This window comes from Magnolia sinica, chromosome 10, assembly GCF_029962835.1.
Source record: "Magnolia sinica isolate HGM2019 chromosome 10, MsV1, whole genome shotgun sequence".
Taxonomy (NCBI): Eukaryota; Viridiplantae; Streptophyta; class Magnoliopsida; order Magnoliales; family Magnoliaceae; genus Magnolia; species Magnolia sinica.
In genome coordinates this window covers 72977671-73121849 of record NC_080582.1, presented here as the reverse complement: position 1 = coordinate 73121849, position 144179 = coordinate 72977671, and the positions used below count along the sequence as shown (strand labels likewise).

The 144179-nt window shown below is 40.8% G+C and overlaps 1 protein-coding gene across 2 annotated transcripts; it reads left to right on the top strand.

Annotated features, from left to right (window-relative positions):
- Positions 1-37294: 37294 nt before the first annotated feature.
- Positions 37295-113933, top strand: LOC131216981 (transcription initiation factor TFIID subunit 5). 2 transcript variants are annotated; one of them, XM_058211636.1, is made up of 19 exons: positions 37299-37592; positions 41104-41185; positions 47012-47090; positions 47221-47318; positions 47417-47473; positions 55077-55164; positions 55303-55412; positions 57533-57640; positions 61216-61367; positions 88901-89011; positions 89188-89257; positions 89374-89413; positions 89746-89910; positions 89984-90060; positions 92576-92692; positions 100768-101033; positions 112705-112800; positions 112898-112973; positions 113823-113933. In XM_058211636.1, exons 1-19 carry the CDS (start codon positions 37435-37437, stop codon positions 113874-113876), a joined length of 2004 nt encoding a protein of 667 aa, XP_058067619.1. In that variant the 5' UTR covers positions 37299-37434; the 3' UTR covers positions 113877-113933. The 2 variants fall into 2 exon arrangements, with proteins under 2 accessions (XP_058067620.1, XP_058067619.1); XM_058211637.1 differs by lacking the exons at positions 112705-112800; positions 112898-112973; positions 113823-113933 and adding an exon at positions 112126-112400 and having other exon boundaries at positions 37295-37592.
- The last annotated feature ends 30246 nt before the right edge of the window (positions 113934-144179 follow it).

The window sequence follows — 144179 nt, the reverse complement described above, 5'->3', positions numbered from 1 at the left end:
GCGCAATGCCACATGACACTCTCTTATTGGTCTTTTGATTTTAGTAGGATGGTAAATAGGGTGAATTCCGGGGGTAATTCCATGGGAGAGTTGACTTTTGAAGGGGGAACAGCTTTGTGCTCAGAAGACACATTTGTCGAGGTAGGGCGGTAATCGGATTACCACCCAACCGTCGTTGACTCCGAACTCCAGCTGGTGGGCTCTATTTTGGGCTCAGGGTATAGTTTTTTGGGCTTTTTAGGTCTTTTGGGCTTTTGGGTCTTTTGGGCTTTTTAGGCTTTTTGGGTGACCTAAGTTAAGGTTTGGGGTAGGGTATGGGTTCTGGTTTTATTCCTAAGGATCATTTGTGCCAAGGGCTATTCACGAGTCAAGCTAGCTCGAAAAGCTCGCTCGACTCGGCTCGAGTTAGCTCAGATTGACTCGGCTTGAATGGTCAATTCGAGCCAAGCCAAGCTAATTATTTGAAGCTCGAGTTGAGTTCAAACCAAGCTGACCAGGGGGCATTTCAACTTGACTCGACTCGGCTCGATTAATAAATATATTAAATATTATATTATATTATATTATATTATATTATATTATATTATATTTTATATATATAAGTTTTAAGTTTAAACTTAAAAATAAAAAAATAAAAAACAAACCCTAAAGTCTCTATCCGACCACACACACCCCCTTCCCTTTCCCTTTCTTCTCTTTCTCTGCCCACTGCCAGCCGCACGCCCGCCCCAACCACCACCACCAGTTTTCATTTCAGCTCCACAATAGTATGATTTCAATCTCTTGAGATCTACCTCTTAGGTAAGAAACCCAAGAAATTCGAGATAGGTTCTTCTCATATTTGAAAGGAAATCCAATGATCTGATTGACTAGAGCTCTTTAATTGGATTTCTGATCTGTGTTCTGCTTTGTTTCTTTTCTAGTACTTGGATTTTTGCTGGTGGAAGAAGATCAAGAACAGATCGGTTCTTACAGGTTTCCTCATCCGATTTGAAGCTTTGTTTGGTTTTTTTCATTGGATTTTGCTTTGATTCTCTTAAGATTTTTGAATTTTTCATCAATGGAGGAGGATCAAGAACAAAATCCATTACTCTCTCACCCAACAAGCTTGAGCTCAATTCGAGGTAAACTCGACTCGACTCGAACCACTAGCTCGACTCCACCTCGACTCAACAGCTTTGGCAAACAAGCCAAGCTTCAATGTTGAGCTCGAGGCCAAGCTCGAGCTCAAGCTCGAACTCGAGTACATCATGGACAAGCCAAGCCAAGCTTAGCCCACCTCGACTCGACTCTGCTCGATGCCCACCTCTATTTGTGCCTTGTCAAGCTGCTAGCCTTTGGCAAAGGTTGGGTGCAAACAAATGCCAAAGCGAATGGACACCCCACCCTTCTAGTCAGAAGAGATTATGGTTTAGATCTTATTGCCTCCCATAATATCATAGTCAGCCTACTGTTTGGAAAAGAGATAACTCGCACATATCATGGGGTTTGAGGAAAACGTTGTAATTGTCCCTGTGCTTTCTGCGGTATTACAGGCCACAAGTCACAACCTTTTCATGTCGGATTGACAATAGCATTAGAGGATAAGTTTGAAAAGTAGGGCCCCAGCGCGTTTTACAACTTTATAGAGATTCTCGTACTGTTTTAGATCTTGTTGTTCTTTTGCTACGTAATCACCTTTTGAGTTCTTGTTCTATTTGATTGCCAAAGTGGTTAGTTGCCCTACGCGTTTTGCGGCCTTACGGGGAACTCGCTACGCCGACTTGGACCCAATCAGACTTTCCAAATATTCCGAACTAGGTATGTGCGGGTGACCTTTTTCCATCCAGTCTTCTAATTCTGACATTTTGGTTATAACGGATTTTCTCCACTTTGAATTGCTTACTTCTGACCAGAGATGGATCAAATCATCATTCGTATTCTATTCCTTATACGACTGTCCTGATTTGAGAATTGGGCTAATCATCCTTGTATCGCATACGGATTCGATTATCTCCTGGGAAAGCCAGAAGAGGTCAAATCTTATTTGCACCGGTCACTACTACGAAATATAGGACATTTCTCAGTATTTTGCGTGTCAAATGTTATGTTTTTGAAAATTTTGTTGTTTTTGAAAACTATCCTCTGAGAAGTTGTACTCCTTAGGGATTTTATTGCAAATGTTTTTTGGAAATTTTGAAAAGATCCGTCCGATCTCGTGGATGGGCGTCATCGTCTGGTTTTATTGTATTTTTTGGAATAAGTCCAAATAGTTGTATTGTCTCCACCAGTAGATTTTATGGGGCCGATCAACAGATCTGGCTTTTATTTTGGTTTTGTATTTTTCGGTATTTTTCATGAAATTTTCTCCATTTTCTCTTCTCAAGATTCCCAATTCTTCATGAGATATTCATTTTCTCTTTATCTCATGAAAATCTTTCTTTTCTCCTTTATTCCTTCTCTTTGTCTGTCGGACTAAGGCATTTTCGAGGTTCTCACATCCCATCAAAAGGAGACAACGCGCAGGGTCGTGCGTTGGGCAGTCGGACTACCGCCGACGGTAATCGGATTATCGCCTGGCACCCGTTTGTCCATTAGTTTGAAGTGGGGCGTTGGTTAGGGACTGGCTCTCGCATCCCCCTTTTTTCTTCTTCCCAATTTTGCTTCCAGAGGCACCATTACTGCCTCTTCTTCCTTGGTTTCTCCTTTGTGTTAATCTTTGTCTCTTTATTTTGCTTCCTTTCTTCTCTTGAATTTTCTTTCCTCAAGTAATCTTTTTTCTCTTTATGCAGCTTGTTTGGACTATGTGATGGATCTTGTTATCCATGTCCATGGGTTTTAGGGGCTTAGTTCTTCTCATAACCATGGTGCTCTTAATTTTTATCAAGGGAAATGAAGGAAATGTGGGTTTTTTGGATGAATTCTAGCATCTTGACCTTACTGGAAAATTTTCTTTTTACCAAGAAATGATGTATTTTTGTTTTTTAAATAAAGCGGGGTGTGATAAGAAAAGTGCCCCACTCCTGTTTGTACGTGGATTTTTTTGTGTTTTTCTCCCTTTTTTTAAAATTTTTGGAAGAAGACCTAAGCCTCACACATCATGAAATGGTGGGCCATTAGAATGTAATCCTTTGATTTAATGGGCTGGATTGATGATCCGTGGCCCACTTGGATCTTCATATTTTGTAGATTTTGATGGGGAACCATTATTTTGGAGTGGGCCCCACTTTCTTCCTTGACATGATTTTGGTCCTGGGTGTGGATTTGGATTTTCTAAATGAGTTTGGGTCATGGGCCTTGAAGAGGGTTTGGACAATAGGCCTAAGACAATGGACCTTGGAATGAGTTGGGTAATGGGCCTTGGATTGGGCTTGGAAAATGGGCTTTGGACAATGAGCCTTAACTAATCGGCCTTGGCCAATGGGCTCTAGAATGTGGGTTTTGGACAATGGGCCTTGAGATAATGGGCCTTAGAATGGGTCTTGGATAATGGGCCTTGAGTAATGAGCCTTGGAATGTGGGCTTTGGAATGGGCCTTGAGCTATAGGCCTAGGAATGTGGGCCTGGACCATAGATCTTGGAATGTGGACTTGAACCATGGGTTTCGTAATGAGCCTTGGATCATGAGCTTTGTAGGTGGGCCTTAGGCAATGAGCCTTGGAATAATGGGCCTTTAAACAATGAGCATTCAGGAGCCCATTCATGATGTGTCTTCCTCTTTTGAAATGTTTGAGTCATTTGTGAGGGTAAGGGCGGATACTTACCTATAAATGTTGGCCTTACAGCATGCCTCGTCGTAGTCGAAGGGAGGCTGGCCTTCCAGCCAGTCTGTCGACCCTTGTTACATACCTCGGGAAGGTCGACACTTTTCTGATGTGACTCGAGAAGGAGGGGCTCCTACTGTCTTGAGGGGTCATGGGGTCTACAACCATTGGTCGGATTGGTTCATGGATCATCAGTCATTGTTCTTTCAGGTGTTAAAGCGTACTCCACTCTACAGCTTGTTCAGAGTTCACCTGAGCAAGACGAATATGATGCTTTTATCAATGTTAACCGAGCAGTGGCACGCTGAGACCCACACATTTCATCTCCCCTTTGGAGAATGGGGGATCACCCCCTATGATATTTTCATTCAGCTTGGCCTTTGATACAAGGGGGGCTCTATTCCCTACGAGGAGGACCTCCCCGTTCCCACTAAGGATGACTGGATGAGTCTTCTAGGTATGGTTCCCCATTCTTCAGACTTCTCAAGTCCTGGGTTCAAGTTGGTCTGGCTATTGGAGAATTTCTCCCGGCGGATTTCGTAGACTAAGGCCGAAGCCATTGTGAAAGCTCGTACCTTAATTTTATACACTTTGGGAGCCATGATCTTCTGTCATGGAAATGAGTTGGTGGGCTCCCATCTGCTGACGCTCGTGGGAAATATCACTTTTCCTACATCGTATAACTAGAATATTGCGCTCCTAGACCATTTGCACGAAGGGCTAGCCAAGGTCAGTCGTTGCAACAGCAGGCCGATGACTGGCTTTTATCCAGTTAACCCTTTTACCTCACCTTTTTTTCTCATGAACATGCGTTTTGATGATCGATCCTTGTGCAAGTTTGTTTTTTTACTACTTCCCACATTTGGGGCCCACCTTGATAAATTGCACCCCTCCTTTCCCTCGTATGATGCTGTGGTATAAGGATAACTGCAGCTGTACTAGCCAGTTTTCAGATCTCGCCTGGAGCTCTAATGTGGATGCCTTGGTTCCTGATGATGTGAGCAAATGCTTTTTCATACCTTGTTCTTTTTATCTGTACTATTAACCTAACCTTGGATTGTTTTTTTCAGTTCCATACCAGGCCTTACTTTCAATCGGCTGCCACTCTTACTCCTGAGGCCCAAGAAGCTTTCCAGGCCTCGCATCGACGTCGCATCTTGAAGGACCCTCGGGTGACAAAGTGGTACTTGGGGGAAAGACTCTTTTAGCAGTTGACTGGTAGTCCCCTTGTACCATTCATCCCACCTTCCGAATTGGCAAACTGGAGGGCAATCCCCCAGCATGAGTTGGCAGCCGCTCTTGAGGGTTATGATGCCAGTGCTTTCGTTGATCCGGCGAGAGAGTATATCTCCTGGTACGAGAAGTATGGCATTGGTCCCATTCTGAGGAATGCTTATGCTCCTAGAGGTAGCGCGCGCTTTGCTGGAGGGGGCTTTTTGGGACCTGAAGTTCCTTCGAAGGATATGTGTGATTATGTACCTGATGAATAGTGTCTTTTTATCTTTCCTGCTCATGTATGTTCTATGTACATTCTTTCGTATATATCAAAATTTGATTATCCAGTGTCGCCTTTCGCATTGCTTTTCAAGCCCTTCTGTTGATCTGATTGCATAGCATGTTGAGTTTTTGACTTCCTCTGGAATCCATGGTGGACCCTATGCATGATCAATGTGAAATCCACGTCCAAGCGGTAGTCAGACTACCGCAGGTGGTAATCTAATTACCGCCCTTGACTTCTGCCTGTTTTCTGAAAATGGCAGGTGGTCGCATCAAAGGGCACAGTAGTCGAGAGCGAGCGATAATCCGATTACCGCCCGTCCGGCTTTTCTTCTAACAATAGCAGCTCCCTCTTTGTTCATCCGAGGTTGCTATCTTGACATTCCTCTCTGCATTTTGCAGCTTGAATCTTCCCTTTTGTCTTCTTTTCCTTCCTTTTGTCTCCCCTTTTGTCCTCTTCTCTATCCTGTCTACTTCCCTCTATCTTTTTCAATGGCTAGATATGGAGGGAGCCTTAGTGGGTCCAACAATGATGGGAGCATGGGTCCACTCATTGAGGTAAATGATCCTTCTCTTGGCCACTTTTATGTGGAGGTGATGATTGGAGAGAATCTTGTTATTGATGGGGCTCTTAATAGTGGTTTGGTGCGGTCTCTTGAAGAAGTGAATGCCATTTATGCCGTGGCTCCAACCACCATTACTGGTGAGATGGGCTTTGGGGGAGAAATGGGAGGAGATTTGGGAAGTGGATGGACATTTAATAGCTTGGATGAATCTAGATTTGGTGAGCCATTGGATAGTGAGGATGAGGATTTTAGTAGGTTGATTTTTGGGAGTTTAGGTGTGAACATGCCATTGGATGGTGTAGATGGAACCATGATGGTGGTGTATAGCCCAGATTTGGCCATGATTGATGACATGGGTTTTGATGGTACGGATGATGGTTTGATTATGATGGGTGGGATGGATCATGAAGGTGGTTTGTTGGGTGATGTGTCCCACATTGATGGTTTGGGTGTGATGGATATTTGGATGGTTTGGATGGAATGGATTATGGAGATCTGATGGATGGGTTGGAAGGGATGGATCATGGGACTTTGACAAGTGGTGCCCCCCTTGTTAATGGTTTGGGCATGATTTTTTACCCAGGTTACGAGGTTGTGATGGGTGGTGATGGTGTAGCTATTGATCTAGGTGATGGTGGAGATCTGGGTGGTCGTCCTGATAGTTCTTTGTACTGGAGTGGCCCTGGTATTGCGACGCCTGAGGCAGGTACTTTTCTTATAGCTCCTGATGTGACGATTGTGGGTGACTCTGGTCATCCTATTGCTGCTTTTCATGACATGGTTCTCGAGGCTATGGGAGCGTCGGGCTTCTTTTGTCACCATGAAATTGACTTTTTGGATAAGGGGATGCCTATTTTTTATGACTCACGAGCTGATCCAGGCATCCATATTGTTGAGGGTGTGCCAGTTTGTACCTGTCACCTGCAGTCATGAGGTACCTGTTCAGAAAGACTGCACATCTGAATAGGGAGTTTGACCGCCTCTAAGAGTTGCATCTTCTAAGGTTTAGAGAGGTCTTGCACCTTTATCGAGTTCGCCTGAATTGGCGATTGTTGAATGTTGCGTCCTATGACTGGGGTCCGATGCTGAACTTGTTTTCCTTTAATGATTTGGAGTTAGGACCTTCTTTGGAGGAGTTGTCCCGTTTGACTGGCCTCCCTTTCTCCCAAGAGCCGTATCTTCCTCCGTCCCATCAGGTGCGGTCTTCAGACTTCGAGCCCTTGTTTGGATTTTCAGCAACTCTCTCCATAATCGATGGTGGCACTGGCGAGTTCTCCCTTGAGCTCTTGTATGATCGATGTTCGTCTACTCGAGAAGGCGATGAATCTACTCGTTAGCTTCGATGCTTGAATGTACTGATATTTTGTGTTCTAGCAGAGCTGCTTTTCTCAGGATGGCGGCGATCATCTTTGACAGTTCTTTTTTACGCCTTTCACCTCGTCCTCTCTCACCAGAGTATCATTCCAATGGTGTTGGCAAAGCTCTTCTTAAGCTTGTCCGAGTGTTCGCTTAAGCAGACTCGCATCCTCAAAGGGTGTTGCTCTTTCCTCCAGGTACTTCATGTTCCACCTCATTTTCTTTTTTCTTTTTTTATTGCTTTCATTTTTTATGTATGATTTTTTTTTCTTTTTAGGTGTGGTTATGGGAGCACTTATTCATGACATCTCGCCTCTCTTAGCCTGATTCTCATCGTACCGATGTCATGGCTTTGCTTCTAAACGGGCTCCCTCTTAGTGCTGAGGCTACCGAGTCCCTTTATCGCCACATGTTCTCTAAGCTCCAAGGATGGGAGATTAGTTGGGAGGCTTCGTGGCTATGTCGGGTGCTTTTGATTTGCAGTACCGCTTGTACTCTTTTGCTCATGCTGGGCTTCCGAGGCTATTGCTCTTATCACCCGATTCGCTTCCTTCGACAGTTCGACTTCTGACATGACATCCATGCTTTTTCTTTCTCGGGTTTTGGGCATGCTCCTCTTCCTCTACGCATGTCGGCTCTTTGCCAGCAGATTCAGACTTCGTGGCAGGATTGTCTGGATGCGACTGTATTAGAGTTCGAGTCCTGGGCTCCTCCTTTGGCATGCAACATTATCATATCAGCGGTGGGTGGTGGAGCAGTCACTTTACCGTCAAGTTTCCGGTTGGCATTTGGTAGATGATGAGGATGATAAGGACATCGTCGAGGATTCTGCTTCGTCCTCTTCAGGGGTTGACGACTCCTTTAAAGGGTTCAAAGAGAGGCTGTAACGCCCCGACTTTTCAGGACCCGAGTCACGACCCGTTTCCCAAAAAACCCGAGTGTTAACCTTAAAGGATGGTCAAATTCAAGTTTATTTTTTTTCAACTATCAGAGTAAGCAGGTGAGTGTAGAATGGACAAATCATACATAATGAAAATTTTCATTTACGTTTAGGATGTATAAGAAGTTGCCCATAATGACTTATACAAACCAATATCTCAAGCTTACAATTACAAAGTGAAATGATATTACATGTAAACAAAGCAAATTATGACAAATCTGGAACTGTAAAACCATGTAGCAACTCTTGATAATACAATCATGCATCTTCACAGTGGTACTTTGCTCCTCATCAGTCTGAACTTGAAAATCAATTAAGCCACCTGTGCGACCTGTACGGTTGTACATTTGATGGATGAGTGGCCAACTCAGTGTGAATTTCCTTCAAGATTATACACCATCGCATTAGGTAAGAAATAGCATAAAACATCCAGCAGCCAAAACAGAGTAAATGCACTCTTATTATATGCATGGATGCATGAATGCAATCATTGTCCCAGGTAAAATATCCAGACGGACATTGAGCTCGCCACCCATGCAATCATCGACCCGTGCAAAACATCCAGACGGTCTATGCCCTGGATAAAATATTTAGACAAGCAAATACGTACGATAACAATAAATGGTGGTATGTACCCCGGGCAAAACATCCAGTTAGGCGAATCCGTATGTCACGTACGACAGTAATAGATGTTGGTCTGTGCTATGCATGCATGATTAGCCAACCGGTTATTAGTCCAATTGCAACTAGCCAATTTAAATAAGCTCATGGTCACTACGAGGAGCACATGGCCTAGTGTAGGCCGACAGCTCGGGCATAGTGTCCCATGACCACCATCCCCAACCCATGAGATTACCATCTTAGGATGTTTAATGGAAACCCATCGACTAGTGGCCAATCATATTAAAGTATATGGGGTTTACCATCGCATGGTTGGACAGTATAAAACATCGAACCCATATAGGAAAAATATCAAAACAAAACCATGTATGGCAAGTATCAAAATATGTCATATATGGCCAATATTAAAATCATACGATAAAGACCATCCTTAAAAATCATTGGACACAACAACCCTGGATTGTAGGCCCACATCAATGGTCAGTTTAAACCACCATTCAATAACCACTAACCCGAAGGTCCATTACAATCACAACCAGTCGGGTTACATCCTAAGTATGGGTGTACATTTATAGGTGGGGGTTTCCCACTGATGTACCAATTTAAGTTCCATAAGCAATACACAAATAATTCATGAACAAATATACAGGATGAACATTAAGCAAGCAATATAGCAATTCAATTTCTACCAGCTAACACATGTGATTATAAGAGAGAGATATCATAAGATGGAAAGCTCCATGGGAAGAATCATCACCTTATGGTCAGGGATTCGGGTCAGCCCCCGACCCAGTGAGTTGACTCGGTCAGGACTGAGTTGTCTCCATCTCCTCCCTCTCTCTCCTCTGTCTCTTCTTCTTCTCCCTATTTTTTTTCTTTTCTCTCTCTTTCTCTCAGTTTCCCCACTGGGTCAAATAATTGGACCCGGTCTGGCGACTCGGTCGAACCGAAACTCCATTGTTGGGTTAGTCCAACACGGTGCGGCAGCATCAATGCACTTGTGGGAGTGCAGCACCGCACCCCACCTGTTCCCTCTTGCTTTTCTTTCTCTATTCTCTTTCCTCCTTCCTTCTTCTCAGGCTAGACGCAAATCCAACCCGACCAGGACCCATCATGGTTGGAGCGACTCGGTGTGGTGCGGCTCATCTTCAAACGAGGAAGAAGACCCGACTTTCATGACAGACCGCAAACGGAGGGGCATTCTCAAGATTTGATTCTTGTGGATGCTCTGGTTTGGTCGTGGGGAGCTCCTGGAATGGAGGGATTGAAGATCGGAGGGTTTTTGGTTGGTGGTTTCAAGCTTGGAAGCTTTGGCCGAGACTCCACAAGCAGCCGTAAGGAACGGGATAGAATCCCACTATTGCTTGCTCATCTCACTTTTATGGTTTTCTTTAGCTCCTTCAGACCATTGGATGAGGACGAACGGTTTGGATTTCAACAGCTGTCCCATTTCTAGAACCAGGCGGCCTAAGGTATTTTCTTTGGTGTTAGCTTGCTATGGGAGCCCTAATCCGCGTGAAAGTTGTTGGATGGCTGAGATAACACGCATAGATGGCTGGGATTTGAGGAGAAATCCTCACATGGATCGTGACAGCTGGCCTGCGAGAGCAGTTCCCATTTTTTGGAAGGTTCGGTTGCACACAGCTCCTCTTTGCCAATGTTTGTGTCACGCCCCGAACTCGGAAACCGGGCTCACAAAATTCCCGATCACCGAATCCGGTGCCGACAGCCTCCGTAGAACCCCATTCTCGGATCCCGACACCCATTTACCAGGTTCCGATCCTGGGATACTACAAGGAGGGTTTCAAATCATTAGTCTGATTCATAATGAGCATAACAAAAGCATAACCCACAATCAATAAGCACAAGAACACCACTACAAAATCCACTATGATCAAAAACTTTTTAAGTACAATACGACTAAAAGAAAATAAAATACAATGTATCAAAAGAAACAGAACTCCAGAAGCTCGGCTGCACGCTCCAACTACAACGAGACTATGGCTGCGACTGCGTCCTGACGTCACCTGCACGCATCAATCGTGCATAAGCTTATGGAAAGCTTAGAGGGTGGTGTAAGTGTGTGCGCAATATAAACGTGCTCAAAATGCAAGGTCAGAGTGATGCGGAATCATGGTGATGAGCACATGAATGCAATCAGCCGTACAAGGCTATGCGGTGCAAGATATGAATGCTATCGGCCATAACACGGCCATGCGATGCAAGATGCAACTCAAGCATGCCAATCCTCAACATGTATCAGTACAGTTCTCATTCTGGATAATCACCGGGGTCCAATACACTCCAAATGGCACTGTCGCTCTCCTAGCCGCCCAAGTAAGCGTAAGAAACCTCACTATCCGCCCGATCAATAGTCCGCTAATACCTATCCGCCGACGCGTCGATAGCGGACCCATTCACGAGCCGGTCAAACTCGCCTAGTATTGCCCCTACCCTCGGGCGAGTAAGGCCACACTCCTTTCCAACCGACCACGACACGGTGGGAGACGCGGCCTCCCTGGTATTCGGCCCTCATGCGTTCGTATATCCACTCGGTCTCGACGTTGGAGTCATCCTCTGGTACCATCGGGTTTAGGGATTTTCACCCAGGGACATCTATGGTGCCCGTATGCTAGAATCGAATATTTCCGGTCTCCAATCCTGCCATCCACGATGTATCTGTGGAGGCTATGGCCCTGATGTCGCTAGGGCACATAGTAACTATAATCACACAAATGCAAGTGCATGAGTCACATTATCGTCATGCAACAGTCTGTATGTACCATGCACTTATATGGGGCAACTCCGCCTATCAGGGAGCCCATAAACAGTCTGCCCAAAGGCATATGCTATGATCGGTCACTCCTCACGTCAGGCATACATATGATGCGAATGATCATGAACCATGGATCTATACTAACCATGCATATAGGGATGGGCTCTGCGTATCACGGAAATGGGCATAGACGGCCTGCAGAGTATAAATATGAACCTATCAGTGGCCTTAAGGAGTATGACAATGCGGACATTTAACCAACATTGTCCTTACAATGTGGACGTCAAACCAACATTGTTCCCAAGGCTTAGCCCGCCATAAAGCACCATTACACAAACCATAGGAAATCACACATTGCAATGGACTAATATACATCTCATTGGGCCTCGACCCATAGTTCTCCAGATACATTAAATGGGCCATCTCCTATGGGCCTTATATAAATCAAGTGGGCCGCATTAGTGGGCCTTATGTACATTGCAATGGGTCATACTCCATGAGCCTTTGAAAACATCACAATGGGTCTCGTAACATGGCCCTTATATATATCAGAGTGGGCCTCGACATCGGGCCACCAATACGTCGAATGGGCCTAACCTCATGGGCCTTATATATATATCAAGGTGGGCCTCCCCAATGGCCAGAAATACATCAATATGGCTCCACCACATGGGCCTAGGGCCCACCATAATATGTATTTGAAATCCAACCTATTCATAAGGTCACTTGGACCTTGGGTAAGGCCCACTGAAATGTTCATTTGAAATCCAACTTATTCATAAGGTCACACGGGCCAGGGAGGAGGGGAACAACAATTTTCAGCTTGATCTGAAAATTCTGTGGACCCAGAAAGGGTTTCAATGGTAGAGTTCAATTCGCACTTTTTCTTGTGATGTGGGCCGCCCGAGCGCTGGATTGACCTGATTTTTGAGGGGGGTCCATGTCAAATGGTGGCCCACCAAATGGACGGTGTGGATACAAAATATACATCATGGTGGGGCCCACGGATGGAGCCGTGGGTCCCTGCCTCGTGGCCGCCCGTCAATGCAGCAGCAGCAGCGCTGCTGCTGCTGTTTAAAATTTGTTTTTTTTTTTTTTTTGTTTTGTTTTGGGGCCCACCGAGATGTGATTCACAATCCAGCCCATCCATTATGTGGGTCCCATCTTAATGACCGTACAGACCAAGTTTAAGCAACATCCAAAACTCAGGTGGGCCCTGCCAAATGATTTTATATGTTTTAGTATGTCTTCACATGATTTTCAATGATGTGGCCCACCGGAGTTCCATATACAGTTGAATTTTGGGGTGAACGGCTGAAATATGGGGACCCATCAAATGCACGGTGTTGATGACCGAGATGCACCAAGGTGGGACCACAGGCTGGGGCGTGAGCCCCGGCTCGTCCGTCCGTCGGCGGCCAGTGCAGGCGCTGCAATGTGATTGATTCCTTCTATTCTTTTTTTTTTTTTTTGAAAATCCGGCTAATCAAAGTCCTAGGTGGGGCCCGCTTCAGTACAATCCACTCCCTCCATTGGTTTCTGTGGCTTGATACCAACCCATAGAGTCTAATATTGAGCTTTTTCAGATGTACAGGAGCATCAGGGAGCAAATCAAAGGTAGGGACACTGTTTCCTATGGTACGGCCTGCCAAAAAAAATGGGATCCACTTCATTTTTCGGCTCAACGCCTAAAATGAGTTGAGGATCAACATGGACGGCTCGGATCTTACATATACATCAAGGTGGGGCCTGCATGAGTGGCCCACCACTCCTTTCTTCTCCCTTTTTTTTTTTATTTTTTATTTAAACAGTCCATTGTTGCAACGTCCAGCGTCCAGGGACGCTGGACGGTTGTATATATTCACAAAAAAAATGTGGTGGGTCCCACGTGAATGTGGCCCACCAATATATATATATATACATATACATTTAATGTTTACCTTATATTGTATATATATATATAAGTACTTATTATATTATATATTATATACATAAGTATATAAAATATAACATACATATATATATATATATATATATATATATATATAAAAGATGCATTGGACCCATCCCAACAGTAGAGGGTGCGGATCATCACCTATAATAGAGTGGGCCACACCGTCTGATGTAGATGGACGGGGGAGATGTAACACCTATCGGTGGGATCCACACCATTACAAAGAAAGAATGAGAGAGAAATCAAGAGAGAGATACACGGTGAGATAGAGGAACCCCGCCACTATGGGCCCTCTTGATTAAATCACATACATCCAAATGGGTCCCACCAACAAGTGGGCCCTAAAATTTAAATTAATGGAAAAACACCCACCTTATCTTCCTTCTCCTAGCTCCCTTGGACACCTTAGCTCCTTACCTTCACTTTTAATGGAGATTGATGAAGGATGAATGGTTGAGATTGGAGATGAGAGGGTGGGCCACACTTGAAGTTGAGAGAGGAGTGTTGGATGAGTGAAATTTCTCATGGGATTTGGAAAATTTGCTAGAGAATGAGAGGGAGAGATAGAAATAATGGGTGGAGGGATGGGTGGAGTGATGGTTGTAAGAAAGAAGTGATGAGGGGTATGGTTTAGTTTGAAATTGGTGGAGAAGAGGGATGGTTGAGGTTGAAAATGAGAAAAGAGGAATGGTGAGGTGAAAAGATGGTGGACTTTTGGAAAAAGAGGGAATGGGTGAGGTACTTTGAGGTATGGTTGCATTTATGTTTAATTAGTGGGACTAATTGTGTAGAGATTCCCTCGAAATCCGCAACGCGCGGTGTTTCTTCGGAATAAACGCTGATCGGCATCTTCTTACCTGGGTATCGGTTCGGTGCGCAAGTCACGGCGTTGGAACCGCGGCGACGACGCGATCACCAAGACATAAGTTTCGGATCGAGCCGACGTCGGTGTGCGGGACCTGGCTTAAGATCGTGCGTAAATACCGAATACGGTGCGAAGGTTGCCGGAATTTGACCGGAAGGACCGCGGAAGCTAATGAAATGGTACGGATTAGGACACGGGTCTTACATTTGTGTGCACGAGCGATCACATATTCACGAGGGAACCCTTATTTTTTTGTCAGGGAAGGCGTCCGCATCTGATGGACGGATCGGATCACGAATGTGGACCCACGTGATGGGCCACCGATCAACGTTTCTGATGGTGTTTTTCAAAGGCGTCACAGGCGGGAAGAGAGAGAAAAACTCTCTTTATATGGAAAGATCGGGTCAGCCCCGGTTTGACCGGGCTGCCCAAGCCAGTGCATGACGGGTTCACATCCTCTCTGTGCACTCGCACTGCGAGTTGGGGCCCATCCTGTTTCTATGATGAAATCCACTCCGTCCATACCACTTGGTGGGCCCTATCTAGCCTTTGACCAAATATGGGGCAGATCCAAGGTCTAGGTGGGCCATACTCTTAAATTTCATGCCCTAATGATGGATTCTCAATGATCTAGTGGTCGGATCATCCCAGGATTGAACTTCAACGGTTAAAAGGGTCCAATGGACCATTTAAGCTAGAAATCAATGGCTAGACTATAGATTGTGCGACCTATTATGATATATATATATATATATATATATATATATATATATATAACATTACATATCATGTTATAATACTTCTAATAATATTATTATTATCATTATTATTACTATTATTATTATTATTATTATTATTATTCTTGTAGATTTTATTCTATTTTTCCCCTAAGTTGTTTATATGAATTTTAATACATAGGTTTCGATGTACGTTCAAGACCTTCATAGTATATCACTAGTCTGAATACTAATATTATATAAATTTTATTTCTATTAGTATTTATTATTTTATTATTGTTATTATTATCCTCTGCATTTATTTTTGATTGTGGGTCCCGCTCTATAGGTTATTAGGACTATCCATCCCATGATTTTATATTATTAATTATTTAATTGTTACTATTATTATTATTATTATCCTTATCATCATTATTTGCTTACCTATATGTAAGATGCGGAACTACCCTCCATGTGCCATTTAGCTTCATACTAATGTTAGGGTTTCTCTACATTAAAGTGGGTCATACCACGTGGATCTCTAATTTCCAAATCATGATTTACTGAGCATTTAAACGGTCCAACGATTAGATTATCCAGTATTTAATTATCGATAACTCTAGGGGTCCTAACGAATGTTTAGGTGTGATTTGGGAGTTGGAAATGAAATCAGATAGTCCGATCTGTGCTTTCAAATGATGGATCTTCTTGCGAGACGTTGTAGACTGATGAACGGTGGATCTTGTGATTTTGATCCCTAAATTCATTTTTATATGATTCAATTGTACTAAATAGGCGTATAGTGAAATGTCATCACGATCAAGATTCTAAAGATAGAATTTCCATTTATTTAAGTACGAGGTTAACTTGTGATAGTCAAATGAACAGGTTGATCTCAAATCTTATGATGGTGTTGTGAGTTGTCATAGTCCAAAATCTAGGGGTTAAGATGGATAAGTTGAGAGTCGTTGGATGGTGACGTGTAAGGTAAATTACGTGGGTTACTACATACATGTAGGTTAATTTAAATCTACGTGGTGACACCCGAGTACTGGAGGTACGGGGTGTTACAGAGGCCCTTCATTGACCCTTCCTTTTTTTCAGCTACACATGGTCACATTTTGTTTGAGCTTTCTGTGCTTCGGCACGCCTGCGAGGATATGGCCCATCGTCTGGCTATAGGGCAGCGATATGATGAGAGCATGATAGTGTCCCTAATTGGAGAAAGATGAGGTCTTCTACCTGCGTATGGACGTTGATAAACTCAGGCAACGGCTGTCGATGTATGAGAGAGGGGAGGGAGACTTACCGGGCGGTCTTTGACTCTGATCTTTAATTTATCTTTTATTCAAAAAGGGTTTTATATTTTTGTTTTAAGTAGCTTTGTAGAAAAATAGTAAATTTTATAGATGTGTACCAAAGCTTTGAAAGGAAAGAAATATTTTTGTTTGTGCCATTTTTTGTCAGTGTGTGCTTGTGTTTGAATTTGTGCTTTAGATGATGGGATCAAAACATTGGACTCAGCCCACATCGAACCGGCTTTTTGAGTTTTTACTTGAGATCCTGGGTCTGCGCGTACGAGGATCATGCCCCTTGGATCTGGGTAGAGTTTGATAGAATTTCAATCCATGATCTATCTTTTCCTTGTATTTCTTCACTTCGACCATTGCCTTGACCTCTTTTATACTCGCAATTTTGTTTTTCTTTTTTTAAATTTCTTGCCATTTTTGCTCATAGCGCCCTTTCGGGTTTTCGCTATGACTGGCTTTCCGTCATTTTTGCCTGTAGCGTCCTTTTAGATTTTCACCACGTCCTGAATTTTTGCTCTTGCCTGCCCCTTAGTAACTGTGTTCTTTTTACCCTTGGCACCCTTTCAGGTTTTCACCAAGTCCGCTACATACCCACTGTTTTTACTCGAGCCGCCCTTTCAGGTTTTCAACTCGCCCTTCTTGCTTAGGCACGTTATTATTTTTTTTAGTAACGAGAGAGATGGGGAGATTTCCTTCATTGCCGACCGATTGGCTGCCTTTCTTACTTTGCCTCTAATTACAATCATAAGCTACTTATGTGGGTCGGACTATCCTATTTTAGCGGGATGGCTCTGTAGGATTTTTATTTTTTTCCTCTTTCTTCTTTTTTTTTTCTATTTTTGAACTATTTCCTTTTTTTGTCTCTCTCTTTTTTTTAATTGTATACTTTTTCATTTTTTTTTGTCTTTTTTTTGGGACTTATATGGGGAATAAATAGCGGGCTTATTTCAGGATGGTTTTTTTTAACCTCAGCTTTATGATTGTAATTATTGATGAAATTAGGCATAGTTACCCGTGATAGATTTTCACGTTGTCAGCATTGATGGGCTCTTAAAGATCTTCTCCCCTTTGGTTGGTGAGTCGAAAGGCGTTGCCTTGAAGTACCTCACGGATGATCAGCGGTCCATCCCACGAAGGTTTAAACTTACCTTTGGGGTCTAGTAAATGCGACGATAAAATGCACTTCATAACCATGTCGCCGACCTTGAAGCTCCTCTTTCGAACCCTCTTGTTATAGGCCCGCGCGATCCTCCTTTAGTAGCATTGTAAGTGGCTTAGTGTGTGCATGCATTTTTCATCTGCTAGGTGTAGTTGATCGTATCTTGCTTGTTGCCACTTGCCTTCCTCGATCTAGCTTTCCAGTAATACTCAGAGATGGAATTTCAACTTCGACTAGTAGCATTGCCTTCATTCCATATATGAGTTCGAAAGGAGTTACGCCTGTAGTAGACCGTACAGACGTTCGATAAGCCCAAAGTGCATATGAGAGCATTTCCGACCAGTACGATATATTTTGACCATTTTCTCCAGTATTCGAATGATAGTTTTGTTTGCGGCTTCGACCCCACCATTCATCTAAGGGCGGTACGGACTTGATCGATGGCGCTGGATTTTGAATTTTTTGAGAAACTCGCTCATCATTTTATTAACGAAAGGCAACCCGTTGTCTGTAATGATGACATGAGGGATTCCATACTGGCTAATGATGTTGTTCTTAATGAATTTTATTACATGAGACGCTGCGATGGTGTTGTAGGATGCTGCCTCTATCCACTTCGTGAAATAGTCTACCGCCACCATGATGTATTCATGCCCGTTTGAAGCTTTTGGGTTGACCTTCTCGATGATGTCAATGCCCCATATAGAGAAAGGCCATCGTGTTATCAGATTGTACAGATCGGAAGCAGGCGCATGGATTTGATTTACGTGTTCCTGACATTTGAAGCATTTCTTTACATGTTTGCAGCAGTCTGTCTCTATCGTTATCCAGTAGTAATCGAGCCGTAGAATCTTTTTTGCCATTATATGACCATTCATGTGTGGCTGCATACCCCTTCGTGGATTTCTGACATGATTTCGGCTACTTCTGTTTCATCTGCAGCGAAGGAGGACTTGATTGAAGGATTGCTTGTAGAAGATACCTACACTGATTGTAAATTGGGCTACCAATCATTAGATAGTGTATCAATCTATTGATGTAGCTCCTTCAGGGTATTTTTGGTGCTCGAGATACTCTCTGATGTCTACGTACCATGGATGGCTGCTAGGGAATGCTTCTGCTTCATCGATCTGCAAATAGAAAGCGGGCTCTTCTTGAAGCTCTACATTAAGTTCCCACTCAGAAATTCCCTTAGGAATCTCCAACATTTATGCGAGGGTGGCAAGGGCATCCGTGAACTGATTTTTGGCCTGGGGCATGCATGAGAATGTGACTTCATCGAATTCCTCACTTTGATTCTCCAGATAGATGTGATAGGGGATAAGCTTTTCATCTTTGCTCCTCCATTCACTGTTTGTCTGGTTGATGATGAGTTGTGAGTCTCTCAAGACTCACAATCTTCTCACATTGAGGATGATGGCTTCTCTCAAACCGGTGATACATGCTTCATATTCAGTCATATTGTTGGTGCAATTAAATGCCAACTGCCTAGAGATAGGGATCGGGACGTTGTTGGGAGAATAGAGTATTACTCCTACTCCACTTCCTTTTGAACTAGCGGCTCCGTCGAATAAGAGTGTCCACTCCACACTCCTACCCTCATTTCTTCTTTTTCCTCGATAAAGAGGATGTCATCGTCAGGAAGAAGGTCTTCAATGGTTGATAATCAGGCAAGGAGTGTGCTGTTAGGTGGTCGGCCAGTACTTGCCCCTTGATTTCTTTCTGAGTGACATAGGTGATGTCGAACTCAGAGAGTAGCAATTGCCATTTTGTGATTCTGCATGTTAGTGCTGACTTTTCAAATATGTATTTTAATGGATCCATGCAAGCGAGCAAAAGGATTGGGTAGGCGATCATGTATTGACGAAGTCGTTGTATTGCCCAGACTAGAGCGAGACACGTTTTCTCCAAGCTGGAATACTTGGACTTTTAAGCAGTGAATCTCTGGCTTAAATAGTAGATCGCTTGTCCATTCCTTCCTAAAACACTGTGTTGGCCAAGGACGCATTCGATCGCTTCTGTTGTGACAGAGATATAAAGCAATAATGGTCTAACTGGTGTAGGTGGCATCAGCACTGGAGGTTTTAGCAGATATCTCTTGATCTTGTCGAAGGCCGCTTGACAACCGTCGTTCCATTCTTTTGGTGAGTTCTTCCTTAGGAGTTTGAATATGGGCTCACAAATGGGTGTAAGCCAAGTAATGAATTGGCTGATGTATTGTATTCTTCCGAGGAAGCCCGAATTTCTTTCTCAGTTCTTGGAGACGGCATTTTGATGATTGTTTTTGTCTTGGTTTCATCAACCCTGATGCTGTCTTTGCTGATGATGAAGCCTAACAGCTTAACCCCGGTTGCACCAAAGACGCATTTTTATGGATTGAGGCGAAGCTTGAACTTTTCTACCCTATCGAAGAGCTTCTTGAGGTCTTCAAAGTGTCCTTCGATTGTATGAGATTTAACAATCATGTTGTCCACATAGACTTCCATCTCCTTGTTTATCATGTCGTGGAATAGAGCAGTCATGGCTTGCTGGTATGGAGTGCCTACATTATTTAACCCAAATGGCATAACTGGATAGCAGAAAGTTTCCCATGGTGTGATAAAGGATGTCTTCTCACGGTCTCTAATGGCTATCTTGATTTAATTGTAGCTAGAGAAGTCATCCATGAATGAGAAAATTTTATGTCATGTTGTATTATCTACCAGTGTGTCGATGTGAGGTAGTGGGAAATCGTCTTTGGGATTAGCTTTTTTCAAATCCCAGAAGTCGATGCACATCCTGACTTTGCCGTCTTTCTTGGGAACTGGTACGATATTTGTGAGCCATTCCGGGTAATTGGAGACTACTAGGAATCCCGCATTGTATTACTTAATGACTTCATCACGGACTTTCAAGGCCCATTCTGGCTTCATCCTTCAGAGCTTTTGTTTGACCGGCTTCATTTTAGGCTTTGTTAGTAGGTGATGTATTACCAGCTTTTCATCAAGTCTAAGCACGTCTTTATAGGAGAAAGCAAAGTTGGATAATCTTGGCTTCAAGAATTCCATCATCCTCTGCTTATATTCATGAGGTAAGGATCTACCGATACGCACTTCTCTAAGGAGCTCCGATGATCCCAAGATTACAATTTCGAAATCGTTCGCAACGACATTGGCTTTTATTTCAAACTTTTTGAGGGAGTCTTCTAGTTCGAGAGTCGAGTCATCATTTTCCTCATCTTGGGCTTCATCCAAACCCATGAATTCAAAGTCTAACTCTAGATCGAAATCATATGAATCAACCTTGAACTCTGGTGCTGTGAGTGGTGTGTTTGGCACATTGTTGTTTGTGAAATTTTTTGTTGCTTTTAGTTTTTGAAGAGTTTTTGGTTTTTTTTTTTGGATTTTGACAAATATCTTATTGTTTTGGTTTTTCTAAAATATCTATTGTTTTTTAATTTTGGAGATTTTTTGCTCCAAGGGATCCCAAACAGGGCAGTTTTGCAAACCATGCCTAATCCTGACCTAGTTCGGGATGCCAATTGCTATTTACATTGGCCTTTTTTTTAGACTAGTACCCTTGGATGGCTTGCCGGCCGATTTAGCTGTCAGGGGAATGGCTGACCAATTTTGTTCCTTCTCCCTCTTGATCTTACTGGTTGATCCAGCTGTACTGACTAGTCATCTGATCCAATGACCATGACATCTGCTAGACTGGGTTCAGAATCCGTGTTTGACCCAATTTCTTCGCTCAGAAGTTGGAGCTCTTCCGGCTCCTTCGATCCACATTCCTGTGGGATCTTGATGTCTATCCAATTAAGGGAACGCCACTTCCCTTTTTCGGTCTAATGGATGGGTTGCTTTTGCCCCTTGCTACTCTGAGTGGTTAATGGGAGGTTCTCTCCCTGGCTGATGATGGGGATAAGTGACTCCCCGTCCTTGTTTGTTGGTCTTGCAGAGGGCACCTTTGGCTCTTGGTTGTAGTATTTTGTGAGTGATCCCGCACTCATGCCTCTAGTTTTATCTGATGGGTCGGGTGGTTTTGCCCCTTGCATTGGATGTTGTTTTGGGTCCCTAACAATCTTATCCCATCGTATTGGTGGCCGGATGGATTCCTGGCTTCGGATAGGTTAAGACTTTGGAATTGTTCTTCAAGGGTAGATACCTTGTCCCCTCAAACCATTCTAGATTGGACAAACCATATGGGCATGCACTTGAATAGTTGTCTCTTCTTGGGCCTTGCGGCTTGTTCCTCCGGCGAGGGTCAATACCCCAGTCCCTGTCTTCGTTCGTTTGTCATAGCTTGTCTTGTTATCGTATCTTTTATATGAAATTCGGTACGATAGTTAAGGATTTGACGCTCAGCGGGAGGGATGACATATTCTGGGGCGAGTGGATAGGGGTTGGTGATGGAATTCACAATTTCAAGCTCGAAACTATGATATGGTATGTCACCCTCCGCGTGCTGAATATCGATTACTAGGATATCAGGTTCTGGGGCCACAATTGTTGCCGATGGGATGATCTCAGGTTCGGTTAGTACAGAGATGATTCTATTCCCGGAAGGAAATTTAACCCTTTGATGGAGAGTTGATGGGATGGCCTCAACAGCGTGGAGCCAGTAAGAGGTTAAATGAGGCAGGGATATCAATAATGTGGAAAGTGACAATGGATATATCTGGTCCGATTTGTATCTCTATTTCTATTTATGCCGCTACTTGCCTTCGGGAATTGTCAAAGGCTTTGACGCTCATGTTACTGGGCCTGAAGGAGGACGATTCAATCCCAAGACGGCCAGCAGTCCTCATGAGGCAGACATTCAAGCTTGATCCGTTATCAATAAGGACCAGGGGGACCTTGAGATCCCTGTAATGGACAACTATGTTGAGTGAGCGCCCATATTTGCGGCCTTCTAATGGTAGCTCGTCGTTAGTAAATGTGATCGCTTGTGGTACAAGGAGCTGCCCTATCATGTGCGCAATCATTTCGGGTGGTATGTCTGGAGAGATGTGTGTATCATTTAAGGTCTTTGCAAATATTTCTCGGTGTGACCTTCTTGTACACAATAGTTCCCAAATGGAGATTTGTGTAGGAATGATTTTAAGTTGAGCCACTACATCGTAGGTGGCTTCAGTCTTATTGGCCGCTCCTGACAAAGTTCCTCAGGCTTCATTCCAATTCGTAATGTCTTTCCAAAAGCACCTCCCGTTGGGATTCATGTTGCTGACCTCGGCGTACTCAGGGTAATGCCATGATACTGCTTTCATGTCATAAGGAGGAATTGATCTTCCTTCTAGGAAGACCTGATCTTGAGACAGAGGTGGAGTTGCTGATTTTGGTATGTTTTGTGGTGAACGAGGTGTCTTTCCTTGGAACACAACCAAATTTTCTTCGGATTTTGGTTGTTCCATGATAGGACCCTCCTCCTCTCTTTGGGGTGTGTTTTGTGGGGGATGGGTCCTTGCTTTCCTTGCTTTCTTTCCAAAACATCAATGTCCCTTGAGAGGATTTTGGCTGGCCTACACGATGGACGGTCTGTATTGCCGAATCGATCAGAGACGGTGGGGCCCACAATCCCAGATTTTTCACTTTTCACGGACTCAAGCTCTATTCACAGGCGCTACACTGAGTTCTTGGTGGAGCCATCTTAGGCTGTCGTTTTAAAAATCCACACCGTCCATTAGATTCATCTCGAAAAACCAATTGGAATTGACTGGTTTTGGGTTGGATTCGGTGTGGCCCACGTGGTTTTCTACTCTGTCGTCTGTCTTGTATTTGGACGATTAAAATCTGATCTCTGCTTTCATTTGAAATATCGCCACTTAGGCTTGAGTGAGAGGGGATGTGTGAGTCTAATGGACGGTCCGAATCGAACCATTGATGCACAATGGTGGCCCACAAGACCCAACCGATGGCTCTATTCACAGCAACAGAGAACAGCTATTGCCGTTTTTGAATTTTTTTGGTCAAGAGACGGTTTGACCGTCTCTGTGTAGCCGTGCGCGACTAGTGCACTCGTGCATTATGCACACCTAACTCAGGTGGGGACCTCTGTGATGTTTACGAGCAATCCAATCCATCCATTCATTTTGTCTCCCCATTTAAGGCGTTGAGTCCAAAACTGAGGCATATCAAGAGACCAGGTGGGCCCCAAATCGATAATTAATGGGCTAATCTGATCGTTGGACCACTTCCACACAGACCAATGGCTGAAATTCGACGTGTACAGTTAATTTAGGGTCCTCAGGTCATATATAAAGTTTTGAGCCGAATTGATAGTTGGAACCTTGTGATCTTGCATTCTGAACTAATTTCGGGCCACTTGAGCTTCAGTTTCTCGATTTTCGCGGATCTCTGGCATGTAAATTCGTCGATCTTGGTCCCCTGGGGTCCATCCCATGCTTTGGTGAATTTTGAACATTAAATATCGGCTTTTAACACCCTGTTTCAATCCAAGCTCGTAAATACACCTTGCATCAAAAACACGATTAAAGCAGGGCGTTAAACAGTATCATGTTCGTAAAAGCAGGTAATAACTGGGGTCTAATATGCAATATTCGACCCTCAATAGGGTCCTTCTGGCATGTGTCAGTTGATGGGGTAAGAGGAAAAAATCTGGAGATTATTCCTGGGCAGGAGGTGCCCCTTACAAGATCAGCGGAGCAAGGTTTGGGGATTCTCCTTGTAAGATCAGTGGAGCAAGGTTTGGGGGTTCTCCTTACAAGATGAGAGAGGTTTAGAGTTTGACCCGTTTGAGCTTTGAGATGTGAAATTTGATGTTGAGGGTGCCCATTGGAGGATGAGAGGCTCTACTGCTAGTGCTACTTCTAAAAATATCTTTGGTTCAGGTGGGGGTGTCTGTCGATATCCCCATAACCAATTTGCTGGGTCAGGCATGATTGCATGTATGGATTAATGAGGAAAGGAGTACGAAGGACGTCCTTCCTTGATGTTGTTGATGGTAGAAGTGCCCGATGAGCTGAGCCCTGCTTGATGTGATGACAAGGGATTTTGGAGAATGTTGGTCTGAGCCGTGGCATTAGCTTGAGGGGTGATCCTAATCTTCTGGCTCTCGATCAAGTCTTGGACCGCGTGTTTCAAAGTGAAACAGCGGTCTATAGGATGACCTCGAGATTGGTGGTATGCATAGTACTCATTTTCATTGTAGCTGGGTGGTAAGGGGTTTGGTGGAGGCCGAGGTTGGAGTGGTGTGAGAAGTTTTTGCACTAACATTGTCATGATCTAGCTATATGTTTGTATTAATGGAGTGAACTTCCTAGCCAACATTACTTACTTGTTCTGGTATGAGTATTGTGCATTCCCCTTGGGCTATTGCTACTGCTGTTGGGGTGGCTGTGATTGATCTCCCTGTTGGGTTTGCTGTGGATGGTGTTGTTGGTTTCGATGTTGCTCTTGTTGAGGAGCATATTGATTGCCTTAAGTGGTTGTCACGATGTTGTTCACTTCTGCGGTACGTTGTATAGGAGCATTGCCATTTCCACTTCCATACCCAATTGGTTTCCCCTCAATTTTGTTTCTCTTAATTGAAGAGGCCTGATGGGGCCATGGGGAGATGGTTTCGGCTCTTATCCCGGCCTCTACTTGTTCTCCAACTTGGATGAGCTGGGTGAAGTTTATGTAGGGGTACGTGAGCAGGTATCGGGAGACATTAGGATTCACCGAATGGACGATCATGAAAATTTATTCCTCATGTTTCTCATCCTGGCGGCCATGGCCCGCCAACGTCCCACATATGCGGACAATGATTCGTCGATTTTTTGCCTCAAGGCAGCCAAGTCTACTCTTCTTGGAGCCATGATCAGATTGTAAGAAAATCGGTCAATGAAGGCCTGGGAAAGTCATTCCCTAGTTTGAATCTGATGGCTATTAAGTGACGTATACTAATCCAAAGCATCACCATTGAGGAATTTCTGAAAGATCCATATTAGCGCTCCATCATTCCCTGTAATCGCATTGAGTTCCCTACAAAAAACTTTTAAATGTGTTGTGGGGCACCCACTACCATCATATCTTTTGAACTTCGGTACCTCAAAGTTTTGAGGTACACTAGAATCTGGAAAGGGACATAAATCCCTAATTTTAGTGGATGGATGATCCACTCCCCACTGCCTTTGCAGCTGATTTTGCATCAATTGGAGCTATTCACATAGCTCCTCGATTTCTAATTAGTTTGCTTGAGGGTACCTTGCCCCTTACTGCATAGCTTGGACTATTTCTTCATTATAAGGGTCCATTTCATCGATCCTATGATTTCCATGGATGGGGAGTTGTTAAAAAGAGGATGAGCCCGGTTGCGGGAGGTAATTGGAATTGAACTCCGCTCCCTTTTGGGGGAGGGTGTGATGTTTGGAAGTGGCTCCCACCTGGAGCATCTGCCAAATCCTGATTGTGACTCCCGTTAGGGGGAGTATGTTAGACTCAAAATTAGCCCCCTTCATAGGCATCCTCCAATTCTTGTCTGTGATTCCCGTTAGGGGGAGCTTCTATTGTGATCTGATTGGGATTCCCATTTTCGGAGAGATGTGTTGAAAAATATGCTGGAAGATGTGCTGGAATATGTACGGAAAGGTTGTTCCTGTTTGTGGGAGGATGCTGATGATCTTGTGCTGATTCAGTAGGGAAAGATAAAATTGGATTTGCTGCTAGAGGAAGAGAGAAAGCAAGAGGAAGTTATGGGATTGAACTGTTCTGAGCACTAGGTTGTGGTGCCTGCATGCTTGGTATGATTCCTGGTACCAGGCGAAGTAGTAGTTCCTACATTACCTTAAGATTTTAAGCCATCTCGTTTATGGTTGTAGTAGCTGGTGAGTCTGTGGGATTTGCTGGAGGTGTTGGTGCTAGTATCGGTGTCAGTACTTCGGGAGTTGGCAAGGCTGCTTATTCTTCTTCTTGGCTAGCCATTGCTGCGCGAGATCGGGTAGTCATAGCAAGAGTTGATGTTCAAGCAAATGCAAGCCAAAGATAGATTTTTTTATTTTATGGATGCAAATGTTTGAAGAGTATCCCTTAAGATTGGATTACCACACATTTTCGAGTTGGGTCTCAACTAGTGCGATTTAGCAAATCCCCAGTGAAGTCGTCATTCTGTGAACGCTGAAAAATCGGCGCCCACACAGATTTCACTTTTTGGCTTTTTTCCCCTGATGGTGATGGGGGTTATTGAATTGATTTGATTGTTGATGTAAAGTAAACTTGAAGTCCCACTAGCCACTTATCTCGAAATCACGCAGTCGGCTAGAACCTACAGAACACGTATAGCTGGAGAATCCGAAGACTCTCTTGCTTTAAATTAACTTCTGATCTACTGTTTAGAGATTTCGAGTAAGAGACCTCGGTTATAAAGATGGAAGGTGTTAGGTACCCTCTCTGCCCGTACGGATGTACGGTCTCTACTTCGTGTAGTAACGTGTAGTAAGGTATTCTTAAGGGATGGAATGATAAATCAGATACGATTAAGCAGACTCAGATTTCTGATGTGGCAAGGTCCGAAAATTTGGCAAGTCACAAAGCATGCATCCAGAAAGAGTTTATAAGGGTTTTTAAATAGATGATGATGATGATGGAATATGGACTAGGCCACCATGAATTTCTGATGCGACAGGATCTAGGGTTTTGGCAAGTCACAAAAGCATACGTTCAGTGGTAGTCTAGAGGAGAAAGAGGATTGAGAAGGGAAATAATGATGTGATAAGAAGTATGATGATTTGTGCGACTTTTGATTTACACATGTTTGGACTTTTTGGTATGCTACAACTAAGAGGTTTAACTCAAATGAGTAAGTAAAGAGATGGCTGAGGAGGCTTAAAAGAAAAGAGAATTGAAAAATCGAATCCACCTCACTCTTACTAACTCTCCCTCTCTCTTGGTAGCTTTGAGTATTGATTGATTTCCTCATAAATGAGGAGAGGTGAAGGCTATTTATAGCTTTTTGGGATGACATTTTGGTAATTCTAAGGACTTTGAAAGGTAAATGATGATGTGGCGGCTTGTAATAGGTTAAGGGGAGGGCAATGATACATAACACTCTCTTATTGGTCTTTTGGTTTTGGTAGGATGGTAAATGGGGTGAATTTTGAGGGTAATTCCATGGGAGATTTGACTTTTGGAGGGGGAACAGCTGTGTGCTCAGAGGACACATTTGTCCGGGTAAGGCGGTAGTCCGATTACCGTCAGCGGTAGTTCGATTACCACCCAGCCGTCGTTGACTCTGAACTCCAACTGATGGGCTCTATTTTGGGCTCAAGGTATGGTTTTTTTGGCTTTTTGGGTCTTTTGAGCTTTTTGGACTTTTTGGGCTTTTTAGGTCTTTTGGGCTTTTTGGGTGACCTAAGTTAAGGTTTGGGGTAGGGTGTGGGGTTCTGGTTTTATTCCTAAGGATCATCCGTGCATTGTCAAACTACTAGCCTGTGTAGGGTGTCTACAATACCTCAGTGTATGAACATCACCCTAAATGTACCTCTCTTGTACATTTAAGGTTGGTCAACCTGTCCGAGTGGGTGACCGGTCTGCCAACAAAAAATAAAAATCCTACATGTCTAATGGTAAATGCCGATGATCTACATATCTAATCTATATAAGTACTAAATACTAAATAAATGGAATGTATTATTCATTGATGAAAGATAGTAGATACAAGCATATCACTCAAGCTCTCCTCAATCCCATATGCCTGATGTGAACCTAAAATAGATCTCTAGCTATAGGTTTCGTCATGTGATCAGTCATCATCTCCTTATTAAAAATGTAGCTGAGGGTGACCTTCTTATCTTTCACTTGATCATGGACGTAACAATACTTGATTCAATGTGCTTGGACTTTTGGTGGTGTTTCGGGTCATTTGCCAAGTCAATGGCATAAGTATTGTCCATCTTCAACGATATAAGCTGATGAACGCTCAGTACAATACCCAGACCTAGTAAAAATTTATGAACCCATACACACTCATGAACTGTAGCACAACATACAATGTACTCGGCCTCTATAGATGAAAGAGTTGTGGATGTCTATTTCTTACTCAACCATGAGATAACTCTCCCTCCGAACAAGAAGACATATCTTGAAGTAAACTTTTCCTCGCCGACATCATTACCCTAAAAAGAATAAGAATATCCTTTGAGCTCGAGACTCATGTCTTCATAACACAACATTACGTCTTTCGTTCCTTTAAGATAATGGGATATACGTTTGACGGCTTACCAATGGGACTATTCCAAGTTACTCTGATAACGGCTGACTATGCCAACTACATAACTAATATTCAGTCTAGTGCAAAGCATAACATACATTAAGCTCCCTATTATGCTTGCATTAGGTACTGAGGACATAGCTAATTTCTCAGCTTCAGTCTGGGGACACGATTTTATATATAACTTGGTAACTTTGCCCATAGGGATTTCAATAGCTTTTAATTTTTCCATCCTGAATCGCTGTAAGATCTTTTTATATAGTTGGCTTGAGACAAGTCTAAGAATTTCCTATGGCGATCCCTGATAATTTTTACCCTGAGAATAAAGTTGGCTTTATCAAGATCTTTTATCTCAAAGTTCGAAAATAGCCAATCTTTAGTCAACATCAACAATTGCATGTCATTACCAGCTAGCAGGATATCATATACATATAGAGATAGTATCAATAAAGATCTTCCGGACCATTTCATGTATACACAATGATCTTTTTTACCCATTGTGATTCGAAAATAGTGATGGCCAAGTAGAACCTCATATACCACTTTCTTGAAGATTGCTTAAAATATAGATAGATTTCAACAACTTGAAGACTTTCTTTAGATGTTTTCTGTCTACATAACCCATGGATTGTTACATGTATATCTTTTCATCCAAGTCACCATTTAAGAATGCGGTCTTTTATATTCATCGGATATAACTCTAAGTTTGAACTTGTGACAATGGACAAGATCATACGGATCGAGGAGAACTTTACAATAGGTGAAAAAGTTTCCTCGCAATCAATGCATTATTTCTTTGTGAAACCTTTAGAAACTAATCATGTTTTACACTTGTCCATTGTACCATATGTTTTTTTTAATCTTGAGTACCTACTTATTACCTATCGCTTTGCGACTAGATGACATCTTTACAAGTTCCCAGACTTTATTCTTCTCCATGGATGCGATCTCTTTGTCCATACCAGTCACCCAATCGGTCGAATTAGAAGATAATAATGCATCCTGATGAGAATAAGATTCATTATCATCAACCGCAACGCAAGAGAATAGTTGCCCCTCAATATCGAAGTATCTTCAGGGAAGCAATCCACTTTCGCTTCGACATAACTCAGGAGCCTACTGAGATGTTCTCCCACTATCTCGACGAACTATGAAAGCATCTTCATTTTGAGAATCAGAAGCATCTTCATTTTTAAGAAGTAGAACTCCCACTTTCCTAAGATTGAGAATTTCAAAATGTTCTATTATAACCTTTTGCTTCATTCGGCTATGGGATCCATCTTCGACAAAAGTCTCGTCCCGAGATTCTATCTCAATCCATCGTCCATGGTCCTCATAAACTAGAACGTATCCTTTTAAATGCATGGGGTACCTTATAAACACACATTCAGTGGTTTTACATCAAGTTTACTTATATGCGAGGTAGCAAAATATATCCCAAAGATCCCCAAGGGCGTAGGTTGACTAGAGAAGGAATCTTCACAGACCACATCTCATATGGGGTATTAAGAATAGTTTTGATAAGACTCTTTTAAGGATATAAACGGCTGTTAGCAATGCGTCTCCCCAAAATGTGATAGAGAGATTATCTCGTGCCATCATTGATCCGATCATATCTAATAGTGCTCCATTCATTCTCTCTGCAACGCCATTTTATTGTGGAGTGTAAGCCATTGTGTACTATCGGACAATGCCGATGTTTTCACAATACAATTTGAACATTTCGGATGTATACTCGCCACCTCTATCGGATCAAAGGATTTTAATCATTTTCTCAAGCTGATTTTCTACCTAAGCTTTATATATAAGTGTAACATGCCAAAATTTATACGGCTCAAGTACATACTCGTGTCCAAGAATTTAGGGTGTTAATAATGTATAAATTAGATGCTTTAAAATTTGCACCATTTTTTTCATTTAGAACACATCCAGTTACATTCATAAAGGTAACCATTCACGAGAATAAAATCGACTGTATTTATTATTTCATTAGAATAAAAGAATTCAACAAATTATTAAATGTTATTTCAAAGAGAGCTTATTACATTATCGAGTTTACAACGGAAATATAAAACTAAATTATAAAACTATCTTCTTATTTATTAAATATAATCTACCATAGGGGGATGGTCCTCTAGGTCTTCAATTTATACATCACCTGCATCATTTGTATGGTTGGAGAAGGTCAACGCCCTATTCATAGTGATAACTATCCTTTAAGATTAGCAATAATTTAAGAGATTCATAAAAGTAATGTAAGGGTTCTGATACACCTTGTACTCCACTACTATGAGGGGTATCAGTATATGCGACCAGTATATGTATGAATGCATGCCTAGCAAAGTGTGTGCGGTTCATCATTCATAGTAATCATTACAATGTGGAATATAATTCATAGAAAATCCGACTTGCCCCATATCCCATAACTATGGAGATTTGCTCGCATGTCCGATACTACCGTGAATTTACGTGAACACCTCGAGGCGGATGAATTGCATGACACGATTTGTTCATGAAGCGATTATTTACAATATCTAATCCCATAAGTGATGTAACATACATTGCAAATTACTTACATCGATTTATGTACCATTATCGATACCCATGGAATTATGAGTCAACTAAGAGGGTCACTACCCAGAGCGCATTATATCTGTGATAAATATTTGAATCACTAGTTGTGATACTTTTAACACATCACTTGTACCAAAGAGAAAATAAATTAAATCATGAGAGTTCTAGAATTCCAAGACACGCCCAAACCATAAAGAGAGGTAGCACAAGACTAATATAGTAAATGAAGAGAGTAGCAATGGTTAACTCAACAATGTTGAGAATAGCAAGGGCTAACTCAACAAAGATGAGAGTAGCAATGCCTGACTTAACAAAAGAGGAGACTAACAAGGGCTAACTCAACAAAATTGGTAAAGGCAAGGGCAATGCTTGTATCCATCGCCCCACATAAATTAATAAGAATCACGCATAATTAAAATTATACATTAACCATAATTCCCAAATGATAAATAATTGTTGGTGGTAAATTAAATAATTGCAAGGAGAGAATCATAATAACATGAAAGCAAAGTATGTAAAAGGCAAGATAAATCATATCAACTTAAATCAAGGTAAGCTTAAAGGAATCCCTCACATAAATTCAGAAAGATCATGTATAATTAACATCACACCTTAACCATTATTCCCAAATCATAAATAATTGATGATGGTAAATCAAATAATTGCAAGGAGGATTCACAGTAACATAAAAGCATGTAAGGAAAAAATAAATCATATCAACTCAAATTAATATAAGCTTAAATAAATCCCTTACCTTAGCCTTAGATCTAAACTCTATGTAAATATCTATGTAGGAAAGATTGTACATGAAAAGCTTTCGTATGAATCATGACATCGTTTGAGTAAAAGGGAGACACCATGCATATGGAGAAGGAAGAGGGCGTCTAGGCTTCTCCTTCTCTTTCTCTTTCTTTCTTTTTCTTTTCTCCCCCCCCCCCCCTCTCTCTCTCTCTCTCTATTTCTCCTTGGCCGTTGGGAGATTGGGCGTGTGAGTGGAGAGGGGAACACACACTCATTTTTAAAAGGAGTGGGTGTGTAAGAGGGGTGTGTTTCATATCCCACTTGGATTGGGTTTCTCCAATTTTCCCTTTTCTGACGATCTTTCTTTAAATTTAACTCATCCATTATGTCAAGGTCGTTGAATAGAGCCAGGGTATATGATTTTCTTGGTAATCTAAAATTTAGATTGGCTTATTTTGAAAATTTTCCTAACAGGTGTCAAAACGAACTTAATCTCAATTAACGGTCTATACTTAATGATCAGGGTCCAATTTTAAAGAAAATGTGTAGTCGGGATATGAAAACGGTTGGAAAAAATTTGGTGGTTAATCGACTTCAACCTTCAATGGTGTAGGATCATAGATTATGGCCTAAATTTTATATAACCTCGTAGTTATATGATACCAGAGTGTGGTCAAAATTTGAGTTGCGATGGATGGAATAAAGTAGTTAAATTGGAAGATCCAAATTTACAAGGAGTTGGTAGGACTTGAGAGATAACTTCGCGCCTAAGGAAAAACTTATCAAAGTGGGGTCTTCATATTTCACACTTGATTTAAATGATGAATAATTCAAGTCATTCATATGAAGAAAAATATCCTAGTACGACTACCCATGAGGTTTCTTCACTCGATGGACACCAAAATCAACGATTAAGGGGCTGATTTGTCAATTAGGTCACTTTTACAATGATCTAAGGGCCGAAATTTGACATGTATGGTTAATTTATGATACATAGGCATGATATAAAATTTCACATCAAACAGATCGTGGGACTATGTGATCTAGAATTCAGGGGTTTAGTTTAATGACATTTTCATAATTATTGCTGATATGAGAGTTTTGAAAAATCTAATGGTTTTACATGGTCGTAGGCACGTTTCTAAGTAATTTTTACAAAAGAACTTATATTTAAATTATTATGAATAAAGAATTATTCACCAAACTAATTAAGGAAATCTACATATATCAACCAACATAATGGACAGTCAGATGACATGTTAAAAATAGAAAAACTTGATGGTTAGTACTCTGATCATATAGGTAAGTGGGTGTATGGTCATTTTTTAAACAGATGATCATGATTAAGTTTTTTGAGTGATTAAGAGGTAGAACATATATACCATTAGATTCAAGTGACTTGTTCACATGTTTAAGTTTATCTGATTATAGTTTTGATAGTGGATTAAGCATATTCATATATAATGAACAAGATGAATGGATTAGAATCTCAACTTGATATGTGTACGAGCGGATGTAGAGATCAAGTAGTTAGTTTACTACAATTGGGTGGTCCAAAATCAAAGTGGACGGTCAGATGTCTCTATTTAACAGTGCATATTTGACTGAACGGTTGGTAATGATGAACAGGTAAGGATACCTAGGTATATAATGGTCCTGCTTTAAAATCAATGTTCGTATGACTTGATCCGTGGATAATGATCGTTCCTAATGGTTAGATTCACATTGGAGAATAGAAGTAAGGTTAAAATAGTTAGATTGGTATTGTACACATGCACATATTAAGTTAAATTTCATGGTAACACTCGAGAACTTATAATACTCGGGTATTGAAAAGTTCGAAGTGTTACAGTAAGAAAATAATCAAAAGCCTCAGATTTGTGTGAGATGAGATACACATATCCATAGTGCGAGTAATCGTCAATGAAAAAATAAAGTATTGACATCCATTTCTAGCATGTACATTTAAAAGTCCACTAATATCTGAATAGATTATCTCTAGTAGGCCTTTGGACCTATTCGCTTTAGGGAATGGTTTCTTCGAAGTCTTCCCAAACACGCAATGTTCACAAAATGACAAATCAACTTTGAATAATGAATCCAATAGACCATAACATGATAGTCTTGCCATACGATCTTTTCTGATGTGACCTAACATTGTGTGCCATTTTAGAGATTCATATACTAGAGTTTCATTCAATATAGCGGATAAAGCAAGAGGTACATTATCACTATCTGTGTCAAGAATAAATAAATCTGAAATTAAATTTTCCCATGCAAAAATGAGGTTATTAAGTCTTAAAAAAGCTTATGTCCTAGAAAAACGAATATCAAAACCATCAATTAACAACCTATAGATAAAAATTAAATTTCGACGCATGCCCGTTCCATAAAGAGTATCACGGAAATTATTATTCGCCATATGGGCGTACGGAGATGGTAAACGTTAATCCCTAGTATGTCTTCAACAACATTATTTCCCATATACACCTTATAACTCTCTGTGGCTATAGGTCGAAATTCTTCAAGTTATCGATAACTTCGTGTCATATGCTTTTGTTGTGCCTGAGTCCAAAATCTACTCGTTAGATAGAGTATCAACTGAAATGATTTCAAAATAAACGCCTATAGATTATGTTTGTCCACTCTGTCCATTTTTTAGGCCAAGCCCTAAAATGATCAGTACAAAATGGATGGATAGAGTGGATAAAACACACACATCATGGTAGGGCCCACCCATTGTCATAGCCAAACTGTGTCCGGCTAGAACTAGGCCAGCGCCAACTTGAGTCTAGCCCATTGCCACCTTGTTGGGGAAGTAGGATTAGGGGTGTACACAAGTCGAGCTTGGCACAACTCGACTCGGCTTGGCCACTAGTTGACCCCAACTTAAACTCGGCTCGGCTTGGTCCTTGATCTTAATTGGCCAGCTCGGCTTGGTTCGGTCACTAGCTCGCGTTGGTTCGAGCCTCTGTGGCATTTTCTCAAACATGTGGAGTGCACCTTCAATTTCTCATAGAATGTAAAGCGGCAGCATCGGTTTACATGTATTTCATCAAGCACTCAATAGACAACATAAAAATCAAGATATAAAGGTATTTGTTTCATATCCATACCTTTGTTGTTACCAACCAACACTTTGTTGAGTCACTTCATCAAACACTTGCCGAGCAACATCAATATAAAAAATAACCGAGTCACCGAACTGGTTTGATCTGAGTTCAATTTGAGTTGGGGTTCGATCCGAGTTAAGTCGAGCTCGGGCAAGCTCGAGCTCAAAAAATTAGCTCAACTCAGTTTGAACTCAGTTTTGAACCGAGTCAAATTGGGCTTTTTCAAGTTGAGTTGAGCGAGCTAACTGAGCTAACTTGGTTTGTGTACACCCCTAAGCAGGATGCTTCACATTATTATGCACTTATAAATTAAACCCATCAATGACATCCATCGTTCATACGTATGGCAATCCTAGCCTTTGATTCATGGATACTTGTTTGTAGAGTTGGGCACAAACTGACTCGATTCGGCGGATTCGGACCGATTCGAATCGAACCAAACCGAATGCCTGGATCGCTGCAGATCGAGTAGGATCAGTCAGATCCGACCGTTCATCTGATCGAGTTCGGATTGTGGTAAATCCAGACCAATCTGAACCAAATGGATCCGATCCGATCCGGATCTATTATTTTTTAAATATTTTTACCTTAAGTATATACAGTTTTTAACTTTTTAATATAATAAAATGATCTATAAAAATAAATGGACGGCATGGATGAAATAAATATATGATGTTGGGGTCCACAGAGCACTGACTACCAGGCATGGTTGGTAGTAGCGGGAGCTGCCAATCCATCTCCTCGGTCATCTCAACTAGTGCATCGTGCACCGTTCCGACTCATAAATCGGATTGCGTTACTCAGTACGCTTTTATCGTACTGAGTAAACTATGTTGGGCCCATTATGAATTCATGTTGTTTATCCATGCCGTCCATTAGCTTTTTTTATCTCATTTTAACGGTTGAGACCAAAATTGAAACATATCCAAAGCTCAAGTGGGTCATGCCACAAGAAATAGTGGGAATAGTGATTTCCACCGTTGAAACCTTCCTGGGACCCACGGTGATGTTTATTTGTCATCCGACCTGTTCATTATATCAAAAGGACATGGATAAAGGGAAAACACAAATATCATATTGATCCAAAACTTCCATCGCCCCCAAAGAAATTTTCAATGGTAGATGTTCAATTCACACTGTTTCCAGTGGTGTGGCCCATTTGAGCTTTGTATATAATTGATTTTTAGTACACGAAAATAAAATTGAATTATAAAATGTGTGGAAGGAGTGAATAAAATAAATACATCATGGTTGGACCCACGTAGTTTACTATATACACTTATGGTACTGCGTTACTTGGTATGCTGCACCCAAGCTAACTTCTGACTTCCGAGTTTGACTCCAGTCCTGACAGACGTGAGGAAGACGGATGGGCAGGTGTACCATGCTGTCCATGCACCAGATGTAAGCAAGTTTTGCGGGTCCCATGAGGTATGTGTTATATCCAAACCGTCCATCCATTTTGTGGGCTCGTCTCAAGGGTTGAGCCAAAAAATAAGACAGATCTAAAGATCAAGTGGACCATACTGCAAAAATCAGTTTGGGGTTGAATGTCTACCATTGAAACTCTTTAAAGGGTCATAGAAGTTTCAGATCAATATGAAATTTGTTTTTCCTCTTCATCCATGTAGTTGTGACCTAATTAATGGATTAGATGAGATGTTTTCTTCAATTTCGATTAAAACAGAAGACTCGAGCCAAACCGTACTCAACCTGATCCGACTCAGTTTCCCTAACCGAGTCAGACTCGGATCGGATCAGGCAAGCACTTGATCGGATCGGATCGAGTCAGGCGACTCGGAGTCGGTCCCGGATCGGATTGAGTTCGGTTAGGCGATGGATATTTCGGACCGAGTCGAGTTCGGCCCAATCCGATCCAACTTGACTTGTTGCCCAGCTGTACTTGTTTGTTGTAAATTAGGACCATTGGATATCTTTCATTCTTCACCGTCCAATTAAATGTCAATCAAATCCGATAATCTCATGACGACAAAAGTGCAAGTTTTGGTCCAAACACGCCCTATACGGAGAACCATTCTTTGAACAGTTCAATCTTGACAAGGACGCAATTTCTGAAGTAAATTCTACGTGCGTGCTTGCGTATCATCATCGCGGCAGAGTATACAAGCTTTTTGGGTTTTTCGTTTTCCTCCAAACCCGAATTCATTCTCTTTCTTCCCACCTCCCCAGCGATCAACTGGCGGGAGCAGACGACTGAAATTTCCATCCCACCTTCTCTCATCGCAGCCATCGGAAAGATGAAACCCTAGAAGCATCTCTCTCTCTCTCTCTCTCTCTCTCTCTCTCGCTGCAACAGCAATGGAGGAGGAAGAGATCGAGAAGGCAGTTCTAGCTTACCTGAAGAAGAAGGGTTTCAAGCAAACGGAGCTCGCTCTCCAGGAAGAGCAGCAGAGCAAGAATCCCTCGGCTTCACAGACCGATCCTGACGTTGCCAAACGTATTCTCTTCTTCGCCGAGTAAGCTCCCTCCAAACCCTTTAAAAACCCTTCAATGTCGATCTCGTTATAGCGATTCGTCGCTGGAAATTTCTCAGAAGATATATTTCTTTTTTCTTTTCGATTTCGCATCTTCTCATGTCCGTACTTTGATTTGCTTAGATGAAACATTGGAGTTTTTAGCTGATGTATAAGCCTCTCTGTTTGATAGACAGGCCTATTTTACTTTTCGGTATTGAATTTGCTGTACTTTGTTAATACCTAACATAGAAAGAGAGGGTGTATGTGTCAAAAAAATGAAGTCACACTTTCGATCACACTATCATAGAAAAGTAATGGCTTAATTATGCTTTGGCAAGTAACAGAAGTGCTGTAATAACTGATTTCTATGTTCGATAATTGATTTAGAGAAAATGTTATAATCCCAATGGATTAAAGGCCTAGCTTGATGTGTTCCATGATGAACGTCAAGGAACAGTTTAAGGTTCATTGACGGTGGAAACAAGGAATAGCAAGTTTATTGAGGACAATGGAAATGACGGGAGCTCAAATCCTAGGAACGCCGTTTGAGGTCCATCTTGCTTCCTCTTCCAACCTATTTATACTTGTTTACATTTTGAAAGAGATGCTTCCCTGCTCCCAAACTCCAATTTGTAAAAAAAAAAAAAAGGAGGGGGTTAGGCAACGACCGTGATAACTGTTACGTAACAGTTACGGTGGAAAATGTCACGTGTTACATGGCTGTAACGGCAGCTACAGAAAAAATGGCCCATAACGGCCTTTACAGGGCTAATACAATAAAAAAAGAGAGAAAAGGCGGTATCGACCCATAATGTAATGGTGATGACGGTGGTTGTTACAACCATCGGTACTGTTATTGAATACCCTGTTGCTGCTTCACTTTGTGCTTTGTGCAACTATAAGTTGGATTCAAACAATATATGAAGTACAAATTTAGTAACAATATGAGTGGAAACGAGGAATTATTTAAGATTGTTGACTAATAAGTTTCCAAAAATGACCACTTTCTTGGGTTGATATTAATTTGAGAGAGTGGAGAGGTTGAGAAGGATGTTGCCCATAGAATTCAAGCTAGGTGGAGGAAATGGAGATGTACCTCTAGAGTTTTATATGATTGTCGAGAATCACTCAAACTAAAGGATAATTTTATACAATAGTTTAAGACTAGCCATGCTTGATGGGATAGGCTGCAGTTAAGGAACAACATGTTCATAGGATGAGAGTAGTTGAAATGAGGATGTTGAGATGGATGAGTGGCAGTGCGAGGAAGGATAAAAGTAGAAGTGAATGCATCTAAAGAAACTTAGGAGTAGCACCAATAAGTAATAAGATGAGAGAAACTAGACTTAGATGGTTTAGTCATGTGCAACGAAGACCAAGATTGCATCAGTTAGAAGAGGCGAGTTGGTGCAAGGTGAAGCCTCTAAAGGGGCAAGAGGAAGGCCTAAAAGGATATGGGTGGAACTAGTAAGAAAAGATTAGATGACCTATGATTTAATTGAAGTTATGGCCCTTGACAGAGTGGTGCAGTGGAACAGGATTCATGTAGCCAACCCCAGTTAGTTGAGATAAGGCTTAGATGATGATTACGATGATAATATCAAATAAAAAACATTGTGCCTAGAATCTCCAGGCACGCGCTTAGGTGTGCCTGGGTATTTAGATATAAGGACAGGTCTGATCGTAGTGTGCCTGGCATGTTTAACTACACTAATTCCTGCTTGGTCCATTTATTTGTGCCTCTCCAATCAATATTCTATTTTTAGGTTCAGTTAATTAAGATATTCTGATTCATAATTTGAATAAAAATTGTTATCCGACATGTGCTTGTTGGTGGATCCTACGTGGTATGTGTTTCTTCGCGATGATGGATTAAAGGATGACTTTGTGTTCCAATTGGAAACTGATGGGAGGAACTTATGACGGACAACACAACTATTAGATTAGCAAAATCTGATTGTGTCAAGTTAAGGTGGAATTGTTAATCACATCCAACAACAATTGGATCCAACAGATTGGAGATCAATTGGCTGATGAGCAACACAACAAAGATGTCGGTTTGGTAGGAGGTGAATTTCGCATTTACATGTTAATTTAAAGCAGTGATGATCAAGCCAATTTGACGGTCAGGCCTTCATTATTAGCTACCACCTAGGTGGAAGAAGATGCAATACAAACGCGGAACTTTGCTATGGATCAACACCAAAGTATTCAAAAAACGGTTATGTAACGTGAAGACCCAGATGTTGAGGAACTGGAGCACGCCACAGAGGATGAGACGGATGAGACAGGTTGGGTTCAACAGGATCATGGCGAGTCGCTCGTCCTGAGGCGACTATTGTATGCGCCAAGGAAAGATGTACACCCACAATGACATAACATCTTGCAAACTAAGTGTATGGTGAATCAAAGAGTTTGTGATGCGATCATCGACAGTGGGAGCACCGAGTACATCATCTCCAGGGTAATGGTGGAAAAATTGCAATTAAAAATGGAGCATCATCCCTCCCCATGTACGATCAGTGGGATCAAGAAGGTTAGCGAGATGAATGTAACTGAATAGTGCACCGTATCCTTTTCAATTGACAAACATTATAAAGATGAAGTAATATGCAATGTAGTTGACATGGAGGCATGTCACATACTAATCGGTCGACTATGACAATTCTAACCGTGATGCCACTCATAAAGGAAGAGATAATGTGTATATTTTCGTCAAGGACGGCCAAAAAACTATATTAGCCCCTATGAATCCAGAAGGGCCGCCTGAAACTTCTAAAGTGGAGGGTCGTTTCCTTAGGGGAAGATTCTTCTAGAATCTAGTTGTGCCTCTATATCCCTTTAGTATGCCTCAATGGACTTTCCTATGTGGCGTGGTTCCACATATTGAATCCGTTTTTCCTTCAATTTATTCTTTTCTTCTAAAAGTGAAGATATTATCAAAGCAGTAGCTATTAAAGGAACAATGTGCTATCAACAAAGTGAAATCGCATGCTTTCATCTCCAATTAGGTTTCAATTTTCTTCATTTTGCTACATCAATTACAGAAAATATTTTTGAATTTTAATTCTTCTTCTACTTCTTCTTCTTCTTATTCTTTTTCTTCTTCTTCTTCTTCTTTTTTTTAATTTTTTTTTAATTTTTTTTAATTTTTTACTTCGCATAAAACAGTAATACAGTTTTAGTTTCCATAATTGTAGCTATTGATACCCTGATAAAAAAGTAGCAGTTGATCAGGTGATCCCAGCAAGAACTTCTTGAACTGATGACCAAGTGTTCAGTAAAATATCTTCTCTGTGAATTGTTGTCAACCATTAGCTGTTTACAAATCATATTTTTCTTGACAAGGCTTTGAAAGTTTCATCACAATTTTATTCAGTGTTAGCACGTTAAATTTCATGATACAATGTTCATGGTTGCATAGCTAAGACATGTTCTACTTTTATGGTCAGCACATGGCATGGTATCTCAAGCTATATTTTTCCCTTTCTAATTGGCGCTTGCTTGTCAGATCAGAGAATGGTCCGGCGCGATACCAAGATGGTTATAGCAAACTAAGATCATGGACATATAGTTCATTGGATTTGTACAAGGTAACTACTTCATCAATAAGTACATGAGCCAGACCAATTTTTTTTATTTTTTTTTCAATTCTGTGATGACAATGGGAATGAGTTATTTGTTTATTTAGGAACTTGTTTCTTCTACGCAAGATGCTGCTCACTTTAGAACTTTCCCCCACTCTCATTGCTGGTATTACAGATGCTTATAAGCACCCATGCTTTTTAGAGTTTAATTCTTCTTCTTCTTCTTTTTCTTCTTCTTCTTTTTTTTTTTTTTCCTTCGCATAAAACAGTTTTAGTTTCCATAATCGTAGCTATTGATACCCCGATAAAAAAGTAGGCCTATGCCTTATTTATAATGAGAGGCTTAGGCCTAAAAAGGCAAATTGGTCCTCTTCTTGTGCACACATGTGGGCTGAGATGTGACTGTGTTAATAATTCAACCTTTGGGAACTACATAGGTGGCTCTAGGGAGAGAGGAGGGTTGGGATAATGCTAGGGTAGCGTTGACAATGTGTAGAGGGGGTTACACAACCTTCAGGAAAAAAAATGCCTAGAGAATCTTCATTAAAGCAGAAATTGACTGAACTGCATTGAATTATTGTTGGCATATGCCTTTCCTTGAAGTGATTGGTAAAATGCATTTGAATTGGTAAGGGAAGAGCATATGGGTCATGTATAAAAAGGGTAATGATTGGGTTTGCTTTTTGTGCAACGAATGCACTCATAACTCCCATGGTGGGTTGGAATGTTAACAGACATTTCAAATGGACTTTTGGAAATTCAAATTTTATAGTTTTGGATTCCCATCATCTTTAATGGTGTGAAATAATTTGTGCAAATCTTGGTGATCCTTGGGTTCCCTGAAGTTTTGCCTGTGAAAAGATTTCTCCAATTCATGAGCAACCAAGCAGTGAACATCAATAGTGATTTCAGAATAAAATTACTAGGATTTTACTAAAGATGCATGTACATGTCTGCCCACCTAAAGACCTGATGGGACAAGATTGAGGAGAAATCTGTACTTAGAATACAGGAAATGTATCAAGTTTGAAGATCAAATTCTTCACCAATGTGTTACATTTTTGAATTACCAAGCCACGTAGTGGACTGTCAGTTGATGCCCAACAATATACTAGCCTTGAACTATCAATCACATGCACACCATACTCATAAATAGAGGAGCCCTTGAAAGAACTTTGCATTTAATCAATAATCATCACTAGTCTCCTACGCTACGTATGGGCTGGATGCCTTTTTATTGGCCATTAACAGTCCTGTAGAACATGCTAGAACTTGCTCTCATTGGTCCACCTATTACATGTGTGATCCAGCTCAACTTGCTAGTTGCTACAAAGAAGCAATCCAAACAGATGAACTATATCTAAAGCTACTAAAATAATGTATATGCCAATCATACAATTCTCTTTATACTACCATATGGGGTATTCTAGTTGTATGGTTGCATATGATGCTCAGATTAGGCAATGAGTGGAAACATAGTCAAGTAAACAAGATCTGATTGGACTTTTGGGCTCCGCAGTCAAATTGGCTGGCCTGTAGATCTATCAGTTGGATTAGCAGATCCACAGTTCAATCTTTTTTTCTGTAATAGGTGGATCTTCACGTGTCAGGTGGGTCCACTTTGGCCTTGTGGTGCACACATGTGGTGTGGGGTCTGGATTGATCACTTCCCCCTAGCTTGGAAGAAGTCGCCTTAAACACCCTCAGGTAGGAATAGCTTAGTAGTATAGTTAGAACTAACGAGAATCTGCTTGACCGATTGTCTGCTTTGTCATTTCATAGTCAACCTTGAATCCGTAGTAGGAAAATACGGAACATTTGAATGATTCGATGAAAATATTTTCTTGAAGAATGTCGAGAGTGTTCTTCACATGAGGTTTGCTAACCCCACATGTACCCCTCAATATGCAGCCACACATGCCGACCTTCTACATTTATAGGACATCCGGGCCGTGAATAAGTTGGGACTCTTCGTATATATAATCTGACTGAAAATTCGGGATGTTCAGCTGTCAAGTGGGTCTTACATGTTAAAGTACTAAACAATCTAAATTTGTTGCCTTAAAAAAGAATGGCATAAAAGAGCTTGCAAGTTTCTTTAGATTGTCTATTTCGCATGTGTGTGAATCAACTGATAAATGAACAGCTCAACTTTTTGGCAAAATCATGTACACAGTTGGCCCCATCTGGTATGCGGCTTGTGTGTTCTGTTCAATGCTAGGTTCCACTTATCGCTGTTTCTGGAGGTTTTTGTGGGGCTATCAAACCTCTCCTTCCCATATGCTAGAGATAATCAGCATCTATATATATATATATATATATATATATATATATAGATTCATACATGCCTTTTTTTGTTGTTCTAGACTTTTCTATCTTTTCACATACATGCATGCATATATCTATATATCTTATGCATTTTATATTTCCTTTATTTGTTTAAATCATATGTGTGAGATAATTTAATGGGTTATGATATCATTGGATTTCAGAGAGACTTTGAAGATCTCTTGCATAGGTTTTTCTATGAATGTCCAGTACATTGCTAATTTGCTATAAGTTTAGCTATTGCCATAAATGTGGCAATCTATGTTTTTTTTTTTTTTTTTTGTTTGATGAGTAATAGATGATTTATTAGAAAACAGCTTGAAAACAAGCTGAGAAAAAATACAATGGCAGTGAAGAAAAGCTAAAACTTAAGAAAAAGATGCGCAAGAGAAGAATCCACTTTAGCAGATGAACATGCCCAGTCCAAAATATTCCTTTTGATTTTCCAAAGAACCTCCCACAGACATTCTTTGCTGCGGAAACATCTAGCATTACGCTCCCCCCAAATGTTCCATAAGATGGCTAAAAGCGACATTCGTCAGAGGATCCGAGAAAGGATTAGAGAGCTGCGCAGCATGCCACATCCTAAACAGATGAAGAACTGAAGCCGGCATCACCCATGCCGAGTCGAAGGCCTTGAACAAATCAGAACAGATTTTATGGACGAAATCGCACTGAATAAAAAGATAGTCTATGGACCCTGCATTCCTCATGCACATAAGAGATGTTCAGAAGGATCATGGCCTGTTTATGAAGATTGACAATCGTGAGAATGCGCTTTGGCCCACCAATCAAGCAAAGGTGGCTACCTTTGGGGGAGTCCCATAAGACCAAAAGGTGTAAAACATATCACCCCCACCGGTAGTTGAAGCTGGACTAATTGATTGATAGAGGGATTTGGCTGAAAATTTCCCAGATGGGGAGGCACTCCAAACCAGGCTATCCGGGGAAGAAGGGTAAGGGGAGATGCTGTGTAGGCCCATCATAAGCCTCAGGAAATCATCCGCCGCCTCATCATTTAGAGCCTTGCGACACGGAGGACACCAAACCCCGTCCCCAATCTTGGCAGTGAAGCAGCTAGCCACCAAATTATTCTTGTCGGGGGACAATCTATGTTTGATTAGCCTTGTTTGTTTTTTGACAGATATTCGTCACGCACAATGTTGTCGAATCGCATATGTGATCATGTGCAATCGCATATGCCTATGCACATATGCGATCGCACAATCGCATATTTTTTAAACAATATATATATATATATATATATATATATATATATATATATATATATATATATATATATATATATATATATAAGGGAAAATTTCAAAAAAAAATGTAAAAAAATATAAGAAACTAAGGGGAACTTTTCTAAGTTAATAGATAACTAACTTTACACATTTAAAATAGATTTGAGAGAGAAAATCAATTATACATCAAGTCATCAACATTCAACAATATAGTTAACAAGAAGTAACAACAAAATCAACAAGCTGTTTATTTATTATTGTAGAAAATCAACAAGCTATCTTCTTTGAAACTTGAAAGTGCTAGAATCTTGATCTTCTAACTTCCAAGAGAGAGGGAATGTAGGAGAGAGAGATTAAGATCACTTGGAAGTAGGAAATAAGAGAGAGAGAGAGAGAGAGAGAGAGAGAGAGAGAGAGAGAGAGAGAGAGAGAGAGAGAGAGAGAGCTTGTAATAAGAAATGTAGGAGAAGAAGAGAGTAAGAGAGTTTTTGAGTGAGAATATTGCAAATGGAGGAGATTTGGAAGCCTTTTTATAGGCAAAATGTTGTTTTTTGCAAAAAATAAAAATAAAAATAAAATTAATGCGCCATGGCGAATATGCAATCGCATACATCGCATATGCGCATTGTTTTCATGTGCGACGGCGTATGCGCATATGTAGTTGCATACGTGCATATCCATATGCAGATCGCATATGCGATCGCATATGTTGCATATGCGATGTATGCGATTGCATACAACATATGCGATCGCATATTGGCCAACGGTTGGCACATTATTTTATTATTATTATTTTTTGTAAAAAAAAAACTTTTTAACTATAAGGCTTCCAAACCTCCCCCATTTGCAATATTCTCACTCCAAAACTCTTTTACTCTATTCTTCTCTTACATTTCTTAATTCCAAGTGGTCTTAATCTCTCTCTCTCTCTCTCATATTTCCTACTTCCAAGTGGTCTTAATCTCTCTCTTATATTTCCTACTTCCAAGTGCTCTCTCTCTCTCTCTCTCTCTCTCTCTCTCTCTCTCCCTCTCCCATTCCCCTACATTCCCTATCTTGGAAGTTGAAAGATCAAGATTCAAGCACTTGTTATTTAATTCATTGTTTAATCGATTTTATTTCTCTCAAATATATTTTAAATATGTAAAATTAGTTATTTATTTACTTGGGAAAGTTACCCTTAATTTCTTCTTCTTCTTCTTCTTCTTTTATATATATATATATATAAATTTTGCAAAAAATAAAATAAAAAATAAAACAAAAAATATGCGGTCGCATATGTGATTGTGCGATCGCATATGCGCATAGGCATATGCGATCGCACATGATTGCATATGCGATTCGACAACATTGCATATGCGATCGCATATTTTTGCATATGCCATGATCACATATGCAATTTGCATATGGATATGCGCATGTGCGATCGCATATGCGCATATGCGGTTGCACATGACAACACGGGTCACGCATATTTTCTTCCTTATTGTTTTCCCTATATTTTATTCTTATTCGTCTTCTTATTATTATTGTTATTTGTTAGAATAGTAACCACTGGAGGGGTGCAAATGGATTGCGTCAAGGGGAATCCATTCTAAACCTGTTTAATAATCGGACTTGGATTTCGGCCCCAGACCCAATCCTAATATGTGGCTCAGGTTCAAATCAAATAAGTTAGGTTTGGTGGGGTCTAGACTAAGAGGATTCATACGTGAGCCATTTATGTATGGATTGAGGTTAGGCATGGATTATGTTGGGTTTGTCTAATTTTAATTCCCTATTTAAGATTGACTTTGTTTTAAGCACTATATGGCGTGTTTTCTTTAGATAGGGTTTTAGGTTTTAGTTATTTGCTTTGATTACTTTAAATGAAGGAGGGTCAGGCAAATTGGGTTCTGGTTGGATTTTGGGTGTTCTCCATTTTTGAGTGGTCCAAACTTGACCGATTTAAAGGTTAGGGTAGGGTCAGCTTTGAGAGTTTCAAGATCTGACCCATTTGATATTCCAGTCAATCTTTGGACCCAAAAGTACCCAGTGGATCCAATTAATATATGGATCTGTTAGCTATGGTTTGGGTCCAATGACCTGTTGGATTGACTTGACCCATTTGCACTGTTAAATGATTGAGCTATTCAAGAGTTGAACCTAGTTCAAAACAAGCAGATCACTGTTGCAAGTGCAATTTCTTTCTAGTTTTAAGCACATTGATAATTATAGGCAGCACTTTTAATGCAACATTGGTTGAATTGTGCAGCATGAGTTGCTTCGGGTGTTGTATCCTGTATTTATCCATTGCTTTATGGATCTTGTGGCAAAAGGGCATACACAGGAAGGTATACTTTCAATTTTGTTGTTTTTCAAGCTAAATTGCTTCATAGATGGCAAAGCATCTTGGATTGAAGGGTTATTATGACCATTATAATTTGTGTCCTTAATTTACCTAATTGAGAGTGGTTTTTGCAGCTCGAGCTTTTTTTAATAGCTTCCGTGAAGACCATGAACTGATTCATTTACGGGACCTTCAGAAATTGGAAGGGATTCTTTCTCCCTCACACTTGGAGGTTATTGAATTGATCAAGCTATCACAATAAAAAAAGAAGAAAGAAGGATCGATATAGTTAGATCTCTAATAATCTTAGTTTTTATTACTCCAATGCAGGAGATGGAATTCGCTCATACTCTTAGGCAGAGCAAGGTCAACATAAAGATATGCCAGGTGCTTTCCTAATCTTCTCAATTTATTATTTTGCAATTGTGGTTTTGTGCTATCTGGAAGAATCTCTCTTGTACTCCTGTAAAGTTGTAATGCTTTTGTTCATCCTGTCATTATGATTTGGTTAACATAGTCACTGGCGGTTATTATTTTCAGAAATTAATACCAAATAGTCCAATTTGGATGCCAAGTTTGAGACATGTATGATTTGTTGGAGTAGGAATACTGTTTTGCTGCCTGCATGCATTATCATGGTGGTGAAGTGTTCGCCTATAGATATAAATATTTAATACTGAGCATGATGTTAGGATGTGCATGGTGTCCTAAGCCATCCAATTCGTACAAGTGGCTTCCATGGTTAGGTGATCTAGGCCATGGATCTTGTAGGTCCCATGATGGATGTGGATGCCCCTAAAATCTTCCAGATTGGTAGATCCTGGCTGTATAATATTCTGCGTACCTTCTTGGACTGTTTCTGTTTAGTTTGCTTTATTGTCTATTTGTGGGCCATTGATTGAAGGTTCAATATCTTCTAGCTTGCGAGATTTTTGGGCAATACTTCTTCCATGGTGGGGCCTGTCTTCAACAATCTGGATCAGCTAACCATGGGCCTCACTTGTGCATTGAGACTGCTAACTTCTCCATGCATCATGACCCTATCATCATCAACGTCATCACAGCCTTGTCCGAGCTATTAGTGGTAAGCTATAAGGTTTTTTCACCAAACATTACAATGCCTTCTCTTTAGTAAGTGAAAGAGGAATTGTACAAGGTTTTTGAATTGATGCAGAACAGGATGATCTAACCTAATATGATACGTCGAAACTAGATAGCGGATAAACTAGAGCAATCAAAAGACAAAATAACGTTAAACTACCAAAAGTTAAAGAAACTCAGATTTGTAACATGTTAAGGTTCAAAACACCTAACAGTCCTGCAATGTGATTCTTATAAAGTATCAAGTAGTCAGGATCGGCCTTTTGGCTAAGATCAAGTGTACGTATTAAATATGAACATTCATGGAATTACTTGAGTTGTAAAAGTTTTGCATGTTTAGGGCTGTTTTAAGGGTTAGGGAATAAGTTTTGAGTGTTTGGCAAATTCGGAATTTAGGGTTTCAATATAGGGATTTGAGGATTTAGGGTTAATAGGTTAGGGAAAATTGGAGAAATTAGGTTTAGGGTTATAGGATTTTGGGAGAATTCAGATTAAGGTTCAGATTATAGGATTTACTTAAAAAAATATAAAATCACAACAATAATCTGTTAAATGGACATTAATATGTTCTACTATGATTAACACATCATATTCTACCATTAAAACAGTAACACATTAAATAAAAATTGATTTTTTGAATTTTTTAAAAAAGGGCAAAAAATAGTGCGTAAATAGAAAAAAAAAATAAAATATAAAATCATAACAATAATCTGTTAAATGGACATTAATATGTTCTACTATGATTAACACATCATATTCTACCATTTAAACAACAACATATTAAATAAAAATTGATTTTTCGAATTAAAAAAGGCCGAAAATAGTGCATAAATAGAAAAAAATTATAAAAAAATATAAAATCACAACAATAATCTGTTAAATGGACATTAATATGTTCTACTATGATTAACACATCATATTCTACCATTAAAACAACAACACATTGAATAAAAATTGATTTTTCAAATTAAAAAAAAAGGGCCGAAAATAGTGCGTAAATAGAAAAAAATTATAAAAAATTATAAAATCACAACAATAATCTGTTAAATGGACATTAATATGTTCTATTATGATTAACACATCATATTCTACTATTAAAACAACAACACATTGAATAAAAAGTATAAATACCTATTTTTGAGGAATTTCTGAAAAATGGCTCATGGAGCTTCGAATAAAGAAAATCCTTAATATAAGTTGTTTTTATCCTTAATTTCAAGCTAAGGGTGGTTGAAAATTGCAATATAATGATTTAGGAAGAGTTTGGAAGGAAGAAGTATAAAAAAGTGAAAAATCAAAGCTTAAAAAGAAAAAAAACTAGTTGTATGACTGTTACTGGGCAGTAACGGCCGTTACGGGACTGTTATGATCACAAAATCGGGGGGTGGCTGTTACGACCCCGTATCACGTAACGGGGTCGGTCGTTACCATTACGTATCGGTCGATACGGCCGATACTTAACCAATACTGCATTCCTTGTGTGCGACCCAACGGGCCGATCAATGCACACATGCAATCCAACGGTACAAATGCCCTAAACAAGCAACCCATGCACATCTACCCAGTGCGGTGTTTTCAACAATGGCTAGGAATGCAACTTGGGCCCGTGGGCCCCACCATATAATGATTGTCTAGCCATATGTGCTCAGATGTCCTCATAAATTCCCCTCGGCTGGGGAGATAGTCTCTAGCGAAATAAAGTGACGGTGATGCTTGAGGAGATTTGGGTCTTGTCGCTGAAGCTTTGTATTCGTGATCCATATGTTGTCTAAATTTGGCTTGCCCTTCCACTTGACGAGGTACTCCTGATAACCTTCATGTCGTGTGGAAACCACTCGCTCATACCTGATATCCTTTATTGTCTCTCTTAGTACGTGTGTATGGCAAAAGAGGTAGATGCTAGGAAGAATAGACGAATATAGGCCAAAGGTCATGGGACAGGTTGGGAGGGCTATCATCAAGATGACGGTGATGGTTTGAATAAAGGCTAATAGTTGTAGGTACTGGACCCTCAAAAGATAAAAGATCATCCACTTTGAATAAAGATCTAAAACCCATGTCAGGTGTAAGATCCACAACATACATATTATGTCCCAATTTACTCAGTATCTTATAAGGTCCTACACTACGGGCTTGTAGTTTCTTAATGACCCCTTGCGGAAACAATTCGGGCCTCATACGAACTATCACATTGTCACCTATCTGAACTCTTTGAACCTGTGATGAGAGTCGGTGACTATCTTGTGTGTTTCAGTGCTGATGCTAATCTGTTTTCTAATTTCAACTTGTAAATCATGGATATGACATGAAAATGCATTTGCAAACTAACTGCCTATGGGGATACTGACATAGGAACTGACTCTATTGTTCCATCCTTCTTTTTGTCAAATACTTTCATAGTGACAATATGGAGAGACTTAGGTTGCAACTCTATTGTTCTTCTCCTTTTCCATGGTGACTATGGGAAGAAGAGGATCCAAGACAACACCTAACAAATGCAAGGGGTGCGATCTCAACAGGCTTAACTTCTTCATCACTAGTACTAGTACATCGGGCTGATAAAATTCTTCTTCGTACTATCCCTGATCAGCCACATCTTTATCCAACTTGCCAATGATGAGGGCCTTATTTCGCTCTTTTGTAGGACATTGATGTGTGAAATGCTCATATTCTCGGCAATTGTAACATTGTGTGGACTCATCGGCCCACACACTAGTACTAACCAACCCTTTCCCCTTTTCATCTCTGTAGGTGGGACTCAAACTAGTAGGGCGTTTGGTCTGGCTCCTTGCGGAGTGGGCTTGATGTGATAATCTCTTGGATCAACCCGCTTAACGAATAACAGTTTTAGATACCGCTTCAACTCTTGCACCACCTGATAGGCGTGCTCTAGAGTGCTCACATTGTGATGAATGAGCTCATGCTAGATCTTATGGGCGGAGGCCCATTCTAAAACGGGACAGTGTGACTAGTGGGTCCTCTTGAACATTACATCGCATCATGTATTCATCAAAGCGACATGGATCCTTGCCTAAGGGATTGCCATTGATCCAGGAGCCTCTGTTGATAGGAAATGGAAAATATTTCTATTAATATATCTTTCATCTCAACCTAAAGAGAGCTTGGATCCTCTCCAGATCTTTCCACCAATCGCTCCACATTCGTCTAGAATAGTTTAGGTTGGCCCACCAGCTTCATATTGGTAAACCTCACACGACGGTCATTAGACATGTCATATCACTCAAAGTAGTGGTCCATGTACGTTATCTAGTCGAGGAATGCCTTGGGGTTCAGGCGACCATCAATACTAGGGGCCTCAACTTTATCACTCTTCATGACATGTGCATCTCAGTCATGGTGGTAATGACACTCCTCATGATGTGGTTGCACGTGCACGCCACTACGGCCAACACTTTGGCCACGCCCGTGTCCACGACCTTCAACTTGACCCTCGGCTTGAGAATGGACATCTTCCTTAGTGTCGGGGTTCTCCTGAAGAGAAGCTTCTAGCTAATTGACGTGCGCATTGGTCAAGGTCCATTGAGTAGCGGTGGTCCTATTGTGAGCCTCAGTGGCCGTAAGACAGGTGTTGATAGCATTAAGGGTCTCGACAATCTGTTCTAGATTCATGGTAGTAGGGTGAAGACCAAAACCATGCCTAGATCATGTGGACATGCACTAAAAACCTAAGGTGAAGACTCGACCATACCCTAGGGGCCTGTTTGATTTTTAGGCTCAAATGTAATTACCATGTAAATGGGTAATGATTATTTACCTAGGTAATTACCTTATCTTTCCCAATGATGATATGACAACTTACTTTTTTAATACTTAAATCGAGAAATTTACAAAATCAATGTGAGGCCCATCATGATGTATGTGACTTATCCACATCGCTCATTTGTTATGCTAGCTGAATTTAGGGCATGAGCAAAAAAATGAGGTAGATCCAAAGCTCAAGTGGACCACACCATAGCAAATAATGGGAATCGAATGCTTACCATTAAAAACTTCTTGGGGCCCTTAAAAGTTTAGAATCAAGCTGATATTTGTGTTTTCCCCTTATCCGTGTTTGTGTGACCCTATGAACAGGTTAGATGATGAAAAAACCTCAATGAGGGCCTAGTGAAGAAAACAACTTTTAACCGTGGACGAATTAAGGCCACTGATTCCTTTCGTGTGGGCCATTTGAGTGTCGAATCTGCCTCATTTTTCGGCTCATGCCTCAAATTGTTCTAATAAAATAGATGGACGGTGCGGATATATTATATACATTATGGTGGGGTCCACGGATTTAAGTCAACACTTTTGTATTGATTTTCCAGGTGGAATTACTCTCACATTTTCAAACAAGGTGAAAAAGTAATAATTATGTATTTACCCGGATTTACCAGTATCATGGAAAATCACACAGACCGTAGATGATCCTAGACAACTCTAGATGACCCTATATTACTCTAAATGCACTGGATGCGCTAACAACCCTAGATGTAATGAATATGATAACCTATGCTAAACCTATGGGCGCTGATACCAAATTTGACGCAGAACGGGATGATCCAACCTAATACGATGCGTTGAAACTCGATAGCAGATTAACTAGAGTAATCAAAAGACAAAATAACGCTAAACTACCACAAGTTAATGAAACTCAGGTTTGCAACATGTTGAGGTTCAAAACACCTAACAGTCCCACAATGTGATTCTTATAAAGTATCAAGTAATTAGGATCGTGTAGAAGATAAAAACTCCATAAGACGCATAGGTAGGGAATGTAGGGAATATGTTTAGAGTATTTAGCAAGCTAGGAATTTCGGGTTTCAATTTAGGGATTTGAGGATTTAGAGTTAATAGGTTGGGAAAAATTAGGAAAATTAGGTTTAGGGTTATAGGATTTTGGGAGAATTCGGAATAAGGTTCAGATTTGGGGATTAGGGTTTCGAAAGATTGGGGGTTTTGAGATTTAGGAATCTTAGGGTTAGGGTTTGAGATTTATGTTTAGGGGCTTTGTAAAGGGGATTAAAGGGAAGACGGAGGTTGAAGATTCGAAGAAGGGAGCCACGGATTGGGCTGTCTATATGGACACTGTTCACACAACACTATTCATAGCTAGAGCTTGGGTTCAGTTGGGTGTAGGTTACATTTAGGGTGGTTTAGAATCATAAAAAAGAAAAGAAGAAAGAGAAGAAGAAGAAGAAAGAGAGATGAGAAGAAAGTACCTTGAGAGAGAAAACCAGAGGATAACTAGAGAAATCACTCTCCAAATGGCTTCACACCATCAATCCAATCACATGATGAATTGCTAAATCACATAGCAAAAGACAGGAAACTCTTTTCATTCATGGTTCATAATAAACCCTAAAGGGTTCCACACCTTTTAGTCTTAGAAAGAGACTTTTGCAAAAACTCTCTCAAGAAAGAATTCTCATAGAAGAAAGCCCATCTCAAGTAAAACGTACAATAGTCGAAAAATAATAAAATAAATGACAAAAACTACTCACTACAAATAAATATAAACTATCCTAAACTATTCGTGGCCAATGGGGTGGTCCACGATCAAGATGGGCTATGATCAAGAGTGGTCCAAAGGTCCATCACGCACGATCCAACGGGCCGGTCGATGCACCCATGCAATCCAATGGTCCAAATGCTCCAAACAAGCAATCCGTGCATCTATCTAGTGTGAGGTCTTCAACAATGGCTAGGAATGCGACTTGGGCCCCATTATTGATCACATGTAGATTACAAAGTGAAAGTGTGTAAGCAAAGAGCTAAACATGTGAATGAAACTAGAAAGCATGGACGTACCAAATAAAATAATACACAATCTATTAAAAAAAGAAGTACACAATCTGAAATGCTCCAGGCAAGTAAATCCGAATAACCAATTTGTAGATCGCAACTCTTAAGAACTAGTGGATATACCAAATTTACTTTCGGAAAGCTTCTGCTTCTGGAGATCTAGTTAAGCTTTAAATTGGTGTATTTATGAAGCCATATGCTACACTGAACAAACTATTTAGGCATACAAGACAAGATATCTAGAATTTAGAACATGCATAACACCGGATAAGTAGCAAGAGGGGGAGGGAGGGAAGCTATTTGGTGTGGTTGGTAAGTCAGACTGTTAAGAGCTTTTGGTCAGAGCCTGATCTAATGTATCAATCTAATCTTTCATCACATCCTTAGGCCCTCATAGCAGATCAAATGATGGAGAGCCAATTGCGATGGTTTAGCCATGTGCTACAAAAGCTGAAGATGGCCCTAGTAAGGTGTGGACTTTTGATCACAGTTGAAGGGCCTGCAATGAGGATGAGGGGAAGATCTAAGAGACTTTGGCCTGAGGTGGTGAGAAGGTATATGGGCTATTCTACATTTGCCGAGGATAGGGCCTTAGATAGGAATGATAAGTGAAACAAAATTCCCGAAGCCACCCCCAAAAAGCTTGGACAATGCTATGATGATGACAATTGACAACGACGACCATCCTTTAGGAGGCCATATTCAGTGCACAAGTTAGCTTTTGAGGTAAAGAGGAAACTCTTATTTGAAGGGATTGCATTTAGGTCCCACAATGCTAATTTCATGTTTTATGATTTATGCATTCGTTTTTTAAGATTAGGAAAATGGTTATCATGCTTGGTATAGTCATTGTAAATTTCACGGTTCCTATTATGAATCGCATGCATGATGCATCTGTGGTTGAATTTGTTGTAGTCCTTTATGTTTTCTATTTCAGATATTATTTATGTTCCCCTCCTTTCGCTACAACAGTTACAGCCATGAATCATAAGCTTCCTTTATTGCTAACCATCAGTGAATGAAGGGTTGCATTGGTCTGGATTGTATTCCAAGACATGGCAAATGCTAACTGTTATTTTGGCCTCAGTATTCGTACGAACTTCTACTGCAATATCTACACAAGACGCAATCCATAACTATGCTTGGAATAGTCAATGAACGCATCAATTTCCAAGGTAAAATCATCTTCATCATAAACATGAAACATGGATGACTATTCATTTCTTTTTCATCATGTGTGTCTCCACTTTCGCTTTTCAAAGACCTCTGCATATTCTATTATGAATGTTTTTCTCATAATCTTTGGTTGACAGTCTCTCCTGGACAGCCCAGCTCAATTTCTGATGATGCAGAGGCTGTAACTCTAATTGGTAGTAGCCAGGATACTGCTAATCAGATAAATCAGAAAGAAATACTGTGGGGGGTGAGTCAAGAAAGCCAACTAGCTTTCATTTTTGCTTGTTATTTGATGTGTTGTCATTTACCATAAACTGATGTTTTTGATCAGCCTTGTTGGAAAAGATGTAATTCCTTCTCCATGATTTTCCAATTGCTTTCATTAGTTTTGTTACTTGAGGTGTGTAAGTATATCAATATATTGGAGATAATAGCCAGTCAATTTATATGTTTTTAATTTATATATAAAAAAATGGGACGGGGTTTGGATGAGCAGCCGACATCATGGGTTTGCTCCCTACTGGTGTGGGTTCGACTCCCCTCCCCGGCATTACCCAATGCATGTGGTTGCATGCATCCGCAGGGAATAGTCTCGCCTCAAAATGGGGCGGGGACACCATGTTGTCCATTTTTTATGTGTGTGTGTGTGTGTGTGTGTGTGTGTGTTTTAAATCTTCTGTGATTATAGGGAGATTGTATTCTTAGACTCATTTTCAACTTAATTATCAACGATGCCTTTCTTCAGTATTTTATATTAAGGGAACCATAGCTTGCTGGAATCTTGTCTGATATCAACTAGATCCCGAGGTAACGCCCACCAAAGAATGGGGATGAGATGCAGTAAGATAATTGTCTAAGTTTGTGCCAAGTTAACTCTTATGTCAGGATCTCTGGAAAGCCTTAGGATTCTGAGTCTTCAGAAACGAAATATAAAAGAGAAGTTTGATCTTTAGAATATTTTGGAACTTTAAATTTTGATGTGGATTGTACATGGAGAAGGGCCACAAAAGTTACAGTCCTGCAGAGACTATTTTTCTGCCTGCATGATCTGTTCCATCCAGTGTTCTTAAGGGCGTGTTTGGCCGGGCGCTGGATATGGGATTAAGACGGATCCCATGGGTTATACTGTTTACATCCCATCCCATTTTCTGTTTGGGACGGTAGGATAAAACCATTCCACGCACCCTCGTAAACAGCGCCTGGATGCCGCCAATCCCGAGATATAAGTTTTCACCCCTGTGTAGGGCCCACCAAGATATCAATGAGATATCTACTTCCTCCATCATTTTCACCTGCCTTCATGCAGCCATGAAGTTGTTTTGAGGCAGCTATAAAGCAGTGAGTGAGGCACACCATGAGAAGCAGTGGAGATGCAAACCCATCCAGTTGTGACCATCCAAACACGCTGCTGGATATCCCATGGGTTATCCCAAACCCATGGGATCAAGAGACAAACACTGACACCACCATCATTACCTTAAAAACCATTCCATCCCACCAAATCCCATGGGATCGGTCCGGCCAAACACGCCCTAAAGGTGCTTGGGGCACCTGCCCATGGATCGCTTGAATTGCAGGCGTGCCTAGGGGCATGCCTGGAATTTCCTGGTGCAATTTTTTAAATGTATAATAAACACTAATATCGACATCAAATATATAATAAATATTAATATATACATAATATTTATAGGCATGCTTGTTTTTTAATCAATCAAAATCAACACCACTTCAAATTTCAAAGGAAAGATCTAAGACAAGCAAAATGAACTCACACACTGAACCATCTGTTTATCAAACTAGTATTAGTAATCAACTAATCAATAATCATTAATCAAACTGTTCATGAAACTTGTCAACAACTAAACTAATAACCATTAATCAAAAGCTCACTATTAGAAGAAGAACGCAAGAAGAAGAAATGAGAGAAGATGTTGAAATTTGGGGAAAAGAAATCTTAAGCTTCTAATCTCAAAAGAAAGGAGTATATTTGTTGAAATAGGGTTTAAAAAGACCCCCTCTTATGTATTTACACCCTTAAAGGGTGGGTAAAAAAAAAAAAAACTTAAAAGGACATGTCAAATTGCCCAAGTGATTCAGGCGTGCCTAGGCACACTCAGGTGCATGCCTAGGGTCAATGGCATCAGCTAGGGTCCAGGCTCGCACGCCATGGCCTAAACACCTGGGGGTGTGCCTGGGTCGCCTTTGACTACACAGTCTCCATCTCCCTTTTCTATTTACTTTCACATGCTCAATGGAGTTAGAAGCCTCCAGCCTGTTGGAAATGTGTGCTTTGCATGTCTCGTATGAGCATTTTCATTTATTTTCTGCCATGCCTTTTCCATCTAACATACATTTGCTAAATTGTAGTTGCTTGAGGATTCTTTAGAAGAACGTTTGGAAAAGTCCTCAGGTTTGCTTTCAGTTTCTGAAAAAGTAGAAGGCGAAAACAAAGATGGGGATGTGGAAGAGAACAAGGTGAGCAATCAACAGGAAAGATTCTATTAAGCATATAAAGTTATGATATCTTATCTTTTGGTATATATAATGATTTTTTTCCCTTAGCAAAGTGAACATTTGCAATTAACAAGCTAAGCATGAAGACTATTGTGAGGCATTTTAGATGTGCATCTTATAGGCCTGTTTGCACGTGGGTGGCACTAATTGAAACAGATATGATTGTCCCGCATGCTTCATTTCAATTGGGAGACAAAAGGAAATGGATTGGACAAAGCAACCTTGTAATGCGTTTCTACTTTGGCCTAGGAACCTGACACCTTCTAGAGAAATCATGCGTCCCACTTGTTCAAATTCAAATCTTTCAGCTAAGAACAAAAAATCTAGTGTCTTGATTCTCTTCTATTCCAAACAGGTGCTAAACTGTTCCTTTAGGTTAGTCTATAATATGCTCTCCCTTCTTGGTGACGTTTCTTGCTACTCACCTTCTGCACCCAATGCTTTGGAATTGCTGGAAAGATATTATTACAATATTTGGATGGCTTAGTTTAAAAATGTAGAAGGGTAAAAAATCTCTTCCACTTTACAAACAAAATTCTCTCTCAAATCTTGACAATCTAATACAATGTTTCAAAAATCACTGTGATTCTGAACTCGGAGGAACTGCTTGTTTTGGCCAGAGCATGAGTACTAGTGGCCAAATATATCTGGTGAAAAATTGCACAAAACTGTCCTCTCATTCTTAAAATGCTTGGCTACTCCCTGTTTCAGCTGAATTAGACTGGCAGTTTTTATTGGTCATTGTGCTCAGTTCATTAAATCATTCTTGACTAACCCACTATTCCTGTCCGACTACAAACTTGCCCTGAGGTCATAGTTTTGCTCATTTTAGTGGATAACTCACTCTCTTAACATCTCTCTTCTGTCATTGCATGTCATATGCACTTGAAAATGTTCAACTACACAAGTTGAGAGATTCAACCGTCTCTCAGCTCATGGAAGCACCTATTTATTGGAAGCTGGCAACCAAGATAGGTGAACAACAGCCATGCTAGTCTACCAATTCTCATAACTGATCATCTGACACTGCCCCCTATGACTCAAGCATAAATCAAGATTCAGACCAACACCAACTATTTCATATCAGATAAAATATACATCCAAAGGTGTGTGGCATTCCACCTCTATGTAGGACAACTTCCAATCACATAAAAAACTCAAGGAGACAGTACAAGCCCACATATGCAAAATGGGGTTGCAAATGGATCAAATCAGGTCATGTTGGAGGGAGTTGAGTTACAGGTCCAAACTATTAAAAATCAGGTTTGGTTTCAGAGCTAGATCCAACACATTAAAATTAGGTGAGGTTCAAATAAGAAATAAGCTGATCTATTTAATAGATGAATTTGATCTGGTCTATGAGAATCCAAACTTGATCCATTCATCCATGGGTCATGTTTTATGTTGGGTGTGATTTGGGTCTAAAAACTTAAAAAAAATAAATCATATAAACAACTCTTTTTGGAAGGGAGCGGAGGAAAACATAGTTATCACTTCATAAAATGGGATGACATTCAAATGTCCAAGGAGCTTAGAGGTCGGAGGATCGAAGAGTGAAACTGGAACCTTTCTCAGAAATGGTGGAGTTTTGAGGAACCAGATTCTCCATGGAGCAAGGTTGTGGGAGGCAGTAGGGTGTCACCAATGGTGGGTGGGAAATAGAATAGGCGAAACATAATACTTCCGCCATTTGGAGTAGAACTCATAAGATGGGGTATGGTAAAAAGTGGGAATAAGGTTCGATTGTGGGATGTCGTTTAGGAGAGAGATAAGCCCTTGGCCCTAAAACACTGAATGCTTTGTGAAGGATAGTGTCGAGGAGCTTGGGGGAGGATTTTTTTTTTTTTTTTTTTGATCAATGATCATATATTAGAAGGAAAAAAATGAAGATACACCCCTGAACAAATGGGCAATGAAAAGCCCGACCAATGAAAAATTACAACTACAAAAAAAAGAGAGGAAAAACTTACAACTCCCAAGCCTAGACCCCATGAAAGTCATGTAGCAACTATCCTTTCCCGGCTGTAATTTGTAATTCTAATGCCCCACGGCTGCACTCACTCCTCTGTAGGAGCATCCACCCTCTGATTCAGTGAGTGATGCACATGGGAGAAAACCACATTCACCAATGCTACTAACTGAGTAGCTTCCTCCATTTCATTCGCCACCTGCCGAGGGAAGTAATCCACCATAATCCAATTAACTACGTTTCTCAGATCCTTGTTCTCTTCCTCCATTTCGTTCACCACCTGCCGATGGAAGCAATCGACCATAATCCAATTAACTACATTTCTCAGATCCCTATTCAATTAGTACTGAGCTTAACTGTCTTTGTGTGATGATCCTAACCCCTGGGCCATGCATTTTTTTTGAAGTTGGAATCACTGATACTGAGATCATCATAAAACTCTAGTGTGGTAGAGATCTAACTCTCTGACTATTCCACCACATCTTGCCAGACCTGGGTTGCCCCTAGAGCACTCTTTGGTGTAGTCCTTGCGATGGGCAGGCCTGGGGATGGTTCAGGCCTGTATTTTGAACTGGTCAGGTGGGGCCTATTCAAAATATTGATTTTGCCTGCCCCAGGCCTGGCCCATTGCCAGCCCTATGTCGAAGTTTAGTTTAAACCAGGCCCTTGGAAGGCAACTCCATTCCACAGAAGGCTTCCTCAACTTTGCTGCAATACAGTATCGTAGTTGGAACTTGGAATAGAAGTGCCCACTGAATCCCACTGGAGCACTTGTCTTGGCTTGCCCACTTGATAATCATAGCAACTATTTTGTTGAATACCAGCCCTGCTGAATTCTCTGTGCACCTTGATTCATACATTGGTGCCCTTGTGAAGATTCACCATTATCCATTGCTTCAATGTTGCATTTTATACTTGAAATTCATCTAGCTTTCATGTTGAGAGCCTATTCATCTAGCTTTCATGTTGAGAGCCTCACTGTTGTGACTTGTGAGTATACAAAGTGGCTTTCTAAGTTTGTAACATTTAGTCTAATGTTTCTGTTTTGTATTTTAATGGATGATTCCACGCTGCATAGATTGCACATTTTGAATTATTATGCTAGTAGTAAAAAGGCCATTGGATGCCTGCTGATGTAATGTTCCATGAGGCCAGATCCAATACAATTCTTTGCATGTTACGCTTAATGTACAAAGTTCATCTGAGTGCATTAAAGTGCGAAGTGCAGTAGTGCACCTAAGTGTGCATTGTAAGTGCATCTAAGTGAATTGCACTTGGTTGAACTTAGATGCACTTACAATCATGTACTTAAAATAACTTAAATGCACTTAGACATACTTAGATGCATTTTGTACGTGAGGCTTACAAAGCTTTATATTGGATCTGGCCCAAGTGTTCCTTTTATCGATATTACTACATATTGCTCCCTCTATTTGATTGCATATTTCACACTGAAGTCATGGAACTGCTTTCCTAACATAGCGAGGGGCACTAATTTCAATTGTTTATCATGAGGACATCAATCCAATCCATCCTTTAAATTCTGATATATGGTTTTATTGTTCAGAAGAAATTACCGGAGGGAGGAAAGCAAGGAAATTCTATCAAGAAGTTGAAGAAGGACAAAAATGTTGGTGCAACTGGAAAAAGTGTTCGCTCCGAGACAAACACTATTTCCATGGCTCCTCGAGTGAAACCAGAGCTGGCCTTGCCCACAATGTATTCTCCAAATTCTTCTATTTCAAATATAATTTACATAAATACAGAACATTTGCTAGGATTACTTGGACCTTGGTGTATTTTTTTAAGGCTTTAGAAGATTTTTTATTTTTATTTTTAACAACTTGGTTTCTAATTTAAAATGTGCTTTTATCAACATAAAGATTGTCACTAGAAAGAGAAAAAAAATTATAAAACATCAACTCTCATCTAAGTTGCAGTTATGAAATAAGTCCATGTTGAAGCATATCTGTGTTTTAGTTTGACTTTGACTCATTAGGCAATGTTTGACATTGTAAAATTCGATTAATCCTCAGGCCTAGTGTTTTTCAGGTTCCAACATGACTTTTTTTGGATGGTGACTTCATTTTGTTGAAACCAAACAAAAGAAAGCTCACAACAAAACAAAAGAAACAGAGCTTAAATTCATCCATCCTTCCACTTTCTCCATCTCACTCAAACCCTAATCTGCAAAGCATATATTGAAGGAAATTCCAATTTACATGGTCGTATGCTTTTGCAAATTATCATCATCATCATCTAAGCCTTATCCCAATTACTTTGTGTTGGCATACGTTTTCTCCGAATCTAGAATGCAAATAAGACCTGACATTCATTCGTGTGCCGCCAAAGCGCCATTGATAATTTGTCTATTGAAGAGAAAAGCCCCATGAGACTAAAGAGAGAATCCAACAAGGAGTTTCCCAAGTCTTCCCACCAACATTTTCACCAAGATTTTGATGGGCTCTCAATGAGACCTATAGATCTAAAGTCCTTCAAGGATTCCTTCACATCCTAGGAATGAAAGTGATGAAAAAGCTCCCAGCTCTGAAGATAGTTTCCGTCTATTATAAAACTCGGCTACTGTTTATGTGTTTCGATTGATATGATCTCCATAGACATTCATATTGTGTTTATAGACATTGCTGAAACACACATAAGAAAGAGAGAGATCATACTACACTAGAAAGCTTTAAGTAACCTTGAAGTAATGATCTGAGATCTGCTTACATTCTAGGTTCTGGTTTGGCACAAGTCTTTACTTACATTACATGGGAATAACATTTGATTATAAGACAATGACTTGAAAGAGCGAGTCAGTCTGGTCTGTATGATGATTAATGACGAAGGAAGGATTCCAAGGATGAAGCAGTCCTGTGCTTATGTGTGTGATACAAGTTTGTGCAAGTGTAGTTCTTCCACCTGATGTCTGGAGCATACACAAATAGTCCTTGAGGTAGGCTTCAAGCAATTAGCTTTGACCCCCACGACCTATATGGTAGGACGACGAATACCATTACAATATTTTAATATTTGCCCATTCTAGTATAGAGTATCGAGGATGTTAGAAAGTACTAGTTAAGTGTGCTGGGATTCAAGACGGAGCATAGGGCTGTCTTTGAAGATGAATGCATCGTTGCATAGAAGATGGATGACGTTGGACCATCATGTCATGAAGTGGGTGTTTGGCTTAGGGTGTTATCAAAGCAGTTGCCTAAACATTGTAGATACAATATTGGATTAGGAAGCATACAATACAAGGTATCCCAAATCGGATATGTATCGGTTGTAACGGCCGATACGTATCGGTAACGGTGGTACCCGTTTCGCGATACGGGGCTGTATCGGTCGTTCCCAGTTTTTGTACCCGTATTGGCCGATACGGGCCCGTTACGGGCGTAACGGCCGTTACTGACCCGTAACAGCTATTACGGGCCTTGAAAAAAAAAAAACCGTACCTCTTTTCCTTTCTTTTCTTCTTCTTCTTCTTCTTCTTCTTCTTCTTCCTCTTCTCAGGCAGCTGCGGCCTTCTTCCTCCTCTTCTTCTTCTTCTTCTTCTTCTCTCTCTCTCTCTCTCTCTCTCTCTCTCTCTCTCTCTCCCTCTTTCCCTCTTTTTTCTTTTCGGTTTCCCCCCCTCTTTTTTTTTTTCTAGGCGTACCACGCACCAGCTAGCAGCTAGCTGTAGGTACGTGTCACGCTAAGACATGCGCTGACACTCCTCGAGCTCCGAGTTGTACGAACGGTTCAAAGGAGATCAAAGTTATATGGGCTCCACAGTGATGTATTTATTACATCTACACCGTTCATCTATTTTCAGAGATCATTTTAGAGCACTATCCAAAAAATGAATTATATCTCAAGATCATCTGGACCACACCAAAAATAGCAGCGGAGATAATATTTTTACCGTTAAACAATTCATAGGGCCCACGGTAACATTTATTTTCCATCCAATCTGATCTGATCAGATCAGACCTGAGTGGGCCCCACCATGATGTATATATTTTATCCATGTCGTCCGTCCATTTTGTCACGTCATTTTAAGTCAGGATCTAAAAAATTAATAATATCCAAATCTCAGGTGGACCACACCATAGGAAACAGATGAAGAGAAAACACACATGTCAGCTTGATCTAAAACTTTTGTAGCCCCAAATAAATTTTTAATGGTGAACATTATTGTTGTTTCTTATGGTGCTGTCCACCTGAGCTTTGGATGTGCCTCATTTTTGGGCTCATGCCCTAAAATTATTTGGCAAAATGAATGGACGGTGTGGATATAACACATTCATCATGGGTGGGGCCCAAAAAAGTTTGACACATGTGCTACACTTCACAATCCGAGTCTTACCTAATTTGAGCCTTAAAAAATTGTACACCAGACATATATTAACTTAAAATTTAGCAATTAAATTATGGACAACAATTGCTAACTCACAATGCCAAAATCAAATTGTTTGAATAGTTTTAATTGTTAATTTGTGGACTTTTATTTTTTAAAATAGGGTCTTTTGATTTTTTTTTCATGATTCACTATCCAATAAATGTCCACCAATTCATAAGTGGGATAATGACAATAAATTGCATGAATTTGAGGCTGATTTGTTGCATAGATTGGTCCTCCAAGTCAGCCCCAAATTGGCAACGCCATCTACCTAAATTTAATTTCATTTTTTAAAAGAACTATTGGGAGAAATGATATCAAGTTGTTAAGTATATAAATTAGATATTTAGAAAATTAAATATATGAATTTTGTAGTCAAATTCAGGTTATCTGGTTCATAAATTCATCAGACAGTCTGATACAACTTCTCATCAAAGAGTGGACCATTACACCACTATAAACATGTTCCAATTCATAAATGAATGCATATTTGGAATGCTTAGAATATTCCGGATTTGATCCATATTTTTTCATATTTTTTTGGCAAAAAAAATAATTTTGCGCCGTTATGGGCCGTTACGCCCCCGTATCCGTATCAGTTTCGGAGGGCACCGTTATGCCAACCGATACCGATACGGGACACCTTGATACAATAGGACAATGAAGGTGCTGTCTTCCCAAAAGAAATGTGGATTGGATCACGAGGAACATGAGTGAATGTGAACCGTTGGCTATACATAGAACGTTGCCTAAGAGATGGAAATCCCAAGGATTGCTTCATCAAACATAATAATTGAATGCACTGTGAAGTAACAAGGAGTTAACAAGGGATATCGCGTGCAACAGGATGGAGTGCGCGACCCTTTGGGCGATGCTGCAACTCTTGAGGTGCATCATGCGTCCAATGAGTGGTTGTGATGGACACGCCAAACACATCCTTGGGACTTGATAGACAAAACTGTTTAAATCTCACTTAAGTGCGGGCATGCACAACTTGGGAAGCTGAGAAGGAAAGTATTGGGAGTAAGGGATGGCTTTCGGGGGATCTTGAAAAGAGAGCTTCAAAGTTTAAGGATGCAAAAGTACTAAATGAAACCCCCCTTGGGGTATTTATAGGTGAGACTAAGGGCTTAACGGATATGTGTCGCCTTTGGATAGGTTGGATAGACACCAGGTGTCAGGTGACAATTGTCACGCACTCAAAGCAAGCACAGGCATGTGTCGGAAAATCATTGGTCACCAACCATTGTGTGCCTGTGCCAATGGCAAGACATCTTTCACTGGCTTGATGCATCTACACCCACAAGGAGGAAACTCGGTGCGCGTCCACGTCAGTGTCCTAGCAACCCTCATGTTTAGCGCGTCCATGCTAGCAGCCTTTCATCATAACGCGCCTGCACCAACGACCAGCTTCGCATGCATTGCTATTTAAGGCCTTCATTTGCTTCGTAGTAAAGCAAAATGCTTGGCAAGTCCATGCCAAGGGTAGCCCGTCTACACTACTCTTCCTAACATAGATTTTATTCCCTTGTCTATGTAAACAACCACAAATTTTAGGAAGGGTTTCTTCACAAGATCCCAAAAAACTTGGGAAAATGCTAAGGGAAATGTTTTGGGCCTTTGGATTTATCCCGGTTGAGTTCTAATGCGCCATCTTGACTTCCTCCTCAAACAACCTCTCCAATAAGTGGGCTTCTTCTTCTGATATACAATCAAACTGTATTTGATCCAACCTTAGCTTGACCCACCCATCTTTTGTAAGGTATTGGTGTAAAAATCAATCACCCTGTTGTAAGTTTTTTTTTTTTTTTTTTTTCATATTCTCCTCCACCATTCCCCATCTATAATTAGACTGAGAAATCTATTTTTCCTCCTTGCATTAGCTATCCTGTGAAATAAATTGGTATAGTTCCTTGAGCCATAATCCGTGATATCTGAAGGCAATGTTTTCAGCCACGCTTCTCCTCATACCGGTGTGGTACTGTCCGATTGCATTTACAACTGTTTTGGCATTGAAAAGAAAATTTCTTCAATTACTTTAGATAATGCCTCGTCCAACGATACGTTGATTTCTTTCCTGCGTACTCAGTTCAAGGTTGCTGGAAATTTATTCTTCAAAGGTAAAATATTCCAAGTTAGATGTTGTGCTCACATACTCAACTTGATTGTGCAAGAAGGGCTGAAAGCAATTGATTCAACGATTGCAAACATACGAGATAACGTTAAATATATAAGGGGGTCACCTTTAAGACTTGAGTATGTGGAATGATGTAATCCAACGTTTGGATTTGAAATCTAAACAGTAGTTGAAGTTAAGATGACTGCACTCGCTGGAATTCCACTTATGAAATTTTGGATATGACTTTACAATTTAAAGTTGCATTCCCTGAACTTGCGGTGCACAATAAAATGTACGCATACGTGCCAAGTGATGAAGACTGGCAGAAAGCTGAAGATGTTCATCGGTTTCTCAAAGTTTTTTATTACTGCACGGAGATTTTTTCAGGAAATAAGTTTCCCACGACAAATCAATTTCTTTCTGAAATTATTTTCATTATGAACGCACTTAAAAAATGTACTGTTGATAGTCCGGAATTTTTAAAAGCGATGGCTCTAGGAATGCAGTTGAAATTCGATAAGTATTGGGTTCAATGCCACTTGTTAATGGCCATTATAGTTGTCCTGGATTCACGATACAAGATGGCAATGCTTAGATTTGTTTTCAGATCGCTTTATTCCAGTTCCGAAAGAGTTTCAGTGGAGACCGCCATTATTAATGCTGCAATTGAAGAGCTGTTCGCATCATATGTTGATAATTCGGGCGAAACATCGAGTGCAATAGGTATCTCTCAAACTATGGATAGTTCTTCTACTGTGGGTGATCGACTTCGTGACTTTGTCTTTTTTAGACGAAGAAGAAACGGAGACGCAGAAAACTGAATCCGAAGTGGACAAGTATCTAAAGGAACCGGTCATAAGGATAAAAGATAATGATTTCGATGTTTTGCAATGGTGGAAGTCTTGAGCTTGTGAATACCCTAAACTTTCGTTGATGGCACAGGGCATTTTATCAATTCCAATTTCGACTGTGGCATCAGAATCAGCTTTTTGCATTGGCAGCAGGGTAGTTAGCAAGTATTGAAGCTCACTCGCCTCGAATACAGTTGAAGCACTGATATGTACGCAAGATTAGTTGCATCCAGTTTGGGGCGGTAACACTTTCGATGTTGAAGAGTATGAAAAGGACAATGAAATTGAAAACGTGGGCCAGAATGCTTAAAGGAATGAAAGCTTTAAAAATTTTCATAAACGGATTTATAATTTTTGATATATTTTAACTATTTCGAATTGATGTTGATGTTGATTGTTGAGGACAAATTATGTTTTTGTGGTATGGTATTGATAGTATCTAGAGGTTTATCATTTGTCTTAGTAATGTGGCATTAGCATATGAGACATTTAATTTGTATTTTTTAGCCAAAATTATAAGAACTTAAGATATATGATGATATGAACGAGCTCGAGCTCGACTTGAGGTAAACTCGACTCAACTCGAACCACTAGCTCGACTTGAACTCGACTCGACAGCTTTGGCGAACAAGCCAAGCTTTAATGTTGAGCTCGAGGCCGAGCTCGAGCTCGAACTCGAGTACACCATGGACAAGCCGAGCCGAGCTTGGCCACCTCGACTAGACTCGACTCAATGCCCACCTCTAGAGAAAGAAGAAAATTTTCAAAGCCTGATGGCTGGGGCTCGTACGAGCTCGCTCTCGGAGGCATCAGCCCCTTTAGTTGATGACGAAGCGTTCTGCGCGCCAGACACAGATCTTCCTTGGTACTCAGATTGTGCTGATACTCCAGATAGTCTGTCTCCTCGTTCTTCCTCTTGCCGGGATTCAGATTTATTGAAAGATCTAATAGACCTTTTCAGAGAAGACATGGACGAGGCGATTATCATTGTCGAACCTCTCCAGATCAGAATGGGAATTCAATAGGGGTAGAATGCAGACACTGAGGAACATAGAGCAAAGATTATAGGAGCCATTTAGAAGAAGAAATGGATTAGAGACGCCATGGGACGTGGGAAGATCGATTGGGTTGTTGTTTGGAGATCACCCTAAAGATTTTATCGCACTCTTCAACTGTGTTGAGAGTAGGGGCAGACCTGGGAGAGATTTCTGCGTCAATTGGGCTACAGGGAGATCAGGGCAGTGTGGTTTCCATATGAAGATCTTATCTTGGAATGTGAGAGGATTGGGGTCCAAAAAAAAGAGAAGAATTATAAAGGATGTCTGCGGTAGAGGTAAAGTGGACATCGTTTGTCTCCAGGAAACAAAGGTGTAGGAGATCACTGATCAACTGATAGGGTCTATTTGGAAAGCTTAAGATGCCAGATGGGAATCGTTGGATGTTATCAGAAGTGCGGGTGGAATTTTGGTCGCTTGGAAGTCTTCAGATTGGATCCTCCTGGACTCCTGGAAAGGTGTCTACTCAATATCGGTTATTCTAAAGGATGCTACCTCTGATTACTCTTGTTTACTCTCCTCGGTCTACGACCCTAATGAAGAAGGCAAGAGAGTAGATTTTTGGAAGGAATTGACAGAATCCAGCAAAAAATTCACAGGTCCTTGGTGCATTGGGGGAGACTTTAACATAGTTCATTATGCTGACGAGAAATCAAATGGTAGAATAAACACTTCAAGTATGACAACTTTTTCTAACTGGATTGAGGATCAAGGATTGCTAGATCTTCCTCTCTTGGGGGCCAGATTCACATGGTCAAATGTGAGAGCGATCCCAACCATGTCTAGACTCGATCGATTTCTCGTCTTGAATGAATAGATAGATGTTTTCCCTTTGATAGAGCAGTCTTTCCTACCCAGGCCCACTTCAGATCACAGCTCGATCATTCTCTTTGTTGATGATAAGAACTGGGGCCCAAAACCCTTCAGATTTGACATGGCGTGGTTAAAAATAGAGGGATTCTAGTAGCTTATTTAAGAGTGGTGGGGGGATTTCAAGGTGGTAGGCTTCGCAGGTTATAGACTTTCTCGAAAGTTAAAGCTGCTTAAGATTAAGATCAAAGAGTGGAAGAACACTGCTTGGAAAGAGGGATATTAAGACAGAGGAGATCTTATCTGAGATTCATGCTTTGGACAAGGAAGGGGAAGTTGGGCAAATGACAGTTGAGAGATCAGTTAGGAAAATGCAGCATATCCAAATATATTCAGCTAGAGTTTTGGAGGATGAAATCTCTTGGAGACAGAAATCAAGAGTTAGGTGGATCAAAGAAGGTGACAAAAATACTCATTTTTTTTTTCACTCTATAGCAAGTGCGGGGGCCAGAAGGAATAAAATTAGCAGTTTGATGGTGAATGGGCAGTGTTCTGAAGATCAACCACTCATATCCGAAGAGGCAATTCGTCATTTCAGTGACCTCCTCAGGGGTGAGAACTGGAAGAGACCTCGGCTAGATTTATTACAGTTTGCTAGAATCTTTGATGAAGAAGCAAAAGGACTGGATTCTCCAATTTCAGTAGAGGAAGTGAAAGGGGCTTTGGATGATCTTAGAGGCAATAAAGCTCCCGGGCCAGACGGATTCCCAATGGCTTTTTTCCAATCATTTTGGGAAACAATACAGGGTGACATGATGGACTATGTGCAAGAATTTTCTGATAGAAGTCGGTTATCAAAAGAGTTAGGAGCTTCCTTCATTGCTCTTATTCCAAAATTTTCAGGTGCAGATTCATTAAAAGATTTTAGGCCGATCAGTTTAATTGGCAGCCCATATAAAATCCTGGCAAAAGTTCTAGCTTCAAGATTGAAAGGGGTGTTAGGGAAGATCATTTCAGATAATCATAGTGCATTCATTCCAGGTAGGCAGATTATTGACAACGCTCTTATTGCTTTAGAATGTGTGGACTCGATCCATAGATCCAAGCGTAAAGGTATCTTATGCAAAGTAGATATCGAAAAGGCCTACGATCATGTTGATTGGGGTTTACATGCTTCAACGGATGAGGTTTGGTGACAGCTAGAGGAAATGGATAGGGGAATGTGTGAGTTCTGCTTCTTTTTCTGTTCTCATCAATGGCTCCCCTAAAGGCTTTTTCAAAAGCACCAAGGGTCTGAGATAGGGGGATCCGTTATCCCCTTTCCTGTTCTTGATAGTGGTGGAAGCTCTTTGAAAAATGTTGGATATTGGTCAAGATCGAGGCATTATTGACGGCATCAATGTTGAAGGCATGAATAGGTCGATTTCGCATGTTCCGTTTGCGGATGATATTCTCACATTTAGCAAAGCAGAGGAAGAAAAAGTTTCCAATCTTCGTACGATAGTCCATTGTTTTGAGGTGGTCTCGGGTCTCAAGGTGAATATGGCTAAATAAAAAATGTTTGGTATAAACATGGAGGAAGAAGAGGTTCAGGCTTTTGCGGTTTCGTTTGGTTGTGAAGTGGGTTCTCTTCCGACTACATTTGTGGGCCTCCCCCTCTGCTTTGGAAAACCCCCGTTATTCATGTGGGATAAGGTAATTTCCAGATTTGGGTCTTACCTCACTAGATGGAAATGTAGATTCCTCTCTCTAGGCGGAAGAATTACACTTATAAAGGCAGCCCTCACGAATCTCCCTTTATACTTTATGTCGTTGTTTTCATTCCCGGGTGCGATCTTACAGAAATTGGAGAAGCTAAGGAGAAATTTCTTATGGCACGGTAAGGAAGATAAAAAGAAGTTTCATCTTTTGAATTGGAAAGAGGTGTGTAAGCATATCCAAGATGGAGGGGCCGGTATAAAAGATCTTAAGAGAATGAATAGGGCTCTCCTAGGAAAGTGGATTTGGAGGTTGGGATGCGAAGATGGTAGTTTATGGAACACCCTAATAAAGCTAAAGTATGGGTTGTCTAAAGGGGGCTGGTGGACTAACCCTTCATCCTTACACAGATCTACAGCGGTGTGGAAAGGGATCTTATCTACTCAGGTGGAAGTCTCTAATCATCTCGGCTTCTCAATAGGGAGAGGAGATGGGATCAATTTTTGGTACGACTCCTGGGTAGGGGACGGAGTGCTAAAAGATAAGTTTCCTCGCATCTTCCACACGACGACTAATCAGGAAACTTCTGTAGCAGCCAGTTATTCTGTGAATGGGGGAGTGGTAATCTGGAATGTTGAGTGCAGAAGGAATCTCCCTGACAACGAGGTTGAAGAGTACATGGCGCTTTTAAATTGTAGTCACAATGTCAAGATAGATTCGGAAAATGAAGACAAGTTAGTTTGGATCAAACACAAATCAAAAAAGTTCACGGTAAAATCGTTCTACAGGTGTATTGATAAAGGGGCGGATAAGAAAGAAGAGATCTACACCAGTAAGATATGGAAGTACAAAGCTCCTCCAAAGATAATAGGGTTTATGTGGTTAGTGGCCAAGAATAGAGTCCTCACGATCAATAACTTGAGTAAAAGAGGGATGATCCTCCCTAATGAGGAAATGAAGAATCACCTATTTATTCACTGTACCTTCATTAGTCATATCTGGAAAGTTATCCTTTTTCGATTTGAAATGAACTGGACAGCTCCTTCGTCGATTGGTACTTTTCTAGAGGCTTGGCATGGCATTTATTTTGACAAGAAGAAGTTGTCTCTTTGGAGAATGGCGATTCTCGCTGTCTGGTGGGCTGTTTGGGAAGAAAGAAATGACAGGTGTTTCAACGGGATATTCAAATCAGCTGACTCTGTCGCTTCCAGAGCCAGATTTCTAGTCGCTTAATGGGCTGTTAATGTAGAAAATTTAAAGGGCTATAATTTGCTGTTTTTAGGATCTTAGTTGCCTGTGTAGCTCCCTCGGCGATGCAGGCTTCTTTATTTCGTTTGTTCCTTTCCTTCTTTGATATAATATAATATGTGACTTTTCAAAAAAAAATAAAAATCTGCGATATCTGTGTTCACACAATTTCCTCCTGATTAACTTTCTTCTCATATTCTGATTTCAAGGCAATGTTTTCTGTATTGTTATTGCTCAATGTATCACACCCTTGGGGTATAGATACATATTGGTTATCACATGTGATATATCGGTTGTATCGTGTAATTTATCATTGTTATTGGGAGACATGGGGAAACATAAGGAAATTGGTCGGATTTTTCAATGTTAAAAAAGAAACCAACATACACGGAAATAAAAAAATCACAAAAACAAGTGCACATGATAAGTTTCCTTTTTATAGGGTCCTAATTTATGTGCTGTTTGACTGATTTGATGCAACTATATTCAAAGTCAATTCATAAATTTTATAAATGTAAGAACCATGTATGGAAACACAAGCATTACATTCAATAGCAAAAGAAGTAAAAAAAAAAAATAGACATATACTTGTGGATTTCAATTTTTTAACATTTTTAATTTTTTAATTAAAAATAAAATTTTCCTGAAAAATCCCCAAATTGCCAAGAATGTGTAGATTGGGTTATATAGATGTTTGATTTCGTGTTTAGACACTAAGGCCGTGTTTGGTTTTCCAATTACTATAGTAAATGATTGTAAATAGGTCATGATTATTTAGTCTTGTAATTGTGTGGTCACGACTCACATCACATGCATTTGGTTGTAATGATGATTTTGTTCCATTGTTTGTTTCACCCTCGAATCGTGGCAAAAATGGTGGTTTTATGATGTGAAAATGTGATGATTGCATTTTACTTTACCTCCTTTGCAATTGTATTTGACTCTCGATTTATGAGCCATAATTCCTATGTAAACAAACACATGGAAATGATAATGATGGCTCATTTACCTTGCATTTCATAGGAAATTGGAAAATCAAATAGGCCCTAAGTCTGCAACTGATTTGGGAAAAAATGGAGAAATTTTGATTTCCCCCCATTTTTCTGCAACTCAGCCCATCTCCCCCAAATCTTGAAATCGAAAATCCAAATTCATATTTTTTCATCTAAAACATGAAGAATCATAGATTTCTTACCACTTGATACTATTTACAACATATAAAAGATGAAAAAATGAATTAAAACTAAAAAATATGCACCTTTTAGTATCCAGCCCTAGGAAGTTTCTGATTGTGATTAAGGAGAGTTTGAATATTTTCTTTCAATAAACTAGAGTAGATTGGTCGAAATCACCTTACAATGTACTAGGAAGAAGCTTTTTATTTATTTATTTAAAACATCATTTTTTTTTTGGGGGTGAATTTATGAGGATTTTCTAGACAAAATAGCACCGGTTTCCTTTTATCCCTTTTGATATCGCACTTGGCATCATGGTGTGCCGTAAAGGCCGTTACGTAAAGGTAACGGTGGCAACCATTACACGTTACGGGGTCGTAACGGTCGTAACAACCGTTATGGAAAAAAATGACATGTAATTGCCATTAATATCACATTACATCCCCTATAAAGGCCATAATAGCCCTATAATGGTCTATTACGGGACATATATAGGTTTTTCATATTTTTTAATCAACATTACAGGGCAAATATAGGTTTTTTGGGGGGTTTTTTCAATTTTTTTAAAAAAAGGAGTTATGCCCCGTTTCTGTTACGGCCACTGTTACCGTTACGGAACACCTTGCTCGGCATCGATATATCACATGACACATTAAGAATTTATAAAAGGGGTGTGTGGATATATTGCACGGTGTTGCGATATCCATGATATATCATGATATTGTGCAATATATTGCATAATACCATGAAAAATGAATATTAAAGTTGTATTTTGTATTGCCCAGCTGGGATAATAGATATGTTGTGGGATATCGGAGGATACTGAAAACATTGTTTCAAGGTAGCCTGTTTTCTTCTCTCCTTGTCAAATAACTGATCAGATTCTTGTTTAGTGTCCAAAGCTTGAATCTCCAAAAGATTTTCTACCTTAACATTCCCCATCGTTGCTAGTTGCTCCTTCCATTCCTTGTGAACCCTTTTAGTTTCCTTGATATCATTGCCAATTTGAAGCCAACCATCCATTCATCTGCATGGAATTCCACCACTCTTTCACCTTATCAATAGACCCTCTTCTTTTAACCCTATAAGTTCAAAACAAAATGGTTTTGATCTCCAACATACCTCATTACAACCATACAACTAGGCATTGATCAAAGACTGGGCGAGGGATACCAATTTGGTAGACACATGGATACTGTGCTTCCCAATTTGCCGATTGCAAAAATCTATCCAACATAGACATTGCTAGATTAGCTTGATAGTTGGTCCAAGTGAACTGACAACTCCCTAATGGCAAGTCAATTAGTTCATGAAGATTGACCCAATCACCTAAACTCCACCCTGAACCAAATGACGTTGAAGTCCCCTCAGTCCTCTCTCTGTAAGACATTTGGCCTCCCACCGGTATGCCATTGATTGAGCTTACAAAGTCTAGTTGAATCTAGTTGGAATTAGTGCTTCCTTACAACCGATTGAAGAAGAGCTTAAATGATTGTATCTTGTTTCTTGAAAGGCAACCAATTTAGCCTTCTAGAAGTGGCAAACCTCTTTAATAGTTGTCCACTTCTCTAGATGAAATAAATGCCACACATTACCTGAGATTATCTTCAAGGGCAACTTTTGAGATTACCCTTACTGTCACCTCCCCCCTTGTCTCTAATGCTGGGGCATTTTCACACCGGGCTCGAATGGGGTGGCTTGTGGGATGTAGGGGCACACTCGGGGTGGGCGGCTCGTGTGAGGCAGGCGCCACTCGTGTGAGGCGATACCCATGTGATGTGCGGCCCACGAGGGGGTTCGGCCGAGATCCTAACCCATGGGATGTGGGGCTTGGGCCATGAGATAAACGGATTAATTCTCCACACTCTATCAGTTCGAGCTTTTAGAGCAAGTGGTTAATTGTCCTGCATCAGTCTCCTTTATGCTTCATGTTTGAAACCTTTTACACTGCTAATGGAGTTGGTATATACTCTCTCTCCGCCTGATATTTGAACAGAAGCTGAAAATTATCTATGTCATCACCGAACCAGGTGCTAACCAACTTACCAACCATAGTTGTGGACATGATTATTTGCTTGTCCTTGTCACTATTCCTATCCTCTTGAGAACGATGTTTTTGAGAGCCAACATTTCTTCCGCTTTATCGGCCCAACACATGGAAGATGACTCACTTGGGTCTTAGGCTTCCTGCATTGCTGTCGCTGCACGTGTTATGATCTTCGCTTGCCTCTACACCCTTGACAATGGTTGATTCTCCTAATGCCCTTGGTGGACCCCTAGATGAACTATGCATCTCTTCCCTTTTTGATTTAGGCTGCACAAGATTTACAATAGCCGACAAGGTGGATCCTAAAAAGGAACCACTAACCAAAGAGCATGCCGTATGATGCCCTTCATGTTGTCAAGTCAAGGGCTGTAGGAAGAGCGATGGGGACATCACGTGCACATGCACACGCACGCCGCCCCCCACGCACGTGCGCAAGTAGGAGTGCCCTACCGTCAATTTGGCTTGATGACGACGTCCAGGGAGGGCCTCCTAGTTAGAAGACGGAGTTTTGGTTCGTTGGAGTGGGCTTGATAGTCAAGTAAAGCCCATCATGGGATCTCATGATTGTGGCCCACTAGTCTGATTAATCTCATATTTTAGGTTTTGCTTATTAATGTTATTTAGAGTATCATGGACGGTTTAGATTTTTTTGATTAATTTTTATTTTTGTTTACTTCATTGTCAAGTAATAGGTTGCGCACATGGCGCGAGTTTTGGGGTATAGGGTTTTCCTATAAATAGGCACCTCTTATAGGTTTTTTTTTTTTTTCCTCATTGAAGCTTAATAAAAATTTTGCGTTTTTCTAATCTTCTAAGTTCTCAAGTTGTGGAATCCAATTGGGTGTGAAGCCCTCCTTCATCGAAAGGCTAACTACCGTGGTGCGAAGCCATATCGATCCTGATTCACCTCCATCCTCTACCATCTCTATTTCTCATCTCCTACCACCATCCATGCTTCAAATCCGTCCTTTATTGCAACAGTTTTCCTCTTTACAGTAGAATTCCAGATTCTGGCCTTGCAGGAGGGCTGAAACTTCGGCGGAGCACCACGCACAGACTGCACATCTAATCGACACGAAACTTGGGGGTTTTGAAGCCCTCCCTTGGCCGACCAGAGCCAAGGAGGCGCTTTCCGCGTTCGGCGCCCCCTCGCACGTGCGGCCAGACTCTTGCGCACGTGTGACATGCCTGGCCTGCTGTCCGCGCGCAGGGACTATCTCTAGGTTCAGATTTCTGCTTATATTACTCCTCTCATACATATTCTTCCTAACTCTAACCCTCGATTGCATTACTTTCAATTTATTTTCCCCTTTTCTCACCCTAGGGTTCTATGAATTGGAATCAGCGAATCCTTTGGATTAGGGACTGATTGCTGTGTATGTGTGGATGATTTTACTTCCCTTAGTATCGTTTGGTCCATAGTTTTACTGATCCAGCCCTAACCTATGTAGGCTTGGACCTGCACAGATTCCCCTTGCTTGAATGTTTGAACTTTTGTGTGAGATGTGGAATTTTATGTGATTGTTTCTGAATTAGTATAATCTAAAGCCTGAGATCTTGCATATCATATTTAATTTTCATGTCCTGCATCAAATTTAGTATCAGAGCCTAGGGTTCTTATAGGGGAATGCATTACATGTTTAGGGTAGTTTGTTTATGTCCATCATGCATCCAGTTTCATCATATATAACTATTTAGAAGTTCGTAGTTACTGGTATTAGTTGTTGAAATTTCTGTTACCAGGAAGCTAGCAATTCACATTGCTGTAACTTTTGTTATTCCCTTATTGTGACAGCTATATTGCTGGATTTTAGTAGCACTGCGTGGTTTCCCTCATATAGAGTCTCATAGGATCATTTAGTCTCATTTAGTTGCATATAGTCATAGTAGAAAGTCCTTAGGTGGAGTTAGCAGTTGTATGCCCACACATACGGGTTGTGGTTTTGGTTTGCACCCTATACTAAACATGGAGCAACTGCAAGAATCAGTGAACAAGTTAACCCAGCAGGTTGATTCTTTGAGTAAGTGCTTGGAACAATGCATAGATCAATGTCTTGACCAATTTAATGATCGCGTTACCCAACTAGAGGCCTCTCTTGGGGCAAACCCCACCATTGAGGAAGATGTCTAATCTCAGGCAGGTGGTTAGGAGGTTAGACCAAGGAATGAAGGCGGCCAAGGAGTTGGTCATGGGCGCGCACCTGTGCACCCACCCTGCGAGGGACATCATGACCAATATGACCCAGACGCGCAACTCCTCAAGGGAGTTAGAGTAAATGCCCCTACATTTGATGGCCACTTAGACCTTAAAGCCTTTTTCAATTGGTTGGCGGATATGGACCACTATTTTGAGTGATATGACATGTCAGATGTTTGACGAGTTTAATTCGCCAAGATGAAGCTTGTGGGCCAAACAAAGAGGTTTTGGGCGACGGTAGAGCGAAAGAAAGAAAGAACGAGGGAACTCTCAATAGTCCATTGGGGAGAAATGAAAGAAACACTTAAAGAGAAGTACCTCCCTTTCTCTTATCACTTGCGTTTGGTTGAGGAGTGGTAGTCTCTTCGATAGGGTTCCATGAGTGTTGCTGACTACATTGAGAAGTTTGTAGAGTACTTGACCCGCTGCGAGGTTGATGAGGACCCCGTACTCACCCTTGCTCATTTTAAAACGGGCCTCGGTCCTGACATTAGGAGAGAATTGCTCGCTAAAGATATAAACACTATTGAGCAGTTGTATCAAGTAGTGTTAGATGTCGAGCAATACCTGAAGGCATCTGTGGGAAGGCGATTTGACTTTTGCGATTCTAGCGTTAAGGCCAACCCTTCTGGGGCTAAACCTAACACTGGGTACCAGAACAAATCTTCTAATAATTTTCAACCTAGGCCTAACGATGATAAGGGTAAAGAAATTGTCGGGTCTTGCTCACGTGGAAGTGGAGCAACTAGGTGTTTTAGGTGTCAGGGGTTTGGTCACTTTGTACGTTGGTGCATCATGAGAGAGGGCACCAAAGTATTCCTTATTGATGGGCAAGTAAAAATAGTGCCCTTAGAGAGTGACAGTGAGGAGGAAGAATACGAGTCAGTAGAAACCCCTAGTGATGATGAAGAGGGGGTGCAAGAGTCTGCGACTCTCGCTGTTGTGCGTTGCGCCTTTGCTCAAGCCAAGAATACTAACGATTGGCGTCGTAATATGATCTTTTATACTTATGCAAAGTGTGGAGAAAAGATCTGTAAGATGATCGTGGATAGTGGTAGTTGTGCCAATGTGGCATCGACTAGCACTGTGAGCTGTTTGGGCTTAAAGCTGAAAGACCATCCTCAACCCTACAGAGTCTTTTGGGTTGATGAAACTTCCATTCCAGTTTCGCACCGTTGTCTTGTTCTGATCTAGTTTGGGTCATATAAAGACACTTTGGTGTGATGTTGTTCCCATGGATGTTGGCCATATCATTTTGGGTAGACCATGGCTCTATGACAGGGTTGTTACCATATTTGGTCGTTCAAATGTGTGTACATTCTGGTTCGAGGGTAAGAAGGTCAAGCTAAATCCATTGCCACCCAAGAACACTACTGGAAAGGAGTCCACCATAGAGTGGTGTAAACGGCTCAAAAGAATTGAAGGAGTTGAAGTCCAAGTCCAAACATCTCCATATTCTGAATGCCAAAGACTTTGAGCGAGAAACGGAGGCGGACTCGATGGTATACGCCCTTGTGGCTAGGGAGAGTGTACTAGAGGCTAGTGTAGAGTTACCCACCGAGGCCATTCAGGTAGTACATGAGTTTTGTGATGTCTTTCCTAATGATTTACCGAATGAAATTCCCCCTATGAGGGATATACAACATGCCATTGATTTAATCCCTAAGGCGACTCTACCAAACCTCCCGCATTACAGAATGAATCCAAAGGAGCACGCTGAGTTGAAGAGACAGATTGACGAGCTCCTAGAGAAGGGTTTCATTCGAGAGAGCATGAGCCCGTGTGTCGTGCCCGCCCTTCTTACACTTGAGAAGGATGGCACATGGACGATGTGTGTTGATAGTAGGGCCATCAACAAAATCACAGTTAAGTATCGGTTTCTCATACCGCGTCTTGATGACGTGTTGGATATGATGGCCAATGTTGCTATATTCTCAAAAATTGACCTCAAAAGTGGTTATCACCAAATCCGTGTACGCCCTGGTGATGAGTGGAAGACGGCCTTCAAGACAAAGGATGAGTTATACAAGTGGCTAGTTATGCCTTTTGGGTTAACTAACGCCCCAAGCACTTTCATGCATGTGATGACCCAAGTGTTGAGGCCCTTCATGGGGAAGTTCCTGGTTGTATACTTTGATGATATCTTGATTTATAGCATGACCAATGAGCAATACCTCAACCACATGAGGCAGGTTTGTGGGATCCTTAGGGTCGAGAAGTTGCATGCTAACCTAAAGAATTGTGCATTTTTGTCTAGTAGTGTGATCTTCTTAGGTTTTATTGTGTCAGCTGAGGGTGTATCGGTGGATCCCGAGAAGGTCAAGGCCATTGTCAATTGGCTTGAACCCCGCAATATTCATGAGGTATGCAGCTTTCACGGCTTAGCCACCTTCTATAGGCTGTTCATTCTAGGATTCAGTTCCATTATGGCTCTCATCACGGATTGCATAAAAAAGGGAGAGTTTCAATGGACAAAAATAGCCTCGAAGGCCTTTAAGGAGATAAAGGTCAAGATGACTGAAGCTCCGGTCACGTGACTTCTAGATTTTTAAAAAGCTTTTGAAGTTGCATGTGACGCGTCAAGAGTCGGCGTATGAGTACTTAGTCAGGAAGGGCACCCTATCGCCTTTTTTAATGAGAAACTGAATGAGGCGAAACAAAGATATTTCACCTGTGACAAGGAATTCTATGCGGCAGTGCAATCACTGCGCCATTGGCGTCATTACCGATTGCCACAATAATTCGAAATATTCTAAGATCATGAGCCTTGAGATATCTGAACTCTCAGAAGAAATTAAACCCTAGGCATGTCAAGTGGGTTCAATTCCTTTAAGAGTACACTTTTGTGCTTAAGCACAAGGCCGGCATAGAGAATAAGCTTACCGACGCGTTGAGTCGCATTACTCAACTCCATGAGCGTTGAAGTTATGGGCCTCGAGCGCATTAAAGAAGATTATTATGAGTGCTTAGATTTTAGAGTTGTGTATGCGTCGTTGTTAGAGAGTCGCAATGAGTATTTGATTTTAGACGGATATTTGTTTAGGAGTGATCGCTTGTGCACACCACGCACCTCCCTCCGCGATTTTCTTGTCTGGGAGTTACATTCAGGAGGGGTCGTGGGTCATTTCGGTCGAGACAAGACCACTGCCCCTGTGGAGTACCAATGTTTTACTTGTTAACTGGCAAAACAAAAGAAACAAAATATAGGATTATACATACCTTTGCCAGTCCCATTCATCCCTTAGCAAGACATCAGTATGGACTTTGTGCTTGGACTTCCCAAAACTATTCGGAAACACAATTTTGTATTTGTTGTTGTGGACTGTTTTTCTAAAATGGCCCACTTCATTCCTTGTTCTAAGACCTCCGATGCATCAAATGTTGCCAAGTTGTTCTTTAGTGAGGTCGTCCAACTACATGGGTTACCAAAAAACCATAGTGTCTGACTTTGACGTGCGATTTATGAGTTACTTTTGGAAGACACTATGGCACATGATGAATACTGTGCTCCAATTTTCTTCTGCCTACCACCTTCAGACCGATGGTCAGACTGAGGTTGTTAATAGGAGCCTAGGGAGTTTGCTCAGATGCTTAGTGGGGGAGCATAGCAGGACATGAGACGCTGTACTACCCATAGCCGAGTTTGCATTCAATAGTTCTGTTAATAGGTCCATAGGTCTAAGTCCTTTTGAAGTCGTTACTGGTTACAAGCCTAGGAAGCCTATTGATCTTATCCCTATGTCATTGTCCCATAGGCCATCAGAGTCTGCAGAGTCTTTTGCGCATCACATCCATTCATTGAATCAAGAAATCAGGCGAAAGATCATTACTAGTAATGAACATTACAAATTTTCTGCAGACCAACATAAATGCTTCAATGAATTCAATGTAGGGGACTCTGTGATGGTTCGCATTAGGCTCGAGTGGTATCCTCAGGGGGCCGTTTGTAAATTACATGCGCGTAGCGCTGGACCCTTTAAAATTATAAAACGAAATGGTCTCAATGTGTATGCGTATGTGGTGGATCTTCCACCTTCCATGCGAATTAGTTTCACATTTAATGTGGAGGATCTACTTGTTTTTAGGGGACCCCTAATACTTTGTCCGGCCTTCGCCCACCCAGCTTGATTCCCCAGATCTGTCCCTTGATACATGACCTCTTCCCAACTTTTCTTCACAGCCTCTACCTCCCATACCTAACCTTCACACACCCAGAGAGGAAATAGAGGATATTTTGGACCATCAGATAGTTTCAACGTCGGACGACGGGTTTCAGAAGTACCGGTTAAATAGAAGTCAGGCCCAGCTTCAGACAGCACGTGACTCACTGATGAGGAGCTTCAGAGACTTAATCCTGACATCTTGGAGCGGTTTAGGAGTTTTGTTTCGCTAGTGGTGAAATCTTCGCAGCCAGGAAGAGTTGATAGGGACATCACGCCCACATGCACACGCACACGCACGCCGCCTCCCACGCACGTACGCAAGGAGGGCTCCACTGTCGATCTGGATTGATGATGACGTGCAAGGAGGGCCTCCTAGCTAGAAGACGGAGTTTTTGTTCGTTGGAGTGGGCTCGATAGTCAAGTAAAGCCCATCATGAGATCTCATGATCATGACCCACTAGTCTGATTAAACTCATATTTTAGGTTTTGCTTATTAATGTTATTTAGAGTATCATAGATGGTTTAGATTTCTTTGATTAATTTTTATTTTTATTTACTTCATCGCCAAGTAATAGGTTGCTCACATGGTGCGAGTTTTGGGGTATAGGGTTTTCCTATCAATAGGCACCCCTTGTAGGTTTTTTTTTTTTTCTCATTGAAGCTTAATAAAAATTTTGCGTTTTTCTACTCCTCGAAGTTCTCGAGTTGTGGAAATCCAATTGGGTGCGAAGCCGTCCCTTCATCGAAGGACTAACTACCGTGGTGTGAAGCCACATCGATTCCGATTCGCCCCCATCCTCTACCATATCTATTTCTCATCTCCTACCATCATCCGCGCTTCAAATCTGTCCTTTATTGCAACAGTTTTCCTCTTTACAGCAGAATTCCAGATTCTGGCCTTGCAGGAGGGCTGAAACTTCGGCGGAGCACTACGCACAGACCGCGCATCCGATCGACACGAAACTTGGGGGTTTTGAAGCCCTCCCTTGGCCGACCAGAGCCAAGGAGGAGCTTTCCGCGTTCGGCGCCCCCTCGCACGTGCGGCGAGACCCCTACGCACGTGCGACAGGCCTGGCCCACTGTCCGCGCGCGAGGACTATCTTCATGTTCAGATTTCTGCCTATTTTACTCCTCTCATACCTATTCTCCCTAACCTCAATCCTAGATTGCATTACTTTCAATTTATTTGCCCCTTTTCTTACCCTAGGGTTCTCTGAATTGGAACTGGTGAATCCCTTGGATTAGGGACTGATTGCTGTGCATGTGTGGATGATTTTTACTTCCCTTAGTATCGTTTGGTCCATAATTTTACTGATCCAGCCCTAGCCTGTGTAGGCCTGGACCCGCACAGATTCCCCTTGCTTAAATGTTTGAACTTTTGTGGGGGATGTGGAATTTTATGTGATTGTTTCTGAATTAGTATAATCTAAAGCCTGAGATCTTGCATATCATATTTAATTTTCATGTCCTACATCAAAGAGAGTCATTGTTCGATTCGACCTCATAACTGGCAAGGGCTTCTGGTCCCTCGAGCAACATAACTATGCACTCATCGAATGTGTGGATTCATGCCAGGTTGGAACAATAGGAGTTGTCTGCAAACTAGACCTTGAAAGGCCTATGATTATGTAGATGGAGAGTTTTTTGATTATATGATGGGCCATATGAGTTTTCGCTCTAAATGGAGAGGTTGGATCCTCTCCCGCATCTCCTCACGTAAGTTCTCTATTATGATTAATGGCTCTTCTTTTGGCTACTAAAACCCTCAAGGGGTATTTGGCAAGGTGACCCTCCATCTCCCTTCTTATTTCTTCTCATTGCTAAAGCCTTGAGTCATTTATTGTCTCAGGGTAACTGTGGGGTTATTCTAAGGTTTCCAGGTCCTTAACTTCTCTCAGAATATTACTCATTTACAAAGTGCAGATGACACTCTGATTTTATGCGAATCGGATGTTTCTATGGTAGATAACCTTAAAAAAAAGGGGAAAAAAAAGAGAAGAAGTCTGGTTGTTTGAATTGGTCTCGGGTCTTAAAGGTAAATCCTTCTAAATTTGAGCTTCTGGGCGTTGACCTCCCCCCTTCAGATTTAGATTTAGTCAGTCTAGCTTCCCTATTTGGGTGTTGGCCGGGTACTTTTCCATCCTCATATTTGGGTCTCCTCCGCTACATTTGTAAACCCCCTAATCTCATTTGGGACAAAGTCATAGAGAGGATGGGGAGGAAACTCTCTCCCTGGAAGAACAATTTTCTTTCTCTAGGGGGAAGAATTACCCTCGTTAGAGCTTCTTTATTCAATCTTCCTTTGTATTTCATGTCACTCTTTCGTTGCCCAAAGTCATCAACTTGATTGACAAACTTAAAAGAGATTTTTTTTTTTTTTTTTTTTTTTGAAAAGTGACATCTTATAAAAGAGAGAGAAGAATACAAAAGGGCCTGACCCGCTGAGATAGCAGCCCAGAACACCTAAGGAAAGGAAAACGAAAACAAATTGCTGCAGCTACTCTGCAGCACTAGGGAGGCCCATTCCACAATAAGATAGTGGATTCTTTTGATTAGATGACCCATGTCATGGGATTCCCCTTTAAAGCATCTACCATTGCGTTCTTCCCAGACTGCCCACCAGACAGCTGCTATAGCCATTCTCCAAACAACCTTTTCCTGTTTGCCAAGGACTACCCCATGCCAAGCAGCGATCAACCTATCTGGAGACTGAGGATGGACCCAAGAAATCTTGAACCAAGAGAGAACCACGGGCCAAATCTGCAGGATAAACGGACAATGAGTAAAGAGGTGGTTCACTGATTCAGCCTCCGCCATACAACATAGGCAGATATTGGGAATGCACATGCCTCTTTGCCTTAGATTATCTACTGTCAACACCTTTCTGCTACTGACCAACCAACTGAACACCACGAACTTTGGGGGAATATTCAAATTCCACTTAGGGTCCATCTTGGGAGCTGCCGAAACCATGAATTTGCTGTATATTTGATCGTACAGAGACTTGACCGAAAATAAACCTTTTTTTGTCATGAGCCCAAATAAGTTTGTCAGGGTTTTGAAGATCTATAGAGCTGCTGTTGAGAATAGCTAGCAGGCCCACTAGCTGAATAATTTCATTATTGTTTAGATTTCTGTGACAAGGGATGTTCCACATGGACCTAGATCCAGAAACCGAAACACAATCTGCTACTGGACTACCCCGATTAGAAGCCAATCGATATATGTGAGGGAATTGCTCTGTAAGAGGAGAATCACCAATCCAAATGTCATTCCAGAATGATATGTTTTTGCCGTTCCCAACTGAGAGCCGAGTCCCATTTATAACTGCCTGCTTCATATGAAGCATGTCCTTCCATACCGCTGATGCTTTATAAGCTGTTGAGTCTTTTGTCCACTACACTCCAACTGACTGACCATATTTGCACTTTATCAAGGAATTCCACTGAGATCCAGATTCAGTTCCGAGCCTCCAGGTCCATTTACCGAGAAGAGCCATGTTCATCCGTTTCAGATTTTTAACCCCCACTCCTCCATCCCGAGTATGCAAACACACCGTTTTCCAATCTACTGGGTGAAAATTCTTCTTGTCACTGTTACCATACCAAAGGAAGTCCCGTCTTAGGCCTTCGAGCTTGTCCAAGATAGGCTTCGGACATCTGAATAAAGACATATAGTATAGGGGTAAGCTGGATAGGACTGCTTTGATCATGGTTAGACGACCCCCTATTGATAGATACTTGCATTTCCAAGAGGCTAAATGTTTCTCGAATCTATCTATGACTTTATCCCATAGATGATTTGGAGGTATATCCACCGAGAGAGGCAAACCGACAAAAGTGGTGGGAAGAGAATATATTGAACAGTTAAAGAGAGCTGCGAACTCGGCTATCACCTTCTCTTCCATGTTCACACCGAAGATAGTGGATGTGGCCAGATTCACTCGGAGGCCTGACACCGCCTCGAAGCATCGAATGATGGTGCGAAGATTGCCTGCCTTCTCAATTTATTTATTTTATTATTATTATTTTTTAAAATGGTGTGAACTGTGGAGGTGCCTTATCTAGCAAGTCCCATCTTCTAAATCGGGGTGAGGTGTGCTCCCCTCTTTGAGATGGTGGGGCTGGGATTAAGAAATTGGACGAAGTTAACTTGACATTTTGGACAAATGGATTTGGAGACGTGGGAGGGAAGAGGACAGTCTGTGGAGGTCTATTCTCTCAGCCAAATATGGGGTTTCTTCTATGGGATGGAAAATCAAGGGATTTTCTCTACATCGAGCGTCCCACATATGGAAATCTGTTGCAAGGGTTGTCTGGCATGTTTACGAAGGCATGATCTTCTCACTAGGGAACAGAAATCGCATTAGATTTTGGGAGGAGAGTTGGGTTGGTAAAACCCTCTCTGTGAGGCTTTCCTGGCTTTTGCAGCTATCTGTTCTTCCCTGGAGATTTTGGTTGCTGACCGTTATTGTGGGACTGGGGAAAGGAGAATATGGCTTTCCCCTTTTCAGCGCAATCTTGTGGATGAAGAGGTCAAGCAGCTGAGATTCCTCCTTGCCCTTCTTCATGGGTTCAGGCCAAATCCAGGTGTGGATGGCTCTTATGGTTTGGAAATTCCATTCTTCTGGGAATTTTTCTGATATATCCCTATACTCTTCTACCTCTTCTCTGATTCATGAGAGCCGCACTTCTTCAGTTTGGTTCATTGTTCCCCCTCCCCCCCCAATCTGCGAAAGTGGCTGCTTTTGCTTGGTTAGTAGGCAGAAACCGCATCCTGACTGTCGACAATCTTCAAAGAAAAGGCATGATTCTTCCCAATGCTTGTTGGCTGTGTAAGGAAGCTGAGTCAGTGAATCATTTATTTATTCACTATGAGTTTTCGAGGGAGATTTGGTACAACATTCTGAAATCGTTTAGAGCCCTCTGGGTGATGCCGGTTTCAGATCTTGGCAGTTGAAAGGGAGCAAGGGCATCAAGTACTCTAATTGGGACCTCTCTCTCTGCTGGCTGTCCTTTCAGCTATTTGGGTAGAAAGGAATGACTGCTGTTTCAACAATAGAAGTAGCTCTTCTAATGGGGTTTGTAGTAGGGTGATGTATCTTGTGAGAGATTGGTGTTCCTGACTGTTTTCATGGATTGTTGGGTGCCTCTTGGCTGTTGTACTTTTAGTTTCCTCCCTGCCCTTTGCTCTTCAGTCAAATTCAGTATCTTTCAAAAAAAAAAAAAAAAAAAAGAGAGCCGGAAGAAGGGCATGTCTTTCAATCAAGTCCCAGGCTGAGAAATGCACTTTTTAGATTTGCAGCCAATCGATGATACTTGTCCCACTGTAGATGTGGGCATGGAGGGCTCCTATGAGGGCTAGCAACCCTCTACAGAATGATAAAAAACCCTGCTTGAATGCATTTATTTTGCTCAAGTGGTAGAAGTCCAACTCCAACACTCATGCCAACATCTACAATTACCTGTATGTATAACCTATACCACATGGTTCTGCCATGCTGTCTTCCATCTGGTATGCAAAGACAATCTAATACCCATCCTCAGAAGGGTGAATATTTATGCAAGGCCCTAGCTACCATCCAAAGAGGCAAGACAGTGCGTCTGACCCTGCTGTGTCAAATTGAAGAGAGGCAACTCTGGATTGCTGGCTACTGCTTTAGCAACAAGATGACTTGCTTTATTATTCAAAATTTGGGACCTATCTTTTGAGGACACTTGTACTGCCTTTATAGCATTCTTGAGATCAGGGTGGTGGTTGTTTGTTCTGAGGAACACAGAAGAACTTCAAATCTTCTTCTCTAAGATTCCGGCAACCTGCAGGTGCCTCCTCTTTAACATCACCTTCTCCAAACCAAACCCCCTCTTCTTCAAAAAAGACTGCCCCTTTCAATACTACTACAACCACCTTGATGTTGACCTGGTTTGACACTACCGCCGCTAGCTTCTTATGGGTTATTTATTTATTTATTATTCTAGCAGACTGAACCAACTTTTTTGTTGATTTGTCATTGATCTCCACCACTGAACTAATATACGACCCAATTGTGAACAAGGCCACATACTCCTGCCCCTCCAATGGAATCTCAAAAAATCTATCCCAGCAGACTGCATCCACTTAGCCCATTGTAAGATCTGAATAACCAGGTCATCTGGCATCGCAAATCTGGACTCTAGAAGTCTCTCAGGCTTGATGTTGGATTGCACTATTCATTTGGCCCAATCATCTAAAGCTTTGACCGATTACTTCTCTTGCATCAAACCCCATGTTAGGTCTGCCAATTGGCCACCACCATGTCCGAAACATCATCTGAGCAGGTTATGAGCACAAAAGATATATCCCACACCTGTTTATGCTCCTCGACAACTGATTGATCAATTTTACCAAAATTTTTGCTGCCCACAAATTCTAAATCACAACCACAAATATGCATGAGTGAGACACATCACTTTGTCGCCTATGATGATGTCACAACTCACCACCTTCCTGAATGACCTATCCTTGAACTTCCTTGCCACCTGTTTACCATTCCCTCTTCTTGCTTGACTTCACAAGAAAACCCTCCTATGAGGCAGGCCTGCTACGATGAACTGTCTCTGCTCCTTGTTAGTAGTTCCGCCAGCCCGTCTCTTCAGCTTCTCTGGACTACGCAAACTGAACCTCCAATCATTGCCCCTCACCCATTTGTCATCCAGCCTCGTGATCACATCCTCTGCTTCCTCTTTTGGGTTGAACCTAACAAACATGAAGCCGTGGATGATTGCTGAGGCTATGGGTATGACCAAGTCTGTCACATAGCTGGATCTGCTGAAATTTCTATGCAGATTGACTTCCAATCATTCTTCAGGAAAACGTCTCATGAATAATGAAAACCTCCCATTTGTACTGCACTTCTTCCTAGAAACAGGTAACCATTCACCCTCCATTTTAGGCTTCTTTCATCCAAACACCTAATTTTTTCTTTTAAAAGATAATATATCTTATAAAGATTATATGAATGATTATCTCATCTCTAACATGATTTTCTGGTTGTGTTTATATATATATATATATATATATATATGAAAAAAGAATTGGGCATTTTCCTCAGTTAAAATAAGACAACCGAACAATTTTTTTACATTGCCTGACCTAATTATGATGAACTTCTGAATGTTTGCTATGTTTGTCTATTTTCTTAAAACAAATCTTTGAAGTTTCATGAGAGTGTGAGAGTGTTTCGTTGCCAGTGGTTGGATGTATTCTACTAGACATATTACATTGATCTGTGAGCGTCTGCATGTTATTGTGACCCTCAATGATGTTTTACATTTTTACTGGTTGTCATTCATTATCAAATATTTGCATTTGGTCATACTTGTTTCCAGAAATAGATAGGTGTGAAGCTATGACTGTGAAGCTTAATTTCTGGTTTATGATAAATTGCATTCATTACTATTATTTACATTGTTACTTGTGGGGAGATTCCAAGGTTGTCATTGCTAGTTACTGTCTCTGCATTTCAGGTCAACAGAAGTAGAACATTCTATTCTTGAGGACCTAAGAAACCGAGTGCAGTTGAGTAGCCTGGCACTGCCGTCTATCAGCTTTTATACCTTTATTAACACACATAATGGGTAATGGTTCATCCTAAATTATTGATATTTTGTTGAACATTATTAGCCACGTTTCTTCTGGCTCTTTGCTGGTTTTTGTAATTTTTCCTCTTTTTATCGATACCTTTCCTCAATTGAGTATTGTTTGCCTTTCGGTTCTCTTACAGTGCCTGATGTTTGTCTTGAATGTATGCTAGTTTGAACTGTTCATCAATTTCCCATGATGGTTCGCTGGTTGCTGGTGGATTCTCTGACTCTTCCCTGAAGGTTTTTTTTTTGAACATTTTCACTGGAGCTTTTTTTTTTTTGCTGTTGTTAATCATGATTACTGCCTCCCTTTCTTACAGATTTATTCTTTAATTTTCTTGCTTTCTTTTCCACAGGTTTGGGACATGTCAAAGATCGGTCGACAAGCTAACACTAGTAGGTTCTCACCTCTGAGCCTTCCATACATATTAATCAGTGTCATTATATTGATGGTTTTTGAAATACTTGGAACCACTCCACTTTGAAAGTACATGTGGCCTGCCTTATTAGTGGAGTGGCCTGATTTTTTGTACAAGGTCATCACTGTGCATCCTACATTATGCATGCTCTGATGTACCACACCTGCCGGGTTGGCATGTTTTCTGCGTTAATGGGGCTAGCAAGCCTCTTTACATTTATGTCTGTCTGTCTGTATGGATGTATTAATCTTGCCAAGATGGTTCTGCTAAGGAGGTTGTGTAATGTGTATTAAATGGTGTTGGTTTCAGTTAATGTGCAGGGAGAAAACGAATCTGTTCCTAGTGAGCAATTGCTAGGTTCGGAGGATGGGAAAAGATCTTATACATTGTTTCAGGGGCACGCTGGGCCTGTTTATTCAACTACATTTAGTCCTCTTGGGGACTTTATTCTGTCTTCTTCTTCAGACTCAACAAGTATGTTTCTTCTCCTGTCATCTTACTTTCTTTTCATCAATGGGGTCCCTAATCTAATGCTTGCCTGCTGCAGTTCGATTGTGGAGCACCAAGTTGAATGCAAATCTTGTGTGCTACAAGGGTCACAATTACCCAGTTTGGGATGTTCAGGTAAACATTCTGACATTCTGGAATGAGCTTTTCTGAATGCAATTGATATGTGATGCCCTTTGATAGTAATGAGTATTGTCTTGACATTCATGGATGTTAGACTTGTTTAATGCCTTCATCCATGATCTGCATTTCATTTAAAAAAAAAGAATTTCGTGTGACTCTAGCGTAGAGTCCAGTGGGTGTAATACATACCTGTGGTTGAATGGGCTTCTCATGCCTGCTTAATGCACCTGGTTTTTGGGCTACATGGAAACTGGAATGTGCATTAATCATGTTTTTGTGTGTTTTCTGCCTAAAATTGTTGTTGACATGAGAATAAGATGTTCCCGTTCTTGAGATTAGTTAATGAATGCAACAGGATGATCCCGTTTTGGAGATTTGGTTATGAACGTAATAAGTTCGTGTCTTATCTATGATACCGTTTGAAAAGTGCTGATTTTTCTACCTTCTATAATTCTATTTTTAAGCTGTGCTCTTTTTATTTTTTTTCGTCAAACTCCTCCTTGGTAGTTTGGAAGGTTAAATTTATATGTCATGTTATTGAAGTTAGATGTTTTATAGGCAACTTAATATTTCACCGCCTATCAACTCACAAAAAAGAAAAACACTACCTGTTAATAAACTGAAATCTAACCACCTCTCAATTCCTTTCTCTTCATGATATGGGGAGATGGTCACTTGAACACGAAACCTAATGGCTTGGGCATAGAGATCCATACTTCTTAGCTGCAAAGCTCAAACCCTTGACTCAACATATCCATAATATGCTTCTTTTGAAGACTTAAATAGTTTTCTGGTACATTGGTGATGCAGGACATGAAATTCAAATATGATGTGCAAGATTTTCAGGCTTTAGATCATGTTAGTTTAGAAACAATTACACAAAATTCCATATCCCACACAAAAGTTCAAGCATTCAATCAAGGGGAATCTATGCAGGCCCAGGCTTACACAAGCTAGGGTTGGATCAATCAAAATTATAAACCAAACAATAATCAAAGGAGGGTAAATTTGTCCACACATGTACAAAAATAATTCCCCAATCTAAGGGGTTCACAGATTTCAATTCGGAGAACCTTAAGGTTAAAGAAAGGGCATAAAATTGGGGATTTGAGTAATTTAGGATTAGGGTTAGGGATTTGGGGTGAAAGAGGGTTGAAAGAGAAGAGAGAAACGAACCAGAGAAGCGTCACATGCATGGACAGCGGTGAAGGCTCAGACGCATGTGCGTTGGAGGTGTCTTGCACGTGTGTGGGGCCCATAAATTGAAAAACGGCCAGCTTGGCCCTGTTCGGCCAAGGGTGGGCCACAAAATCTCAAAATTTCAGCCTGATCTGATGCACGGTCCGTGCGTGGTGCTCTGCCGAAGTTTCAGCCATCTTGCAGGGCCAGATTCTGGAAATCTGCTGTAGAGAGAAAAATAGCTGCAATAGAGGATGAATTTGAAGCGTTGATGATTATAGGAGGAGAAATATGGATGGTAGAAGGTGGGAGCGAATCGTGATAGGTGTGTCTTCGCACCACGGTAGTCAACCCTTAGAGGAAGGGAGGGTTTCACACCCAATTGAATTTCCACAACTTAGAAATTTAGGGGAGTAGAAAAACGCAGAAATTTTATTAATATTCAATGAGCAAAAAAGACTACAAGGGGTGCCTATTTATAATAAAACCCTATACCCCAAAAATCGCGCCATGTGCGCAACCTATTACTTAGAGACGAAGTAATAAAAAATAACAACTAATCAAAGCAATCTAAACCGTTCATGATATTCCTAATAACAATAATAAGCAAAACCTAAAATACCAGATTAATTAGAATAGTGGGCCACGATCATGAGAACCCATGGTGGGATTCACATGACTATCGGGTCCACTCCAACGAACCAAAACGCAGTCCTCTAACTAGTAGGCCCTCCTTGGACGTCGTCATTGATCCAGATCGATGGCGGGGCCCTCCTCCTTGCGTACATGTGTAGGGGGGGCGTGCATGTGCACGTGATGTCCCCATCAATTGGTGTCTATTTGCTTAGCTCTTCCTGGGCCCATTGGTAATGGGGACTATAGTTTTGCAAGAATGATGTTTGTTAAGGTTAGGCTAATTGTCTTTTTTCAAAGGGTTGAGGGTCTCTTCATTTTGGAAGTTGATTCCAAGAATGCAGTTGCATTGTCTGGTTGTCATAGCTAAGCTCCTTGGAAATGCAACTCTATGTGATATCAAGCGATAGTCACCTCTCATTCTATCCGTTTTCTCATGTTTCTAGGGAGAAAAATTCTACAAAGGATGAGCTTGCAAAAGAGGGTTTCACGTTGATACTTCCCAAACGCTTTTACTTCTTGTCCTTGCATATTTTCCCCCCATCATTGCTGCCTTCTCATTCCTGCTCCTGTGTCATTTAAATTGTTGAGTTGCTTTTTGTTTGGATACCTGCATTATTAGCAAAATTTGTTATTTTCCACATAATTATGCTTTTGGGTGGCACATAATCATTCTTCCATCGTTTAAATTTGACAGTTCAGTCCCGTGGGACATTATTTTGCCAGCTCTTCTCATGATCGAACCGCTAGGATTTGGTCCATGGATAGAATCCAACCTTTACGGATAATGGCTGGACATTTATCTGATGTTGATGTGAGTATATTGTATCTACCACGTCTCCATGTGTTTTTTTTTTCTTTGAAGTTCTGAAACTTCATTTTCAAGATCTTGTAATTTCTAGAAACCTTGTGTTGTATTGATAAGTTTCCTTTATCTTATCTTGTTGTATTATCTACACACTTATTTTGCTGTATCTAGTGTTTGTATACTATAATCCATGCAAAGCAGGGATACATCAATGTTCACAAAGTCCCACAATATCTTCTAGTAGAATTTTTTGTTGTTGTTATTTCTCACTGCATGTTGAAGATAGGATGCCAATGGGCCAGGTCTTGGCCCAGTCAGTCAGCATGAGCTTGAGCTAATTCTACATGTCCAAGGCACAAGGCCCCACCAGAGTTGAAGATGCACCAATTTTTCTGGGACCGAGCTAGGCTAATTAAAACTTCTGAGCTGGGCCTCTCATGCAATTTCTCCATGCATGTTAATAATATTCAGTAAATTTATATACTAATGTTGACTATACGTTATCTTGTCTCAGACATTTTCCTGGCTTGCCAGATGACTACCCACTAATCAGGCATGAACTTCTAGACCTAAGTCACCCTGCTCAAACCATTAAGCCTCAGTTTAGCTCTGAACCAAGCTCGTAACAGACCAGGCCCGACCTCTTGACACCCTTAGTTGAAAAGACAAAAAGCACTCTACTACTTGGCACTTGCATAAATCTGCCTCTCTAATTTCAAACAACGAGATGCATGTGCGCACACGTGTATGTTTGTGAGTGTTTGCGTGCATGCTCATATGTGTAAAAATTAAACATTAACAGTTCTTAAATTGCAAACATTAACAGTATGGTTTTTTTTTTTTTTGAAAAGTCATTGAATATATTAATAGAAAAAGGAAAAACATAAGATTGGAGGCTGCACTGCCGAGGGAGCGACGCAACCAACTACACACCTAAGAAAATCAAATTACATCCCTTTAATTTATCAACATTAACTGCCCACTCAACAACTAACATCCTAGCTCTAGAAGCTACAAAATCCAATGAGTTGGAGATCCCGTCAAAGCATCTACCATTTCTTTCTTCCCACACTGCCCACCATACAACAAGAAGAGCCATTCTCCATAAATTTGTCCTCCTCTGCCCCAAAGAAGTACCATGCCACGCCTTTAGGAGGTTTCCTGTCGAATCGGGAGTGGACCAGGCCATATGAAAACGAGATAATATATCTGGTCAGATATGGCAAATGAAGGGGCAATGGATGAGTAAGTGATCTACCGATTCCTCATTTGACGTACAATACAAGCATACATTAGTGATAATCATCCCTCTTCTTCTCAAATTGTCTACCGTGAGGACTCTTCTCTTACCCACCAACCAACCGAACCACTATCTTTGGAGGGGCTTGGTACTTCCAAACCTTATTAGTGAAGACCTCTTCTCCCTTATCGGTTTTGATGTCTAAGCACTTGTAGAATGATTTAACCGAGAAAACCTTTGATTTATGGTAGGTCCACACTAACTTATGTGCACATTCCAGATTTATCTTGACATCTTGAATACGATTCAGCAGGGCAACATATTCTTCAACCTCGTGATCGAGGAGATTTCTTTCTACACTCCACATTCCACACCACCACACCCCCTAGCACTGTATAAGTATGATCTACTGTGATTTCCTGATTAGAAGCAATGCGGAACATTCGTGGGAACTCATCTTTCAAAGCTCCATCCCCCACCCAAGTATCAAACCAAAATTTGGTTCTATCACCTTTCCCTATTGCAAACCCAATCCCTTTAAGGACCTCCTTTTTCATGGATAACACCCCCCTCCAAACTACCGAAGCTTTGTATTTGGATGAGTCTTTGGTCCACCAACCTCCCTTTGCACGCCCATACTTTTGATTACCGAATTCCAAAGATTACCATCCTCCATTCCTAGCCTCCAAATCCATTTGCCTACTTTTGGGAGAGAACATTTTGAAACAGATGCTTCCCTACTTTTGCACCTGATTGTATTGCCGCTTCACTTTACTCTTCGTGCAACTAGATTCCTACCTAGTGTTTGCCGTATCAACATCAATGCATGTAATTGCTCCCTTGGGATACAAAAACACATTGGTATTGCAAGGGAAACATCGCATATGTCAGGGATATTTCATTGTCTGAGGGAAACATTGGGAAAACGATAGAATTTTTCAATAAAACTTCAAGAGATGTTAAAAGAGACATGATTATGCACAAGAAGTTTGCTCTGATAGGGTCCTAAACTATGTGTTGTTTGATAGAAGTGATACAATTTTATCCAAAATGAATTCACATTTTACTCCCTACACGGCAACATTAGATAAAAAGTATGTTAGAAACATCAATCAATATCATCTCATAATTTTTCTTTTCTTTCTTTTTTTCCTTCTTCTTCTTCTTCTTCTTCTTCTAATTTTTTTTTTTTTTTTTTTTTTTTTTTTTTTTTTTTCAAATTTTATCAGATTCGATTTTTTTGAAAGATGAAGCACTTTATTAGGGCCAAAGGCCAAAAGAAAAAGAGACAACAAAACAAAATAGAACAACAAAAAGATAAAAAGAAAGAAAAAAAAAGGGAAAAAAAGGAAACAACCTAAAACAAACTAAACCTAAAACCCCAATAGCAGCCCTAGAGAACAACTCAGATTGCCCAACCCGCTAATATAACAAAACCCTATTAAGAAGTGCGGTACATGGAAGAGTCTATAATCCACCAACTTGTGGGGGAAGAGCCATATTTAGCCTCCACAACTTTCTTCGACAAACTAGAGGCCTCAACACAAACCGCCAAACACATTTGTCCGGCAATGTAAAATTGACAACCTCCAACCTCTTGATCTTCATCGTAGGGACGACATGTCTCTCTCCTCTTGAGAATGTGAAATTTTCCATTAGAAGCTTCACCCGCCAAAGGAAATCTCTACGCAACTTATCAATATGCTCGATGACCACCTTTGGGCACTGGAATAATGACAAAATACAAAATGAGATTGGAGAGGGACGATTTGATCAAGGTTGGCCTACCCCCCAGCTAGAGCAGCTTGCTCTTCTAAGGACTCAACTTTCTCTCCATTTTCTCCAACACCTTATCCCAAAGGTGGGTTGCCGGTTTAACTAGGCATAGAGGGGGACGAGATGGGAGGAAGAGAAGGTCCCAACTTGACATTTGAGTATCCTTGCAAGACGAGAGATATCCTCCTTGGGAACATTTATTCTAAGAAATCCACTTTTGGACATATTAATATTCAAACCTGAAACAACCTCAAACCATCTGTTTGAGGTCTTCAGATTAAACAGGAAGAATCAGCCGCCTCGCAAAATACGATGGCATCATCCACAAATTGAAGATGACTAGAAATTTTAGACTAAGAAGCTCCTAAACAACCCTGCAGATTGACCTTTGATAGCATTTTACTAAGGGCTTTTGCTACAATCGCAAAAAGGAATGGAGAAAGAGTGGCCCCCTATCTAAGATCTCGAGAAGATTTTAAGAAACCAAAATGGGACCCATTTATAAGAACTAAGAAAGTAGCTGAGGACTACATCGAATCCATCACCTCCATTTCTCCCAAAAACCCAATAGACCCAGCAAATAATCTAGAAAGGAAAAGTTAACATGATCATATGCTTTTTCGAGGTCTAATTTGCAAATCACACCCCGATTACCCTATTTGTGACAGGAATCCAAACACTCATAGGCAATCGGAGCACTATGGATGATCTGCCTTCCAGAAATATAGGCACCCTAAAATGGTGAGATGACTTTGGGGAGCATAGCCCTCAACTGTTTGCTCAACACTTTAGCAATGATTTGGTACAGACTACCAAGGAGACTAATAGGCCTAAAGTTCCCCAGACAATTTGCACCTTCAAGCTTAGGAATGTGGGCGCAAAAGGTATGCCCCTACTCTTACGGGAGGGAAGCCGAATAAAAAATTCCTTTGCAAATGCCAAAATATCCAATTTAATTAACTCCCAAAGGGATTGAAAAATAAAAATTCCATTTATATTTATTTAATTCGGTAACTTACACTAACTGATTGCTAAATCAACTACTCTCAATTTGTACCAAGTCCAAATTCTTTAAAAAATTACTTAGAATTGATTTTTTAATGTAATTTTATTCTCATTAAAATTTTAATGTTATGTATATATATATGTGTGTGTGTGTGTGTGTGTGTGGAAACTTTTATTAAAGACCCTTCAAAAGCAGGAAAAAAAAATACAAAAAGATAGGAAAAACAGCCAAGAGCAACAAGCAGCTAGCTCACTAAAGATGACAGGACAAGGATTTCCTATTTTAAAGCAAAAATCTAGCCACTTCCATGATTGCTTCGACAGATCGGGAAGAGTTTTGGAAGCGCCTCCGTTTCTTTCACCCTAAACTGGCCACGAAATCACTAGGAGTGTCAAAAGCCAGATGGTTTAGTCTTTCCTTCACCTTGTTCCCCCGTGCCATGCCCATAACAACTATCAAACTGATCCTGGCATGATCCAATGATCCCCAAAAATATCTATGAAATAATCCCAAACCTTAGATGTGAAAGGGCTGAAGATGAATAAGTGGTCGATTGTTTCGGTGTCTTGATAACACATGCAATGCATGTTTGGAATGGCCAAGGATCTCTTTTTGAGATTGTCTATCGTTAGAACCTTCTCTCCCCACAAACCAAGTAAAGCTGATACTTTGGGTGGCACACCAAAGTGCCAAAAATTATCTGCATGCTCCCCTCAGCTCTCGCCATGCACATTCCAAATTTACTTGTAAAAGGATTTGATCGAGAAATGGCCTGAAGTGTGTTTCCTCCACACCATAGAATTTGAATTTGCTGCAAATGGGCCAAAAGAGCTACAAATTCTTCAACTTCACCATCCAACAAGCTTCTTCTGCAGGGAGGATCCCAAACCATGGACAAGCATCACAAGGAATAACAATCCGCCACTTTAAGAGCATTGGATAGGGCGAGGTTAGTGAGGTTAGGGAAATCAAGCTACAGTGGAGAGTCACTACTCCAAGTGTCCTCCCAAAATCTGCTCCTAGATCCGTTGCCCATGGAGAATGATATGCCTTGCCAAAATTCCTCTCCAATAGCTGATACAGATTTCCAAATGTAGGAGGCTCCATACAAAGAGGTTTCTTTGTTTCCCATCCACCCTCCCTAAGACTGTACTTGCCAACCATGATCTCGCACCAAAAAGCTCCCTCTTCTGCCCCGAAATGCCAAAGCCATTTTCCCAAAAGAGTGACATTCATGCCACCCAAGTCTTGCACCGCCGCTCCGCCTCAATCAAAAGGTTTACAAACCTAATCCCATTTCAACAAATGGAATTTAAAGCCTTTGTCGGATCCTCTCCAAAGGAAATCCCTCATCTTGTCCAACCTTTACTTGACTTTCTAAGGGCACCCGAATAACGACATAAAGTGTAGCGGTAAGTTGGATAAAATTGATTTGATGAGGGTGATATGACTGCCTAGCAAGAGGTAACGACCCTTACACTTAGATATTTTCCTTTCTAATCTCTCAACCACCTTGTATCACAAGTGATTGGCCGGTTTGCCTGTGCATAAGGAAAGGCCTAGATAAGTGAAGGGGACAGAACCAACTTTGCTTCCAAATATAGATGCGAGGTAGATAACTTCTTCCTTAGGTAGGTGGATACCCAGAATTTTGCTCTTCCCAGTATTAATCTTCAACCCTGACACCGCCTCATAGCAAGTAACCACTTTTCGCAGGTTGTCAACCATGAATGGGCCCGCTTCGCAGAAGATAATTGTGTCGTCGGAGAACTGAAGATAGGAAACATGTTCTTCCATTCTAGAGATGGAAAAACTGCTGATGAGACCGGTCTCTTGGCCTCTAGCAAGCATACGACTAAAAACTTCCCTGATGATTGGGAAAAGGTACAGAGAAAGAGGATCCCTGAGACGATTTAAAAAAACCTTTTGGCGTTCCATTCACAAGGACCAAAATTGAAGAAGAATTGACACAAGCTTGGACTATTTCCTCCACTTCTCCTTGCAACCCGGTCTTTTCAACATGAAATCCAAAAACTCCTATTCGATGTGATCGTAGGTCTTCTCGATGTTGAGTTTACAAATGATTCCCACTTTCTTTTCCTGTAACCAGGGGTTGATACACTTGTGAGCAACGAGGGTGCTGTCATAATTTGTCTACCTCCCACAAAGCCCCTCCAGTTGGGAGAAATAACTGTCCCCAAAATGGCCTTGAATATTGATGCAAGAACTTTGGCCAGAATTTTGTATGGCCCCCCTATTAGACTAATAAGTCTGAAATCTTTCAACCCCTCTGCTCCTTCCATTTTCGTGATAAGAGCAATGAAGAAGCCCCCCTATTACGGGGATAAGTGATCTAAAGTGAAGAAGTCCATGACGAAATCCATCATATCGATTTTAACCGTAATTCAAAATACTTGAAAGAATGCAAAAGTGAAACCATTGGGCCATGACGTTTTATCACGACCCAAACTATCCACTGCTACTTTCACTTCCTCAACGGAGAAATTCCTCTCCAGTCATTCGGCGAGATCATCCAGGATGCTATTGAAATGGAACCCATCTAGTCTCAGCCGGTTCTAGATAAAAGGTTCTTCTAAATACCCACAATTGCCCCACACATGTGGTCCTTTTTCTCTAGTCTTGGTCCATCCACTAGAAGGGAAGAAATCCTGTTGGAACAGGCCCTAGCAGAGGCTATCCCCTGGAAAAAATGCGTATTCTTGTCTCCCTCCTTCAGCCAAAGCGCCCTTGACCTTTGCGTCCACTTGATTTTCTCCTTGAGATGTTTGGAGTATGTGATCGAAAGAGCAGACCGTCTTTCTCTGTCTTCAATGGATAATTCGCCCCCTTCTTCCCGAACAACAATGCTGTGAATCTCTACCAGAAAATCAGCCTGCTCGCTTTCTTTGCCCCATATACTTCTCTGTTCCAGGTCTTGAGATTTTCCTTAAAAGTAACTGAAATTTAAAATATTTTTGCTAAATTTTAATTAAAAAATATCTTTATTTATTTATTTATTTATTTTATTTTATTTTGTCAAAACATAAGGAAACTATCACCAATCTATAGATAGTCATACAACTAGTGTCCAGTGATTTTTCGACACCATACTTCCGATTTAAATGGGTGAAAATGGAAGATTTTGGGAATTTTCCCAATGTCTTCTCTTATCCCCAAATTTGAAAACTGGTGCTTCAAATCTATGATTTGCATAAAAATTATGCATTATCATGGCTTAGCAAGTTGTTTCTACTTTCTACCTATTATGAAAAAGAAATTGAAGTTACAATGAAGAAAATTACAAATTTCTTATTGAAAGGGATTCTGGCCCATTTTCAGTTTTCAATCTCGATGTTCTTGAGGCAAATGAGTTTTTTTTTGGGGAACAACTCGAAACGAGTTACCGAATTTGATTTAGAACAAATCCTCCCAAAGGAATTGCAGAGAAATTGCTTTTTTAAAAAAGTTATTATTTATATTATTATCAATTTTTATTTATTTATTTATTTTTAAATATTCCAAAAGGGGTGGCGGTTACCTAGTATCATCGATACCGTCGATATGGTATCGACAATTCCAGGGAATTATAGAATGTGGCCCTGGTCGATACCTAGTGCTATATTATCGTATTGTGCAATAGTGACAATATATTGCATGATACCAGGGAGTTTTGACTCGCTAGATATTTTATATTGCACAGGTGCTATATTGACTGATATTATTGATATTGAAACCACTGGTCAAACCACAACTTTGCATTATTCTTCAAGTTTATATTTTGGGCCTCCTTGAAGGGTTGACGTCTGCTTACTTCTAGTTCTTCTCCTGGTTGCGTTGGAGTCTTTTCTACTTGATTTCTGGATATAGCATGTTGCAAATGGAAAACTGAGGTCTACTTCATGACCAAAGGGGAAAGACATTGAATCTTTCTGTTTCATCACCAAACTTGCAGCTTACCCAAGTTTATCTCAATAGCTGATTGCAAGTTTCTTATATTTGTAATTCACCTGCTGAATCCTGTCAACTGATTCTTTGAAAAATTGGATCTTGTCATTTCAGTGTGTTCAATGGCATGCAAACTGTAACTACATTGCAACTGGGTCTAGTGACAAGACGGTTAGATTATGGGATGTTCAAAGTGGGGAATGTGTTCGTATTTTCATTGGTCACCGGAGTATGATATTGTCATTAGCAATGTCACCAGATGGGCGATATATGGCATCTGGAGATGAGGATGGGACGATCATGATGTGGGATCTATCAAGTGGTCGCTGTGTTACACCTTTAATGGGGCACACCTCTTGTGTATGGACACTCGCTTTCAGGTGAAGTTTCTTGGACTTCTTTCTCTTACTTTTCTTGATATTATCAAGCAAGATGCTCAGGAATGGGTTTTCAATTCTTTTTCTGACAGCTTTTGACAAGGCTACACATTGGACATTCTTCTTGTCATTCCCCAAGAGCAAAATCTATTCATTTGGATGATACCCTGAAGAAAGAAAATGCATCTTCTTTGTGGGTCTTCTTCCCATAAAATGACAAGAAAGAAGCCAATATTGAACATTCTCAGAAGTTGTCGGCAATAGAAATCGATTTAAGTTCCTTATTTATGCCTTGTGAACAGTGCCTAATCTCTTCTTTAGGATCACTATATGCATGACCAAACAAATGACCTCTACTACTGGATATTATTAATATTAAGGGTGTGGATCGTACTTGGATCAATATAAAGTTGCTGGATTCTTTACTCCTAGATATTATGATAGTAAGGGTAAGGTCCATCCGGAAACCGAGGAGAAGAATCTAATGCCAAATATTAATATCTAAGTTAGCAAGCACTCAATATCAAAGCACTGGCACCTATGTATGGGATCTGGCCTATCCATCTATTATACCATACCATGGATAGGCCATATGTAAAACAATACAGCATTTAGATGATTCCAGCCATTGATTAGAGGGTTTTATTTTTATTTTTGATTTGAACTTCAACCATTGGGCTTTTCCTACACCACCCGTTCGTACTCTAGAATCCTACGATCAGTGGCTAGGGTCACCTAATCAATATGATTTTTGGGGTATGGGATGTAAAAGATGAGAGGTCCATATCTTGTACTTCGTGTTTATTGATATTGAACACTGGGTAATTCAGATAGTATTGATGGCACTGGATCCTCTGAAGTAAATGGAATCTTTTGCTCAGATCCAGATATCTTCATGTAGTGAATGAACATGTGTTGGTGCTTAGGAATTCATTTCTTCATACCTCACAGTAAGCTGTAGATGTGACACATGATTAAGTGTAAATGAGCTTAGCCTCACTGAGTTCTTGAAGCAATTCTATCGCAATATGACTAACCCATGAATCGAAGAACTGCATTTTCATTAGATATAGCTCTGTTCAAAGGGCCATTGGTCTTGACATTTTTAAGTTAGTGTTCTTGGCACGGTCTTTTTGATGATAACTTTTCGTATGAAGAACTACCTTCTATTAAAGTTCATTGTTATCTGCTGGGGCCTTTCCTAGTCCATGTCTACTGACTCTACTCCCACATGCTAAAGTCTCCATAGGAAGACCTTGTCGCATGGATAGGTTGATTTTACCCCCAACGCTAGCATCTATAGGAACAGTGTCTTCTTATCCGATAACCACAAGCTTCAAGGCTCATGCTCAGATTGCTCTCTCGCTGACCTTGCTGCATGAATAGGTTGATTTTACCCCCAACACTAGCATCTATAGGAACAGTGTCTTCTTATCCGATAACCATAACCACAAGCTCCAAGGCTCATGCTCATATTGCTCTCTTGCTGACATCCTCTTTCTAGTGAGAGTCAGACTGAGGAGTACTTTCCCTTCTTCATTATCAAATATGGGATGAAGAATTACATCCTGATAGACCTCATATGGTTGTTGCCAGTTGCAAATGGGTATATAAGTGTAATTGTCAGATTGTTCCCTCGCTGACATCGCCTTTCTAGTGAGAGTCCGACTCCCCTGGCATCCACCAATGTTTATTTATAACCATCCACCTACTCCAAAGCTTCTAGGGATTCCAATGGTGTGCTAAGATGGATGAGGAGTACTTGTCCTCCATTATCAAATATGGGATGAAGAATTACATTTTGATCCACCTCATATAGTTGTTGCTGGTTATAACTGGGTATATAAGCGTAATCGTCAGGTGGACGGCTCCATTGAATGACTGAAGACTTAGGCTTCAATCAAGAGGGTTTGACTTTGCTGAAATCTTAGCCCAGTTTTCAAACATATGGTTGCACGAAACATGAAGGGAATTGACAGCAAGTTCAGGTGCAGGAGTGGGAAAGTATTTGTCCTAAAATGTTAGCAATTATAACAACTAGGAGGCTGGAGTAAGAACGGAAGTCCAAAGCGTTCTTCAAAGTAGGAGTGACACCTAAACCGAGAGTTCAACTCTTGCGAGCCCAACTCTTGACAAGACTGTTAATAACACACATCACTCTATTTACGGAAGTCCCGCCATTCCTAAAGCAATGCTCGTTCCTCTCCTTTCAAACTGCCCAAAATATGGCCATAATGAGAAGCCTCTAAGCTATTTTCCCATCTTTCCCACCACATCCTCCGTGCCACGCCCAAAGGAGGACATCCATGGATCGAGGCATGACCCAAGGAATCTGAGCCATGGCAAGGAATGACTCCCAAATCATGCGAGTAAAAGAACAATGAATGAACAAGTGATCGATCAACTCCATGTTTGCCATTCATAACAAACATATTAATGCAGGGGCATTTTCACACTGGGCTCGAGTGGGGTGGCCTGTGGGATGCAGGGATACACTCGGGGTGGGCAGCCCGTGTGAGGTGAGGCGGGTGGCTCATGTGAAGCGGAACCCATGTGAAGTGGAGCTCACGAGGGGGGTTTAGCCGAGGTTCTAACCCATGGGATGTGGGTCCCGGGCTATGAGATAAATGGATTAATTCGCTATGCTCTATCAGTTTGAGCTTTTAAAGCAAGTGGTTAATTGTCCTGCATCACATATGTCATGGAGAACAAGATATCTTCACTAGAGGTTATCAATAGTCAACACTCTTTTGCAACCCGCCAACCAAACAAAAATTGCCACTCGAGGGGGAGCACTGTAAAACCAATGGTGAAACGGAGTTGAAGGAGCGGGGCCTTTGTTTGGCTCTGTTAGAATGCTGAAGAAGGAATGAATAGAGAATTTCCCGGATTGATGCCCTTTCCATATCAGGGAGTCCTCAACTTAGGTTGAAGGAACAAGCTTGAGATGATCCAACGAACCGATGAACTCCAAAGCCTCCTCATCATAAAAATTCTTACAACATGGAGGACACCACACAATTTGGCCACCGCAAAGGGAGAAGCATCGAGAAACAGTAATGTCACAATCTAGGGCAAGAGCGACAATTCATGAAAATTCCTCCTCAAGTGATCCCTCACCACTCCACACATCTATCTAGAATCTGATATGATTAGCATGCCCTAGGGCGAAGGCTATATTTTTGCGAACCAAATGTTCTGTTGACGCTATAGCTTTCCAAATAGCAGACACTCGGTAAAGGGAGAATCTTTTCACAAACCAACCTTCCCCTTAAGACTCGTACTTGCTGACAATAATTTACCTCTTAAGTCTGCCCTCTTCAGTTCCGAACTTCCAAATCCACTTCCCAAAAAGAGCAATATTCATGAGCTCCAGATTTTTTATTCCAGCCCCATTCGGAGATGGGCTTGCAAACCTTCCCCCAACTGAGGAGATGAATCTTTCTATTGTCCATATTGCCTTTCCAAAAGAACTTCCTTCTTAGCTTTTCAAGTCTTTCCAACAGTGAGCTGGGGCACTTGAATAAAGACATGAAGTATAAAGGCAGTTCAACAAAGACGCTTTAATGAGAGTTAGCCTCCCTTCATAGGAAAGATAACGACATTGCCACCTAGCTAATTTCCTCTCTATCCTTTCAATGACTTTGTCCCACAAATGCTTCAAAGGCATCCCTATGCACAACGAAAGGCCCAAGTATGTAGAGGGGAACTCTCCTATCTTACACCCAAAAACCGTAGCTAGAGACGTAAGCACCTCACTAGAAACATGTACCCTAACATCTCACTATCGAATGTTGTGCCTATTATGATTCAAATTTCCTTTATGGTCTGCCGAGAAGTAACCCGTGTTTCTTGTTCTAGTGTCAAAATCTAGAATCAGTCCCTAGCCTCCTTTGTAGCTGACACTAAATGGTTTTTCTTCTTCTTCTTCATCCTCATTTTTTTTTTTTTTTTTGACTTAATGACCTCGACATCTTCCTTTCTAGTCCAATGACCTTTTTCCCCCCTCTCTTTCTGCCAGAGTATCAACACTGCTTATATGGCATCCAATTCTGTTGGTCATGTACAAAGTAAACATATTGAAGCTGTTCTCTTTGCTTAGAAGGATATTTGAAGTCTCTGTTTGTCATCCCACACTACCAACCTAATAGATATTTTCACCAAAGCTCTATTAAAGGACGATCAAGTTAGCTGTCTTATAACTAGAGATGCTCACCTTGAGGGGGAGTGTTAGCATGCAAGTTGTGCCATTATATGGTTCTTGTGAATATACTAAAGTGGCATTCTTGCAAGTATGGTCTCTTAGATCTCTAGAACCCTCCTAGGTCTTTTATATCCCTTCTCAATATAGCTTTACAGACTTATATATATATATATATATATATATATATATATATATATATATATATATATATATATATATATATATATATATATATATATAGTGGTCTCCTACGAACCATCCCGCATGATACCTTGGTGCGGTCCAATTTCCACCCCAAGAAGAAATCGGATTGCGTACTGAGTTACTTAGTATGCTCTTATCGTACTGAGTAAACTCAGTTGGGCCCACCTTGAATGTATGTTGTCTATCTATGCCGTCCATCCGTTTTTCTATCTAATTTAAGGGGTTGAGCCCAAAATTGAAGCATATCCAAAGATCAAGTGGATCATACCATAGGAAACAGTGGGGATAATGATTTCCACTGTTGAAACCTTTCCAGGCCCCACAATGATGTTAATTTGTCATCCAGCATGTTCATGAGATCATACGAACATGGATGAAGGGAAAACACAAATATAAGCTTGATCCAAAACTTCTGTGGCCCCCAAGAAGTTTTCAACGGTAGACGTTCAATTCAATTGTTACCTGTTGTGTGGTCCATTTTTTTTTAAAAAAAGATAACTAGAGAAATACATTAAAGAAGAAAGAAGGAAAAATAGAAGGCTGTTGAGATAGCAGAACCACTAATAAGATAAAAATAAGAGGTCAAGACTAGAAAGACCGTCAACTAAAACAGACCACTCCACAACCAGACGAAACACCCTCTCCCAAACAGCATAGACCGAAGAACTGTTATCGTTGAAACACCTGTTATTCCTTTCTTCCCAAGTAGACCACCAAATAGCAAGAAGCATCATGCGCCACACCCGAGATTGGGTTTTACCGAACTTAAAACCCATGCCAAAATGGCAAGAGCTCAGATGGAGATTGTGGAAGACAAGTAGAAACCTTGAATTTTCTGAACGCGATCGACCATAAATTGGAGATAAATTGGCAATGCATGAGGAGATGTTCGACCATTTCTTCCGCCTTTATGCAACAAAGACAGACATTAACAATTTGCATGCCTCGCTTCCTTAAATTATCAACAGTAAGGATCCGTTTTCTCCCAACCAACCAGGTGAAGCAGATGAATTTTGGAGGGGCCGGGTCCTTCCAAATGAATTGAGCGGAGCACTCCGAAAGGGATGGAGGCAAGCAAAGAAGAGAGTGGAGAGATCTGACTGAGAAGGACCCGGACTTTTCCAAGAGCCAGATCGGCCTATCCTGATCCACAGTATTCGGAATCATTTGATAAAGACGATCGAGGAGGTTCACATATTCGTCAACTTCCCAATCGTGAAGATTATGAGTACAATCAACGGACCATACAATACCGGAAGGATGGAATTCATAACAACGAGCAACAGGGATGGACTTATCAGAACTAAGCCGATAGATATTCGGGAAAAGGGATTTAAGAGGAACGTTGCCCATCCACTTATCGTCCCAGAAATTTATGAGAGTGCCATCGCCAAGCCGAAAACCAGTGTTAGCAATGACTTCCTTTCTAGCTCGTTGGATCCCTTTCCAAACAGAGGAGGATCTATAGGATGTAGATTCCTTTGTCCACCAGCTACCTTGAGATATGCCATATTTTCCTTTGATAATAGCGTTCTAGAGGGCATTGTTATCTGAGGCCAATCTCCAAGACCATTTACCAAGAAGCACCCGATTCATGTATTTTAAATTTCTGATACTAGCGCCTCCCTCCCAAAAATGTTTGCAGACGTGATGCCAGTCCAGGAGATGGAATTTCTTTTGGGAATCTTTACTAGACCAGAGGAAATCGCGACGAAGTCTGTCAATCCGCTAGAGAACTGAGGAAGGGCATCGGAAAAGAGACATGATATAAACTGGTAAATTGGATAGAGCCGATTTGATAAGCGTTAATCGACCCCCCATGGAGAGATAATGACATTTCCATCTGGCTAGAAGCTTCTGAAATCTGTTAACCACTCTGTCCCACATAGAATTGGGGGGGGGGGGGGGGGGGGGGGGGGGACCCAATGCATAGAGGGAGACCGACAAAAGTGGAAGGAAAACGGGCAACCGCACAACCCATGTGGATAGCGAGAGGATAGATCTTCGTCCGAGATGTTAATGCCATAGATTTTGGACTTCAACATGTTGATTTTCATACCAGAAATTGCCTCAAAACAGATAAGCGAATCATGAAGATTGTCGATATATGTGGGGGCCGCTTTTGAGAATATTAATGTGTCATCAGCGAACTGGATGTGAGAAATAGGGGTACGGATTCCCGGCATAGAAATGCCTTTGAGGATATCGACTTGTTGCCCGCGAGCAAGCATCTGAGAGAGGGCTTCACCTACAAGAAGGAATAAAAGCGGAGAAAGAGGGTTGCCTTGCCTGATGCCTCTCGAACTTTTGAAAAAGCCATGTGGGGAACCATTGACTAAAACAGAGAAGTGAGCGGATCCAATGCATGCCTTGATCCATCGACGCCATGTAGTCCCGAAGCCCATGCGCCCCATGAGGTAATGGAGGAAGTCCCAGTCAACATGGTCATATGCCTTCTTGATATCCAGCTTACAGAAAATGACTTCGGATCCGGATTTGTAACAGGAGTGAAGACACTCGTTTGCGATCAGCGCGCAGTCAATTATCTGTCTACCCCTGATGAATGCATGTTGAGAGTTGGAAATAATCTTTTCAATCACCGAAGATAGACGGAGAGACAGGACTTTTGCTAGGATTTTGTAGGGGCCCCCGATGAGGCTAATTGGCCGGAAATCAGCGAAAGAATTAGCACCAGCTATCTTAGGGATTAACGCAATGAAAGAGGCACCAAGACCTTTTGATAATCTGCCCCTGAGATAAAATTCGTGGAAAAAATTCATCATATCATGACGGAGAAGATCCCAAAAGGATTGAAAGAACGCCATGGGGAAGCCATCAGGACCTGGGGATTTATCACCACCCATGGAGCACAAAGCCAATTTCACCTCTTCATCAGAAAAAGGACCTTCAAGAATAGCAGCATCATGATCATCGAGAGATTTGAAGTCAAGGCTATTGAGATTAGGCTTGTTCCAGCAATCAGCAGATAGGAGGTCCTTAAAATGTTTGACCGCGTGATTCGAGATTTCCTTTCTATCAGCAGATTGGACACCATCGATAGAGATGGAGAGAATGGCGTTAGCACGGGATCGCATATTCGCAATGGTGTGAAAAAACTGTGTTTCTGTCGCCTTGAGAGATCCATCTAGCCCTGGATTTGATTTTCCAAGAAAATTCTTCTTCGAGAGCTTTATTAGAAATGGACTGAATGATTTGAATGATTTGAATACGTCTGTTTAAGATTTCAGCTGTTAAAGGGCCACCCTCTGCGTCAGAATCAATGCTCTGTAATTCCTGGAGAAGAACTTCCATTTCAGCCTCGCGATTGCGCATTTCTACCTCTCTCCACGCTTTAATCTTGTCTTTCAACATCCTGAGTTTGCATAATAACTTATGCCCTACAAATCCGTCTAAATGGCAGGAAGCCCACCACTGTTCGACCTTTTGGTGAAAACCTGAGATAAGTAACCACGACGAATTGAACTTAAATGGCTTCGGACCCCAATTGAGGTCTTCCAACAACAGCATGATGGGGCAATGATCAGAGGTGGTTCTCGGGAGGGCCCGTTGGAGTGCAGAGGGGAAGGCCTCCAGCTAGGCAGGGGAGACGAGGAACCTATCCAGCCTAGATTGGATCTGGTTTCTGCGTCCGTTAGTCCAGGTGAAAGATCATCCCACGAGCGGTGGGTCGATCAACTCTTGGGCTTGAATCCAGTCAGAAAAAGAGATCATCGCGGGGATGGATTGTCTTTTGCGAGAATGTTCCTCGGCGAAACGCACAACATTGAAATCACCTACAAAACAGCAAGGACCAGAGAAAGCTTGTCTAGCGGCAGACAATTCATCCCAAAAAACAGGTGAGGGAGTCATCGTTAGGGCCATAAACCACCAAAATGAGACCGAAGAATTTAGAGGACTTATCTTGTATAACAATAGAGGCCAAGAAGATTCCTTTGGCAACTGACAGGACTTCCCATCTGGAAGATTTCCAAGATATAAGGATGCCACCCGAGGAACCCGAAGCATCCAAAGCTACCCACTGAGCATCCTTAGCGCGCCACAACGTGGCCAAGAGAGAATTGCTGAACGAAGGGATCTTCGTTTCTTGAAGGCAAATAACGTCCGGGTCATTCCTGCTAATGGACTCCTTAATGAAGCTCCACTTTTGTCTGGAGCCCAGCCCTCTTACATTCCAGGAGATGATTTTCATTGGAGAACAGAACTACCCCGACTACCCTTACGACTGTGCCTGGATGAAGGGGCAGCAAGCAGACCCGGACTGTCTAATAGACTTTGGAGTTCTTTGTTTCCTATGGATCTATGTGTCTGTTTGGACGAAGAAGAAGGAGATGCCAAGGGTCTGCCTCTGTTTTGAATGTAGAGGAAGAGAGCAGTATAGTCTTCATCACGATCTCCAAAGCGTAACCCAAGGGACCTGCCCACATGGCCAACTGCGTCCCTGATCCATTTCTTACTCTGCAGAGACTTAAATAAATCGTCCCGCGAAGAGATTGCGTTGCCATCCCGAACATCACTAATCTGCTGCTGAATCGGATAGTCGGCACACATCTGAATAGGTTCTGCCGTAATGATATCGACGGGGTCAGGGTCGTGAAACAGGGTGATGGGGCCCAGATCCGCCCAGTCACGAGACTGGGGGAAGTGGCAGGAGAATTCGGGAGGGAAGACAACTTGAGAATTAGAGGGGTGACTGACAAAGATGTCATCCCTCGAGGGATTGGCATTGGAATGAGGCAGGGAAGACTTGGAGGGAGAAGGGCCGGGAGAGGAAGTTGCAGATATGAGGGAGTTGAAAGGCCAGGAAGGACCCGAGTCCCTGGGCCCGAAATCAGAAAGGGATAGAAGATAGGGGGGACCCGACATGTGTGGGAGATTTGGTTCGGATGAGAGGCAAGATGCATCAACGTGATGAAACCCGGGCGAAAGCGCGAGAGAGTCGGGACGAAGGTCGAGGCATTTCGTCGAGGCAGACACGTTAGGGACAGGTGGCCGCGTTTGAATAGTCGTAGATATGCTTAATTTTTGGGCCCAGGCCTTAAAATTATTTGGTAAAATGGATGGACGGAGCAGATCCGATACATGAATCATGGTGGACAGCACAGATACTCGGTACGCTAAGCGTAGTGAGTTACTCACTATGCAATCCGCTTCCTCGCAAGAGAACTTTGTGCGGGCGCGGATTGGCTACTGACAGGTTGAGAAGTGACGTCACCAAATTCTGTGGCCCCACCATGATATATGTTTTGTATCCATGCCGTCCATCAATCTGGAGAGATCATTTTAGGGTAATATCTAAAGAATGAGTTGCATCCAAAGCTCCAGTGGACCCCACCACAAAAAACAGTGGGGAGAGTGACGCCACCGTTAAAAACTTCTAAAGGCCACAAAAGTTTTCGATCAAGCTTATATTTGTATTTTCCCTTCTTTAATGTCTTTGTTAACTTTTGAATAGGTTGGATTTCGAAAAAACGTCATGGTGAGCCTTGGAAAGGTTTCAACGGTGGGGTCCACTAAAACTTTGGATCTACCTCATTCTCTGGATCATGGCTTAAAATAATATCTCCAAATGGATGGACGTTGTTGATACAACACATACATTATAGTGGGGTCCACAGAACTTGGTGATGTCACTTTAGTAGTGAGTCTCGCTACTCAACCTGTCAGTATCTAATCCGCGTCCCCTTTGTGCACTCCACCTCCCTATCCTCTTAGGAACTTGGATAGGGTGGGCCCTATAGTTATGCGTACGTGAAATCTACTCCGACCATTAGGTAACTGTTGGAAATTTAGCTGTAGGGCTAAGATAATAGGTAGATTTATGATTAAGGTGGGCCACACTAAAGGAAGCAATGGGAGAAGGGATGCATATCATTGCATGCAATGACGTGAAGGAGCTTTGTGCGAGCAAATCAAGATGGAAAGATCTTGGATGGATCCCATAGTGATGTGTATTTGAAATCCACTCCAATCACAAGGTGTGTGATGCGAATTTAGATATAGGGTAAAACATTAGCCACATTCATAATTCAAGTGGGCCACGTGAGAAGAAATAGTGCAAAGAATATCCCTCATTCAAATTTTTTCACTTGGTGTAGCCCACATAAATCACTCATGGGCCTAATTTGTCGTCCCCATGTATGAATTTTCATGAAAAAGATAATAATTGGATTGGATTTCACATAAACATGATTGTGAGCAATGTAAAAATCCAACGGTAGGTGTCCCCTCTCTGATTGCTTGTCTTGGTGTGGCCCACCTGAATCATTAATCCGGATGGTTTTTTAGCCCTATGGATAAATTTCCATCAATAACATAATAGTTAGAGTGGATTTCACAAACTTATTATATTACATCCACCTTGTCTAAGTTCCCAATACCAATGGGAATTGGACCGCACCAAGGTATCCTGCGGGATGGTTCGTAGGAGACCATTACACACACACACACACACACACACACACACACACACACACACACACACACATTCATTGCTTTTTTATCCACCACTTTGTTGGAAAATCAATTTCCTTCCTCTGTGCTAAAAACAGTATGCAGTGACTTGGATTTAGTGGGTGTTGATTACTAGCTGATTAAGCTTTGATGACTGTAATACGATTCGAAGGTTCAAACTTTGATTTACTATTATTTGTGCATATGCACGTGCAGGCACGCGTGTCTCTAATTATCAGTTTGCAGCGACGTGTGACTTACAGCCACTAAAAACCCATGCATGCAAAGTGTGACTTTCAGCGGCTAAAACCATGAGGCTTTTCTCATCTGTAACAGGCTTCCATGCAACCTTTTTTTCCCCCCCAACTAAGGAAAGAGGCTTGTAGCAAATTGGGTCTAACATGCATGATATGGATAGTTCTAAAAATGACCTATTTCTGATGTTTAACATACACTTCTCACCCACTCGATTAGTGGACTCCCTTGATTGTTGGGCCATGGCATGTTCCATGTAAGATGCACCTAATTAATGACCCTGATCTTGCACCTGTGTTCCATGTTACCATGTCTGTCACGAAAAAAAAAAAAAAAACTCAGTCCTCTTATCCACTTGTGCAGGAACTGATTGGTTCTTACTTGAACACAATCATGGAAGTTTTGAGTCTCTCATTTTGATCAAACAGCTGTTAAAATGTATCTTTATCACGGGATATGGGTTGACATTAATTCATCACATTGTCAACATTACATTGCCATGCGTCTTAATACTCCCTCTCTCTCTTTTGTATTTCTCAGCTGTGAAGGTTCACTGCTGGCATCTGGGTCTGCAGATTGCACTGTAAAGCTATGGGATGTTACTGCAAGCACAAAGGCCCCAAAGACAGAAGACAGGTGAGTTGCCAACATTACCAAAGATTGCTTACCAAAGATTGCATGCATGTCAGCCTTCTCTTTGAGAGAAGCTAACATCCTACTGTCTTTTGATCAGCAAAAGTGGAAGCGCAAACAGGCTGAGATCATTAAAGGCTCTGCCTACCAAATCCACCCCCGTCTATTCTCTGCGGGTAAGGAGCAAATCCTTGATTACCATCAATAAAGGCAACAATGCAGTCATCATCTTTTACTTTCTGGATTAGTTTTTAGTTCCTAATGCGTTGGGATGTGTGGTGTCCTGAAGGGACCAGTGACTTTGTGATTGTTTATGATGAGCCCTGCTATGGATGAGAGATGCCCCAAATATTTTCCAGATTGGAAGATCCTGATCCTTTGATCAGCTCTCCAGAAATTAGTTGAGAAAAATATAAGGGCCAGAAAAAAAGTGCCAAAGATTAAATGGCTATGTAACTCTAAAATGGAAGATTTTGGAGGCAACCTCCCACCCTGAGGCTCATCAATCAATAGTTTGGATCACCAAACCATGGGCCCCACTTGTACAGAATGTGGACATGTGGCGTTAAGATGATATTCACTTCTGATGCATCAGGACCCCAATGGGCCCTCGTCTTGTATATTTCTTGTTGCTAATACAAAATGAGTTCTGCTAAGCCCACAAGTGTCTACTCGGATGCAGCAGAAACCTGCCAAATTTGTGCATCCGAGCCCGGCATGCCTTGGGCCCAATATGTCTTGGCCCAAAAACAAGGTTGGTACACTCATCAGTTGGGCCAAACGTTTACTCTGAAGTGGACCATTGATTATTTCTAAACTGACCATTGTCTCTGTACATATGTGGCCTTTCTGATGTTTGGACTGGTCTAATCCTTTGGCCGGATTGTCTACATGGCAGGGGCCATGTTATGCATGTAAGGGAATGCCCCCCATGTGGCTGTGGTTGATGTTGTGTTTGGGCTTAGCAGAGCTCATTGGAGATAAAGAGTCTGATGAATGGATGTTCGTTTCTTATTCATGGGCAGTTCTCTCGGAGGAATCTTTTATTTGCGGCCGGAGTTCTCTCAAAAGGTGCATGAATATGAGATACCTTTGCAGCATGTATGATTATTTATTTCACATGCAACCTCACCTTAAAAAAAATAAAAATAAAAAATTGACTGAAAAGTTGGGACTTCTTTTCCAAAATTTATTGTACAGTATTATCTTGGGCTATCTAGGTATTCGTTGAAGAGTCATTATGTAACGGCTGAGATTGTACTATCATTATGTAACAGTTGAGATTGTACTATGAGCCTGTACTTGGATATATATATATATATATATATATATATATATATATATATATATTGATTTTTTGTTTTTTTTGCTAGTTCTATTAGTAATTGAAATGAGAGATGCTAACATGATTTGCAACGAGAGATTAAAGGGGTGAATTGTGGCACTTTGTGTGATCAGGGCCATTAACCCAAATCCATGAACATGCCTTTGCATGATAATTGGGTAGATGGGCCTCTCGTTGAATATGGACCATTGACCATTTTTCTAACTCTCCAATTGTGTTGTACGTGTATGGTCCATCTGATGTATCCTGATTTGTTTTTTGTCCAGGGCATGTTCATGTTGGTATATGCCTAATGAATGGCTCGGATCTAAACCTGTCTGCCACATTTGTGTGTATACGATTCACTTCTTCAACCACTCTTCCCTGTCCACGAGGGTCCTATTCTGTTATTTTATGGGAAACAATACACAGCGAAACTTTTAAGATCATGGACTAGTGTCCAACATATTTTACTAGGACAGATGAAGCATAACACTAGACTTTGATGTCGGATTAGGGTCCTCTTGGCTACTGGTAATGAATGGTGTATGACTGTTGAGTTCATGTCCTAAAATGAGTTGGCTGGATGGACCACCTGGATAAAACACATACATCATGCTGGGACCAGAGAGCCCCAACTAATAGCGCTAGCAGGGTCGGCATGCAACCCACGTCTCCGGTTTATGTAGTAAACCGGGCAGCTTTTTGGGGGCCAGCATGATGTTTTAAAACCTCCACTCCTTCCATTACACGTGTGACTCAATTTTAATTTCAGAGATAAGAAACAACGCTCTTTTTTTTTTTTTTATCCTCCTTCTGTGAGAGTGCAGAATGTATCGTTTCTTTTGGTGTGGCCCATTGAATAATGAGTTAGCCTGATTTTTGGGCCCTACGCCTCACAGTTGATGCAACTGTTGGTCCGAGTGGATTGTGCATACACATCACACTAAGTAGATAAGGAGTGGGCATTGCCTACCAACTGTTTTGGTGTGGCCCATCTAAATTATGAATGAGGCTAATTTTTGAGCCTTGGGAATAACATGAACTAACACATCTTATGTTCTGGAATAGATTGTAGAACACGTTACAGTGGGCCACCAAGAGCCAAGAGTCAACATGGCCTTCATGCGAACGGAATTTTGTGCACACATCACTGAGAGATAGAAGGGTTCCCACGAGTTCTTACTAGAACGTTTCCTACGGATGCGGATTTCCTGTTCGCAGGAAGTTTCTGCACTGGGAAGTTAGGTGGGGCCCGCCGTGATGTTTTTGATAAATCCACCTCGTCCATCCATTTTGAGACAAAAATTGAGGCAGATCCAAAACTCAAGTGGGCTGTATGAGAGGAAACAGTGGGGATTGAACATCCGCTGTAGAAACATTTGTATGGCCATTGTTACGTAGCAGGTTTAGGTTGTTGTTTTTTTTTCCTCTCTTTCTTTCGGTTCATCCCAGTGAAAATGACCTTATAAACGGTTTGGATGGCATATAAACATCAAGGTGGACCTCAGGAAGGTTTTAACGGTTGGTCTACAGGAAGCATTTCACATCAAGGTGGACCCTCGCAAGGTTTCAATGATAGTCATTTCTTTTTTCACTTTTCCCTCGTGTGGCCTCCTTGAGTTTTGGATCTGCCTCATATATATATATATATATATTTTGGTCTCATGTCCTAAAACGAGGAGGCAAAACGGATGAATAGTAGTAGATTCATCATAAATCTCACGGTGGGCCCACCTAGCTTCCCAGAGCAGGAACTTCATGAACACAGTGTGAGGTCGACCCCATGGGAAGGTTTAAGTTTTGTGGGCCCCACTGTAATGCGTGAAGTACATCCATCCCATCAATCAGATGCACGCTTCCATGGTGAGTGGATGGGCCTAAGAATCACGCCAATCCATGACACACCTCATAGTACCATATATATGGACAATCTAGACCTACAGTCACACGTGTGCAAGATCTGGGCTGTTGATTATGCTTTGCCTCAAGGTGCACGATATATCACAAGATTGCCCCTTAAAACTCTTAATGGGCCAGGCTGGGCTCCTAGACACAGCCTCAGTCCGGTTTGATTAATGAATGGCCGTTAGTTTTAGGGTCAGTTCTGGAGCTTGTGGTCCCAGTAATCTGATGGGCCAGCTTGGCACATTGGCATCCCTATTTACAAGTTTAAGGCTGTCAGTAGGTCTGGCCCAGGCCAGTCCAATTCATATTTTCAAAAGAGACGCCCTTTAGCCTGCCTGGACCACAAACGTGGAAATCCATGCTGAGGCTGTCCCTGGACCCAGTCTGGCTCTGAATCAAAGGCATGCTATTTCTCCTTTAGCCGCCATGGTCCATTTTGTTGTCCATGTGGGTCCAATCCGTTGATATGATGGGTCTAATTGTGGATTGACCGTGGTGCGAAAATCTACCGGATTGAAAAATCTTAGCCATGGATGTGTACTTATTGCTACTTTTCTCTTTTCTTAATTTCTCATGTCACGGTGGATTCCACGGTCACCTGATGAGAGCTTAGGACTTCTACAATAATGGCTTTTTTTTTTTTTTTTTTTTCGGGTGCAAGGACCATCTGTTGTGAGACCCACCATTCTAGGGTTTGAATGTGGGGCCCACTTGTACACAGCAACTCAATTGAGGCCCATCATTTATTGGAGCAAAAAGCATGTAAGATGAGGCGGGTCCACACATGCAAATGTTGCATGCTTGATGAGTGGATCCGCCAGATTTTGGGCCAGATCATCTTCGTGGCGGGCCCCACCTGAAGAATGGCTTGTAATCCTACAATGGATGATGGCCCATACATAAACTTCTCCTATACTCTAAACATCAACCCTTGTTGTATGTTTTAGCTGTCTATTTGTTGGCCACCTATTGAAGGGTTGAGATATTTCCATCCATTCACGATGGGCCCTTAATATTAAGAAGAAGAGGAATATTGTCTAGCCTCTGGTGTAATTACTCTTGAACGTAATTAGAGACCGATTGATATAATCTAAAAAACCCAATTCTCATATTGGTGGGCCCCACCTGATTGCTTTTATTTGGTCGTCCCCACGTGAAAACTTCCTAAGCAAGGGCGGCTAACTGCCTAAATGGACTAATAAAGGATTCAGGTGAGCTATGACTAACTGTATAAAGAAAAGATTTACATAATCAAAGGTTTGAAATAGTTCAAATATAATCTTCTTTTTTCCTTTTATTTAATTCATCATCAATGACAAATCTGATTATATAAATTGGATCTGGCAAATGGGTCCATCTAGGTCATTCATTATTGGCTTGATCCCTAGTCCAGACCCAAGGGCTAGATTTCAAACCCAGGCATGGAGCTCGAGCCGAGCTCAGGCCAAGTTTAAGAGTCCAAGCCGCCCATTGTCACTTCCTTACCTACCACATTGACAAATGTTGAGAGAAACATTCCATCTCCACCACATATGCGCAATAATATTGAAACGAGAAGAAAGTAGAAAAAAGAAAAGAAAATACAAACCATAATATAAAGATTTCCGTGATTCCCTTTTGATACAATTACGGAATTACATGAATTATTCGATGGCCAAAAAAAAAGAAAAAAAAAAGAAAAGGAAAAAATAACTCTCAATATAAATGATAGCTCTCTCTTTTCATAAAATATCTATTACTCTAAATGAAGTAGGCTTTATATAAAATTCTATGTAAAATTATGAAATTGGCCTTTGGATGCACAATACACATCTGATGATCAAGCTTCATAAATCTTAATAATAAATTATTATGTTGGTGGAATGGTTTCCAGACTTGGACAAGACCAGCGCAGCTAATCCACCTCAACTCAGACTCGATCAAACCCTACCTAGTCCGACACCTTGAGTCACCCATCACTCAACTTGGACAAGTCATGATTCAACTCAAGACCAAACGAGTCGATCCAAGTTTCCATCTCTGAGTCAACTAACCGTGGCCGTCGGGTCCATGCTTGACCGTTTTATACGGTGTTTATGAACAGAGGGACAACTTTCTATTCAATATCCAACGGTCGTTATTAGTCAATAACGTTATTAAGGATATGACAGCATACCATTCTTCTTATAATAAGAAGACGATGAAGAGAAACTAATACAAAACAAAGATCCTAGGAAATTTAGGTATTGAAGTTTAACACGACAAGCCAACATCAAATGCATGGACTAAAAATAAAATAAAATAAAGCAATCCAAACCCTTCCTTTAACTAGTGTGACCAAACGACTAGGAAACTTGATTTGTTTTTTATTTTTTTTATTTTTTATTCCTCATTTCTGAATGGAACCTAAGTGGCCCCACAGAACCCAACTTTTCAAAATCAACGGCTGTGGTTGTTCTTTTACTTCATAGTCACGAGGAAGGAATTTAATGCCCTTCATACATCCAAACCACACATCCTGTGGACCCCGCCACAATTGGTTGGTCACCAGCCAAAAGCTTTGTTGATTGAGCTGCCCTAACCATCTAATAAATGAACTTTTTGCCTGAGCATTCGAGTCGTTGCTATTTCTCGTCTTTTAACGTCCATTCATATGCCACCATTTAAAGGGTTATGATCATCCAAATAGTGTAATTTTTGATCTGTGGCCTATCCATTATGGGATCTAGTGAATGGACGGTTGGATCTTGTTCATTTACGCATCACATGTGTCATCGTCATTGAGGCACATGACTTACCATGCCCGCACATGATCAACTTCCGTTGGCAATTTTTCCACACTTATTCTCTATTGTCCCATCCTACGACTCCACGTCAACTTAAAAGGGGATAAGGTTATTGACGAAAATTTTAAAATTGCCAGTGACAAGATACACGTCATCCATTCAAGAGGATCTGAACCGTTCAATTGGATGGGGTATTGTGTCTTATGTACTAATATCCAGACATGATGGGATTTGATTAGATGGCCAGCAGACCGCTATATCTATTAGATTGGACGTTAAAACCTTTTTGAGGAATTTCTTGTCTTAGAAAAGCTAGGTGGTGTCCCATGTGACAATTGTTAGAAATCCATCCGGGCCATTAGTTTTGCCAAATCATGGTCCAACATGGGCACAAAATTGAGGCTGATCCAAAATATATATGACTGGATGAGAGAAATACATACGGTCCATGGTAATATTTCATATGCTATTCATAACCTTCGCAAGGTCATTCCTATTGGGATGAATTGAAAACACAAACACATTAGCCTAATCTTACAAAGATGAATTGAAAACACAAACACATTAGCCTAATTCAAAACTTATGTGGCCCCCTGAATGTTTCAACAATAAAAGTTTAATAATCATTATTTGTTATCTTGTGCCCACTTGAATTTTGGATTTACCTCAATTTTGGGCTCATATCTTGATATGATTAGACAAAACGTATGGATTAGGTGGATTTCTCACAAGCATCAAGATAAGTCCTACGTAGCTCCCCATTTCCTGTTATGGGCAGCTCAAGTACATACCCGACCTAATAATTTTCAAATTTGCTTGTTTCCATCTTCACACTGACCACCATTCAATCATACCCTACCACATCACCAACACAATAATATACAACTAGGACTTAATATAAGTCAAAAAGATAATAGATCATGGGATATGGATTGAGTACTGCCCATGCCCCAACACCGACAACGGTGCTAGGCGAAGATCAGTGGTGGGCCTCACCATTATTAGACCATGTACCAAACATTAACATTTGAAGAGGGGCACTTCAAAAAGAAGGTGAGTGCAAATTCCACTCGCCTCACGTGGCAAAGGTGTCCACCTGTGCGACATCAGCAACGCTCATCAAGAAGCTACACGTTCAAATTGAACTGGAACCCTTGGTCACTTTCTATTAACCAATCATTTATTACGACCACACGTGGCCCACCTGATGATCGTATGGCTCATATTCAACCAATCTATACACTAGGTATCAAAATGATGAGAGACTCTGGTATCATGCACGTGTGATTAATTTTCAAATATTCAAGTATTCAACAACTAACATCCACCCACTTTTAACGGTTATGATCATCATCAGCACGTTCAAGTCTCTCCACGTGGCGTATCCGTTGTGTGGCCCACTTGTTGATGATTTCAAAGTTCAAACCACAAATGTTGTGCACTCTCACTGGTGCACCCTTTTCCCCGGCATCATTACGTGGATTTTGGCGGGAAACGTGACACATCAACTACCAACATCTACTAAACACGCTCCTCACATGTATGGGATCTAATGTCGACATGTTTCTCATAGGGTACGAGGCGACCTTACCTCAATATGGTACGTTAACATATTTACACCACCGGATTTAACTTTAAATGATGATCTAAACCGTTCATTTTGTTGAATCTATGTTAAATGGGATACCTGAATAAGAATTCTTTGAATGAGTGATTTTGTATGAAGATGAATGTTTAATGGTTCTTATTCAAATACAAGATTTAAAGGTAAGGATCATCAATGAAGAATGATTTTTAAGACCACAGATTCTACAGATTCTATATAGTAGTAATTAATGCGAACATGAACCGTTGAAATCTTTATAAGATGTAGTACGAGGTAGAAACATCTCACATATTACCGCAGCGTGTTAAGTGGTGGCACCGTACCTTATCAAAATCCAATGTCGACATGCATACATACGTGCATACGTAAGAGAGCCGCGTTAGGTACGTCTCTCGCCGAGAGCCACATGGGTGGATCTTTCATGAGATCCACACCATCCATCCACCACGCTGTATCATTTTCACATTGGAGCCCAAAGTTCATGACCATCCGTAAGTCAGATTTTCTATGCTTTCGGAAAAAAGGTTGTCATGAGACACTTACCATTAGTTTTGTATTCGGCCTGATGTAGTGCTTATATGCAATCTAATCCATTCATCTGAATTGCATAACGAGGATGAGAAAGTAACCTAAATGTCAGTATGTTAAAGAACACAGGTGGTCCCCACCACATGAATTTAGAGGTTTCCTGGGATAATTTTGTGGGGTGGCTCACCTGAGTGAGTGTTGAGCGATCCTTTTTATTTTTGGGGGGTCAAGGTCAAAATGGTGATGATAGACCTGATGGACGGTGTGGATTTCGTGGAGGTTAAGTCCTTTCCAGCGAGTTAGAGAAAGTGGCCATGCTACGTAGCTACGCGAGGTACGGACGTGATTCCTACGTGTAGAAGATGGACGGTCCTTCCATGCCACGAAAAGACAACCGACATCATGGCATGATACGCCATCGATACGTCATGTGTATGCACGTCAGAGCTTACATCATCGATGCTTACCTTTGGAAAGTACGTGCTTGGTCCCCCTATCCGTCGGCTGGATTAGTTGGCTATTGACCATTGGATGACACCATGCGGTAGATGCACGGTGAAAGATTCAAAGGGCGGCTTGATGGGACCTGTCCCATCTTCAAGTCGATTTGACGGATCTGAGGACCTTGAATTTTGAATAACCGTGCGTTTGATTTGTTATCAACTCCTCTGTCGTTACATGAAAGGCCAAAATATCCAAAAGTGCAGTGTTTCTATTAGGGAATGAAAAATGAGTGTGTAAAGATTCAATTTGTGTGGGTGTAGATGTCAATTTCTGAATAGTTGATCCAATGAAAACCGTGTGGGCCATGACTTCACTTTTTTATGCTATCTCGGCTGCATGTGTGACACGTTTTCACTGGTGGCTTATTGAATTTCGTGGTTTTTTAAAAAATATTCAAAATTTTAAAAATTTGAAAATTTATGGTTTGAACGGTTTTCGAGAATTTCAAATTGTGTGCCTTTACTTCCACATCAAAAATGGTAGAAAAGTTTTGGGAGTTGATGTGAATATATGTGTAGTATTCTTATTTAGATGTTATGGAGATTATGATGCTCGGGTTGCATGTTCCAGTGCGTAGCACACGCACGTGCGCTTGGGCACGGGCATGGGCATGAGCGAGGGCGTGGGCAGTGTGATTGTAGTGGCGCTAGTTGGCACACTTTGCATTTCGCGCATGCGAACCATCGCGATCGCGGTGCGATGAGTCTGAAATGAACCAAGGCTTTATAGGTGACTGAGAACAGTCGGATCTTAAATTTGAAATGGTCAGCCATTTCTGAAAACGGCTAGCTGCCTTAAAAGCCACAACGGTTCGAAAACGGACGAGCCATGATGATCCAACAGTCAAATCTTCTGATTCGACGACCAAAAACGGTTAGAATTAATGGTCAACGGTCATAAATATTTTTCAAATGTTCTGAACCATTAATAGCCACCTAGCAATGGTCTACTCCCTGGTGCTTATATAAACTGAACCATTCCGGTCCAAATTAATTATTTCAACACCATCTCTCCCATCAGATACTCCAGATCTCATTTATAGAATATTGTGAATATTTCCACTGTCTGATTCTGCTAGAACAGATCTGCTGCGTTAAACTATTCTGAAGTAGACCCATCCTGATTGCTGCATGCCGGATCTAAATAGACTTGTCTTATCTTAGAAGCAATTCACCTATAACCCATCAACAATTGATAAGAGGGTGAATTACACTTTAAGGACAATATATCGTTTTACGTAATTCAGCCTAGTGAAACAAAATTCATATTTATTTTATTTTATTTTTTATTTTCGGTGTATCCAACATATTATTTTCTAACATGGTTGACTTCAAGATTACAACAATTTCTTATAACCACGGGACCCACCAATACTTATCCTTTCATTTTCGTAATGCTGGTGTTGGAAATACTGAAAAAGAAAAATAAAATTCATGTTTATTTTATTTTATTTTTTATTTTCGGTGTATCCAACATATTATTTTCTAACATGGTTGACTTCAAGATTACAACAATTTCTTATAACCACGGGACCCACCAATACTTATCCTTTCCTTTTCGTAATGCTGGTGTTGGAAATACTGAAAAAGAAAAATAAAATGAAATAAAGTTCGATTATTTCGTTTCACTAGGCTGAATCACATAAAAATATATGTTGTCCTTAAAGCTTGATTCGCCCCCTTATTAATTGTCGATGAGTTACAGGTGAATTGCTTTCAAGATAAGACAAGCTTGCCTGGATCCAACGTGCAGAAATCACGATGGGTCCACTTAGGAACAATTCAATGCAGCAGAATCAAATAGTGGATGTGTTTACAATATTCTATGAAGGAGATGTTATATGGAGGATCTAATGGAAAGGGAGAGATTTCTATTCGAGTTAATGAAATTTGGATCGGAATGGTCCAGTTTATATAGGCACTAGGGAGTAGACCGTTACTTGGTGGCCATCAATGGTTCAAAACGTTTGGAAAATGTTTCTGACTGTTGATCATTAATTTCAGCCCTTTCTGGTTGTCGGATCGAAAGATCTGACCGTTGGATCATTATGTCCCGTCCGTTTTTGGACCATTGTGGCTTTCAAGGCAGTTAGCCGTTTTCAGAAATGACTGACCATTTCGGATTAAAAATTCGACCGTTCTCAGTCACCTATAAAGCCATGGCTCATTTCAGATCCATCGCACCTAGGCTCCTACTAGACCACTGGCACCGCGAAGTGCAAAGTGCGCCAACTAGCGTCATTACAGCCACACTTCCCACGCTCATGCCCTCGCCCTCGCCCTCGCCTGCGCGTGCTCAATCTCCACAGCTCCAAGTAAGAATACTACACACCTCCTATCATTTCCAATGTGGGACGAAAGTATACACTGCACTTTTCAATTTACAATTTCCAAAAATCGTTTTAGTGGCAAAATCCCAAAATTTTGAAATATTTGAAATATTTTTTTTTCAAAAAACAACAAATCTTAACAATCCCCCACTGATTTTTTTAAAACAATAGAAAGATATCGACCAGAGATGAAAAATAGTTATTATGCATAGAGAAAGATATCTTGTGATTTGAATCTTTCCTTAGTGTAAGTATTTTAAAGTTTTTTCAAAATTTTTGGTTGCTGTAGCATTGAACTAATTATTCCTTAATGACATAATCGAAAATACTATACACATAATAGCTTCTGCGTTATATGTTCCATCATATTACTCGCTTAGCACTTTTAATGGCCACGTGATTATCCTGTTTCTTGAACGATTCCGAGATAACTCTAACTTTCATGAGAAGCGGCACCACCTCTACGTTCACATAGGTGAAATCCTTCCAGTATTTTCGTTACTTAAAACACTTGTCCTATTTAACTGGATTTCATTAAGAGTTCTAAGACTCAATCCTCTTTTTACAATGGCCAACACTTTCATCCTGGATGAGGTTATTTAGATTTAGTGCTGAAACTTTTCACTTATCAGTGATTTATTGTTACCCAGTGAACCCAATCTCTAGAGATTTTTTAAGTTTGGGTTGGGTTTCTATTAATGGTGGAACTTTGATTAAAGAGTTTCAACCCCATCCCTCTAGATGTAGTCCCTAATACTTCTCTCATTAGAGGTTTTGTAAAGGGATCAACCACGTTATTACTTGACTTCACAAATGAGATAGTAATGATTCCATCCTGAATCAATTGCCTTATATAATAATGCCTCAAACCTATGTGTCTGGACTTCCCATTATAGGTACCGATGTAGGCTTTCGCTAGAGTGACTTCATTATTGCAATAAAGTGAAAGCCGATATAGGCTTCGCATAAAATGAGATTTCTAATAGAAGATCCCTTAACTACTCAGCCTCTTTGCCTGTTGCAGCCAAAGCTAAGAACTCAGATTCCATTGTTGAGTGCATTATGCAAGTTTGTTTCTTGGATCCTTAAGATATAACTGCATCTCCTAAGGTGAATATCTACCCTGTAGTGGATTTGTTGTCCCCCGCACTCGATATCCAACTTGCATCGGCATATCCTTCCAACACTGCTGAAAATTCTGAGTAAAATAGCCATAATTCTTTAGTTTCTTTTTGATAACCTAAAACTCTACTTATGGCTTTCCGGCATTCAACACTTGGATTACTAGTAAACCTACTTAGTTTACTCACAGCATATGTTATATCCAGTCTTGTGCATTGTATAGCATACATAAGACTGCCTATAACACTAGCATAACCTAGTTGTACAACCGCTCTTCTACTATTTTCTTTCAACTTGATACTTGGATCAAATGAGGTTTTTGCCTATTTGATTTTCAAGTGGTTAAACTTGTATAATATTTTCTTAATATAATAAGACTGACATAATGCATAACCTGATAAGGGTCGAATATTGCATATCAGACCCTAATTATTGCATGATTTTACGTACATGATAATACTTAATGGAATATTTTAATTATATTTTTGTTGCAGGATGAAATCAGGAGCGTTGATGGAAAAAGAGTACTATAAGCATGGATTTGACACTCCGAAGTCACCAGAGCAAGGGACGCACTTCAGAGAATTAAGACTGAAGAATTCACATGCCAGGGATTCGAGAAAATCATGCCGTTCACGTTAAAAAGGCCCGAAAATGGTCCAGAATGCAAGATCACATGGTTTCCGCCATCCGATTGACTTGAAACTTCATACATGGCCTGGAGGCCATAAATAAACCGTACATATTAAATTTCAACCATTGGATATCTCGAGAAGTGGCCCAACAGCCAGATCAGCCCATTAATTTCCAGTTTGGGGTCGACCTGCAAGCTACATATGCCTCATCTTTGGTGTCAACACTTTAAATTATATGGAGAACCATATGGATGGAGGAGATTTGGTGCATACATCATGATGGATCTCACATGTGCACTGCATGCACACAGTGCGGATGCACACCAGCCGTGCACCTATGCACTCAAGGTCGGTCAGCAGGCGCTGACCGACAAACTGACCGACAAAATACAAAAAAAAAAAAGAAATTTCTTAATATCGCAACAGCGTTAAACGCCGTCCGGCGTCGATTTCAGTAGTGGGGCCCAACAATCATTATGTCATAAGATCTGAACCGTCCACTGTGCCTCTTAGGTAGGGAAGACCATCGCCTAGGTGGAATGTTGGCCTCATACATGCGATCACATGATCTCCACCATCAAACGCGAGACGGACGGTAGAGCAGGAAATCAGGTGGACTGCATCAAAAGCTATCCAAAAATAGTCATTTCCAACTGAAATTTCGAGTAGATTACAATGGACGGCATGGATTTACAATTAGAATTCGATCATGGGTCATTTGACACCACCGACTTCAAATGGAAATTTTCGTTTTGCTTCTGTCGTGAAACAGGGACTTGCGGTCCCCTGTTGTGGGCTCCACACATTGTCCTAACGGACAATCCGAACTGTCCATCAGAGTCCCTGGGTCCCTCTCATCCAATCCTAGTTGACAGAATTGAAAAAGAGAATGAGGATTGATTTTTCAACCGTTCAAAAGTAGAATGAACGGTAGGTTTAAAAACTCCATGGCCGCATCAATGGGCACCCAAAAATATCCCTTCCCTAATAATTTTTTTGAGAAGAATCCAATGGACGGATCGGATTACCCAAAATAATGAAGGAATGGGTCCACCAGCATCACAGTGGAAGAAATACGCGTCCTCTGTTCGCGTTTCGGAAGCTGGTGGGCCACTTCTATGGTTCGTATGATTGATCCAAGCCGTCCATTATGTCGAGCATCTCAGAATGTCCCAAGAGATGTTAATTTAATAGACAACATGTAAGGAACAGAACGTGGGAGGCTCCAATTTTCAATGCGTAATGTGTATACACGCACTGACTTCTGTTTCTCAATCGACCGGTTGCTATTTTCATGCACAGCTTTCCACCGTCCTTCCAGCACCTATAAGAAAGAAGGGGAGGGGGAGTGGCTGAGGGATCCAGAGGAGAGATCCAGAGAAGAGAAGAGAAAGAGAAGAGAAAGAGAAGAAAAGAGAAAAAGGAGGCAGATCCAGGGAGAGCTTGGAGAAGCAAAAGAGAGAAAGCAAGAGGGAAGAAAGGCTGGTTTTTGGCTGGACGTGGAGCTGAGAATAGAGAGAGAGAGTGGCTGGGAGATTCAACAGCAGAGAGTTTGGAAAAAGAGAAGAAAGAAGGGAGAGAATGAAGGTTGTCTTTTATAAATCTTGTTTTTCCTTCTTTCCAGTTGAATCTATGAATTTCTAAGTTCTTAGCTAGGGCTGAGATGAAGCCCCTAATTTGAACAACCCTGGTTATGTGTTGATTTCATTTTGATTTAATTGATTTGTTTCTTTCTCTAGTATGCTTAATTGAAAGTTTTGTGCTTCTTCATTCTAAGAGCTCAACCAAAGTCTAGTTATGGATGTTGTTTGGAATATTATTCCAGGTGCTTGTGTCTGATCAGGAACAGGTTCCTATAGAGGAAGAAACAGGAATCTACATCTCTCCATGCCTGACCATGTATGGAAAGATGTGATCCATATGCTTTAAGGAATTATATATTCTGTGTGCCCGACCAAGGACATAGAGTGCGCTTTATTTATTTTGATATCAATTTGAATTAGGGTGAATCAACAGGTATGGATTCGAAAGTCCTAGTCTTCTCCTTGATTGAATTTTCATCATTATTCTCGGTTATTTTTCCATTGATTTTTGTTTAGTTTACTCAATTACTATCGCAAATATTTGTTGGATTAGTTAAGAGGAGTCTTTAATTTTGAATTGTAACAACCAGTCTTTGTGGGAACGATCTCGTAATACGTACCATATTTACATCTGATTCGTATACTTGCGAGTTTAAAATCATTTAAATCAGGTTGATTTAAATAAAACATCATAACCCTTACTATGTTTTTTTTTAAAAACTTTGATACCTAATATAATATCCACTTGTCCAAGATCCTTCATTTTGAAAACAGAAGAGAGAAACTTCTTTGTTACAGTTATACATTTCATTTTTTTACTAATTATTAATAAATCATCTACATACAAACATATAATTATACTATAATCATTACACACTTTTGAGTATATGCATTTATCAGCATTGTTATGTGCAAAACCATAAGACAGAACTTTAGAATCAAATTTATCATGCCACTGTTTTGGTACTTGTTTTAATTCATATAAAGACTTAACAAGTCTACACACTTTCCTTTCATCGCTTGGTAGAACAAACCCTTCCGGTTGGTCCATTATACCTCTCATCGAGGTCACCATTTAAAAATGCTATCTTCACGTCCATTTGATGGATATGAAGATGATATATGGATGCTAGAGTGAGTCAAATCCTAATCGATGTTATTTTAACCACTGGAGAATATGTGTCAAAATAATCGATTCCTTTTTTCTGTTGAAAACCCTTGGTAACTAATCTTGCCTTAAAGATTTAAATTGTACCATTAGTGTGATATTTTTTCTTAAATACCCACTTACATCCTATTGATTTAGAACTTAAAGGTAGATTCACCAGTTCTCATGTTTGATTTAATATAATCGAATCCATTTATTATTAATGACCTCTTTCCAAAAAGTGGAGTCTCTTGAAGTCATAGCTTCACTAAAGGTTCTAGATTAATTTTCTATGGTTAAAACTATAAGTATTATCCTAATGACCTTCTCTTTATCACCCTTTACTAGATGAAAAGAGAGATGTTGAGAGTCTATTTTATTAGGATCAATATTCTTTTCTACTCTTATTCTTTGACTCCTATGAGGTTCACTCAGTGTTACAACTTCTTGTTGTGTTTCTTCTATAGTTTTATTAGGAGATTGAATATCAGTATTCTTATTCTCCATAAATAAAGAGTTCTTAAAGAACTCTACATCTCTGTACTCTATGATTACATTTGAGTCTTAGTTTAAAAGTCTATAAGCCTTACTATTTTGTGCGAATCCTACAAAGATGCACCTGATAGATCTTGGTCAAACTTAATTCTTTTAGGTTCTGGAATTTTGCAATATACGAGACACCCCCATACTCTAAGATACCCTATATTTAGTTTTTTTCCTTCCCATATTTCGTATGAAGAGGTCTTGATTTTCTTATATGAGATTCTATTAAGAACATGGCACACAGCTAACAACGCTTCTCCCCATAGGTTTAATGACAACTTTGCTTGTATTAGCATTGTGTTGACCATTTCAACTAAGATCCTATTTTTTCTCTCTGCCACACCATTTTGTTGTGGTATGTATGGTGTTGTGTACTGGTGTACTATGCCGCATTCCTCACAATAAATAAAAAATTCATTAGAAAAATATTCTTCTACTTTGTCACTACGAAGGATTTTAATCTTTTTTAACTAATTGATTTTCTTCATTAAGTGCTTCATCTTTTGATTTTAACAGACATACATACACATATCTTGAACAATCATCTATAAGTGTTATGAAGTACCTCTTCCCTCCTCGGGTAAGAATGCCATTTAGTTCACATATGTCAGTATGCACTAGGTCTAATATTTGAGATGATCTCTTAACATTTGAGAATAATTTCTTTGTTATTTTAGATCTTATGTATACTTCACATTTATCGTTGTCATTATCATTATATGATATTAGGCCATTCTTAGCCATGAGTTTTATGGTACTATATCCAATATGTGCTAGTATACCATGCCACAACGTTACAGACTCAATCATGTAAGTAAAATAATTCTTTTCGTTCAAAAAAAATTGATCATCCCATTAAAAGCATAACCTTTACTCACAAAGTTTCTGTTCTTGGACAAGATCAGCTTGCCAGACTCAAACACAACCCTTATCCCAAGTTTACTCCAGAGATGCCCTGAGGCTAAGTTCCTCCTTAGGTCTGGAACATACAGTGCGCTGGTCAGGATTACCTTATTTCTAGAGGTAAAGAGTACTTTTACAGTTCCTTTGCCTACGATCAACCTTCATTTTCCATTTAAACCTCTTGACCATTGGTTGCATCTTCATAGTTTTTGAAAGCAGATTTATCATTGCATACATAGACTGTGGCACTTGTATCATACCATCAACTAGAAATTTTCTTTTGAACTAAGTTCACTTCTGTGACCATTGCTATGATATCATCGTCTACTGCATTAGCCTCTTTCTTATGCTTTTTACGGTCCCTACAGACTCGTGTGAAATGTCCAGTCTTGCCACTAACATAGCAAGAACATTTGGGTTTGCTATTCTTCTTCTTTTGGATTTTCTTGAATTTCCCTTGATGTTTGTTATGTTTTATCGAATCAATTTTCTCATAGTTATTGTTCTATGATGATCTTTCTACTGCATTCACCTTAGATGAGGATGCACCATTTGCATCATGCTTTTCGTATCGGTTACGAGATTCTTCTTCAATATGAAGATGCTTTTGGATTTGTTTCAGGGTGAATTCTTTGGATTTATACAATAGCTTCTTCCTATAGTCTTTCCAGCTCAGAGGCAATTTAGCGATAATAGCTCCGACTTAAAAGAATTCAGGCAGGTCCATTTTTAAAGCCTTTATTTTGTTTATAATTAATTGTAATTCATGGATTTGGGCCAGCAGTGGCTTATTGTCTATCATTGTGAAGTCGAAATACCTGAAAATTAGGAATTTCTGTGTACCTTCTTCTTCAGCCTTGTACTTGTATTCCAGTGCGCTCTAGATTTCTTTCGCTGATATGGTCCCCGTGTACAGATCGTACAACCGATTAAAGAGAGCGTTGAGAATATGGCCACGACTGTAAGACCCGTGTCCTAATCCGTACTATTACGTTAGCTTCCGCGGTTCTTCCGGTCAAATTCCGGCAACCTTCGCACCGTATTCGGTGTTTGCGCATGATCCTAAGCCAGGTCCCGCGCACCAACGTCGGCTTGATCTGAAAGTTGTATCATAGCGACCGCGTCGTCGCCGCGGTTCCAACGCCGTGACTTGCGCACCGAACCGATACCCAGGCAAGAAGATGCCGATCTGCGTTTATTCTGAGAAACACCGCGCGTTGCGAATTTCGAGGGAATCTCTATAATTAGTCCCATCAATCAACCATTAAATGCAACCTTATCTCAAGTACAACAACCCATCCCTCTTTCTCTACAAAGTCAACTCTCTCTCTTCACCCATCCCTCTTTTACTCACTTTTCAAACAAACCCATGCTTCATTAATTACACCCATCACTCCATCATCTCATATCACTTTCATCCTCTCATTTTCTCTCTCATTTTCTCAAATCTCTCCAAGCAACCAAGCCTCTCACGTCCAACACTTCTCTCCCAAACCACAAGTGTGGTCCACCTTCCATCTTCCATCTACACCCTCTCATCTCTCATCCCCACCATGAAAAGTCCATCAACCTCCATCAAAGTTGAAGCTAAGGAGCATTGGAGTCTAAGGGACCAAGAAGAAGGAAAATAAGGTGGGTGATTTTCCATTATTTTAAATTTTTGGGCCCACTTGTTGGTGGGACCCATTTGGATGTATGTGCTTTAATCAAGAGGGCCCATAGTGGCGGGGTTCCTCTATCTCACCGTGTATCTCTCTCTCTTTCTTTCTTTGTAATGGTGTGGATCCCACCAATATGTGTTACATCTCCCCCGTCCATCTACATCAGACGGTGTGGTCCACTCTATTACAGGTGATGATCCACACCATCCACTATTTAGGTGGGCTAAATGCTTTATATATATATATGTTATATTTTATATAATATATATATAATATATATAATATATTATGTATTATATATATAATATAATATATATATTATATGTATATAGGTTGGTGGGCCACATCTACATGGGACCCACCCCAATAATATACTTATGTATGCCGTCCAGCGTCCCTGGACGCTGGACGTTGGCAAGAGGAGTGTGTGCACAGGTAATGAGTGTGTACTTTAATAAAAAAAAGAAGAGAAGGGAGAGGTGGACCACTCATGCAGGCCCCACCTTGACGTTTTTATGTAATCCAAGCCGACCATCCTATTTCCCAGATCATTTTAGGCGTTGAGCCGAAAAATGATCTCAATCTGAACTTTTGGTGGGCCATAGCATGGCAAACAAGTTTCCTGCCTTTGATTTACTCCCTGATGCTCCTGTATATCTGAAACAGCCCAATATTGGACTCTATGGGTTTGTATCGAGCCACAGGGACTAATGGCTAGTATGGATCTTACTAAAGCGGGCCCCGCCTAGGAAAAACCGTAGAAAAACGAATTTTCAAAAAAAAAAAAGAAGAAAGAAAGCAGCAGAGCTGCTGCTGCTGTTGTCAGCGCTACGCAAGCGCTGCCTGCGCTGGTCACGGACGGGCGGACGAGCTGGGGCTCACGGCCCCAGCTGTGGGCCCCACCTTGATGCATTTCTTCCATCCAAACCGTGCATTTGATGGGTTCCCATAGTTCAGCCGTCCACCCCAAAATTCAGCTGTATATGGAACTCCGGTGGGCCACATCATTTAAAATCATGTGAAGACATGCTAAAACATATAAAATCACTTGGTGGGGCCTACCAGAGTTTTCGATGTCACTGAAATTTGGTCTGGACCGTTAGTCCAGTGGGACACACAAAATGGGTGGGCTGGATCGTGGACCACATCACGGTGGGCCCTAGATTTGGGGGCTCTTCGATAGTTGGAATGGCAAATAAACGTAACCGTGGGCCTGTTCCAGTGAACTCCCACGCCAAAAAAGAAAATAATAATAATAAGAATAATAATAAATAATAAATAAATAAATAAATAAATAATAATAATAATAATAATAATAATAATAATAATAATAATAATAAGTAGTATGGTGGGCCCCCTGGTCCGCGTGGCCTACCATCAGGTTGGGTGAAAAATAAATATGACTGTGGGCCCATTTTGGACAGAAAATAAATATAGCATTGGGCCCATTTTGTATGGAAAATAAATACTACAGTGGGCCCTATTCAGGCCCACGTGACCTTATGAATAGATTGGATGATAAATAAATATTTTGGTGGGCCCTAGCCTCGTCCACATGACCTTATGAACGGTGGTTGGAAAATAAACATTATATTGGGCCCTAGGCAGGGTGGAAAACAAGCATTATGGTGGGCCCCGCTTGTGTATGTATTGTAAATCACACCCTCCATTAGTGTGGGCTCCATCATGATGCATGTGTTTCATCCAACAGTCCAACCGTTTGGAGATAAATTAGGGCCCATTGTGGAGGCCCATATTCATGCATTGGTGGTCCATGTCGAGGCCCACCTTGATTTGTATTAGGACCCATATCATGAGGCCCACTGTGATGTACGCAAGGCCCGTGTGACTAGGCCCATGTTGATGCAATTTTGGCCCGTCAATGAGGCCCACCTTGATATGTATCTGTGAGACCCATGTATGAGGCCATTTGATGTATTAGAGGCCCATGGGTCGAGGCCCAATAAGATGTACAAAAAGGCCCATTGAAATGTGTGATTCGTGGAAGGCCATCCTTTGGGAGCAATGTTGGTTTGATGTCCACATTGTGAGGATAATGTCAGTTAAATGTCCGCATTATGATTCTCCCTAAGGCCCATTAATAGGCCCATACCTGTAGTATATAGGCCGTCCAGGCCCATCTTCATTTTGATCAGAGCCCATCACCACATAACATGATTAGTATAGGTCCATGATTCATGATCATTCGCATCATATGTATGCCTGATGTGAGGAGTGATCGATCATAGCATATGCCTTTGGGTAGACTGTTTATGGGCTCCCTGATAGGCGGAGTTGCCCCATATAAGTGCATGGTACATACGGGACTGTTGCATGACTGATAATGTGACTCATGCACTTGCATTTGTGTGATTGTAGTTACTGTATGCCCTAGCGACATCAGGGCCACAGCCTCCATAGACACATCATGGATGGCTGGGTTGGAAACCGGAAATATTTGGTTCTAGCATACGGGCACCATAGATGTCCCTGGGTGAAAATTCCTAAACCCGATGGTACCAGAGGATGACTCCAACGTCGAGACCGAGTGGATATACGAGCGCATGAGGGCCGAATACCAGGAGGCCGCGTCTCCCACTGTGTCGTGGTCGGTTGGAAAGGAGTGTGGCCTTACTCGCCCGAGGGTAGGGGGCAATACTAGGTTGAGTTTGACCAGCTCGCGAATGGGTCCGCTATCGACGTGCTGGATAGGTATTGGCAGACTATTGGTCAGGCGGATAGTGAGATTTCTTACGCTCACATGGACTGTGCGGCTAGGAGAGCGACAGTGCCATTTAGAGTGTATTGAACCCCGGTGATTATCCAGAATGAGAACTGTACTGATACATGATGAGGATTGGCATGCTTGAGTTGCATCTCACATCGCAAGGCTGTGTTATGGCCGATAGCATTCATATCTTACACCGCATAGCCTTGGTACGGCTGATTGCATTCATGTGCTCATCACCATGATTCCGCATCACTCTGACCTTGCATTTTGAGCACGTTTATATTGCGCACACACTTACACCACCCTCTAAGCTTTCCATAAGCTTATGCACGATTGATGCGTGCAGGTGACGCCAGGACGCAGTCGCAGCCATAGTCTCGCCGTAGTTGGACCGTGCAGACGAGCTTTGGAGTTTCTATCTTTTACACTACATTGTATTTTTCCCTTTTTGTTGTATTGTATAAAAAGTTTTTGATCATAGTGGATTTTGTGGTGGTGTTCTTGTGGTTATTATTTGTGGGATATGCTTTTGTTATGCTCATTATGAATCAGACTGATGATTTGAAATCCTCCTTGTAGTATCCCAGGATCGGAACCTGGTGAATGGGTGCCGGGATCCGAAAATGAGGTTCTACGGAGGCTGTCGGCGCCGGATTCAGCGATCGGGAATTTTGTGAGCCCGGTTTCCGAGTTCGGGGCGTGACAACGACACAACAGTTCGTCTTCTTATCGCTTAATTCTTGCAACGATCTATTCTGGTGTGTTAGCATCTGTCGCTTTAGGCAAGGGCTAGAGATTCGGGTCTAGAATGTAGAAAATCTTCATAGCAGTCAGCAGAAATTTCAATTGTCTTGCCACCTAGTGAAATTTGAACTGTCAAACCGGTCCAATTTGATTAGATCCCAGTTCATCAGTTTGACTGATGTAACATTTTCGGTATCCATAATCGCGCTTTAAGATTGTTGGAATGTGTTGGAAATACCGAAAAAGAAAAATAAATTTAAATAAAGTTCGATTATTTCATTTCACTAGGCTGAATCATGTAAAAATATACGTTGCCCTTAAAGTGTGATTCACCCCCTTATCAATTGCTGATGGGTTACAGGTGAATTGCTTCCAGGATAAGACAAGCCTGTCTGGATCCGGCATACAACAATCACGATGGGTCCACTTAAGAACAATTTAACGCAATAGATCTTCTGACATAATGAAATAGCAGATGCATTTATAATATTCTATGAAGGAGATGTTATCTGGAGGATCTGATGGAAGGGGAGAGACTTCTGTTTGAGTTGATGAACTTTGGACCAGAATGGTCCAGTTTATATAGGCACCAGGGAGTGGACTGTTGCTTGGTGGTCATCAATGGTTCAGAACATTTGAAAAACATTTGCGACCGTTGATCATTAATTTCAGCCTTTTTTGTTGTCAAATTGGAAGATCTGATCGTTGAATTATCATGGCTCGTCCATTTTCGAACTATTGTGGCTTTCAAGGCAACTAGCCATTTTCAGAAAAGGTTGACCATTTCAGATTAAAAAGTCTACCATTCTCAATCACTTATAAAGCCCTTGTTCATTTCAAATCCATCACACCTAGGCTCCTACCAAACCACTCACATCATCTCGCGACGGTTTGTGTAAGGTCGCGAGGGAGCGAGCACTTTGCGATAGGATGTGTACGTGTAAAGTGCAAAGTGCACCAACTAGTGCCACTACAGCTACATTGTCCACGTCTTCGCCCTCGCCCACGCCCACGTGTACACCTTTGCCCTTGCCCACGCCCGAGGGCGAGTGCCGGCGCGTGTGTGCGTGCATGTTATACACTAGAACACACAACTCAAGCGTCTCAATCTCCAAAGCTCCAAGTAAGATTACTACACACACACCCCAACTCTTCTCCTATCATTTTCGATGTGGGACAGAAGCACACACCGCACTTTTCTATTTAAATTTCAAAAAATCATTTTGGTGGCAAAATCCTAAAATTTTGAAATATTTGAAATATTTTTTCAAAAAACTACAAATCTCAACAGGTAGGCCTATGTAACCCAACAGATAGGGCTATTAATGGGCCGTGCTGGCCTTTCTTTGCCCGTGCTCAGAATATTAGGTCTGTGAGCTGCGTTCGAGCTTAAAATTCAAATTCGTTTCTCAGGTGGGCTAAGTTTAATTTACCTATCTAAAAGCCTATCAGTTCGGTCCGACTGTAACTATTTCAAAATTCAAAATTTAATTATTTTTTCTTTTAAAATTTTAAATTTAAAACCCATTCTTGCCTTTTGTTAATGTTTCAAATCTTTCAGTAATAGGGTCTGTTGATGTCATTAACAAACCATTCGATGCTATCAACAACTATTAATACCATCGATAAAATCCAAAAATCTCATTTTCGTTGCTAGATACTTTGTGGTGTCCTACTCGATGCCATCGAAGGGGTTCGATGCCATTGACAAGTCGTCAATGCCATTGAAGTCCCGTCAAAGATGCCATCATGAAAATTCAAAAAATCTATGTTTTCTTATTGTGGTGATTTTTCGATACAATCGAAGGTGTTCGATGCCATCAACAAAATGTCGATGCCATCAAAGGTTCGATCGAGCACACATGCAGAATTGTGTAAGTGCAGGATTTGTTTCCTATTTCAATTATGATATAATCGGGATTTGGGATAGGTGTGGGCTTTATAATTCATTTTAGGGTTTCGAAGGCGTAGCTTGAGGAGATTTGAGGATTGTTCAGTTCAGGTAATCTCTATATCTTATAATTTTCTGCTTTCATAATGCATCACTGTCGCTTTGTGCCATGGTTTTTTCTCACAAGGGTTTTCAATGTTAAATTCAGTTTGTTTGTATTTGAACTTAGCTGTGTGATTGAAGTACTTTGCTTGATTCGTCTGTGTGTGCGCGCTTTCGGGGTTCCTCGACATTGCCTTGCTAAAGGATTCACAAGGTTAGTATCGACAATGCTCTTGTAATGGAGTTCCACCCACGAGTGATCGACCTAATGGAGACTATCTCTCTTTCTCTCTCTTCTCCCTCACTCTTTACTATATTGCGATGGAGACAATCTCTCTCTATTGAAATGGGAAGAGGAAGGTAGAGTAAAAGCGGATGAGATTCGCCTGGTGAAATTTTCTGAATGTCAAAATAGACTTTTGAAGAAAGCCTACAAACTCTTTATTTTTTTATGATGCTGAGGTGGTTGCCATCATCTTCTCCAATAGAAGAAAAGCTGTACAAGTTTTGCAACACTTTTAGGAAAGAAATTCCATAAGAAACAAAGAGCTGAGGCCAATGGGGAGGTGGTGGCTCATAAACACTCCATACACGACAGCCCAGGTGGGGGTGCTTGATGCACCTCGTTTTCATCCTGGATTTCTTCAACTTGAGGTTGATGAGGATTTGGTGGTTGATTGGCTGGTTGATTGGCAGGCATAACTTCAGTTAACTCTGTGGATTTCGAGTGGTGTCTAATCTGTGATGGATAGATAATCCCTCAACCAATTCTCCTTCACTCAAAAGATGTCAAGTGTTATCACGAACCCACTTGAGCATGAAACACTCTCAACCCTCAATTTCAGACTCTAAGTTAAACCTAAAAGAACAAGAGTAATAGAAATCTAGAAATAAAAGAGAGAGAATTAGAAAGAAGTTACCAAATTAGAAGTTCTATGTTAAGATCCTGCAAAATAAAAAAAAAGAAATAAGTTAGTTTCTAAAAACAAATTAGGGAAGTTTCTAATCTTAGAAATAGAAAGCAGGTTAGTTTCTAAAAAAAAAAAATCAGAAAAACCCTAACATAAAAATAGAAAGTAAACAAATCCTAATCTTAACCTAATTCCAAAATTAATCAATCTCAGAAAAACACAACCGTCAGTCCCCTGCAATGGCGCAAAAAACTTATTTACAACCCCAAATGTAGGGTCGCGATGTAGTAATAATCTCAGTAAGACCGAGGTCGAATCCACAAGGACTGATCTTGTACGTTTCTGAAATTAATTAGACGTAGAACTGGGAGAAGATATAAAACTAATTCTGAAGTGATTGAGAGAATAATTGTGATTAAAGTGATTAAAACTAAGAAATAAAAAATGGGAACTAGGATTTCCTAGGATCCACTTGTAGTGATTAGGGAGCCTTCTTACTTGATTCAAATAACTCAATTGGAATTAAAGTCCTATCCTATCCAATTGGAAGATATAACAATTAAATCAATCTAAACTTTCATTAACCTAATTCTCATTGAAGGAGAGTTGTGAAGATTGGAAGGGATTCCATCACCATGAGGAATAAGAAGATACTAAAAGCTATTGCAGATTTATTGTAATTTAAGTCACAACAAACCATTAAAAACTGAAAGTATTCTTTAAATAATCAAATTAGAATCCATGAAGAACATAAATAAGAATCAAAGTAAGATAAAACATCCCATCATGCTACAAGCTTCACCTCTTAACCGTAACTAAGAGATTTAGTCAACCATAGACATGATTGGATCTAAAACTCTAGAAGAAAACATTAAAAACTAAGGAAGAAAGGAAGAAAAATGCTTGGTGACGGCTCCACGCTTGTACTTCGCTCCTCCAAACCCCTAGATGATGCCCAAGGATGCCCTAGGGACTCTTATTTATAATTGTGCATCACCTCCTTTCGCACAGACTTGGAAAATTCCAGAAACCACTTCAAATTTACGCACTCTGCGTAACTTTGCGTAACTCCATGCTAATTCAATGTCATCGAAAGTACCCTTTATACGTGCTTTTTCCGCGCTGTTGTAACTTTATCTGGACTCTGTAACCTTCTCTGTCATCAAACCTACCTTCAATGTTATCGAAGAGGCCTTTGATATCATCGAATATTATTCAAGGAATCGATAATGTGTCCAAAACAGTACAACGAGTTATTTGAATTTCTTCAATAAATTAGATGTCATCGAAGATGCCTTTGATGTCATTGAACATATCTTCGATATCATTGTTCACTCCCCAAGTATAGGGTTGTGATGTAGTAATAAATTCGGTGAGACCGAGGTCGAATCCACAGGGACTTAGACCTGTATGTAATATGAAACTAACTAGAACTAGAATTAGACTAAGATGAAATCTAAATCAAATGAATTTGAGGGAATAATGGTGAAATAGTGATCTAAAACTTGTAAAAATAAAGATGGGAACTAGGGTGCCAAGGATCCACTTGTAGCAATTGGGAAGCTACCTTGCATTGATTCAAGGACGCAATTGGAATCAGGGTCCTATCCTATCCAATTGGTACGAAGAGATTTGTCAGATTTCTAAACTTCTCATGGATTTAATCCTCAATAGATAAGAATGGTGAAGATTTGGAAGTGATTCCGTCACCTAACCATGCCCAGGAGACTATGGCAAACAACAATAATTTACCAATCTCACAGCCAATCATGAGAGAATTGTGAAAATTAGGAAAGGTTCTATCACCCAACCATGCCCATGAGACAATGCTAAACAATAGGGTTCTCCAGTTCACAATCTCAATAATGGAAAGAACATACTTAAAGCTATCGCAGATCCATTGTAATTTAAGTCACAATAAACCATTAAAAACTAAAAGCGTACCTTAATAATCAAATTAGAATCCATAAGGTTCAATAAGACATGAATCAAAACAAGCAACCATCCTAATCACGCTACAAGCTTCACCTATTAGCCCTAGCTAGCCTAGAATAGACATGATTAGGCTAAACATCTTAAAAGAAATACTAAAAGGAATTAGTAAAAAAATAAAATAAATATTACTCTACTCTCTCTCTCTCTCTCTCTCTCTGCCTCTGCCACGTCCCTTGGAAAATTGAATCCCCTTTTCTCTCTCTTTTTCTTTTCCTTTTATAAAGCAAGGAGTCGGTGGCAGCTTACGTGCGTAGCCCTTACGCATAGCAAAAAACGGTGCAGAAGTTTTACGCATCATAACAGAATGTGCATAACAGAGCTTACGCTCGTTGTTTTGTGGGGCCCATTCCTGACAATCATTAAGAAATCTAGTACATTCATTGGATCGCCCTTGAAAATTCAGTAAAACTGGACAAATTTTAGACCGAATTAGGTGTGCCCCATGAGATTTCTCATTGCACCGTCTGCCCTCTGTTTAGACAATTGAAAACCATCTCCATGTTTCTTGAAACTTCGTCCACTAGGCTTGGATGAGAGGGCCCGTGGACTCCTGATGGACGGTCCGGATTAGACTGAGGATGCATGCTGGTGGTCCACAACATTCCTCCGCAAGTCCCTGTGCGAGACGGAGCTTTCGCAGAAGTCCCGGATGGTTTCTTGTTTGTGCGTTGGCTCACTTATTAAAGCCAGGTGAACAATCCACTTCGTCCATTGGTTTTAGGACGAAAAACCATCCAGGAAGGGGTGTTTTTGGAGTTAATTTGTGTTGCAAAAAATATTAATTTTAATAAAATATATTTTAATAATAAAATAATATATAATATATAAAAAGTTGTTTTGAAAAACACCTTTCTGTAGGTTTTTGGGAATAATCCCACATGGAAAAGGGAAGAGAAAAATCTGTGGTTTATATGAAGGATGTGGAGTATTATAATATTTACCTACTTAGTTCGTGGACTATGGACCTTGGGTGTTCCAGTGCGTAGCACTGGAACACCCGCGTGCACGCTCGGGCTAGGGCTCGGGCATGGGCACGGGCACGAGCTCGGTCTCGGTTACGGGCTCGGGCTCGGTGCGAGGGCGTGGGCATGTGATGCAGTGTGGCTGTAGAGGCGCTAGTGGCGCACTTTACACTTCGCACTTTCTGTAACAGCTGAGCCATTAGTGTAGGGTCCAGTTGTAACTGCTGCATGGCTAGCCCAACGCTAGAAAACGGTTAGCTGTTGTCTCACAACAATCAGCATGCAGCTGATTAATGGCCCATGCACAACAGTCAGAAAACGGCTATAAAATGGCTAGTTTTCCAACAACAAAAAATGGCTTAATGAAATTTAAGTTTCTGGACCATAACCCCCTAGCCACCATAGCCTATAAAAGGAGGGCTTGGATGGGTTTCCAAACCATCTCAACTCACTCAAGCAAACCCATACGAACTAAGACAGCCAGCCCTTCTCCACTTGTATATTGTAGTGTTTCCAACAACATAGCAAGGCTTAAACCTTAGGTTGAAGAATAGACCAACGGTGTGGTCTAGGACGGTTCAACTGAACCAGTGGCTGAAGATTTGAATTGACCTGTGTAGAAGTCGAAACTACTTTTCTCTTCTTTTCTTCTTCTTTTGGGATTTTACTTTTATACCGTAATACTGCCAGAAAGTGTGTAATTGAGTTCCATTTGGTGGGCCTTCGTGTTTGCTGAATGCAGATCCACACCAGGCTCGTCGTGTCCTAGAAGCTGTTTGCTTATAACCTATCAGCATACTTAGTTCACTTGAGTAGGGGCAAATAACGCTTTAAGGACAACGTTTCAGACGTGCTTCAGCCTGTCCTGATTTCAGATTATTTTATAATTTTCAGTTTCCACATTATATAGAAATACATTAATCTGTATAATTTTCAATAATCTTAAAGCATTATTTATTTGATGGACGCCGACAGTGTTTCATCCATCAAGTTGATGGATCAGTACTTGATACGTCTTGATCGGTTCGATGGAACCAATTTTACAAGATGGCAAGACAAGCTGAAATTTCTCCTAACAGCGCTGAAGATCTATTATATATTAGATCCAAATTTGTAAGTACTACCTGAAGCATCTGACAAAGACACACCTGAACAAGTAGCTGCCCGCACCAAAAGAGCTGAAGACGAACTCTTGTGTCGAGGATACATTCTGAACGTTCTCTCTGACCGCTTGTACGATCTATACCAACAGACGTCATCAGCAAAGGAGATTTGGGCTACTCTGGAATTCAAATACAAGGCTGAAGAAGAAGGTACCAACAAGTTTCTCTTCGCCAGGTATTTTGACTTCAGCATGGTAGATAATAAACCGCTGCTGCCCCAAATCCAAGAACTGCAGCTAATAGTAAACAAAATTAAAGCGATAAAATCGATCTTCCTGAATCATTCCAAGTCGTGGCTATAATCGCCAAATTGCCACCGATGTGGAAAGACTATAGAAAGAAGTTACTGCATAAAACTGATGACTACACACTGAAACAAATCCAGAAACACCTCAGGATTGAGGAAGAATCCCGTAACTGCGATAGAAAGAATGATAACGGGAATACCTCGTCCATGGTACATGCTGTAGAAAATACTAATAATAAAAATCCTGAAAAGGACGATTCCCTGAAACCTAATAAAGAAAAATTCAAGAAGAACACCTAAAAGAAGAACGAAAAGTTTAAGAGTCCATGCCATATCTGTGGAAAAACCGGGTACTATGCTTGAGTATGCCACTATCGCAAATCTAAAAAAGAGGCAAGTGCAGTCGAAGAAGGCGATATCGTGGCTATGATCACTGAGGTGAATACGATCAAAGGTAAAGTTCCAGGGTAGTGGTATGATACTGCCGCTACTGTACATGTGTGCTACGACAAATCAGCCTTCAAAACCTATGAGGAATTGACCAATGGTCGTCTAAATGAGTAATAAAGTCCGATCGAAGATCGTCGTCAAAGGAACTGTCGAACTGATATTTACCTCTGGAAAGAAAGTGATTCTAACTAATGTTCTACACGTCCTAGACATGAGGTGAAACTTAGTTTCTGGGGATATTCTAGGAAAACCAGGCATATGGGTGATGTAGAAGTCAAGTAAACTGATTCTGTCCAAAAATAAAAATTTTGTCGAAAAGGGATATGCTTATAATGGAATGATTAAGTTTTCTCTAAATGAAAGTAGCACTTCTGCATATATGGTTGAATCTGCTGGACTGTGGCATGATAGACTAGCCCATATAGGGTATAGTACCTTAAAGTTTATGGCTAAGAATGGTTTAATCTCATACACAGATAATGAAACCGGAAAATGTGAAATGTGCATAAAATCCAATATGACAAAGAAACTTTTTCCTAGTGTTGAAAGATCGTCTCAAGTATTAGATCTTATGTACAGTGATATCTGTGAGTCAAATGGCATTCTTACTCGTGGAGGTAAATGGTACTTCATAACCTTTATAGATGATTGCTCTAGGTATGTGTATGTGTACCTATTAAAGAGAAAAAATGAAGCATTAAACATGTTTAAAATATATAAAGCAGAAGTAGAGAATCAACTGAATAAGAAGATAAAAATTCTTTGTAGCGATAGAGGAGGAGAATACTTCTCCAATGAATTCGATAACTTCTGTGAAGAACATAGACTGATACATCAATGTATAGCGCCATACACACCTCAACAAAATGGAATAGCTGAAAAGAAGAATAGAACGTTAGTAGAGATTGTCAACTCAATGCTGATAAGAGCAAAGTTGCCACTTAGTCTATGGGGTGAAGCACTGCTTGCAGCGTGCCATATAATAAACAGAATTTCGTCTAAAAAATATAAAATATCTCCATATGAAACATGGAGAGGTAGAAAATCCAACCTAGGATATCTAAAAGTGTGGGGGTGTCTTGCATATTGCAGAACCCCTGATCTAAAAAAAACTAAGTTAGGACCTAGAGCTATTAAGTGCGCTTTCATGGGGTATGCACAAAATAGTAAAGCTTATAAACTTCTAGACATGGAGTCTAATTCAATAATGGAATCAAGAGACGTTGAGTTCTTTGAAAACTCACTATCCATAGAGTCAAAAGATAATGAATTCCAAACTCCTAATAGAGAACTGGATAGCATAGCTCCACAGATAGTGGAAGCTCCTATTGAACCTCGTAGGAGTCAAAGGACAAGAATAGAGAAGAGTCTAGGAGATGACTATATAGACTCACAACATGTCATTTTCCATCTTATAGAAGGAGATATAGAAAATGTTATAAGGAAAATACCTATAGTAATGACTATAGAAGATGATTCTAAAACATATAAAGAGGCCGTATCCTCTAGAGACTCAGCTTTCTGGAAAGAAGCTATAAATAATGAAATGTAATCTATACTATCAAATCAAACGTGGGAACTAGTTAACTTACCTCCAGGTTCTAGACCTATAGGTTGTAAGTGGGTAT

Excerpts from the sequence above, each read along its gene's own strand:
- LOC131216981 (XM_058211636.1), top strand. The coding sequence starts at position 37,435 with ATGGAGGAGGAAGAGATCGAGAAGGCAGTTCTAGCTTACCTGAAGAAG. Across the intron at positions 37,593-41,103 it reads CGTATTCTCTTCTTCGCCGA|ATCAGAGAATGGTCCGGCGC; the intron begins GTAAGCTCCCTC and ends CTTGCTTGTCAG. Across the intron at positions 112,974-113,822 it reads CCCCCGTCTATTCTCTGCGG|TTCTCTCGGAGGAATCTTTT; the intron begins GTAAGGAGCAAA and ends ATTCATGGGCAG.